Source organism: Coregonus lavaretus (assembly GCF_964263955.1).
Source record: "Coregonus lavaretus genome assembly, chromosome: 39".
Taxonomy (NCBI): Eukaryota; Metazoa; Chordata; class Actinopteri; order Salmoniformes; family Salmonidae; genus Coregonus; species Coregonus lavaretus.
This window is the reverse complement of record NC_140026.1, coordinates 9,678,166-9,800,061: the sequence shown is the minus strand read 5'-3', so window position 1 is coordinate 9,800,061 and position 121,896 is coordinate 9,678,166. Positions and strand designations below refer to the sequence as shown.

Sequence of the window (121,896 nt, the reverse complement as noted above, 5' to 3'; positions counted from 1 at the left end):
TTCTAAAATCAGCTTACACCATTTAATTTAAGTATTTGTAATAAAAGCACATGCTATAATGGTCAGGTTTACCATTTCAGAAAATGTGTAATCTAAAAGGCAATTTATTCTTGATCCGAAAATGTTATCGGTGCCGTTAGAACGCAGACCAAACCCAGCACTAAACAATATTAACTGGACAGTATGTTAATTCTAATGTAATGCAGTCCAGGATTAGGCTCAATCTGTGTCCAGGAAACAGGCCCCAAAAACAAGTAATTTCATCTCTGTAACCAAAATTGTATACCTTGGAAGTAGTGCAGTCAGAACAAACGCTAAATTAACTTGTAGTGGTCAGAGCCCAAATTGAGCTCCCCACCTCATCACTGAGCGTCTCAAATTGTGTAACAATTCGGAGGGCTCATACAGAGCCGCATTGATCTGATTCTATATAAACCCAAACTCACTTCCTTGACGACAACTCTGCATGGCTCCGCGATTGTAGTATGAATGCCCAGACTTCGGCAGAGGCCACATCACCGTAAATGCAGCGCCTTTGAAACTGAACTCAGAGCTTGTACAAGCTGGCAAACTATAGCATTGATGTCAATGTGATCCACCCAGTTAAATATACCGAAACATACCTTTTTCCCCCAACATGGTAAAGCGCCTGAGCGAACACCTCATCCACCATTATTGGCAGTATGGATTGCAGCATAAATTAACCGTTATGCCATATATTATCTATACACTGACCCAGCCTGGCGTTGGAGCCTGAACATGCTGCCTACAATAACACCCTTTCAAAAACAAATCAATGGCTTAAAATAAGGAAAACAAGTCCGCTTTCTATAGCCAGTGAAAACGGTCACATCTGCTTTAGAACCACTTAGAATAAATGTGTAAAGATTTGAGATGACAGGAAATGTCATTGTTCAGTATTGAATTCAGCACACCAAATGGCTCATTGAAAATGGCCAAATTACCCAAGAAAGAAAAAAAGCATCACATTTGTAGATTTATTTATTCAGCAAAACACAGTCAGGGGTTGAATTGACTTGGCCTGGTTTTCCCAGTTCCAACGAGACTGTCCCACTACCTTGCTGCCCAAACAGGAGTGCGAGCCGGTGGACACCACGAGCACTAGAGGGGAAAATAGGGTGAGAATTAAATCCTGGTGACACTGTAGGGACAAGTAGACAAGCTATGAGATGACTTGATCAGAGGGGTAACCAATCAGTCAGCTTTACATCAGACTGGGGCGGTAATGAGAACTCATCACGTCAGAGTATGTGGTGTGGAACACATTGCATGGTTCAGTGGGACGTCCAAGAGGACCATGCAACAGTAGCGTACATTAAGAACTTCTTCCTAATATTAAGTTGGACCCCCTTTCCATTATAATACATAGACAGTGTACAAAACAGCAAACACCTGCTCTTGCCATGACAGACTGACCAGGCGAAAGCTTCCCCATTGATGTCTCTTGTTAAACATCAATTAGAGATGAAGAGACGTGGATTGTTTATTTGCGCCATTCAGAGGGTGAATGGAGAAGACAAAAGAGCATTTGAACGGGGTACGGTAGGCGACAGGCACACCGGTTTGTGTCAACTGCAACACTTTTAGGTTTGTCAAGCGCAACAGTTTCTAGCGTGTATCAAGAATGGTCCACCGCCCAAAGGACAGCCAGCCAACGCCGACCCACAGTTGTGTCATGGGCCAGCATCCCTGTGGAACGCTTTCGACACCTTGTAGAGTCCATGCCCTGACAAATTGAGGCTGTTGAGGGCAAACTCAATATTAGGAATGTGTTCTCTATACTGAGTGCATTATAAAACTGGAACCAGTACACACCTTCCCACTCCACCAGGACAGCAACACTTCAACAGCCAACGAGCTAGAAAAAAAAAAAACCAGAACAGTTTGAAAACCAAATAATCCCAATCTTAGATAACTAGACTACATGCAGAGCATTCTGAAACGAGATCAGCTTTTTTTTTTCAGTCATTGCAGCCATCCAGCCAGTGGTCCAGGGTCCGGGGTCAAGCCCCCCACCCAGACACCCTCCCTCCAGACAGGCAGCCCACCTTACCCCTGCAACCAGACAGGCTTGTCAGTGCCTGCCCAACCCACAGGAGGGCCGATGGGAGACGAGACCTTATCCAGCCCAAGAGCACTGGACTGGATTGTCACCTGACTGAGTCCAAAAATTCATCATATATAACATTCCAGAATGCCTCATGTGGAAGGTGGTTTAAGATACGGTCAAAACAAGTCACCCACCTTTCCATAGACTGCAGACACTAGGACCTCAACCAGGTGGGGGGAGCAGAACACTAGAGGGACAAAGTAGGAGAGCATGAAGTGACATTTAACGAACTAGTAGCCAGACATGGGATCAGTCTACAGCAGTGGAATTCTAACCCTGGGGACCCAAAGAGGTGAACATTTGTTTTTGCCCTAGCACTACACACCTGATCCAACTCAAACCTGTGATTATTTGAGTCAGGTGTGTAGAACTAGGACAAGAGCCATGTGCACTCCTCGGGGTCCCCAGGACCAGGAAACACTGCTGTAGTGTAGATCAGTTCGGTAACCAATCAGTCAGTTTTACATCAGACTGGGGCGGTAATAGGAAATCATCACTTCTACTAGCCCAAACCAGCAGGCAGACAGCACCATTATTCCATTCACATCTATTATTCAGTTTGTCCCCTGGCATCCAAACATGCGTAGTCTTAATACGTTTTTCCACCACGCTAGACTGGCTAATGCTAACTACTCATGTTGCGCCTTGCCTTCAGCCAGAGACTGCTGCAACCTTATTGGCTGAACGTCAGGAAGTAGCATTGATTGCAGTTGGACGCAGATGACAAATGAAACGGCACCATCTGCCAGCTGGTTGTGCTACACTTCCACACCTAATAACTTACATTACACACCTTTGACTTCATTTCACAGCAAAGAGTTTCCTTCTAGTGGCCAGTCTAGTACAACAGTTAGGACCTGGAAGAGGAGATTTTAAATCTAAATTAATGCGCTAAAAACAGCAGTACATCAAAGTTGCCCCCCCATCTCTATAGATCAGTTCGATAACCAATCAGTCAGCTTAACATCAGACTGGGGCGGTAATAGGAAATCATCACTTCTACATTATAAAAAAAGGACAGAAGTTAGGTCAAATCATACACACCTTGAGGTAGTGCAGTAACAAGTGTCTTCTAGTGACCAGCCTGGTACCACCGTCAGGTCCTGAAGGGGAGAAGGAATAAACATGACCAGCAGTACATTAAAGACTGCTTTATTGTCTGATAGATCAGAGGGGGGGAAACTGATTGTTACATCAGACCAGGGAGGTAATATAATCTAAAATAAAAAGGGAACTGATCCCAGAGCAGCACTATCACCCTGAGAGACTAAATATGGGAAAGTGCTGACAAAGACCCTGTACTACATCAGGTCAAGAATGGAGTTACTTGGACGTTAGAATACTAACCTTCAGACTCCATCCTGCTTCAACTGCATTGATGGTACTGTAAAATAACAGAAACAGGTTAGGGAGAAATAAACCCACTACGTCCGACTAGCCCATCCACCCCAGTGATTTGTGCTGCTACTAGCGTTTCATGAATTACTCTGCATCTACTGAAACCAAAATGGCGGCCATTTTAGATAAACAATGCAGAGCTAACAGCCATTTTATGCATTTTGTCTCTGGTCCCATCAGACAGTTGGTAACCCCAACGAGCCGTCCCCTTGTTGCCCTGGCAACGCCAGTGGGTCCACCTTTGCAGGTTCTGTCGTTGACGCAGGGCGTAAGACGCGTGCGGGTGTCATCACCAGGAGCCAGAGTCACCATGACTACCAAACGTCAACACTTGTTTGCAGTGAGTTTTAACACTAGGCTGGTGGTAATAGCTCGTGGCTAAGGCTCTGGTTAAGATTCATTTCCCATGACATCGCATCTCTAGTCAGTCACTGAACGTCCTCATATTAACCTAAACTCACCTGTCTAGCTGCCATCACGGCTCCCTGCCCAGCCACATACAGAGGAAACCTACCAAGACAAAACGCGTCAGGTTAAATGTCTTTCTGAGGACCAGATAGGTACAAGGAAGGTGTTAGCCGTAACATAAGTAGCCCTTATGACAGGGTTACGAAGTCCTCTGCTGAAGTCAGCTATTCCTTTTCTCAACAGGAGTTCAGACGAACGAGATTCCAAAGAGAATATTCATCATGTTCAGCAGAGGGACAAGATAACTCAAACTACAAAGGTGTTGCGTTCAGCTAAGTTAAGTTGTGTACATACCAATACTATATTTAAAAAAGGACATCAAAGTACACATTGATAATTGGAACTACCACTTTTAGGATAAGTTAAGACACTGGTATTAAAATATCCATTTAGACTGGATGGCTCCTTACATGCATAGCTTAGAGCAGCCCAGAACACCAGCCATCTTGTTTCAGGACAGTCCACTGTAAAACAAAATGGAGGACGTGTAACTAGACTGCAACAAGACAGTCAGGCAGGCGTTCTTTACTACGCTGCAGGGTGTCAGGTCATTTAACATCAACAGGAATTCAGACGAACGAGATTCCAAAAAGGTTTATCATGTGGTCGCAGAGAACGATTGTTATTCTGGGAAAGACTTCCCTTTAGTGCACTACTTTTGACCAGGGCCCTTAAAGCTCTATCAAAAGTAGTGTACTATAGAGGGAGCCATTTGAGACCGTTTTAGAACCGCAACTTACCAGTGTGTTTGAGTCCATGTTGCAATTCCACTGACCACAGAGCGCAAACCCTGTAGAATGAAAGGCATAGATTTTATTAGTACGATAGTTCAGACATCAAACATTACTGCTGCATTAGCTACAGTCCACTCAGTAGTTCATGTCGTTTCACATCGGTTCAAAGTGAGCTAAGTTTGTCATCATTGGGACTGCAGCGTGTTAAAGTGACTGGTTCAACACTAGGCCCAAATGGCACCCCAGTCCTTACGCAGTGCACTACTTTTGACGAAACACACTGGCCAAGGTCAAAAGTAGTGCACAAGGAATAGGGTGCCATTTGGGATTCACCCACTGTACTGGTGGAAGACCAATCCTACACATAGTGGAGAATTCAGTTGGAGTTTTGGATTAAAGAACTCACCAGTGAAGGTAGTGTTAATCCCTCAGGAACTTTACCCCCCCATGTCTGTTAAAGTTAGTTTGGTTGTAAACAATTTAAAAACATACAACTGCTGCATTAGCTACAGTCACTCAGTAGTTCATGTCGTTTCACATCGGTTCAAAGTGAGCTAAGTTTGTCATCATTGGGACTGTAGCATGTACCGGTAGCCATGGCAACTAAACAGTAATTCCAAGAGGCCATCTTGAATAGTCGGCCAACCAAAAGGGGCTAGTGAAAGAGTCTGCATCCAAAGTCCCACCTAATACCCTTCAAGGTGCATTAAGGGAGATGGGGTAACATTTCAAATGTAGCCAGTGACTTAACATTTCACAAACCTGAATTTTCAGAAAGCACATCAGTGTCATGGTCTGGAATCAGGTATCCTACAGAAGGAATCACAAAATAATGTTAGTTATAGTTTGGCTTCTATGAGAGGATAGAATGTTCCTAAAATCGAGCCGATCAGAACAAAGAGTAGCTTCACAAAACAATCAGACATATGCTTGTCAATGGATCATCATTTAAAGGCCAGAGAGAGTCATATATAGTGCACTACTACCCCGGTTTATGGTCAAAAGCAGTGCACCATATAGCAGATTTGGTGCCATTGGAACTGTCATGAACACCAGTGAACAAACTCAAACGGAACTCACCAGCACACGCATTCCTATTCCGGAATGGAACTCGAAGTGGAGATTCTGTTCAGATGCCTTGAAGTCACAAAGTCATGTTGCAAACAACGCAGACCTAAGCAAAGGACACATCTACATTAGTGACTTACAAGCCTGTATATTACAAGAGGCTTTGGAACACATAGCAAGGAGGCCATCAGATCAAAGTTAGCATCACCAAAAATCAGACATATGCTTGTCTTTGAGGATCATCATTTAGATACCAAAGTATCTCTTTAAGGTGAAGGGCTGAGTAGCAGGACAAAAGTCAATGCACTCACATGTCAATGTGTTCTGGACTTCCCTGGCATCTGTCCTGCATTTCTGTTGATCAGGGGGGAAAGTTAGGGAGTTCCATTTTTAAATAGGCAACATGCAGGCATATAGAATACGATATTGGTAGCGTCGCAAATGGCACCGTATTTCCAATACAGTGTACTACTTTGGACCAGAGCCATGTTAATAAGTACTGCACTATTGAGAACAGGGTACCAGTATGGGAATCAACGGGTCGAAACAGGGGCCAAATGCTACTCAGAATCTGGTAAAGAAGTGTCTTCTTCAAAGGCTGATTCGGTAAGAGAGAGTTCATTTTATCATCACCGTAGCACAGACCTCTAACGTTGGGTTTACTATGAATAATGGTGTACTTACTTCTACTAACTGGCAAGCTAGCCTACTAGCTAACACCAACATGACACGTGGTTAGCTAGTCGCTAACGACAAACACCAAGCTAGCCAGTTATTAAACTAACGTTCGCTTGCATCATTTTATTGCCGCAGAGTGAGTCATTGTACCATGTCAGCAGCTTACCCGAGCGGCACATTCTCTCCCGAGACGTCCGCATCTTGAAAGGAGAACATGAACAAGTTTACACAGGACCAGCCACAAAAACGATCTTCTTCTTCGGTAGGGTTTATCGGCGGTTGGCATCCAACGTTATGGCGCATTATCGCCACCTACTGTACTGGAGTGTGGCCCAGAGACGGAGAAACTAAATCCTACCTGCCAGCCCCGTTGCTCTTAAAAAGATAACAAAATATTTCAGATTATATCTAATGAAGTTCTACTCAATATACTATTTAAACCAATTTCCTGTATCCCCTTCTCCCTCATACTAGATCTCATCCTCTCTCTTTCCCTTTGATACTGACCACACTGTAGCAATACATGCTCCACGGTCTCTGTTTCCTGACAATAATCACACTTTCCTGTTGGATGCTTTCCTATCACATTTTATGTCTTATTCAACTGGCTGTGTCCCACCCTTAATCTTGTAAAAAATAGCCTCCTCTCTTCTGTCCCTTCCTGCCATCCTCCCCTCCCCGACTTTCCTCTGTACTTGAAATAAATGCTTTCCCTTATTATCTCTATTCCACTGCTCCTGCCATCTCTGCATGTCTTTTTGCCTCTGCCTTGCTCATTGAAACTTCAACATCAACATCCCCACTACTAAGTGCTTGATTAGCCTGTTCATCTACTGCCTCGTTCCCCTCCACCCCCACATGGGCTGGGACCCAACTAAATCTTATCTGTATACCCATCTGTTTAATACTGCCATGGGTTTGTAGCACCTCATAAAGCAGGTATTGTCTGCTACGTGAGCTAAAGGACTGGAGACTCATTAACACTGCACATGAATCAGAGCAAATAACTACTCTGTCTTGTTTGCATTCTCATCGACGGGGCTGTAGTGGAACAGGTTGAGAACTTCAAGTTCCTTGGTGTCCACATCACCAACAAACTATCATGGTCCAAACACACCTAGAAAGTCGTGAAGAGGGCACGACAAAGCCTATTGCCCATCGGGAGAATGAAAAGATTTGGCATGGGTCCTCAGATGCTCAAAAAGTTCTACAGCTGCACCATTGAGAGCATCCTGACTGGTTGCATCACTGTCTGGTATGGCAACTGCTCAGCCTCTGACCGCAAGGCACTACAGAGGGTATTGCGTACGGCCCAGTACATCACTGGGGCCAAGCTTCCTGCCATCCAGGACCTCTATACCAGGCGGTGTCAGAGGAAGGCCCTAAAATGTTTCAAAGACTCCAGCCACCCTAGTCATAGACTGTTCGCTCTGCTACCGCACGGCAAGCGGTACCGGAGCGCCAAGTCTAGGTCCAAAAGGCTTCTTAACAGCTTCTACCCCCAAGCCATAAGACTCCCGAACAGCTAATCAAATGGCTACCCGGACTATTTCTTGGACACTTGTGCTGTACAATTAATCACTGTGGCTAGAAATGCCACAAAATCCACCTTCTTCACAATGAGTGTATCCAGATCACCCGATTGACTTAAAACACTAGCAACTGGTTTCAATGCATTCACCGCCATATCTTCAACACTGTTGCCTCTTTCCCCTTCGACTCTTTTCACCGCCTCCACATAGGAGATCCGCTGCGCAGCCCTGACCCTTGACACCTCGACCTCCTTCACCCTAACAGGGCACTCAAGGAAGTGCGGAGTATGATCCCCACCACAGTTGCAACATTTTCCATTCGCAGATTCTACATTATCATACTTCTCTCGTCTGCAAACATTTGACACATGACCATATCCTTTACAATCTCCACACTGTAATGGTTTGGACACAAATGCTCTCACCGCATACCTCACATATCCAAGCTTCACATGTTCTGGTAGTCACCTCAAACAATAATAACAATCGCACAAAACATAGCTTTCCTGTCCCTAATTAGAAAAAGGTTGAGAAACACTAGTAGGCCAGTCTGGGTACCAGTTTGTGCCATCATGCCACTGCACTGCTTGTCATGCCAAATAACAATGAGTGGGATGACATCACAAACAGAGGGATGACATCACAAACAGAGGGATGACATCACAAACAGAGGGATGACATCACAAACAGAGGGATACTACAAAGCAGGAGAACATTTTTAGAAAGATACCGGCTAAGTTCAGCGTTTTGAATCAACTCAAATCAAGTTATTTTGGGTTGTTTATCAAAATTAGCTAACTAACTCATTGATCCTGCTTTGTAGTACACCTCTCAGATCTGTTAGGATGCTACTAGACAGTACCATCATACTGAGTTAGAACTGTTTACAGTGGTTGGTTGGTTGTCTGCCAACCAGTGCCTCACTTCAATGTATCTGTTATTCAATTCACTCACCCCACCATGGTTAGTGTTGGTGTGTAACTATTTATTAAATTCACTCACCCCACCATGGTTAGTGTGTAACTGTTTGACTTCATGTCTTGAAAAGGTTTTCATTTCATCACTGCAGAATAGTACCATAAAATACAGTTTTCCAGGGAGTTCTAGAAACCAGTTAAAGAAACTCCATCCAACAACTATTTTGGTATTTGCTTAATTAGTCCAATGTTGGAATTGTTGTGTAAATTCACCACTAAGGACTCAAACTCAAAAGTAAATGAAGTAATCTTTAATGCGTGGAGAGGTTCACAAACTCAATACAAACTCTAAAGAGGTTCCCTTTCAGTCCTTCTATACTGCTACGCAAACAAGTTATAAGCATGGCTGGTTCCTGTATATGACTGATTTATACCACACAAGGCTTCCTACCTTGAAACGGAGCTATTGTATCACTCCTAGTTCCCAGAGCAATGTTCTGGGTGTACTGCCACATTGCTTATGAGGGTATGGGGTTTACTCCTTTGTGCAGTCAGTCACTCGCATGAACCTTGTAAGCAAACAAGTTCTCAAGACATGTGACTTTCTCCTTTTTTATATATATATTGTCCCATACACTAATAATCTTAATTCCTGATCAAGCTTCGCCGAACCACTATGTTACAGATTATAGGATTGTGGTGTTTTGCTGCACTAGCCCAATTCACCACAAGAGACATACAGGTATTCTATCCTACTATTGCATACAGAACTGAAGTGCAATTAGAAGAGGATAGATGTAGAAAGTGTGCACTGATGAGGTTTGAGACGGAAGAGGAAGCGAGACTACGTTTACGTCATTTAGCAGACGCTCTTATCCAGAGCGATTTACAAATTAGTGCATTCATGATAGCCAGTGGGACAACCACCCCATTTTTATTTTTTAATGGGGTAGAAGGATTACTTTTTTACTATTCCAGGTTTACTAAACCACTCGCTGTGTTTTTTTGTTTTGTATTCAATTAACTCGGTAGACTAGACCAGGGTTCTTCAATTCCGGTCCTGGAGGGCCGAGACACCGCTGTTTTTCATCCTCTCCTTCTAATCAGGGGCTAATTCAGACCTGGGACACCAGGTGAGTGCAATTAACTACCAGGTAGAAATAAAAAACAAGTGTTTCAGCCCTCCAGGACCAGAATTGAAGAACCCTGGACTAGACCCAGCTGCTATAGAGAGCAATAGTAATGGTATCTTTTTGTAGGCACAAACTCCGCCATGGTTCGATGGACAAATCCTATGGGAAAATTGAGTGTTCAGATCAACACTGAACAAGGTCTGTGGTAAACGCAGGTTTAAAGCTTTTTTTTCTAAAATCAGTTTACACCATTGAATTTAAGTATTTGTAATAAAATAAAAGCACATGCTATAATGGTCAGGTTTACCATTTCAGAAAATGTGTAATCTAAAAGGCAATTTATTCTTGATCCGAAAATGTTATCGGTGCCGTTAGAACGCAGACCAAACCCAGCACTAAACAATATTAACTGTACAGTATGTTAATTCTAATGTAAATGCAGTCCAGGATTAGGCTCAATCTGTGTCCAGGAAACAGGCCCCAAAAACAAATCATTACATCTCTGTAACCAAAATTGTATACCTTGGAAGCAGTGCAGTCAGAAAAAACGCTAAATTAACGTGTAGTGGTCAGAGCCCAAATTGAGCTCCCCACCGCATCACTGAGCGTCTCAAATTGTGTAATAATTCGGAGGGCTCATACAGAGCCGCATTGATCTGATTCTATATAAACCCAAACTCACTTCCTTGACAACAACTCTGCATGGCTCCGCGATTGTAGTATGAATGCCCAGACTTCGGCAGAGGCCACATCACCGTAAATGCAGCGCCTTTGAAACTGAACTCAGAGCTTGTACAAGCTGGTAAACTATAGCATTGATGTCAATGTGATCCACCCAGTTAAATATACCGAAACATACCTTTTTACCCCCATGGAAAAGCGCCTGAGCGAACACCTCATCCACCATTATTGGCAGTATGGATTGCAGCATAAATTACCCGTTATGCCATATATTATCTATACACTGACCCAGCCTGGCGTTGGAGCCTGAACATGCTGCCTACAATAACACCCTTTCAAAAACACATCAATGGCGTAAAATAAGGAAAATAAGTCTGCTTTCTATAGCCAGTGAAAACGGTCACATCTGCTTTAGAACCACTTAGAATAAATGTGTAAAGATTTGAGATGACAGGAAATGTCATTGTTCAGTATTGAATTCAGCACACCAAATGGCTCATTCAAAATGGACCAAGTCTGATTTCCTACTGCCAAGAAAGAAAGAAAAAAGCATCACATTTGTAGATTTATTTATTCAGCAAAACACATAGTCAGGGGTTGAATTGACTTGGCCTGGTTTTCCCAGTTCCAACGAGACTGTCCCACTTCCTTGCTGCCCAAACAGGAGTGCGAGCCGGTGTACAACACGAGCACTAGAGGGGAAAATAGGGTGAGAATTAAATCCTGGTGACACTGTAGGGACAAGGAAACAAGCTATGAGATGACTTGATCAGAGGGGTAACCAATCAGTCAGCTTTACATCAGACTGGGGCGGTAATGAGAACTCATCACGTCAGAGTATGTGGTGTGGAACACATTGCATGGTTCAGTGGGACGTTCAAGAGGACCATGCAACAGTAGCGTACATTAAGAACTTCTTCCTAATATTAAGTTGGGCCCCTTTCCATTATAATACATAGACAGTGTACAAAACAGCAAACACCTGCTCTTGCCATGACAGACTGACCAGGCGAAAGCTTCTCCATTGATGTCTCTTGTTAAACATCAATTAGAGATGAAGAGACATGGATTGTTTATTTGCGCCATTCAGAGGGTGAATGGAGAAGACAAAAGAGCATTTGAACGGGGTACGGTAGGTGCCAGGCACACCGGTTTGTGTCAACTGCAACACTTTTAGGTTTGTCAAGCGCAACAGTTTCTAGCGTGTATCAAGAATGGTCCACCACCCAAAGGATATCCAGCCAACGCCGACCCACAGTTGTGTCATGGGCCAGCATCCCTGTGGAACACTTTCGACACCTTGTAGAGTCCATGCCCTGACAAATTGAGGCTGTTGAGGGCAAACTCAATATTAGGAATGTGTTCTCTATACTGAGTGCATTATAAAACTGGAACCAGTACACACCTTCCCACTCCACCAGGACAGCAACACTTCAACAGCCAACGAGCTAGAAAAAAAAAAAAACAGAACAGTTTGAAAACCAAATAATCCCAATCTTAGATAACTAGACTACATGCAGAGCATTCTGAAACGAGATCAGCTTTATTTTGTTCAGTCATTGCAGCCATCCAGCCAGTGGTCCAGGGTCCGGGGTCAAGCCCCCCACCCAGACACCCTCCCTCCAGGCAGGCAGCCCACCTTACCCCTGCTCAATCAACAGGCTTGTCAGTGCCTGCCCAACCCACAGGAGGGCCGATGGGAGACGAGACCTTATCCAGCCCAAGAGCACTGGACAGGATTGTCACCTGACTGGATGATTCAACGGATTCATCATATACAACATTCCAGAATGCCTCATGTGGAAGGTGGTTTAAGATACGGTCAAAACAAGTCACCCACCTTTCCATAGACTGCAGACACTAGGACCTCAACCAGGTGGGGGGGGGCAGAACACTAGAGGGACAAAGTAGGAGAGCATGAAGTGACATTTAACGAACTAGTAGTCAGACATGGGATCAGTCTACAGCAGTGGAATTCTAACCCTGGGGACCCAAAGCGGTGAACATTAGTTTTTGCCCTAGCACTGGTCTTGGGTGGGTATACCGTATACTGGGGGAGTTGAAAACAGGAGGGTATTTCAAATACTGTTTTAATTCATTATTTGAAGTTACTCATTTTAATATGTGTAGCTACTTAAGTAAATACCTGCAGTCAACTTCAGCAATACATTGGGATAAATAAAACCTAATTTCACCTGTCACATGTCATTTACATAGTAGTAGGCCACGGTGTTTGTTAACAAGTACAACAATGAGACCAGAGCATTGTGAGTCACTTACTGTTGTGCCAGGTGAACTAATTACAGTATGGAATTCACAACTAAATGTTTGCCAGCTAGATGGCTTATAACTTATGTAAATGATAAAGGTTCAGCAGTTGTACATTTGGTTTGCTAACTTAGTAGTTAGTTAACCATCTAGCTAAGTGGTTAGCTTCTTCCAAAATCAAGCGTCCCTTGGTAACAGCAGAGAAATTCCCTCCTGGAACAAGCATTGGTTGCTAATATTTGTTTTGGCCATGCAGCAGACGTTCACGTTAGTGATGCTTTAGCATTATTTTTCCCATTTCATAAATAGAGCCTTGTGTGAACTTCCGGTAATACCGTATATCCCGGGATGGCACGGCCACTGGTCGTAGGACCAATCACAAATCTTTTCAGACCTTCCTGATCTGAATACGCAACACTAATTAGTGAAAGATCAGAATTGAGCTGTCGTCTAAACAAAGCTTTACATATAGGTCCCCAGAACCAGGATTGTGAAACACTGCTCTGGCGTATAGATCAGTTCGGAAACCAATCAGTCAGCTTAACATCAGACTGGGGCGGTAATAGGAAATCATCACGTCTACATTATAATAGAACAGAAGTTAATGCTGAGAGAAAACAAAAAATTCACACACCTTCCTGAAGACTGCACTCACTAGGACGTCAACTGGGGAGGACAGGAGTTAAGAGGGATTATTGAGTGACATTGAAAACTAGTAATCTTTATCTAACCCTGGGGACCCAAAGCGGTGAGCATTTGTTTTTGCCCTAGCACTACACACCTGATCCAACTCAAACCTGTGATTATTTGAGTCAGGTATGTAGAACTAGGACAAGAGCCATGTGCACTCCTCGGGGTCCCCAGGACCAGGAAACACTGCTGTAGTGTAGATCAGTTCTGTAACCAATCACACAGTTTTACATCAGACTGGGGCGGTAATAGGAAATCATCACTTCTACTAGCCCAAACCAGCAGGCAGACAGCACCATTATTCCATTCACATCTATTATTCAGTTTGTCCCCTGGCATCCAAACATGTGTAGTCTTAATACGTTTTTCCACCACGCTAGACTGGCTAATGCTAACTACTCATGTTGCGCCTTGCCTTCAGCCAGAGACTGCTGCAACCTTATTGGCTGAACGTCAGGAAGTAGCATTGATTGCAGTTGGACGCAGATGACAAATGAAACGGCACCATCTGCCAGCTGGTTGTGCTACACTTCCACACCTAATAACTTAAATTACACACCTTTGACTTCATTTCACAGCAAAGAGTTTCCTTCTAGTGGCCAGTCTAGTACAACAGTTAGGACCTGGAAGAGGAGATTTTAAATCTAAATTAATGCGCTAAAAACAGCAGTACATCAAAGTTGCCCCCCCATCTCTATAGATCAGTTCGATAACCAATCAGTCAGCTTAACATCAGACTGGGGCGGTAATAGGAAATCATCACTTCTACATTATAAAAAAAGGACAGAAGTTAGGTCAAATCATACACACCTTGAGGTAGTGCAGTAACAAGTGTCTACTAGTGACTAGTCTGGTACCACCGTCAGGTCCTGAAGGGGAGAAGGAATAAACATGACCAGCAGTACATTAAAGACTGCTTTATTGTCTGATAGATCAGAGGGGGTCAAACTGATTGTTACATCAGACCAGGGAGGTAATATAATCTAAAATAAAAAGGGAACTGATCCCAGAGCAGCGCTATCACCCTGAGAGACTAAATATGGGAAAGTGCTGACAAAGACCCTGTACTACATCAGGTCAAGAATGGAGTTACTTGGACGTTAGAATACTAACCTTCAGACTCCATCCTGCTTCAACTGCATTGATGGTACTGTAAAATAACAGAAACAGGTTAGGGAGAAATAAACCGACTACGTCCGAGTAGCCCATCCACCCCAGTGATTTGTGCTGCTACTAGCGTTTCGTGAATTACTCTGCATCTACTGAAACCAAAATGGCGGCCATTTTAGATAAACAATGCAGAGCTAACAGCCATTTTATGTGTTTTGTCGAACGAGATTCCAAGAAAGTTTATCATCATGTGGTCGCAGAGAACGATTGTTATTCTGGGAAATACTTCCCTTTAGTGCACTACTTTTGACCAGGGCCCTTAAAGCTCTATCAAAAGTAGTGTACTATAGAGGGAGCCATTTGAGACCGTTTTAGAACCGCAACTTACCAGGGTGTTTGAGTCCATGTTGCAATTCCACTGACCACAGAGCGCAAACCCTGTAGAATGAAAGGCATAGATTTTATTAGTGCGATGCTTAAGAAATCAAAAACATTACTGCTGCATTAGCTAGTCACTCAGTAGTTCATGTCGTTTCACATCGGTTCAAAGTGAGCTAAGTTTGTCATCATTGGGACTGTAGCATGTACCGGTAGCCACGGCAACTAAACAGTAATGCCAAGAGGCCATCTTGAATAGTTGGCCAACCAAAAGGGGCTAGTGAAAGAGTCTGCATCCAAAGTCCCACCTAATACCCTTCAAGGTGCATTAAGGGAGATGGGGTAACATTTCAAATGTAGCCAGTGACTTAACATTTCACAAACCTGAATTTTCAAAAAGCACATCAGTGTCATGGTCTGGAATCAGGTATCCTACAGAAGGAATCACAAAATAATGTTAGTTATAGTTTGGCTTCTATGAGATGATAGAATGTTCCTAAATCGAGCCGATCAGAACAAAGAGTAGCTTCACAAAACAATCAGACATATGCTTGTCAATGGATCATCATTTAAAGGCCAGAGAGAGTCATATATAGGGCACTACTACCCCGGTTTATGGTCAAAAGCAGTGCACCATATAGCAGATTTGGTGCCATTGGAACTGTCATGGAACTACATTGGGGCTCCTGAGTGGAGCAGTGTTCTAAGGCACTACTGCATCGCAGTGCTAACTGTGCCACTAGAGATCTTGGTTCAAATCCAGGCCGCGACCGGGAGACTCATGGGCGGAGCACAATTGGCCCAGCGTTGTCCAGGGTAGGTGAGGGAATGGCCGGCAGGGATGTAGCTCAGTTGATAGAGCATGGCGTTTGCAACGCCAGGGTTGTGGGTTCGATTCCCACGGGGGGCCAGTACAAAAAAATATGTATTCACTAACTGTAAGTCGCTCTGGATAAGAGCGTCTGCTAAAATGACTAAAATGTAATTTCCCGGTGGTAAGTCAATGCACTCACATGTCAATGTGTTCTGGACTTCCCTGGCATCTGTCCTGCATTTCTGTTGATCAGGGGGAAAAGTTAGGCAGTTCCATTTTTAAATAGGCAACATACAGGCATATAGAACACGATATTGGTAGCGTCGCAAATGGCACCGTATTTCCAATACAGTGTACTACTTTGGACCAGAGCCATGTTAATAAGTACTGCACTATTGAGAACAGGGTACCAGTATGGGAATCAACGGGTCGAAACAGGGGCCAAATGCTACTCAGAATCTGGTAAAGAAGTGTCTTCTTCAAAGGCTGATTCGGTAAGAGATAGTTCATTTTATCATCACCGTAGCACAGACGTCTAACGTTGGGTTTACTATGAATAATGGTGTACTTATTTCTACTAACTGGCAAGCTAGCCTACTAGCTAACACCAACATGACACGTGGTTAGCTAGTCGCTAACGACAAACACCAAGCTAGCCAGTTATTAAACTAACGTTCGCTTGCATCATTTTATTGCCGCAGAGTGAGTCATTGTACCATGTCAGCAGCTTACCCGAGCGGCACATTCTCTCCCGAGACGTCGGCATCTTGAAAGGAGAAAATGAACAAGTTTACACAGGACGAGCCACAAAAACGCTCTTCTTCTTCTTCTTCTTCGGTAGGGTTTATCGGCGGTTGGCATCCAACGTTATGGCGCATTATCGCCACCTACTGTACTGGAGTGTGGGCCAGAGACAGGGAGAAACTAAATCCTACCTGCCAGCCCCGTTGCTCTTAAAAAGATAACAAAATATTTGAGATTATATCTAATGACGTTCTACTCAATATACTCTTTAAACCAATGTACTGTATCCCCTTCTCCCTCATACTAGATCTCATCCTCTCTCTTTCCCTCTGATACTGCCCACACTGTAGCAATACATGCTCCAAAGTCTCTGTTTCCTGACAATAATCACACTTTCCTGTTGGATGCTTGCCTATCACATTTAATGTCTTATTCAACTGGCTGTGTCCCACCCTTAATATTGTAAAAAATAGCCTCCTCTCTTCTGTCCCTTCCTGCCATCCTCCCCTCCCCGACTTTCCTCTGTACTTGAAATAAATGCTTTCCCTTATTATCTCTATTCCACTGCTCCTGCCATCTCTGCATGTCTTTTTGCCTCTGCCTTGCTCATTGAAACTTCAACATCAACATCCCCACTACTAAGTGCTTGTTTAGCCTGTTCATCTACTGCCTCGTTCCCATCCACCCCCACATGGGCTGGGACCCAACTAAATCTTATCTGTATACCCATCTGTTTAATACTGCCATGGGTTTGTAGCACCTCATAAAGCAGGTATTGTCTGCTACGTGAGCTAAAGGACTGGAGACTCATTAACACTGCACATGAATCAGAGCAAATAACTACTCTGTCTTGTTTGCATTCTCATCGACGGGGCTGTAGTGGAACAGGTTGAGAGCGTCATGTTCCTTGGTGTCCACATCACCAACAAACTATCATGGTCCAAACACACCTAGAAAGTCGTGAAGAGGGCACGACAAAGCCTATTGCCCATCGGGAGAATGAAAAGATTTGGCATGGGTCCTCAGATCCTCAAAAAGTTCTACAGCTGCACCATTGAGAGCATCCTGACTGGTTGCATCACTGCCTGGTATGGCAACTGCTCAGCCTCTGACCGCAAGGCACTACAGAGGGTAGTGCGTACGGCCCAGTACATCACTGGGGCCAAGCTTCCTGCCATCCAGGACCTCTATACCAGGCAGTGTCAGAGGAAGGCCCTAAAATGTTTCAAAGACTCCAGCCACCCTAGTCATAGACTGTTCGCTCTGCTACCGCACGGCTAGCGGTACCGGAGCGCCAAGTCTAGGTCCAAAAGGCTTCTTAACAGCTTCTACCCCCAAGCCATAAGACTCCCGAACAGCTGATCAAATGGCTACCCGGACTATTTCTTGGACACTTGTGCTGTACAATTAATCACTGTGGCTAGAAATGCCACAAAATCCACCTTCTTCACAATGAGTGTATCCAGATCACCCGATTGACTTAAAACACTAGCAACTGGTTTCAATGCATTCACCGCATTATCTTCAACACTGTTGCCTCTTTCCCTTCGACTCTCTTCACCGCCTCCACAGAACCAGGAGATCCGCTGCGCAGCCCTGACCCTTGACACCTCGACCTCCTTCACCCTAACAGGGCACTCAAGGAAATGCGGAGTATGATCCCCACCACAGTTGCAACATTTTCCATTTGCAGATTCTACAATATCATACTTCTCTCGTCTGCAAACATTTGACACATGACCATATCCTTTACAATCTCCACACTGTAATGGTTTGGACACAAATGCTCTCACCGCATACCTCACATATCCAAGCTTCACATGTTCTGGTAGTCACCTCAAACAATAATAACAATCGCACAAAACATAGCTTTCCTGTCCCTAATTAGAAAAAGGTTGAGAAACACTAGTAGGCCAGTCTGGGTACCAGTTTGTGCCATCATGCCACTGAACTGCTTGTCATGCCAAACAACAAACAGAGGGATGACATCACAAACAGAGGGATGACATCACAAACAGAGGGATGACATCACAAACAGGGGGATACTACAAAGCAGGAGAACATTTTTAGAAAGATACTGGAAAGCTTGAAATGGGCGTGGTCTAATTGACTCAACCAAAACGCACATCTAAACTCAGCGTTTTGAAACAACTCAAATCATGTTATTTTGGGTTGTTTATCAAAATTAGCTAACTAACTCATTGATCCTGCTTTGTAGTACACTCTCCCGAGTGGCGCAGTGGTCTAAGGCACTGCATCGCAGTGCTAGCTGTGCCACTAGAGATCCTGGTTCGAATCCAGGCTCTGCTGTATCCGGCCGCAACCTGGAGACCAATGGGGCGGCGCACAATTGCCCAGCGTCGTTCAGGGTAGGGGAGTGAATGGCCGGCAGGGAGGTAGCTCAGTTGGTAGAGCATGGCGTTTGCAACGCCAGGGTTGTGGGATTGATTCCCACGGGGGCCAGTATGAAAAAAAATAAAAATATTGAAATAATGTATGCACTAACTGTAAGTCGCTCTGGATAAGAGCGTCTGCTAAATGACGTAAATGTAAATGTACACCTCTCAGATCTGTTAGGATGCTACTAGACAGTACCATCATACTGAGTTAGAACTGTTTACAGTGGTTGGTTGGTTGTCTGCCAACCAGTGCCTCACTTCAATGTATCTGTTATTCAATTCACTCACCCCACCATGGTTAGTGTTGGTGTGTAACTATTTATTAAATTCACACCCCACCATGGTTAGTGTGTAACTGTTTGACTTCATGTCTTGAAAAGGTTTTCATTTCATCACTGCAGAATAGTACCATAAAATACAGTTTTCCAGGGAGTTCTAGAAACCAGTTAAAGAAACTCCATCCAACAACTATTTTGGTATTTGCTTAATTAGTCCAATGTTGGAATTGTCGTGTAAATTCACCACTAAGGACTCAAACTCAAAAGTAAATGAAGTAATCTTTAATGCGTGGAGAGGTTCACAAACTCAATACAAACTCTAAAGAGGTTCCCTGCATTCAATTTATGATAGCCAGTGGGACAACCACCCAATGTAAAAAAAATTATGGGGGCCCCCTCTGTGGGTAGAAGGATTACTTTTTTACTATTCCAGGTATTCTTTAAAGAGGAAAACCACTCGGCGGGTTTTTTTTTTTGTATTCAATTAACTCGGTAGACTAGACCAGGGTTCTTCAATTCCGGTCCTGGAGGGCCGAGACACCTCTGTTTTTCATCCTCTCCTTCTAATCAGGGGCTAATTCAGACCAGGTGAGTGCAATTAACTAGCAAGTAGAAATAAAAAACAGAAGTGTTTCGGCCCTCCATGACCGGAATTGAAGAACCCTGGACTAGACCCAGCTGCTATAGAGAGCAATAGTAATGGTATCTTTTTGTAGGCACAAACTCCGCCATGGTTCGATGGACAAATCCTATGGGAAAATTGAGTGTTCGGATCAACACTGAACAAGGTCTGTCGTAAACACAGGCTTAAATCTTGTTTTTTTTCCTAAAATCAGTTTACACCATTGAATGTAAGTATTTGTAATAAAATAAAAGCACATGCTATAATGGTCAGGTTTACCATTTCAGAAAATGTGTAATCTAAAAGCGAATTTATTCTTGATCCGAAAATGTTATCGGTGTCGTAAGAACGCAGACCAAACAGCTTTAACTGTACAGTATGTTAATTTTTGCCTGCTAAATCAAAATTTTAATGTAAATGCAGTCCAGGATTAGGCTCAATCTGTGTCCAGGAAACAGGCCCCAAAAACAAGTCATTTCATCTCTGTAACCAAAATGGTATACCTTGGAAGTAGTGCAGTCAGAACAAACGCTAAATTAACGTGTAGTGGTCAGAGCCCAAATTGAGCTCCCCACCGCATCACTGTGTGTCTCAAATTGTGTAATAATTCGGAGGGCTCATACAGAGCCGCATTGATCTGATTCTATATAAACCCAAACTCACTTCCTTGACAACAACTCTGCATGGCTCCGCGATTGTAGTATGAATGCCCAGACTTCAGCAGAGGCCACACCACCGTAAATGCAGCGCCTTTGAAGCTGAACTCAGAGCTTGTACAAGCTGGCAAACTATAGCATTGATGTCAATGTGATCCACCCAGTTAAATATACCGAAACATACCTTTTTCCCCCCCATGGTAAAGCGCCTGAGCGAACACCTCATCCACCATTATTGGCAGTATGGATTGCAGCATAAATTAACCGTTATGCCATATATTATCTATACACTGACCCAGCCTGGCGTTGAAGCCTGAACATGCTGCCTACAATAACACCCTTTCAAAAACAAATCAATGGCTTAAAATAAGGAAAATAAGTCTGCTTTCTATAGCCAGTGAAAACGGTCACATCTGCTTTAGAACCACTTAGAATAAATGTGTAAAGATTTGAGATGACCGGAAATGTCATTGTTCAGTATTGAATTCAGCACACCAAATGGCTCATTCAAAATGGCCAAATCTGATTTACTACTGCCAAGAAAGAAAAAAAAAAAGCATCACATTTGTAGATTTATTTATTCAGCAAAACACATAGTCAGGGGTTGAATTGACTTGGCCTGGTTTTCCCAGTTCCAACGAGACTGTCCCGCTTCCTTGCTGCCCAAACAGGAGTGCGAGCCGGAACACGAGCGCTAGAGGGGAAAAATAGGGTGAGAATTAAATCCTGGTGACACTGTAGGGACAAGGAAACAAGCTATGAGATGACTTGATCAGAGGGGTAACCAATCAGTCAGCTTTACATCAGACTGGGGCGGTAATGAGAACTCATCACGTCAGAGTATGTGGTGTGGAACACATTGCATGGTTCAGTGGGACGTCCAAGAGGACCATGCAACAGTAGCGTACATTAAGAACTTCTTCCTAATATTAAGTTGGGCCCCGTTTCCATTATAATACATAGACAGTGTACAAAACAGCAAACACCTGCTCTTGCCATGACAGACTGACAGGGCGAAAGCTTCTCCATTGATGTCTCTTGTTAAACATCAATTAGAGATGAAGAGACGTGGATTGTTTATTTGCGCCATTCAGAGGGTGAATGGAGAAGACAAAAGAGCATTTGAACGGGGTACGGTAGGCGACAGGCACACCGGTTTGTGTCAACTGCAACACTTTTAGGTTTGTCAAGCGCAACAGTTTCTAGCGTGTATCAAGAATGGTCCACCACCCAAAGGACAGCCAGCCAACGCCGACCCACAGTTGTGTCATGGGCCAGCATCCCTGTGGAATGCTTTCGACACCTTGTAGAGTCCATGCCCTGACAAATTGAGGCTGTTGAGGGCAAACTCAATATTAGGAATGTGTTCTCTATACTGAGTGCATTATAAAACTGGAACCGTAACCAGTACACACCTTCCCACTCCACCAGGACAGCAACACTTCAACAGCCAACGAGCTAGAAAAAAAAAACAGAACAGTTTGAAAACCAAATAATCCCAATCTTAGATAACTAGACTACATGCAGAGCATTCTGAAACGAGATCAGCTTTATTTTGTTCAGTCATTGCAGCCATCCAGCCAGTGGTCCAGGGTCCGGGGTCAAGCCCCCCACCCAGACACCCTCCCTCCAGGCAGGCAGCCCACCTTACCCCTGCTCAATCAACAGGCTTGTCAGTGCCTGCCCAACCCACAGGAGGGCCGATGGGAGACGAGACCTTATCCAGCCCAAGAGCACTGGACAGGATTGTCACCTGACTGGATGATTCAACGGATTCATCATATACAACATTCCAGAATGCCTCATGTGGAAGGTGGTTTAAGATACGGCCAAAACAAGTCACCCACCTTTCCATAGACTGCAGACACTAGGACCTCAACCAGGTGGGGGGGGGCAGAACACTAGAGGGCCAAAGTAGGAGAGCATGAAGTGACATTTAACGAACTAGTAGCCAGACATGGGATCAGTCTACAGCAGTGGAATTCTAACCCTGGGGACCCAAAGAGGTCAACATTTGTTTTTGCCCTAGCACTACACACCTGATCCAACTCAAACCTGTGATTATTTGAGTCAGGTGTGTAGAACTAGGACAAGAGCCATGTGCACTCCTTGGGGTCCCCAGGACCAGGAAACACTGCTGTAGTGTAGATCAGTTCGGTAACCAATCAGTCAGTTTTACATCAGACTGGGGCGGTAATAGGAAATCATCACTTCTACTAGCCCAAACCAGCAGGCAGACAGCACCATTATTCCATTCACATCTATTATTCAGTTTGTCCCCTGGCATCCAAACATGCTTAGTCTTAATACATTTTTCCACCACGCTAGACTGGCTAATGCTAACTACTCATGTTGCGCCTTGCCTTCAGCCAGAGACTGCTGCAACCTTATTGGCTGAACGTCAGGAAGTAGCATTGATTGCAGTTGGACGCAGATGACAAATGAAACGGCACCATCTGCCAGCTGGTTGTGCTACACTTCCACACCTAATAACTTAAATTACACACCTTTGACTTCATTTCACAGCAAAGAGTTTCCTTCTAGTGGCCAGTCTAGTACAACAGTTAGGACCTGGAAGAGGAGATTTTACATCTAAATTAATGCGCTAAAAACAGCAGTACATCAAAGTTGCCCCCCCCATCTCTATAGATCAGTTCGATAACCAATCAGTCAGCTTAACATCAGACTGGGGCGGTAATAGGAAATCATCACTTCTACATTATAAAAAAAGGACAGAAGTTAGGTCAAATCATACACACCTTGAGGTAGTGCAGTAACAAGTGTCTACTAGTGACTAGTCTGGTACCACCGTCAGGTCCTGAAGGGGAGAAGGAATAAACATGACCAGCAGTACATTAAAGACTGCTTTATTGACTGATAGATCAGAGGGGGGGGGAAACTGATTGTTACATCAGACCAGGGAGGTAATATAATCTAAAATAAAAAGGGAACTGATCCCAGAGCAGCACTATCACCCTGAGAGACTAAATATGGGAAAGTGCTGACAAAGACCCTGTACTACATCAGGTCAAGAATGGAGTTACTTGGACGTTAGAATACTAACCTTCAGACTCCATCCTGCTTCAACTGCATTGATGGTACTGTAAAATAACAGAAACAGGTTAGGGAGAAATAAACCCACTACGTCCGAGTAGCCCATCCACCCCAGTGATTTGTGCTGCTACTAGCGTTTCGTGAATTACTCTGCATCTACTGAAACCAAAATGGCGGCCATTTTAGATAAATGCAGAGCTAACAGCCATTTTATGTGTTTTGTCTCTGGTCCCATCAGACAGTTGGTAACCCCAACGAGCCGTCCCCTTGTTGCCCTGGCAACGCCAGTGGGTCCACCTTTGCAGGTTCTGTCGTTGACGCAGGGCGTAAGACGCGTGCGGGTGTCATCACCAGGAGCCAGAGTCACCATGACTACCAAACGTCAACACTTGTTTGCAGTGAGTTTTAACACTAGGCTTGGTGGTAATAGCTCGTGGCTAAGGCTCTGGTTAAGATTCATTTCCCATGACATCGCATCTCTATTCAGTCACTGAACGTCCTCATATTAACCAAAACTCACCTGTCTAGCTGGCATCACGGCTCCCTGCCCAGCCACATACAGAGGAAACCTACCAAGACAAAACGCGTCAGGTTAAATGTCTTTCTGAGGACCAGATAGGTACAAGGAAGGTGTTAGCCGTAACATATGTAGCCCTTATGACAGGGTTACGTAGTCCTCTGCTGAAATCAGCTATTCCTTTTCTCAACAGGAGTTCAGACGAACGAGATTCCAAAGAGAATATTCATCATGTTCAGCAGAGGGACAAGATAACTCAAACTACAAAGGTGTTGCGTTCAGCTAAGTTAAGTACATACCAATACTATATTTAAAAAAGGACATCAAACTACACATTGAAAATTGGAACTACCACTTTTAGGACAAGTTAAGACACTGGTATTAAAATATCCATTTAGACTGGATGGCTCCTTACATGCATAGCTTAGAGCAGCCCAGAACACCAGCCATCTTGTTTCAGGACAGTCCACTGTAAAACAAAATGGAGGACGTGTAACTAGACTGCAACAAGACAGTCAAGCAAGCGTTCTTTACTACGCTGCAGGGTGTCAGGTCATTTAACATCAACAGGAATTCAGACGAACAAGATTCCAATAAAGTTTATCATGTGGTCGCAGAGAACGATTGTTATTCTGGGAAATACTTCCCTTTAGTGCACTACTTTTGACCAGGGCCCTTAAAGCTCTATCAAAAGTAGTGTACTATAGAGGGAGCCATTTGAGTCCGTTTTAGAACCGCAACTTACCAGTGTGTTTGAGTCCATGTTGCAATTCCACTGACCACAGAGCGCAAACCCTGTAGAATGAAAGGCATAGATTTTATTAGTGCGATGCTTAAGAAATCAAAAACATTACTGCTGCATTAGCTACAGTCACTCAGTAGTTCATGTCGTTTCACATCGGTTCAAAGTGAGCTAAGTTTGTCATCATTGGGACTGTAGCATGTACCGGTAGCCACGGCAACTAAACAGTAATTCCAAGAGGCCATCTTGAATAGTCGGCTAACCAAAAGGGGCTAGTGAAAGAGTCTGCATCCAAAGTCCCACCTAATACCCTTCAAGGTGCATTAAGGGAGATGGGGTAACATTTCAAATGTAGCCAGTGACTTACCATTTCACAAACCTGAATTTTCAGAAAGCACATCAGTGTCATGGTCTGGAATCAGGTATCCTACAGAAGGAATCACAAAATAATGTTAGTTATAGTTTGGCTTCTATGAGAGGATAGAATGTTCCTAAATCGAGCCGATCAGAACAAAGAGTAGCTTCACAAAACAATCAGACATATGCTTGTCAATGGATCATCATTTAAAGGCCAGAGAGAGTCATATATAGTGCACTACTACCCCGGTTTATGGTCAAAAGCAGTGCACCATATAGCAGATTTAGTGCCATTGGAACTATCATGAACACCAGTGAACAAACTCAAACGGAACTCACCAGCACACGCATTCCTATTCCGGAATGGAACTCGAAGTGGAGATTCTGTTCAGATGCCTTGAAGTCACAAAGTCATGTTGCAAACAACACAGACCTAAGCAAAGGACACATCTACATTAGTGACTTACAAGCCTGTATATTACAAGAGGCTTTGGAACACACAGCAAGGAGGCCATCAGATCAAAGTTAGCATCACCAAAAATCAGACATATGCTTGTCTTTGAGGATCATCATTTAGATACCAAAGTCTCTCTTTAAGGTGAAGGGCTGAGTAGCAGTGCACAGCCAATGTTCCTGGTGGTAAGTCAATGCACTCACATGTCAATGTGTTCTGGACTTCCCTGGCATCTGTCCTGCATTTCTGTTGATCAGGGGGAAAAGTTAGGGAGTTCCATTTTTAAATAGGCAACATGCAGGCATATAGAACACGATATTGGTAGCGTCGCAAATGGCACCTTTTTTCCAATACAGTGTACTACTTTGGACCAGAGCCATGTTAATAAGTACTGCACTATTGAGAATAGGGTACCAGTATGGGAATCAACGGGTCGAAACAGGGGCCAAATGCTACTCAGAATCTGGTAAAGAAGTGTCTTCTTCAAAGGCTGATTCGGTAAGAGAGAGTTCATTTTATCATCACCGTAGCACAGACCTCTAACGTTGGGTTTACTATGAATAATGGTGTACTTACTTCTACTAACTGGCAAGCTAGCCTACTAGCTAACACCAACATGACACGTGGTTAGCTAGTCGCTAACGACAAACACCAAGCTAGCCAGTTATTAAACTAACGTTCGCTTGCATCATTGTATTGCCGCAGAGTGAGTCATTGTACCATGTCAGCAGCTTACCCGAGCGGCACATTCTCTCCCGAGACGTCGGCATCTTGAAAGGAGAAAATGAACAAGTTGACACAGGACGAGCCACAAAAACGCTCTTCTTCTTCTTCGGTAGGGTTTATCGGCGGTTGGCATCCAACGTTATGGCGCATTATCGCCACCTACTGTACTGGAGTGTGGGCCAGAGACAGGGAGAAACTAAATCCTACCTGCCAGCCCCGTTGCTCTTAAAAAGATAACAAAATATTTGAGATTATATCTAATGACGTTCTACTCAATATACTCTTTAAACCAATTTCCTGTAACCCCTTCTCCCCATACTAGATCTCATCCTCTCTCTTTCCCTTTGATACTGACCACACTGTAGCAATACATGCTCCACGGTCTCTGTTTCCTGACAATAATCACACTTTCCTGTTGGATGCTTTCCAATCACATTTAATGTCTTATTCAACTGGCTGTCTCCCACCCTTAATCTTGTAAAAAATAGCCTCCTCTCTTCTGTCCCTTCCTGCCATCCTCCCCTCCCCGACTTTCCTCTGTACTTGAAATAAATGCTTTCCCTTATTATCTCTATTCCACTGCTCCTGCCATCTCTGCATGTCTTTTTGCCTCTGCCTTGCTCATTGAAACTTCAACATCAACATCCCCACTACTAAGTGCTTGTTTAGCCTGTTCATCTACTGCCTCGTTCCCCTCCACCCCCACATGGGCTGGGACCCAACTAAATCTTATCTGTATACCCATCTGTTTAATACTGCCATGGGTTTGTAGCACCTCATAAAGCAGGTATTGTCTGCTACGTGAGCTAAAGGACTGGAGACTCATTAACACTGCACATGAATCAGAGCAAATAACTACTGTCTTGTTTGCATTCTCATCGACGGGGCTGTAGTGGAACAGGTTGAGAGCTTCAAGTTCCTTGGTGTCCACATCACCAACAAACTATCATGGTCCAAACACACCTAGAAAGTCGTGAAGAGGGCACGACAAAGCCTATTGCCCATCGGGAGAATGAAAAGATTTGGCATGGGTCCTCAGATCCTCAAAAAGTTATACAGCTGCACCATTGAGAGCATCCTGACTGGTTGCATCACTGCCTGGTATGGCAACTGCTCAGCCTCTGACCGCAAGGCACTACAGAGGGTAGTGCGTACGGCCCAGTACATCACTGGGGCCAAGCTTCCTGCCATCCAGGACCTCTATACCAGGCGGTGTCAGAGGAAGGCCCTAAAATGTTTCAAAGACTCCAGCCACCCTAGTCATAGACTGTTCGCTCTGCTACCGCACGGCTAGCGGTACCGGAGCGCCAAGTCTAGGTCCAAAAGGCTTCTTAACAGCTTCTACCCCCAAGCCATAAGACTCCCGAACAGCTAATCAAATGGCTACCCGGACTATTTCTTGGATACTTGTGCTGTACAATTAATCACTGTGGCTAGAAATGCCACAAAATCCACCTTCTTCACAATGAGTGTATCCAGATCACCCGATTGACTTAAAACACTAGCAACTGGTTTCAATGCATTCACCGCCATATCTTCAACACTGTTGCCTCTTTCCCCTTCGACTCTCTTCACCGCCTCCACATAGGAGATCCGCTGCGCAGCCCTGATCCTTGACACCTCGACCTCCTTCACCCTAACAGGGCACTCAAGGAAGTGCGGAGTATGATCCCCACCACAGTTGCAACATTTTCCATTCGCAGATTCTACATTATCATACTTCTGTCGTCTGCAAACATTTGACACATGACCATATCTTTTACAATCTCCACACTGTAATGGTTTGGACACAAATGCTCTCACCGCATACCTCACATATCCAAGCTTCACATGTTCTGGTAGTCACCTCAAACAATAATAACAATCGCACAAAACATAGCTTTCCTGTCCCTAATTAGAAAAAGGTTGAGAAACACTAGTAGGCCAGTCTGGGTACCAGTTTGTGCCATCATGCCACTGCACTGCTTGTCATGCCAAACAACGAGTGGGATGACATCACAAACAGAGGGATGACATCACAAACAGAGGGATGACATCACCTTCCTTTATCTACCCCCCCTCTCTCTCCATTCCTTTATCTACCCCCCCCCCCCCCTCCTCTCCCTTTCTCTAGAGGTTATCAGGAGCTACTCTCCTGGTGTTCGCCAACAAACAGGACCTTCCTGGATCCCTGAGTAAAGAGACCATACGAGAGGTGAGAACACAGTTCCCCCCTACACACACACACACACACACACACTGACTCCCTCACAATTTCTGTGTTTTTATCATCAGTTGGTTGGAAATACTTCATCTCTTACTGTGTGTGTGTGTGTAGGCCCTGGGCCTGGATGACATTAAGACCCATCACTGGTGTATCATCGGCTGCAGTGCTGTGACAGGAGAGAACCTACTGACAGGAGTAGACTGGCTACTGGATGACATCGCTGCACGCGTCTTCACTGCAGATTAGCACCCCGGGTTTGCATTAATAAAACGCATCTGAAGAAGCTTCAGTGTTTCTCAACCTCCGGTCTGTGGGATGTTGTTTGCTATATAATGCTAGTTTTAGGGGATAGTTTCATAGACACAGATGTTTTTCAGTCCAGGACTAGGGTTAATTGGTTTCCAGGAAACCACCCCTGAATGTGCAATCGCACAAAACCTAGCTTTCCTGTCCCTAATTAGAAAAAGGTTGAGAAACACTAGTAGGCAAGTCTGGGTACCAGTTTGTGCCATCATGCCACTGCACTGCTTGTCATGCCAAACAACAAGGAGTGGGATGACATCACAAACAGAGGGATGACATCACAAACAGAGGGATGACATCACAAACAGAGGGATGACATCACAAACAGAGGGATGACATCACAAACAGAGGGATACTACAAAGCAGGAGAACATTTTTAGAAAGATACCGGTAAGCTTGAAATGTGCGTGGTCTAATTGACTCAACCAAAACGCACATCTAAGTTCAGCGTTTTGAATAAACTCAAATCAAGTGATTTTGGGTTGTTTATCAAAATTAGCTAACTAACTCATTGATCCTGCTTTGTAGTACACCTCTCAGATCTGTTAGGATGCTACTAGACAGTACCATCATACTGAGTTAGAACTGTTTACAGTGGTTGGTTGGTTGTCTGCCAACCAGTGCCTCACTTCAATGTATCTGTTATTAAATTCACTCACCCCACCATGGTTAGTGTTTTGGCTTGTAACTATTTATTAAATTCATACCTCACCATGGTTAGTGTGTAACTGTTTGACTTCATGTCTTGAAAAGGTTTTAATTTCATCACTGCAGAATAGTACCATAAAATACAGTTTTCCAGGGAGTTCTAGAAACCAGTTAAAGAAACTCCATCCAACAACTATTTTGGTATTTGCTTAATTAGTCCAATGTTGGAATTGTCGTGGAAATTCACCACTAAGGACTCAAACTCAAAAGTAAATGAAGTAATCTTTAATGCGTGGAGAGGTTCACAAACTCAATACAAACTCTAAAGAGGTTCCCTTTCAGTCCTTCTATACTGCTACGCAAACAAGTTATAAGCATGGTTGGTTCCTGTATATGACTGATTTATACCACACAAGGCTTCCTACCTTGAAACGGAGCTATTGTATCACTCCTAGTTCCCAGAGCAATGTTCTGGGTGTACTGCCACATTGCTTATGAGGGTATGGGGTTTACTCCTTTGTGCAGTCAGTCACTCGCATGAACCTAGTAAGCAATCAAGTTCTCAAGACATGTCACTTTCAAAATACAGAAATCACCCCATATTTTGCCAATACCAAAATATAGGTTTTAGGAGGCACTTTCCTTTAAGGAAAGCATGCAGCAGCAGTCAGGTGAAAGGTTATTTGGCATGTCCAAAGTCAGACTGAGACCTTTTTAATGCCACAGAAAATCCCATCCATCTGAGTGATAAAAGGCATTTTATACCAATCATACTTTTATATATATATTGTCCCATACACTAATAATCTTAATTCCTGATCAAGCTTTGCCGAACCACTATGGCCCAGATTATAGGACAGTGGTGTTTTGCTGCACTAGCCCAATTCACCACAAGAGACATACAGGTATTCTATCCTACTATTGCATACAGAACTGAAGTGCAATTAGAAGAGGATAGATGTAGAAAGAGTGCGCTGATGAGGTTTGAGACGGAAGAGGAAGCGAGACTACGTTTACGTCATTTAGCAGACGCTCTTATCCAGAGCGATTTACAAATTAGTGCATTCAATTTATGATAGCCAGTGGGACAACCACCCCATTTTTATTTTTTTTATGGGTGGGGGTAGAAGGATTACTTTTTTACTATTCCAGGTATTCCTTAAAGAGGAAAACCACTCGCTGGTTTTTTTTTTTGTATTCAATTAACTCGGTAGACTAGACCAGGGTTCTTCAATTCCGGTCCTGGAGGGCCGAGACACCTCTGTTTTTCATCCTCTCCTTCTAATCAGGGGCTTATTCAGACCTGGGACACCAGGTGAGTGCAATTAACTACCAGGTAGAAATAAAGAACAAGTGTTTCGGCCCTCCAGGACCAGAATTGAAGAACCCTGGACTAGACCCAGCTGCTATAGAGAGCAATAGTAATGGTATCTTTTTGTAGGCACAAACTCCGCCATGGTTCGATGGACAAATCCTATGGGAAAATTGAGTGTTCGGATCAACACTGAACAAGGTCTGTGGTAAACGCAGGCTTAACTTTTTTTTCCCTTCTAAAATCAGCTTACACCATTTAATTTAAGTATTTGTAATAAAAGCACATGCTATAATGGTCAGGTTTACCATTTCAGAAAATGTGTAATCTAAAAGGCAATTTATTCTTGATCCGAAAATGTTATCGGTGCCGTAAGAACGCAGACCAAACCCAGCACTAAACAATATTAACTGTACAGTATGTTAATTCTAATGTAATGCAGTCCAGGATTAGGCTCAATCTGTGTCCAGGAAACAGGCCCCAAAAACAAATCATTTCATCTCTGTAACCAAAATGGTATACCTTGGAAGTAGTGCAGTCAGAACAAACGCTAAATTAACGTGTAGTGGTCAGAGCCCAAATTGAGCTCCCCACCGCATCACTGCGCGTCTCAAATTGTGTAACAATTCGGAGGGCTCATACAGAGCCGCATTGATCTGATTCTATATAAACCCAAACTCACTTCCTTGACAACTCTGCATGGCTCCGCGATTGTAGTATGAATGCCCTGACTTCGGCAGAGGCCACATCACCGTAAATGCAGCGCCTTTGAAGCTGAACTCAGAGCTTGTACAAGCTGGCAAACTATAGCATTGATGTCAATGTGATCCACCCAGTTAAATATACCGAAACATACCTTTTTCCCCCAACATGGAAAAGCGCCTGAGCGAACACCTCATCCACCATTATTGGCAGTATGGATTGCAGCATAAATTAACCGTTATGCCATATATTATCTATACACTGACCCAGCCTGGCGTTGAAGCCTGAACATGCTGCCTACAATAACACCCTTTCAAAAACACATCAATGGCTTAAAATAAGGAAAATAAGTCTGCTTTCTATAGCCAGTGAAAACGGTCACATCTGCTTTAGAACCACTTAGAATAAATGTGTAAAGATTTGAGATGACAGGAAATGTCATTGTTCAGTATTGAATTCAGCACACCAAATGGCTCATTCAAAATGGCCAAATCTGATTTACTACTGCCAAGAAAGAAAGAAAAAAAGCATCACATTTGTAGATTTATTTATTCAGCAAAACACATAGTCAGGGGTTGAATTGACTTGGCCTGGTTTTCCCAGTTCCAACGAGACTGTCCCACTTCCTTGCTGCCCAAACAGGAGTGCGAGCCGGTGAACAACACGAGCGCTAGAGGGGAAAATAGGGTGAGAATTAAATCCTGGTGACACTGTAGGGACAAGTCAACAAGCTATGAGATGCCTTGATCAGAGGGGTAACCAATCAGTCAGCTTTACATCAGACTGGGGCGGTAATGAGAACTCATCACGTCAGAGTATGTGGTGTGGAACACATTGCATGGTTCAGTGGGACGTCCAAGAGGACCATGCAACAGTAGCGTACATTAAGAACTTCTTCCTAATATTAAGTTGGGCCCCTTTCCATTATAATACATAGACAGTGTACAAAACAGCAAACACCTGCTCTTGCCATGACAGACTGACCAGGCGAAAGCTTCTCCATTGATGTCTCTTGTTAAACATCAATTAGAGATGAAGAGACGTGGATTGTTTATTTGCGCCATTCAGAGGGTGAATGGAGAAGACAAAAGAGCATTTGAACGGGGTACGGTAGGTGCCAGGCACACCGGTTTGTGTCAACTGCAACACTTTTAGGTTTGTCAAGCGCAACAGTTTCTAGCATGTATCAAGAATGGTCCACCACCCAAAGGACAGCCAGCCAACGCCGACCCACAGTTGTGTCATGGGCCAGCATCCCTGTGGAACGCTTTCGACACCTTGTAGAGTCCATGCCCTGACAAATTGAGGCTGTTGAGGGCAAACTCAATATTAGGAATGTGTTCTCTATACTGAGTGCATTATAAAACTGGAACCAGTACACACCTTCCCACTCCACCAGGACAGCAACACTTCAACAGCCAACGAGCTAGAAAAAAAAAAAACAGAACAGTTTGAAAACCAAATAATCCCAATCTTAGATAACTAGACTACATGCAGAGCATTCTGAAACGAGATCAGCTTTATTTTGTTAAGTCATTGCAGCCATCCAGCCAGTGGTCCAGGGTCTGGGGTCAAGCCCCCCACCCAGACACCCTCCCTCCAGGCAGGCAGCCCACCTTACCCCTGCCGGAACTCTGAACAGGCTTGTCAGTGCCTGCCCAACCCACAGGAGGGCCGATGGGAGACGAGACCTTATCCAGCCCAAGAGCACTGGACTGGATTGTCACCTGACTGTGTGTTGCACAATTCATCATATACAACATTCCAGAATGCCTCATGTGGAAGGTGGTTTAAGATACGGTCAAAACAAGTCACCCACCTTTCCATAGACTGCAGACACTAGGACCTCAACCAGGTGGGGGGGGCAGAACACTAGAGGGACAAAGTAGGAGAGCATGAAGTGACATTTAACGAACTAGTGGTCAGACATGGGATCAGTCTACAGCAGTGGAATTCTAACCCTGGGGACCCAAAGAGGTGAACATTTGTTTTTCTGCCCTAGAACTGGTCTTGGGTGGGTATACCGTATACTGGGGGAGTTGAAAACGACAGGAGGGTTTTTCAAATACTGTTCTAATTCATTATTTGAAGTTACTCATTTTAATATGTGTAGCTACTTAATAATAATAGGTCATTTAGCAGACGCTCTTATCCAGAGCGACTTACAGGAGCAATTAGGGTTAAGTGCCTTGCTCAAGGGCACATCGACAGATTTTTCACCTAGTCGGCTCGGGGATTAGAACCAGCGACCTTTCGGTTACTGGCACAACGCTCTTAACCACTAAGCTACCTGCCGCCCTTACTTAAGTAAACACCTGCAGTCAACGTCAGCAATACATTGGGATAAATAAAACCTAATTTCACCTGTCACATGTCATTTACGGTAGTACCCAGCCACGGTGTTTGTTAACAAGTACAACAATGAGACCAGAGCATTGTGAGTCACTTACTGTTGTGCCAGGTGAACTAATTACAGTATGGAATTCACAACTAAATGTTTGCCAGCTAGATGGCTTATAACTTATGTAAATGATAAAGGTTCAGCAGTTGTACATTTGGTTTGCTAACTTAGTAGTTCGTTAACCATCTAGCTAAGTGGTTAGCTTCTTCCAAAATCAAGCGTCCCTTGGTAACAGCAGAGAAATTCCCTCCTGGAACAAGAGCATTGGTTGCTAATATTTGTTTTGGCCATGCAGCAGGCGTTCACGTTAGTGATGCTTTAGCATTATTTTTTCCCCATTTCATAAATAGAGCCTTGTGTGAACTTCCGGTAATACCGTATATCCCGGGATGGCACGGCCACTGGTCGTAGGACCAATCACAAATCTTTTCAGACCTTCCTGATCTGAATACGCAACACTAATTAGTGAAAGATCAGAATTGAGCTGTCGTCTAAACAAAGCTTTACATATAGGTCCCCAGAACCAGGATTGTGAAACACTGCTCTGGCGTATAGATCAGTTCGGATAACCAATCAGTCAGCTTAACATCAGACTGGGGCGGTAATAGGAAATCATCACGTCTACATTATAATAGAACAGAAGTTAATGCTGAGAGAAAACAAAAAATTCACACACCTTCCTGAAGACTGCACTCACTAGGATGTCAACTGGGGAGGACAGGAGTTAAGAGGGATTATTGAGTGACATTGAAAACTAGTAATCTTTATCTAATCCTGGGGACCCAAAGCAGTGAACATTAGTTTTTGCCCTACACACCTGATCCAACTCAAACCTGTGATTATTTGAGTCAGGTGTGTAGAACTAGGACAAGAGCCATGTGCACTCCTCGGGGTCCCCAGGACCAGGAAACACTGCTGTAGTGTAGATCAGTTCGGTAACCAATCAGTCAGTTTTACATCAGACTGGGGCGGTAATAGGAAATCATCACTTCTACTAGCCCAAACCAGCAGGCAGACAGCACCATTATTCCATTCACATCTATTATTCAGTTTGTCCCCTGGCATCCAAACATGCGTAGTCTTAATACGTTTTTCCACCACGCTAGACTGGCTAATGCTAACTACTCATGTTGCGCCTTGCCTTCAGCCAGAGACTGCTGCAACCTTATTGGCTGAACATCAGGAAGTAGCATTGATTGCAGTTGGACGCAGATGACAAATGAAACGGCACCATCTGCCAGCTGGTTGTGCTACACTTCCACACCTAATAACTTAAATTACACACCTTTGACTTCATTTCACAGCAAAGAGTTTCCTAATGGCCAATCTGGTACAACAGTTAGGACCTGGAAGAGGAGATTTTAAATCTAAATTAATGCACTAAAAACAGCAGTACATCAAAGTTGCCCCCCCCATCTCTATAGATCAGTTCGGTAACCAATCAGTCAGCTTAACATCAGACTGGGGCGGTAATAGGAAATCATCACTTCTACATTATAAAAAAAGGACAGAAGTTAGGTCAAATCATACACACCTTGAGGTAGTGCAGTAACAAGTGTCTACTAGTGACCAGTCTGGTACCACCGTCAGGTCCTGAAGGGGAGAAGGAATAAACATGACCAGCAGTACATTAAAGACTGCTTTATTGTCTGATAGATCAGAGGGGGGGAAACTGATTGTTACATCAGACCAGGGAGGTAATATAATCTAAAATAAAAAGGGAACTGATCCCAGAGCAGCACTATCACCCAGAGAGACTAAATATGGGAAAGTGCTGACAAAGACCCTGTACTACATCAGGTCAAGAATGGAGTTACTTGGACGTTAGAATACTAACCTTCAGACTCCATCCTGCTTCAACTGCATTGATGGTACTGTAAAATAACAGAAACAGGTTAGGGAGAAATAAACCGACTACGTCCGACTAGCCCATCCACCACAGTGATTTGTGCTGCTACTAGCGTTTCGTGAATTACTCTGCATCTACTGAAACCAAAATGGCGGCCATTTTAGATAAACAATGCAGAGCTAACAGCCATTTTATGCGTTTTGTCTCTGGTCCCATCAGACAGTTGGTAACCCCAACGAGCCGTCCCCTTGTTGCCCTGGCAACGCCAGTGGGTCCACCTTTGCAGGTTCTGTCGTTGATGCAGGGCGTAAGACGCGTGCGGGTGTCATCACCAGGAGCCAGAGTCACCATGACTACCAAACGTCAACACTTGTTTGCAGTGAGTTTTAACACTAGGCTGGTGGCAATAGCTCGTGGCTAAGGCTCTGGTTAAGATTCATTTCCCATGACATCGCATCTCTAGTCAGTCACTGAACGTCCTCATATTAACCAAAACTCACCTGTCTAGCTGGCATCACAGCTCCCTGCCAAGCCACATACAGAGGAAACCTACCAAGACAAAACGCGTCAGGTTAATGTCTTTCTGAGGACCAGATAGGTACAAGGAAGGTGTTAGCCGTAACACATGTAGCCCTTATGACAGGGTTACGTAGTCCTCTGCTGAAGTCAGCTATTCCTTTTCTCAACAGGAGTTCAGACGAACGAGATTCCAAAGAGAATATTCATCATGTTCAGCAGAGGGACAAGATAACTCAAACTACAAAGGTGTTGCGTTCAGCTAAGTTAAGTACATACCAATACTATATTTAAAAAAGGACATCAAACTACACATTGAAAATTGGAACTACCACTTTTAGGACAAGTTAAGACACTGGTATTAAAATATCCATTTAGACTGGATGGCTCCTTACATGCATAGCTTAGAGCAGCCCAGAACACCAGCCATCTTGTTTCAGGACAGTCCACTGTAAAACAAAATGGAGGACGTGTAACTAGACTGCAACAACAGTCAAGCGAGCGTTCTTTACTACGCTGCAGGGTGTCAGGTCATTTAACGTCAACAGGAATTCAGACGAACGAGATTCCAAGAAAGTTTATCATCATGTGGTCGCAGAGAACGATTGTTATTCTGGGAAAGACTTCCCTTTAGTGCAATACTTTTGACCAGGGCCCTTAAAGCTCTATCAAAAGTAGTGTACTATAGAGGGAGCCATTTGAGACCGTTTTAGAACCGCAACTTACCAGTGTGTTTGAGTCCATGTTGCAATTCCACTGACCACAGAGCGCAAACCCTGTAGAATGAAAGGCATAGATTTTATTAGTGCGATGCTTAAGAAATCAAACATTACTGCTGCATTAGCTACAGTCACTCAGTAGTTCATGTCGTTTCACATCGGTTCAAAGTGAGCTAAGTTTGTCATCATTGGGACTGTAGCATGTACCGGTAGCCATGGCAACTAAACAGTAATTCCAAGAGGCCATCTTGAATAGTCGGCTAACCAAAAGGGGCTAGTGAAAGAGTCTGCATCCAAAGTCCCACCTAATACCCTTCAAGGTGCATTAAGGGAGATGGGGTAACATTTCAAATGTAGCCAGTGACTTAACATTTCACAAACCTGAATTTTCAGAAAGCACATCAATGTCATGGTCTGGAATCAGGTATCCTACAGAAGGAATCACAAAATAATGTTAGTTATAGTTTGGCTTCTATGAGAGGATAGAATGTTCCTAAATCGAGCCGATCAGAACAAAGAGTAGCTTCACAAAACAATCAGACATATGCTTGTCAATGGATCATCATTTAAAGGCCAGAGAGAGTCATATATATAGTGCACTACTACCCCGGGTTATGGTCAAAAGCAGTGGACCATGCTTGCCAAATGCTACTCAGAATCTGGTAAAGAAGTGTCTTCTTCAAAGGCTGATTCGGTAAGAGAGAGTTCATTTTATCATCACCGTAGCACAGACCTCTAACGTTGGGTTTACTATGAATAATGGTGTACTTACTTCTACTAACTGGCAAGCTAGCCTACTAGCTAACACCAACATGACACGTGGTTAGCTAGTCGCTAACGACAAACACCAAGCTAGCCAGTTATTAAACTAACGTTCGCTTGCATCATTTTATTGCCGCATAGTGAGTCATTGGACCATGTCAGCAACATGCAGCTTACCCGAGCGGCACATTCTCTCCCGAGACGTCGGCATCTTGAAAGGAGAAAATGAACTAGTTGACACAGGACGAGCCACAAAAACGCTCTTCTTCTTCTTCTTCTTCTTCTTCGGTAGGGTTTATCGGCGGTTGGCATCCAACGTTATGGCGCATTATCGCCACCTACTGTACTGGAGTGTGGCCCAGAGACAGGGAGAAACTAAATCCTACCTGCCAGCCCCGTTGCTCTTAAAAAGATAACAAAATATTTGATATTATATCTAATGACGTTCTACTCAATATACTCTTTAAACCAATGTACTGTATCCCCTTCTCCCTCATACTAGATCTCATCCTCTCTCTTTCCCTTTGATACTGCCCACACTGTAGCAATACATGCTCCAAAGTCTCTGTTTCCTGACAATAATCACACTTTCCTGTTGGATGCTTGCCTATCACATTTAATGTCTCATTCAACTGGCTGTGTCCCACCCTTAATATTGTAAAAAATAGCCTCCTCTCTTCTGTCCCTTCCTGCCATCCTCCCCTCCCCGACTTTCCTCTGTACTTGAAATAAATGCTTTCCCTTATTATCTCTATTCCACTGCTCCTGCCATCTCTGCATGTCTTTTTGCCTCTGCCTTGCTCATTGAAACTTCAACATCCCCACTACTAAGTGCTTGTTTAGCCTGTTCATCTACTGCCTCGTTCCCCTCCACCCCCACATGGGCTGAGACCCAACTAAATCTTATCTGTATACCCATCTGTTTAATACTGCCATGGGTTTGTAGCACCTCATAAAGCAGGTATTGTCTGCTACGTGAGCTAAAGGACTGGAGACTCATTAACACTGCACATGAATCAGAGCAAATAACTACTCTGTCTTGTTTGCATTCTCATCGACGGGGCTGTAGTGGAACAGGTTGAGAGCTTCAAGTTCCTTGGTGTCCACATCACCAACAAACTATCATGGTCCAAACACACCTAGAATGTCGTGAAGAGGGCACGACAAAGCCTATTGCCCATCGGGAGAATGAAAAGATTTGGCATGGGTCCTCAGATCCTCAAAAAGTTATACAGCTGCACCATTGAGAGCATCCTGACTGGTTGCATCACTGCCTGGTATGGCAACTGCTCAGCCTCTGACCGCAAGGCACTACAGAGGGTAGTGCGTACGGCCCAGTACATCACTGGGGCCAAGCTTCCTGCCATCCAGGACCTCTATACCAGGCGGTGTCAGAGGAAGGCCCTAAAATGTTTCAAAGACTCCAGCCACCCTAGTCATAGACTGTTCGCTCTGCTACCGCACGGCTAGCGGTACCGGAGTGCCAAGTCTAGGTCCAAAAGGCTTCTTAACAGCTTCTACCCCCAAGCCATAAGACTCCCGAACAGCTAATCAAATGGCTACCCGGACTATTTCTTGGATACTTGTGCTGTACAATTAATCACTGTGGCTAGAAATGCCACAAAATCCACCTTCTTCACAATGAGTGTATCCAGATCACCCGATTGACTTAAAACACTAGCAACTGGTTTCAATGCATTCACCGCCATATCTTCAACACTGTTGCCTCTTTCCCCTTCGACTCTCTTCACCGCCTCCACATAGGAGATCCGCTGCGCAGCCCTGATCCTTGACACCTCGACCTCCTTCACCCTAACAGGGCACTCAAGGAAGTGCGGAGTATGATCCCCACCACAGTTGCAACATTTTCCATTCGCAGATTCTACATTATCATACTTCTCTCGTCTGCAAACATTTGACACATGACCATATCCTTTACAATCTCCACACTGTAATGGTTTGGACACAAATGCTCTCACCGCATACCTCACATATCCAAGCTTCACATGTTCTGGTAGTCACCTCAAACAATAATAACAATCGCACAAAACATAGCTTTCCTGGCCCTAATTAGAAAAAGGTTGAGAAACACTAGTAGGCCAGTCTGGGTACCAGTTTGTGCCATCATGCCACTGCACTGCTTGTCATGCCAAACAACAAGGAGTGGGATGACATCACAATCAGAGGGATGACATCACAAACAGAGGGATGACATCACAAACAGATGGATGACATCACAAACAGAGGGATGACATCACAAACAGAGGGATACTACAAAGCAGGAGAACATTTTTAGAAAGATACCGGTAAGCTTGAAATGGGCGTGGTCTAATTGACTCAACCAAAACGCACATCTAAGTTCAGCGTTTTGAATCAACTCAAATCATGTTATTTTGGGTTGTTTATCAAAATTAGCTAACTAACTCATTGATCCTGCTTTGTAGTCCACCTCTCAGATCTGTTAGGATGCTACTAGACAGTACCATCATACTGAGTTAGAACTGTTTACAGTGGTTGGTTGGTTGTCTGCCAACCAGTGCCTCACTTCAATGTATCTGTTATTCAATTCACTCACCCCACCATGGTTAGTGTTGGTGTGTAACTATTTATTAAATTCACACCCCACCATGGTTAGTGTGTAACTGTTTGACTTCATGTCTTGAAAAGGTTTTCATTTCATCACTGCAGAATAGTACCATAAAATACAGTTTTCCAAGGAGTTCTAGAAACCAGTTAAAGAAACTCCATCCAACAACTATTTTGGTATTTGCTTAATTAGTCCAATGTTGGAATTGTCGTGTAAATTCACCACTAAGGACTCAAACTCAAAAGTAAATGAAGTAATCTTTAATGCGTGGAGAGGTTCACAAACTCAATACAAACTCTAAAGAGGTTCCCTTTCAGTCCTTCTATACTGCTACGCAAACAAGTTATAAGCATGGTTGGTTCCTGTATATGACTGATTTATACCACACAAGGCTTCCTACCTTGAAACGGAGCTATTGTATCACTCCTAGTTCCCAGAGCAATGTTCTGGGTGTACTGCCACATTGCTTATGAGGGTATGGGGTTTACTCCTTTGTGCAGTCAGTCACTCGCATGAACCTTGTAAGCAATCAAGTTCTCAAGACATGTCACTTTCAAAATACAGAAATCACCCCATATGATGCATTTTGCCAATACCAAAATATAGGTTTTAGGTGGCCCTTTCCTTTAAGGAAAGCATGCAGCAGCAGTCAGGTGAAAGGTTATTTGGCATGTCCAAAGTCAGACTGAGACCTTTTTAATGCCACAGAAAATCCCATCCATCTGAGTGATAAAAGGCATTTTATACCAATCATACTTTTGTATATATATATTGTCCCATACACTAATAGTCTTAATTCTTGATCAAGCTTCGCCGAACCACTATGGCCCAGATTATAGGACTGTGGTGTTTTGCTGCACTAGCCCAATTCACCACAAGAGACATACAGGTATTCTATCCTACTATTGCATACAGAACTGAAGTGCAATTAGAAGAGGATAGATGTAGAAAGTGCGCGCTGATGAGGTTTGAGACGGAAGAGGAAGAAATTACGTTTACGTCATTTAGCAGACGCTCTTATCCAGAGCGATTTACAAATTAGTGCATTCAATTTATGATAGCCAGTGGGACAACCACCCAATTTTTATTTTTTAATGGGTGGGGGAGGGGAGGTAGAAGGATTACTTTTTTACTATTCCAGGTATTCCTTAAAGAGGAAAACCACTTGCTGGTTGTTGTTTTTGTATTCAATTAACTCGGTAGACTAGACCTAGCTGCTATAGAGAGCAAAAGTAATGGTATATTTTTGTAGGCACAAACTCCGCCATGGTTCGATGGACAAATCCTATGGGAAACTCCTCCTCTGTTCCTCTGGTGATGTAGAGGCTAACCCAGGCCCTGCAGCCCTCAGTATCACTCCTACTCCCCAGGCGCTATCATTTGATGACTTCTGTAATCGCAAAAGTCTTGGTTTCTTGCACATAAATATCAGAAGTCTACTTCCTAAGTTTGAGTTATTCACTGCGTTAGCACACTCTGCCAACCCTGATGTTCTAGCAGTGTCTGAATCCTGGCTCAGGAAGGCCACCAAAAATTCTGAAATTTCCATCCCCAACTATAACATTTTCCGTCTAGATAGAACTGCCAAAGGGGGTGGAGTTGCAATCTACTGTAGAGATAGCCTGCAGAGCTCTATCATACTATCCAGGTCTGTGCCCAAACAGTTTGAGCTTCTACTTCTAAAAATCCACCTTTCCAGAAATAAGTCTCTCACTGTTGCCGCTTGCTACAGACCCCCCTCAGCCCCCAGCTGTGCCCTGGACACCATATGTGAATTGATTGCCCCCCATTTATCCTCAGAGTTTGTACTGCTTGGTGACCTAAATTGGGATATGCTTAATACCCCAGCCATCCTACAATCCAAGCTAGATGCCCTCAACCTCACGCAAATTATCAACGAACCTACCAGGTACAACCCTAAATCCGTAAACATGGGTACCCTCATAGATGTCATCCTGACTAACATACCCTCTAAATACACCTCAGCTGTCTTCAACCAGGATCTCAGCGATCACTGCCTTATTGCCTGCGTCCGTAACGGGTCCGCGGTCAAACGACCACCCCTCATCACTGTCAAACGCTCCCTAAAACACTTTAGCGAGGAGGCCTTCCTAATTGACCTGGCCCAGGTATCCTGGATGGATATAGATCTCATTCCGTCAGTAGAGGATGCCTGGTTGTTCCTTAAAAGTAATTTCCTCTCAATCTTAAATAAACATGCCCCATTCAAAAAATACAGAACTAAGAACCGATATAGCCCCTGTTTCTCCTCAGACTTGACTGCCCTTGACCAGCACAAAAACATCCTGTGGCGTACAGCATTAGCATCAAATAGCCCCCGCGATATGCAACTTTTCAGGGAAGTTAGGAACCAATATACACAAGCAGTCAGGAAAGCAAAGGCCAACTTTTTCAAACAGAAATTTGCATCCTGTAGCACTAACTCCAAAAAGTTTTGGGACACTGTAAAGTCCATGGAGAATAAGAGCACTTCCTCCCAGCTGCCCACTGCACTGAGGCTAGGAAACACTATCACCACCGATAAATCTACAATAATCGAGAATTTCAACAAGCATTTTGCTACAGCTGGCCATGCTTTCCATCTGGCTACCACTAACCCGGCCACCAACTCTGCACCCTCTGCTGCAACTTGCCCATGCCACCCCCGCTTCTCCTTCACACAAATTCAGACAGCTGATGTTTTGAAAGCGCTGCAAAATCTGGACCCCTACAAATCAGCTGGGCTAGACAATCTGGACCCTTTCTTTCTAAAACTAGCCGCCGAAATTGTCGCTACCCCTATTACTAGTCTGTTCAACCTCTCTTTCATAACGTCTGAGATCCCCAGAGATTGGAAAGCTGCCGCGGTCATCCCCCTCTTCAAAGGGGGTGACACTCTAGATCCAAATTGCTACAGACCTATATCCATCCTGCCCTGCCTTTCGAAAGTATTCGAAAGCCAAGTTAACAAACAGATCATCGACCATTTCGAATACCACCGTACCTTCTCCGCTATGCAATCCGGTTTCCGAGCTGGTCACGGGTGCACTTCAGTCACGCTCAAGGTCCTAAACGATATTATAACCGCGATTGATAATAGACAGTACTGTGCAGCCGTCTTCATCGACCTGGCCAAGGCTTTCGACTCTGTCAACCACCGCATTCTTATAGGCAGACTAAATAGCCTTGGTTTCTCAAATGACTGCCTCGCCTGGTTCACCAACTACTTCTCAGATAGAGTTCAGTGTGTCAAATCGGAGGGCCTGTTGTCTGGACCTATGGCAGTCTCTATGGGGGTGCCACAGGGTTCAATTCTTGGGCCGACACTTTTCTCCGTGTATATCAATGATGTCGCTCTTGCTGCTGGTGACTCTCAGATCCACCTCTACGCAGACGACACCATTTTGTATACATCTGGCCCTTCATTGGACACTGTGTTAACAAACCTCCAAACGAGCTTCAATGCCATACAACAATCCTTCAGTAGCCTCCAACTGCTCTTAAACACTAGTAAAACTAAATGCATGCTTTTCAATCGAACGCTGCTGGCACCCGCCCACCCGACTAGAATCACCACTCTCGACGGGTCTGACCTAGAGTATGTGGACAACTACAAATACCTAGGTATCTGGTTAGACTGTAAACTCAACTTCCAGACTCACATAAAGAATCTCCAATCCAAAGTTAAATCTAGAATCGGCTTCCTATTTCGCAACAAAGCCTCCTTCACTCATGCTGCCAAACATGCCCTCGTAAAACTGACTATCCTACCGATCCTTGACTTCGGCGATGTCATTTACAAAATAGCCTCCAACACTCTACTCAGCAAATTGGATGTAGTCTATCACAGTGCCATCCGTTTTGTCTCCAAAGCCCCATACACTACCCACCACTGTGACCTGTACGCTCTTGTTGGCTGGTCCTCACTACATGTTCGTCGTCAAACCCACTGGCTCCAGGCCATCTATAAATCACTGCTAGGCAAATCCCCGCCTTATCTTAGCTCATTGGTCACCATAGCAGCACCCACCCGTAGTCTGCGCTCCAGCAGGTATATCTCACTGGTAATTCCCAAAGCCAACACCTCCTTTGGCCGCCATTCCTTCCAGTTCTCTGCTGCCAATGACTGGAACGAATTGCAAAAATCTCTGAAGCTGGAGACTCTTATCTCCCTCAATAACTTTAAGCATCAGTTGTCAGAGCACCTTACCGATCACTGCACCTGTACACAGCCCATCTGAAATTAGCCCACCCAACTACCTCATCCCTATATTGTTATTTATTTTGCTATTTTGCACCCCAGTATCTCTATTTGCACATAATCTCTTGCACATCTAGCATTCCAGTGTTAATACTATTGTAATTATTCTGCACTATAGCCTATTTATTGCCTTACCTCCATAACTTGCTACATTTGCACACACTGTATATATATTTTCTGTTGTATTTCTGACTTTGTTTTTTACCCCATATGTAACTCTGTGTTGTTTTTTATTGCACTACTTTGCTTTATCTTGGCCAGGTCGCAGTTGTAAATGAGAACCTGTTCTCAACTGGCTTACCTGGTTAAATAAAGGTGAAAAAAAAATTTAAAAAAAAAAAATTTGGCGTCGCAAATGTACCCCGTTCAAAGTCAGACTGAGACCTTTTTAATGCCACAGAAAATCCCATCCATCTGAGTGATAAAAGGCATTTTATACCAATCATACTTTTTTATATATATTGTCCCATACACTAATAATCTTAATTCCTGATCAAGCTTCGCCAAACCACTATGGCCCAGATTATAGGACAGTGGTGTTTTGCTGCACTAGCCCAATTCACCACAAGAGACATACAGGTATTCTATCCTACTATTGCATACAGAACTGAAGTGCAATTAGAAGAGGATAGATGTAGAAAGTGCGCGCTGATGAGGTTTGAGACCGAAGAGGAAGGGACTACGTTTACGTCATTTAGCAGACGCTCTTATCCAGAGCGATTTACAAATTAGTGCATTCAATTTATGATAGCCAGTGGGACAACCACCCCATTTTTATTTTTTAATGGGGGGGGGGCGGGGGTAGAAGGATTACTTTTTTACTATTCCAGGCATTCCTTAAAGAGGAAAACCACTCGATGGGTTTTTTTTTTGTATTCAATTAACTCGGTAGACTAGACCTAGCTGCTATAGAGAGCAAAAGTAATGGTATATTTTTGTAGGCACAAACTCCGCCATGGTTCGATGGACAAATCCTATGGGAAACTCCTCCTCTGTTCCTCTGGTGATGTAGAGGCTAACCCAGGCCCTGCAGCCCTCAGTATCACTCCTACTCCCCAGGCGCTATCATTTGATGACTTCTGTAATCGCAAAAGTCTTGGTTTCTTGCACATAAATATCAGAAGTCTACTTCCTAAGTTTGAGTTATTCACTGCGTTAGCACACTCTGCCAACCCTGATGTTCTAGCAGTGTCTGAATCCTGGCTCAGGAAGGCCACCAAAAATTCTGAAATTTCCATCCCCAACTATAACATTTTCCGTCTAGATAGAACTGCCAAAGGGGGTGGAGTTGCAATCTACTGTAGAGATAGCCTGCAGAGCTCTATCATACTATCCAGGTCTGTGCCCAAACAGTTTGAGCTTCTACTTCTAAAAATCCACCTTTCCAGAAATAAGTCTCTCACTGTTGCCGCTTGCTACAGACCCCCCTCAGCCCCCAGCTGTGCCCTGGACACCATATGTGAATTGATTGCCCCCCATTTATCCTCAGAGTTTGTACTGCTTGGTGACCTAAATTGGGATATGCTTAATACCCCAGCCATCCTACAATCCAAGCTAGATGCCCTCAACCTCACGCAAATTATCAACGAACCTACCAGGTACAACCCTAAATCCGTAAACATGGGTACCCTCATAGATGTCATCCTGACTAACATACCCTCTAAATACACCTCAGCTGTCTTCAACCAGGATCTCAGCGATCACTGCCTTATTGCCTGCGTCCGTAACGGGTCCGCGGTCAAACGACCACCCCTCATCACTGTCAAACGCTCCCTAAAACACTTTAGCGAGGAGGCCTTCCTAATTGACCTGGCCCAGGTATCCTGGATGGATATAGATCTCATTCCGTCAGTAGAGGATGCCTGGTTGTTCCTTAAAAGTAATTTCCTCTCAATCTTAAATAAACATGCCCCATTCAAAAAATACAGAACTAAGAACCGATATAGCCCCTGGTTCTCCTCAGACTTGACTGCCCTTGACCAGCACAAAAACATCCTGTGGCGTACAGCATTAGCATCAAATAGCCCCCGCGATATGCAACTTTTCAGGGAAGTTAGGAACCAATATACACAAGCAGTCAGGAAAGCAAAGGCCAACTTTTTCAAACAGAAATTTGCATCCTGTAGCACTAACTCCAAAAAGTTTTGGGACACTGTAAAGTCCATGGAGAATAAGAGCACTTCCTCCCAGCTGCCCACTGCACTGAGGCTAGGAAACACTATCACCACCGATAAATCTACAATAATCGAGAATTTCAACAAGCATTTTGCTACAGCTGGCCATGCTTTCCATCTGGCTACCACTAACCCGGCCACCAACTCTGCACCCTCTGCTGCAACTTGCCCATGCCACCCCCGCTTCTCCTTCACACAAATTCAGACAGCTGATGTTTTGAAAGCGCTGCAAAATCTGGACCCCTACAAATCAGCTGGGCTAGACAATCTGGACCCTTTCTTTCTAAAACTAGCCGCCGAAATTGTCGCTACCCCTATTACTAGTCTGTTCAACCTCTCTTTCATAACGTCTGAGATCCCCAGAGATTGGAAAGCTGCCGCGGTCATCCCCCTCTTCAAAGGGGGTGACACTCTAGATCCAAATTGCTACAGACCTATATCCATCCTGCCCTGCCTTTCGAAAGTATTCGAAAGCCAAGTTAACAAACAGATCATCGACCATTTCGAATACCACCGTACCTTCTCCGCTATGCAATCCGGTTTCCGAGCTGGTCACGGGTGCACTTCAGTCACGCTCAAGGTCCTAAACGATATTATAACCGCGATTGATAATAGACAGTACTGTGCAGCCGTCTTCATCGACCTGGCCAAGGCTTTCGACTCTGTCAACCACCGCATTCTTATAGGCAGACTAAATAGCCTTGGTTTCTCAAATGACTGCCTCGCCTGGTTCACCAACTACTTCTCAGATAGAGTTCAGTGTGTCAAATCGGAGGGCCTGTTGTCTGGACCTATGGCAGTCTCTATGGGGGTGCCACAGGGTTCAATTCTTGGGCCGACACTTTTCTCCGTGTATATCAATGATGTCGCTCTTGCTGCTGGTGACTCTCAGATCCACCTCTACGCAGACGACACCATTTTGTATACATCTGGCCCTTCATTGGACACTGTGTTAACAAACCTCCAAACGAGCTTCAATGCCATACAACAATCCTTCAGTAGCCTCCAACTGCTCTTAAACACTAGTAAAACTAAATGCATGCTTTTCAATCGAACGCTGCTGGCACCCGCCCACCCGACTAGAATCACCACTCTCGACGGGTCTGACCTAGAGTATGTGGACAACTACAAATACCTAGGTATCTGGTTAGACTGTAAACTCAACTTCCAGACTCACATAAAGAATCTCCAATCCAAAGTTAAATCTAGAATCGGCTTCCTATTTCGCAACAAAGCCTCCTTCACTCATGCTGCCAAACATGCCCTCGTAAAACTGACTATCCTACCGATCCTTGACTTCGGCGATGTCATTTACAAAATAGCCTCCAACACTCTACTCAGCAAATTGGATGTAGTCTATCACAGTGCCATCCGTTTTGTCTCCAAAGCCCCATACACTACCCACCACTGTGACCTGTACGCTCTTGTTGGCTGGTCCTCACTACATGTTCGTCGTCAAACCCACTGGCTCCAGGCCATCTATAAATCACTGCTAGGCAAATCCCCGCCTTATCTTAGCTCATTGGTCACCATAGCAGCACCCACCCGTAGTCTGCGCTCCAGCAGGTATATCTCACTGGTAATTCCCAAAGCCAACACCTCCTTTGGCCGCCATTCCTTCCAGTTCTCTGCTGCCAATGACTGGAACGAATTGCAAAAATCTCTGAAGCTGGAGACTCTTATCTCCCTCAATAACTTTAAGCATCAGTTGTCAGAGCACCTTACCGATCACTGCACCTGTACACAGCCCATCTGAAATTAGCCCACCCAACTACCTCATCCCTATATTGTTATTTATTTTGCTATTTTGCACCCCAGTATCTCTATTTGCACATAATCTCTTGCACATCTAGCATTCCAGTGTTAATACTATTGTAATTATTCTGCACTATAGCCTATTTATTGCCTTACCTCCATAACTTGCTACATTTGCACACACTGTATATATATTTTCTGTTGTATTTCTGACTTTGTTTTTTACCCCATATGTAACTCTGTGTTGTTTTTTATTGCACTACTTTGCTTTATCTTGGCCAGGTCGCAGTTGTAAATGAGAACCTGTTCTCAACTGGCTTACCTGGTTAAATAAAGGTGAAAAAAAAATTTGAGTGTTCGGATCAACACTGAACAAGGTCTGTGGTAAACGCAGGCTTAAATCTTGTTTTTTTTTCTTCTAAAATCAGCTTACACCATTGAATTCAAGTATTTGTAATAAAATCACATGCTATAATGGTCAGGTTTACCATTTCAGAAAATGGGTAATCTAAAAGCCAATTTATTCTTGATCCGAAAATGTTATCGGTGCCGTAAGAACGCAGACCAAACCCAGCACTAAACAATATTAACTGTACAGTATGTTAATTCTAATGTAATGCAGTCCAGGATTAGGCTCAATCTGTGTCCAGGAAACAGGCCCAAAACAAGTAATTTCATCTCTGTAACCAAAATGGTATACCTTGGAAGTAGTGCAGTCAGAACAAACGCTAAATTAACTTGTAGTGGTCAGAGGCCAAATTGAGCTCCCCACCGCATCACTGCGCGTCTCAAATTGTGTAATAATTCAGAGGGCTCATACAGAGCCGCATTGATCTGATTCTATATAAACCCAAACTCACTTCCTTGACAACAACTCTGCATGGCTCCGCGATTGTAGTATGAATGCCCAGACTTCGGCAGAGGCCACGTCACCGTAAATGCAGCGCCTTTAAAACTCAACTCGGAGCTTGTACAAGCTGGCAAACTATAGCATTGATGTCAATGTGATCCACCCAGTTAAATATACCGAAACTTACCTTTTTCCCCCAACATGGAAAAGCGCCTGAGCGAACACCTCATCCACCATTATTGGCAGTATGGATTGCAGCATAAATTAACCGTTATGCCATATATTATCTATACACTGACCCAGCCTGGCGTTGGGAGCCTGAACATGCTGCCTACAATAACACCCTTTCAAAAACACATCAATGGCTTCAAATAAGGAAAATAAGTCTGCTTTCTATAGCCAGTGAAAACGGTCACATCTGCTTTAGAACCACTTAGAATAAATGTGTAAAGATTTGAGATGACAGGAAATGTCATTGTTCAGTATTGAATTCAGCACACCAAATGGCTCATTCAAAATAGCCATATTTACCAAGTCTGATTTACTACTGCCAAGAAAGAAAGAAAAAAAGCATCACATTTGTAGATTTATTTATTCAGCAAAACACACAGTCAGGGGTTGAATTGACTTGGCCTGGTTTTCCCAGTTCCAACGAGACTGCCCCACTTCCTTGCTGCCCAAACAGGAGTGCGAGCCGGTGGACAACACGAGCACTAGAGGGGAAAATAGGGTGAGAATTAAATCCTGGTGACACTGTAGGGACAAGTAAACAAGCTATGAGATGACTTGATCAGAGGGGTAACCAATCAGTCAGCTTTACATCAGACTGGGGCGGTAATGAGAACTCATCACGTCAGAGTATGTGGTGTGGAACACATTGCATGGTTCAGTGGGACGTCCAAGAGGACCATGCAACAGTAGCGTACATTAAGAACTTCTTCCTAATATTAAGTTGGCCCCCTTTCCATTATAATACATAGACAGTGTACAAAACAGCAAACACCTGCTCTTGCCATGACAGACTGACCAGGCGAAAGCTTCCCCATTGATGTCTCTTGTTAAAAATCAATTAGAGATGAAGAGACATGGATTGTTTATTTGCGCCATTCAGAGGGTGAATGGAGAAGACAAAAGAGCATTTGAACGGGGTACGGTAGGTGCCAGGCACACCGGTTTGTGTCAACTGCAACACTTTTAGGTTTGTCAAGCGCAACAGTTTCTAGCGTGTATCAAGAATGGTCCACCACCCAAAGGATATCCAGCCAACTTCGACCCACAGTTGTGTCATGGGCCAGCATCCCTGTGGAACGCTTTCGACACCTTGTAGAGTCCATGCCCTGACAAATTGAGGCTGTTGAGGGCAAACTCAATATTAGGAATGTGTTCTCTATACTGAGTGCATTATAAAACTGGAACCAGTACACACCTTCCCACTCCACCAGGACAGCAACACATCAACAGCCAACGAGCTAGAAAAAAAACAGAACAGTTTGAAAACCAAATAATCCCAATCTTAGATAACTAGACTACATGCAGAGCATTCTGAAACGAGATCAGCTTTTTTTTTTCAGTCATTGCAGCATCCAGCCAGTGGTCCAGGGTCCGGGGTCAAGCCCCCCACCCAGACACCCTCCCTCCAGGCAGGCAGCCCACCTTACCCCTGCAACCAGACAGGCTTGTCAGTGCCTGCCCAACCCACAGGAGGGCCGATGGGAGACGAGACCTTATCCAGCCCAAGAGCACTGGACTGGATTGTCACCTGACTGTGTCCTGCAAAAGGATTCATCATATACAACATTCCAGAATGCTTCATGTGGAAGGTGGTTTGAGATACGGTCAAAACAAGTCACCCACCTTTCCATAGACTGCAGACACTAGGACCTCAACCAGGTGGGGGGAGCAGAACACTAGAGGGACAAAGTAGGAGAGCATGAAGTGACATTTAACGAACTAGTAGCCAGACATGGGATCAGTCTACAGCAGTGGAATTCTAACCCTGGGGACCCAAAGAGGTCAACATTTGTTTTTGCCCTAGCACTACACACCTGATCCAACTCAAACCTGTGGTTATTTGAGTCAGGTGTGTAGAACTAGGACAAGAGCCATGTGCACTCCTCGGGGTCCCCAGGACCAGGAAACACTGCTGTAGTGTAGATCAGTTCGGTAACCAATCAGTCAGTTTTACATCAGACTGGGGCGGTAATAGGAAATCATCACTTCTACTAGCCCAAACCAGCAGGCAGACAGCACCATTATTCCATTGACATCTATTATTCAGTTTGTCCCCTGGCATCCAAACATGCGTAGTCTTAATACGTTTTTCCACCACGCTAGACTGGCTAATGCTAACTACTCATGTTGCGCCTTGCCTTCAGCCAGAGACTGCTGCAACCTTATTGGCTGAACGTCAGGAAGTAGCATTGATTGCAGTTGGACGCAGATGACAAATGAAACGGCACCATCTGCCAGCTGGTTGTGCTACACTTCCACACCTAATAACTTAAATTACACACCTTTGACTTCATTTCACAGCAAAGAGTTTCCTTCTAGTGGCCAGTCTAGTACAACAGTTAGGACCTGGAAGAGGAGATTTTAAATCTAAATTAATGCGCTAAAAACAGCAGTACATCAAAGTTGCCCCCCCATCTCTATAGATCAGTTCGATAACCAATCAGTCAGCTTAACATCAGACTGGGGCGGTAATAGGAAATCATCACTTCTACATTATAAAAAAAAGCACAGAAGTTAGGTCAAATCATACACACCTTGAGGTAGTGCAGTAACAAGTGTCTTCTAGTGACCAGCCTGGTACCACCGTCAGGTCCTGAAGGGGAGAAGGAATAAACATGACCAGCAGTACATTAAAGACTGCTTTATTGTCTGATAGATCAGAGGGGGGGAAACTGATTGTTACATCAGACCAGGGAGGTAATATAATCTAAAATAAAAAGGGAACTGATCCCAGAGCAGCACTATCACCCTGAGAGACTAAATATGGGAAAGTGCTGACAAAGACCCTGTACTACATCAGGTCAAGAATGGAGTTACTTGGACGTTAGAATACTAACCTTCAGACTCCATCCTGCTTCAACTGCATTGATGGTACTGTAAAATAACAGAAACAGGTTAGGGAGAAATAAACCCACTACGTCCGACTAGCCCATCCACCCCAGTGATTTGTGCTGCTACTAGCGTTTCATGAATTACTCTGCATCTACTGAAACCAAAATGGCGGCCATTTTAGATAAACAATGCAGAGCTAACAGCCATTTTATGCATTTTGTCTCTGGTCCCATCAGACAGTTGGTAACCCCAACGAGCCGTCCCCTTGTTGCCCTGGCAACGCCAGTGGGTCCACCTTTGCAGGTTCTGTCGTTGACGCAGGGCGTAAGACGCGTGCGGGTGTCATCACCAGGAGCCAGAGTCACCATGACTACCAAACGTCAACACTTGTTTGCAGTGAGTTTTAACACTAGGCTGGTGGTAATAGCTCGTGGCTAAGGCTCTGGTTAAGATTCATTTCCCATGACATCGCATCTCTAGTCAGTCACTGAACATCCTCATATTAACCAAAACTCACCTGTCTAGTTGGCATCATGGCTCCCTGCCCAGCCACATACAGAGGAAACCTACCAAGACAAAACGCGTCAGGTTAATGTCTTTCTGAGGACCAGATAGGTACAAGGAAGGTGTTAGCCGTAACACATGTAGCCCTTATGACAGGGTTACGTAGTCCTCTGCTGAAGTCAGCTATTCCTTTTCTCAACAGGAGTTCAGACGAACGAGATTCCAAAGAGAATATTCATCATGTTCAGCAGAGGGACAAGATAACTCAAACTACAAAGGTGTTGCGTTCAGCTAAGTTAAAAAAAAGTTGTGTACATACTAATACTACATTTAAAAAGGACAAACTACACATTGAAACTACCACTTTAGGACAAGTTAAGACACTGGTATTAAAATATCCATTTAGACTGGAGGGCTCCTTACATGCATAGCTTAGAGCAGCCCAGAACACCAGCCATCTTGTTTCAGGACAGTCAACTGTAAAACAAAATGGAGGACGTGTAACTAGACTGCAACAACAGTCAAGCAAGCGTTCTTTACTACGCTGCAGGGTGTCAGGTCATTTAACATCAACAGGAATTCAGACGAACGAGATTCCAAAAAGGTTTATCATCATGTGGTCGCAGAGAACGATTGTTATTCTGGGAAAGACTTCCCTTTAGTGCACTACTTTTGACCAGGGCCCTTAAAGCGCTATCAAAAGTAGTGTACTATAGAGGGAGCCATTTGAGACCGTTTTAGAACCGCAACTTACCAGTGCGTTTGAGTCCATGTTGCAATTCCACTGACCACAGAGCGCAAACCCTGTAGAATGAAAGGCATAGATTTTATTAGTACGATGCTTAAGAAATCAAACATTACTGCTGCATTAGCTACAGTCCACTCAGTAGTTCATGTCGTTTCACATCGGTTCAAAGTGAGCTAAGTTTGTCATCATTGGGACTGCAGCGTGTTAAAGTGACTGGTTCAACACTAGGCCCAAATGGCACCCCAGTCCTTACGCAGTGCACTACTTTTGACGAGACAGAATGGCCATGGTCAAAAGTAGTGCACAAGGAATAGGGTGCCATTTGGGATTCAACCACTGTACTGGTGGAAGACCAATCCTACACATAGTGGAGAATTCAGTTGGAGTTTTGGATTAAGAACTCACCAGTGAAGGTAGTGTTAATCCCTCAGGAACTTTACCCCCATGTCTGTTAATTAAGAAAATAAAGTTACTGTTTGGTTGTAAACAATTTAAAAACATAAAGCTGCTGCATTAGCTACAGTCACTCAGTAGTTCATGTCGTTTCACATCGGTTCAAAGTGAGCTAAGTTTGTCATCATTGGGACTGTAGCATGTACCGGTAGCCATGGCAACTAAACAGTAATTCCAAGCGGCCATCTTGAATAGTCGGCCAACCAAAAGGGGCTAGTGAAAGAGTCTGCATCCAAAGTCCCACCCAATACCCTTCAATGTGCATTAAGGGAGATGGGGTAACATTTCAAATGTAGCCAGTGACTTAACATTTCACAAACCTGAATTTTCAGAAAGCACATCAGTGTCATGGTCTGGAATCAGGTATCCTACAGAAGGAATCACAAAATAATGTTAGTTATAGTTTGGCTTCTATGAGAGGATAGAATGTTCCTAAATCGAGCCGATCAGAACAAAGAGTAGCTTCACAAAACAATCAGACATATGCTTGTCAATGGATCATCATTTAAAGGCCAGAGAGAGTCATATATATAGTGCACTACTACCCCGGTTTATGGTCAAAAGCAGTGCACCATATAGCAGATTTGGTGCCATTGGAACTGTCATGGACACCAGTGAACAAACTCAAATGGAACTCACCAGCACACGCATTCCTATTCCGGAATGGAACTCGAAGTGGAGATTCTGTTCAGATGCCTTGAAGTCACAAAGTCATGTTTCAAGCAACACAGACCTAAGCAAAGGACACATCTACATTAGTGACTTACAAGCCTGTATATTACAAGAGGCTTTGGAACACATAGCAAGGAGGCTATCAGATCAAAGTTAGCATCACCAATAATCAGACATATGCTTGTCTTTGAGGATCATCATTTAGATACCAAAGTATCTCTTTAAGGTGAAGGGCAGAGTAGCAGGACACTGCCAATGTTCCCGGTGGTAAGTCAATGCACTCACATGTCAATGTGTTCTGGACTTCCCTGGCATCTGTCCTGCATTTCTGTTGATCAGGGGGAAAAGTTAGGGAGTTCCATTTTTAAATAGGCAACATGCAGGCATATAGAACACGATATTGGTAGCGTCGCAAATGGCACCGTATTTCCAATACAGTGTACTACTTTGGACCAGAGCCATGTTAATAAGTACTGCACTATTGAGAACAGGGTACCAGTATGGGAATCAACGGGTCGAAACAGGGGCCAAATGCTACTCAGAATCTGGTAAAGAAGTGTCTTCTTCAAAGGCTGATTCGGTAAGAGAGAGTTCATTTTATCATCACCGTAACACAGACCTCTAACGTTGGGTTTACTATGAATAATGGTGTCCTTACTTCTACTAACGGGCAAGCTAGCCTACTAGCTAACACCAACATGACACGTGGTTAGCTAGTCGCTAACGACAAACACCAAGCTAGCCAGTTATTAAACTAACGTTCGCTTGCATCATTTTATTGCCGCAGAGTGAGTCATTGTACCATGTCAGCAGCTTACCCGAGCGGCACATTCTCTCCCGAGACGTCGGCATCTTGAAAGGAGAAAATGAACAAGTTGACACAGGACGAGCCACAAAAACGCTCTTCTTCTTCTTCTTCTTCTTCTTCGGTAGGGTTTATCGGCTGTTGGCATCCAACGTTATGGCGCATTATCGCCACCTACTGTACTGGAGTGTGGGCCAGAGACAGTGAGAAACTAAATCCTACCTGCCAGCCCCGTTGCTCTTAAAAAGATAACAAAATATTTGAGATTATATCTAATGACGTTCTACTCAATATACTCTTTAAACCAATTTCCTGTAACCCCTTCTCCCCATACTAGATCTCATCCTCTCTCTTTCCCTTTGATACTGCCCACACTGTAGCAATACATGCTCCACGGTCTCTGTTTCCTGACAATAATCACACTTTCCTGTTGGATGCTTTCCAATCACATTTTATCTCTTATTCAACTGGCTGTGTCCCACCCTTAATCTTGTAAAAAATAGCCTCCTCTCTTCTGTCCCTTCCTGCCATCCTCCCCTCCCCGACTTTCCTCTGTACTTGAAATAAATGCTTTCCCTTATTATCTCTATTCCACTGCTCCTGCCATCTCTGCATGTCTTTTTGCCTCTGCCTTGCTCATTGAAACTTCAACATCAACATCCCCATACTAAGTGCTTGTTTAGCCTGTTCATCTACTGCCTCGTTCCCCTCCACCCCCACATGGGCTGGGACCCAACTAAATCTTATCTGTATACCCATCTGTTTAATACTGCCATGGGTTTGTAGCACCTCATAAAGCAGGTCTTGTCTGCTACGTGAGCTAAAGGACTGGAGACTCATTAACACTGCACATGAATCAGAGCAAATAACTACTCTGTCTTGTTTGCATTCTCTTCGACGGGGCTGTAGTGGAACAGGTTGAGAGCTTCAAGTTCCTTGGTGTCCACATCACCAACAAACTATCATGGTCCAAACACACCTAGAAAGTCGTGAAGAGGGCACGACAAAGCCTATTGCCCATCGGGAGAATGAAAAGATTTGGCATGGGTCCTCAGATCCTCAAAAAGTTCTACAGCTGCACCATTGAGAGCATCCTGACTCGTTGCATCACCGCCTGGTATGGCAACTGCTCAGCCTCTGACCGAAAGGCACTACAGAGGGTAGTGCGTACGGCCCAGTACATCACTGGGGCCAAGCTTCCTGCCATCCAGGACCTCTATACCAGGCGGTGTCAGAGGAAGGCCCTAAAATGTTTCAAAGACTCCAGCCACCCTAGTCATAGACTGTTCGCTCTGCTACCGCACGGCAAGCGGTACCGGAGCGCCAAGTCTAGGTCCAAAAGGCTTCTTAACAGCTTCTACCCCCAAGCCATAAGACTCCCGAACAGCTAATCAAATGGCTACCCGGACTATTTCTTGGACACTTGTGCTGTACAATTAATCACTGTGGCTAGAAATGCCACAAAATCCACCTTCTTCACAATGAGTGTATCCAGATCACCCGATTGACTTAAAACACTAGCAACTGGTTTCAATGCATTCACCACATTATCTTCAACACTGTTGCCTCTTTCCCCTTCGACTCTCTTCACCGCCTCCACATAGGAGATCCGCTGCGCAGCCCTGACCCTTGACACCTCGACCTCCTTCACCCTAACAGGGCACTCAAGGAAGTGCGGAGTATGATCCCCACCACAGTTGCAACATTTTCCATTCGCAGATTCTACATTATCATACTTCTCTCGTCTGCAAACATTTGACACATGACCATATCCTTTACAATCTCCACACTGTAATGGTTTGGACACAAATGCTCTCACCGCATACCTCACATATCCAAGCTTCACATGTTCTGGTAGTCACCTCAAACAATAATAACAATCGCACAAAACATAGCTTTCCTGTCCCTAATTAGAAAAAGGTTGAGAAACACTAGTAGGCCAGTCTGGGTACCAGTTTGTGCCATCATGCCACTGCACTGCTTGTCATGCCAAACAACAAGGAGTGGGATGACATCACAAACAGAGGGATGACATCACAAACAGAGGGATGACATCACAAACAGAGGGATGACATCACAAACAGAGGGATGACATCACAAACAGAGGGATGACATTACAAACAGAAGGATGACATCACAAACAGAGGGATACTACAACGCAGGAGAACATTTTTAGAAAGATACCGGTAAGCTTGAAATGGGCGTGGTCTAATTGATTTAACCAAAACGCACGTCTAAGTTCAGCGTTTTGAATCAACTCAAATCAAGTTATTTTGGGTTGTTTATCAAAATTAGCTAACTAACTCATTGATCCTGCTTTGTAGTACACCTCTCAGATCTGTTAGGATGCTACTAGACAGTACCATCATACTGAGTTAGAACTGTTTACAGTGGTTGGTTGGTTGTCTGCCAACCAGTGCCTCACTTCAATGTATCTGTTATTCAATTCACTCACCCCACCATGGTTAGTGTTGGTGTGTAACTATTTATTAAATTCACTCACCCCACCATGGTTAGTGTGTAACTGTTTGACTTCATGTCTTGAAAAGGTTTTCATTTCATCACTGCAGAATAGTACCATAAAATACAGTTTTCCAATGTTGGAATTGTCGTGTAAATTCACCACTAAGGACTCAAACTCAAAGTAAATGAAGTAATCTTTAATGCGTGGAGAGGTGCACAAACTCAATACAAACTCTAAAGAGGTTCCCTTTCAGTCCTTCTATACTGCTACGCAAACAAGTTATAAGCATGGCTGGTTCCTGTATATGACTGATTTATACCACACAAGGCTTCCTACCTTGAAACGGAGCTATTGTATCACTCCTAGTTCCCAGAGCAATGTTCTGGGTGTACTGCCACATTGCTTATGAGGGTATGGGGTTTACTCCTTTGTGCAGTCAGTCACTCGCATGAACCTTGTAAGCAATCAAGTTCTCTGTGGTCCTCTGTAGCTCAGCTGGTAGAGCACGGCGCTTGTAACGCCAAGGTAGTGGGTTCGAACCCCGGGACCACCCATACACAAAAATGTATGCACGCATGACTGTAAGTTGCTTTGGATAAAAGCGTCTGCTAAATGTCATATTATTATAAGACATGTCACTTTCAAAATACAGAAATCACCCCCATATGATGCATTTTGCCAATACCAAAATATAGGTTTTAGGTGGCCCTTTCCTTTAAGGAAAGCATGCAGCAGCAGTCAGGTGAAAGGTTATTTGGCATGTCCAAAGTCAGACTGAGACCTTTTTAATGCCACAGAAAATCCCATCCATCGGAGTGATGAAAGGCATTTTATACCAATCATACTTTTTTATATATATATTGTCCCATACACTAATAATCTTAATTCCTGATCAAGCTTTGCCGAACCACTATGGCACAGATTATAGGACTGTGGTGTTTAGATTATAGGACTGTGGTGTTTTGCTGCACTAGCCCAATTCACCACAAGAGACATACAGGTATTCTATCCTACTATTGCATACAGAACTGAAGTGCAATTAGAAGAGGATAGATGTAGAAAGTGTGCGCTGATGAGGTTTGAGACGGAAGAGGAAGCGAGACTACGTTTACGTCATTTAGCAGACGCTCTTATCCAGAGCGATTTACAAATTAGTGCATTCAATTTATGATAGCCAGTGGGACAACCACCCCATTTAAATATTTTATTGGGGTGGGGTAGAAGGATTACTTTTTTACTATTCCAGGTATTCCTTAAAGAGGAAAACCACTCGCTGGGTTTTTTTTTTGTATTCAATTAACTCTGTAGACTAGACCCAGCTGCTATAGAGAGCAATGGTATCTTTTTGTAGGCACAAACTCCGCCATGGTTCGATGGACAAATCCTATGGGAAAATTGAGTGTTCGGATCAACACTGAACAAGGTCTGTGGTAAACGCAGGCTGAAATCTTGTTTATTTTTCTAAAATCATTTAACACCATTGAATGTAAGTATTTGTAATAAAATAAAAGCACATGCTATAATGGTCAGGTTTACCATTTCAGAAAATGTGTTATCTAAAAGGCAATTTATTATTGATCCGAAAATATTATCGGTGCCGTAAGAACGCAGACCAAACCCAGCACTAAACAGCTTTAACTGTACAGTATGTTAATTCTAATGTAATGCAGTCCAGGATTAGGCTCAATCTGTGTCCAGGAAACAGGCCCCAAAAAGAAGTCATTTCATCTCTGTAACCAAAATGGTATACCTTGGAAGTAGTGCAGTCAGAACAAACGCTAAATTAACGTGTAGTGGTCAGAGCCCAAATTGAGCTCCCCACCGCATCACTGAGCGTCTCAAATTGTGTAACAATTCGGAGGGCTCATACAGAGCCGCATTGATCTGATTCTATATAAACCCAAACTCACTTCCTTGACAACAACTCTGCATGGCTCCGCGATTGTAGTATGAATGCCCAGACTTCGGCAGAGGCCACATCACCGTAAATGCAGCGCCTTTGAAACTGAACTCAGAGCTTGTACAAGCTGGCAAACTATAGCATTGATGTCAATGTGATCCACCCAGTTAAATATACCGAAACTTACCTTTTCCCCCCCCATGGTAAAGCGCCTGAGCGAACACCTCATCCACCATTATTGGCAGTATGGATTGCAGCATAAATTAACCGTTATGCCATATATTATCTATACACTGACCCAGCCTGGGGTTGGAGCCTGAACATGCTGCCTACAATAACACCCTTTCAAAAACACATCAATGGCTTCAAATAAGGAAAATAAGTCTGCTTTCTATAGCCAGTGAAAACGGTCACATCTGCTTTAGAACCACTTAGAATAAATGTGTAAAGATTTGAGATGACAGGAAATGTCATTGTTCAGTATTGAATTCAGCACACCAAATGGCTCATTCAAAATGGCCAAATTGACCAAATCTGATTTCCTACTGCCAAGAAAGAAACAAAAAAGCATCACATTTGTAGATTTATTTATTCAGCAAAACACAGTCAGGGGTTGAATTGACTTGGCCTGGTTTTCCCAGTTCCAACGAGACTGCCCCACTTCCTTGCTGCCCAAACAGGAGTGCGAGCCGGTGGACAACACGAGCACTAGAGGGGAAAATAGGGTGAGAATTAAATCCTGGTGACACTGTAGGGACAAGGAAACAAGCTATGAGATGACTTGATCAGAGGGGTAACCAATCAGTCAGCTTTACATCAGACTGGGGCGGTAATGAGAACTCATCACGTCAGAGTATGTGGTGTGGAACACATTGCATGGTTCAGTGGGACGTCCAAGAGGACCATGCAACAGTAGCGTACATTAAGAACTTCTTCCTAATATTAAGTTGGGCCCCCCTTTCCATTATAATACATAGACAGTGTACAAAACAGCAAACACCTGATCTTGCCATGAACGACTGACCAGGCGAAAGCTTCCCCATTGAAGTCTCTTGTTAAACATCAATTAGAGATGAAGAGACATGGATTGTTTATTTGCGCCATTCAGAGGGTGAATGGAGAAGACAAAAGAGCATTTGAACGGGGTACGGTAGGTGCCAGGCACACCGGTTTGTGTCAACTGCAACACTTTTAGGTTTGTCAAGCGCAACAGTTTCTAGCGTGTATCAAGAATGGTCCACCACCCAAAGGACAGCCAGCCAACGCCGACCCACAGTTGTGTCATGGGCCAGCATCCCTGTGGAACGCTTTCGACACCTTGTAGAGTCCATGCCCTGACAAATTGAGGCTGTTGAGGGCAAACTCAATATTAGGACTGTGTTCTCTATACTGAGTGCATTATAAAACTGGAACCAGTACACACCTTCCCACTCCACCAGGACAGCAACACTTCAACAGCCAACGAGCTAGAAAAAAAAACAGAACAGTTTGAAAACCAAATAATCCCAATCTTAGATAACTAGACTACATGCAGAGCATTCTGAAACGAGATCAGCTTTATTTTTCAGTCATTGCAGCCATCCAGCCAGTGGTCCAGGGTCCGGGGTCAAGCCCCCCACCCAGACACCCTCCCTCCAGGCAGGCAGCCCACCTTACCCCTGAAACAGTAAACAGGCTTGTCAGTGCCTGCCCAACCCACAGGAGGGCCGATGGGAGACGAGACCTTATCCAGCCCAAGAGCACTGGACAGGATTGTCACCTGACTGGATGAGTCAAATTCATCATATACAACATTCCAGAATGCCTCATGTGGAAGGTGGTTTAAGATACGGTCAAAACAAGTCACCCACCTTTCCATAGACTGCAGACACTAGGACCTCAACCAGGTGGGGGGGAGCAGAACACTAGAGGGACAAAGTAGGAGAGCATGAAGTGACATTTAACGAACTAGTGGTCAGACATGGGATCAGTCTACAGCAGTGGAATTCTAACCCTGGGGACCCAAAGCAGTCAACATTTGTTTTTGCCCTAGAACTACACACCTGATCCAACTCAAACCTGTGATTATTTGAGTCAGGTGTGCAGAACTAGGACAAGAGCCATGTGCACTCCTCGGGGTCCCCAGGACCAGGAAACACTGCTGTAGTGTAGATCAGTTCGGTAACCAATCAGTCAGTTTTACATCAGACTGGGGCGGTAATAGGAAATCATCACTTCTACTAGCCCAAACCAGCAGGCAGACAGCACCATTATTCCATTCACATCTATTATTCAGTTTGTCCCCTGGCATCCAAACATGCGTAGTCTTAATACGTTTTTCCACCACGCTAGACTGGCTAATGCTAACTACTCATGTTGCGCCTTGCCTTCAGCCAGAGACTGCTGCAACCTTATTGGCTGAACGTCAGGAAGTAGCATTGATTGCAGTTGGACGCAGATGACAAATGAAACGGCACCATCTGCCAGCTGGTTGTGCTACACCTCCACACCTAATAACTTAAATTACACACCTTTGACTTCATTTCACAGCAAAGAGTTTCCTTCTAGTGGCCAGTCTAGTACAACAGTTAGGACCTGGAAGAGGAGATTTTAAATCTAAATTAATGCGCTAAAAACAGCAGTACATCAAAGTTGCCCCCCCATCTCTATAGATCAGTTCGATAACCAATCAGTCAGTTTTACATCAGACTGGGGCGGTAATAGGAAATCATCACTTCTACATTATAAAAAAAAGGACAGAAGTTAGGTCAAATCATACACACCTTGAGGTAGTGCAGTAACAAGTGTCTTCTAGTGACCAGCCTGGTACCACCGTCAGGTCCTGAAGGGGAGAAGGAATAAACATGACCAGCAGTACATTAAAGACTGCTTTATTGTCTGATAGATCAGAGGGGGGGAAACTGATTGTTACATCAGACCAGGGAGGTAATATAATCTAAAATAAAAAGGGAACTGATCCCAGAGCAGCACTATCACCCTGAGAGACTAAATATGGGAAAGTGCTGACAAAGACCCTGTACTACATCAGGTCAAGAATGGAGTTACTTGGACGTTAGAATACTAACCTTCAGACTCCATCCTGCTTCAACTGCATTGATGGTACTGTAAAATAACAGAAACAGGTTAGGGAGAAATAAACAGACTACGTCCGAGTAGCCCATCCACCCCAGTGATTTGTGCTGCTACTAGCGTTTCATGAATTACTCTGCATCTACTGAAACCAAAATGGCGGCCATTTTAGATAAACAATGCAGAGCTAACAGCCATTTTATGCATTTTGTCTCTGGTCCCATCAGACAGTTGGTAACCCCAACGAGCCGTCCCCTTGTTGCCCTGGCAACGCCAGTGGGTCCACCTTTGCAGGTTCTGTCGTTGACGCAGGGCGTAAGACGCGTGCGGGTGTCATCACCAGGAGCCAGAGTCACCATGACTACCAAACGTCAACACTTGTTTGCAGTGAGTTTTAACACTAGGCTGGTGGTAATAGCTCGTGGCTAAGGCTCTGGTTAAGATTCATTTCCCATGACATCGCATCTCTAGTCAGTCACTGAACGTCCTCATATTAACCTAAACTCACCTGTCTAGCTGCCATCACGGCTCCCTGCCCAGCCACATACAGAGGAAACCTACCAAGACAAAACGCGTCGGGTTAATGTCTTTCTGAGGACCAGATAGGTACAAGGACGGTGTTAGCCGTAACATATGTAGCCCTTATGACAGGGTTACGTAGTCCTCTGCTGAAGTCAGCTATTCCTTTTCTCAACAGGAGTTCAGACGAACGAGATTCCAAAGAGAATATTCATCATGTTCAGCAGAGGGACAAGATAACTCAAACTACAAAGGTGTTGCGTTCAGCTAAGTTGTGTACATACCAATACTATATTTAAAAAAGGACATCAAAGTACACATTGATAATTGGAACTACCACTTTTAGGACAAGTTAAGACACTGGTATTAAAATATCCATTTAGACTGGATGGCTCCTTACATGCATAGCTTAGAGCAGCCCAGAACACCAGCCATCTTGTTTCAGGACAGTCCACTGTAAAACAAAATGGAGGACGTGTAACTAGACTGCAACAAGACAGTCAGGCAGGCGTTCTTTACTACGCTGCAGGGTGTCAGGTCATTTAACATCAACAGGAATTCAGACGAACGAGATTCCAAAAAGGTTTATCATGTGGTCGCAGAGAACGATTGTTATTCTGGGAAAGACTTCCCTTTAGTGCACTACTTTTGACCAGGGCCCTTAAAGCTCTATCAAAAGTAGTGTACTATAGAGGGAGCCATTTGAGACCGTTTTAGAACCGCAACTTACCAGTGTGTTTGAGTCCATGTTGCAATTCCACTGACCAGAGCGCAAACCCTGTAGAATGAAAGGCATAGATTTTATTAGTACGATAGTTTAGACATCAAACATTACTGCTGCATTAGCTACAGTCCACTCAGTAGTTCATGTCGTTTCACATCGGGTCAAAGTGAGCTAAGTTTGTCATCATTGGGACTGCAGCGTGTTAAAGTGACTGGTTCAACACTAGGCCCAAATGGCACCCCAGTCCTTACGCAGTGCACTACTTTTGACGAAACACACTGGCCAAGGTCAAAAGTAGTGCACAAGGAATAGGGTGCCATTTGGGATTCACCCACTGTACTGGTGGAAGACCAATCCTACACATAGTGGAGAATTCAGTTGGAGTTTTGGATTAAAGAACTCACCAGTGAAGGTAGTGTTAATCCCTCAGGAACTTTACCCCCCATGTCTGTTAATTAAGAAAATAAAGTTAGTTTGGTTGTAAACAATTTAAAAACATACAACTGCTGCATTAGCTACAGTCACTCAGTAGTTCATGTCGTTTCACATCGGTTCAAAGTGAGCTAAGTTTGTCATCATTGGGACTGTAGCATGTACCGGTAGCCATGGCAACTAAACGGTAATTCCAAGAGGCCATCTTGAATAGTCGGCCAACCAAAAGGGGCTAGTGAAAGAGTCTGCATCCAAAGTCCCACCTAATACCCTTCAAGGTGCATTAAGGGAGATGGGGTAACATTTCAAATGTAGCCAGTGACTTAACATTTCACAAACCTGAATTTTCAGAAAGCACATCAGTGTCATGGTCTGGAATCAGGTATCCTACAGAAGGAATCACAAAATAATGTTAGTTATAGTTTGGCTTCTATGAGGATAGAATGTTCCTAAATCGAGCCGATCAGAACAAAGAGTAGCTTCACAAAACAATCAGACATATGCTTGTCAATGGATCATCATTTAAAGGCCAGAGAGAGTCATATATATAGTGCACTACTACCCCGGTTTATGGTCAAAAGCAGTGCACCATATAGCAGATTTGGTGCCATTGGAACTGTAATGAACACCAGTGAACAAACTCAAATGGAACTCACCAGCACACGCATTCCTATTCCGGAATGGAACTCAAAGTGGAGATTCTGTTCAGATGCCTTAAAGTCACAAAGTCATGTTGCAAACAATGCAGACCTAAGCAAAGGACACATCTACATTAGTGACTTACAAGCCTGTATATTACAAGAGGCTTTGGAACACACAGCAAGGAGGCCATCAGATCAAAGTTAGCATCACCAAAAATCAGACATATGCTTGTCTTTGAGGATCATCATTTAGATACCAAAGTATCTCTTTAAGGTGAAGGGCTGAGTAGCAGTGCACAGGCAATGTTCCCGGTGGTAAGTCAATGCACTCACATGTCAATGTGTTCTGGACTTCCCTGGCATCTGTCCTGCATTTCTGTTGATCAGGGGGAAAAGTTAGGGAGTTCCATTTTTAAATAGGCAACATGCAGGCATATAGAATACGATATTGGTAGCGTCGCAAACGGCACCTTTTTTCCAATACAGTGTACTACTTTGGACCAGAGCCATGTTAATAAGCACTGCACTATTGAAAATAGCGTACCACTATGGGAATCAACGGGTCGAAACAGGGGCCAAATGCTACTCAGAATCTGGTAAAGAAGTGTCTTCTTCAAAGGCTGATTCGGTAAGAGAGAGTTCATTTTATCATCACCGTAGCACAGACCTCTAACGTTGGGTTTACTATGAATAATGGTGTAGTTACTTCTACTAACTGGCCAGCTAGCCTACTAGCTAACACCAACATGACACGTGGTTAGCTAGTCGCTAATGAAAACCACCAAGCTAGTCAGTTAAACTAAACTTCCGCCATTTTACTGCGACAGTCATTGTATCATAGCAGAAATATGCAACTTACCCGAACAGCACATTCTCCCCCCGAGTCGTCGGCATCTTGAAAGTAGAAGGTTAAATAGTTTACACTACTAGTACTTACAACAGCTGTACCTAACTAGCCAGTAAGTTACGTTAGTTAGCATGTGACCTATCTAGTTGCGCACGTGTTCTGCAAATGCAGCATTTAACACGTTTTCGGTGCAAAAGAAAATCTGCCTCATTTTGCAAGTCTGTCATCAGAAATACTAAATTGCAATCAGTCATTCAGAACAGGTCTGTGTAAATTCTCATCATCGAAAGACTTTGCAAAATGTCTGCGTCGAAGTGCTAATAGCAAGATTCGGCCTGAACATGACATAAGGAAGATACAATATTAGTGCGCTAAACATTTTGTTTGATACATAAAAAAATAAGGGTCTGTAGTTTGTATAGTAAATTATGAAGATCAGTGGAAGAGTTGTTATTGAAGGATGGCTTTAGATTGAATGTAAAAGTGCCTAACGACCGTTACGCAACTAACTACTCGTAGTAGTTACCTACCCGCAGCAAATGCATGATAACTTATGGTTTACGATTATGGTTAACGAAAACGTTGCTTTACAATTAAGCGCATTACAGTGAATGTGGTCCTATCAAATGCATAGCTAAAAGATGTTTGTCGCAGAGAGAATGTAAATGTAATCTTACCTCGGTCAGATCAGAGAAGAAATGGAAGGGTTGGAGGGTTCCTGCGCCTTTTATGCACCTCACGTCCGTGCGTCACGACAGCGGGCTCCTTCCTTGTTTGAAAAAGGTTTTGGAAAAATATTCCAAATTAATTGTTTTACTATTGTGAATATCAATATATAAACAATGCTACAAGCGAAACGGTTGATATTGATAAGTTTGCACTCGAAATCAAATAAAGTTATCACAGGAAATTGCGTAAAAATTTGCCGCCAACTACCCTACCTGCACCGGGTCTGATATTTTTCCATCCCATGCCAGGTTTATGATTATGTTTAGGTTTATTTGAACATATTGGTACAGATGCAGAAACATAAGATGATATCATAGCCTACAATATATATATATTTTTAAACAGATATCTAAAATGATAAGATCTGCCTAAATATATGGACAGTGCATTATTTGTACAAAATGCAAGGCAATAAATGAAATGGGGCAGGATAATCTGATTCTAGATCTGCCTCTCAGACAGGTCCACTAGGGTTACGTCCCAATAAACTATATTTTCTCCGGAAGTGTGCACTTGTTCATGTCCTTTCACTGATTTAAAAGGAAATAGCTGGTTTCAGAAATGGTGGAAACTAAAGTTACGTATGTAACCAAGGTTATGTGAGCTATTGGATCACTCCAACATGGTATCCTTCCGCACGGCAGGATACATTCTGAGTAAGGATTTTCAGATTAGTCCAGTGTACTGGGTAGTGCTGCGGCTGACCCCCTTAAACATCTGCTGCCGCACTACTTCCACCTCGTGTCCTTTTTCGAGGCACCGTAGTTCACCGAGAGACAGTGGTGTAAAGTACTTAAGTAAAAGTACTTTACATACTACTTAAGTCGTTTTTTTGGGTATCTGTACCTTCCTTTACTATTTATATATTTTTTTTACAGCTTTTACTTTTACTCCTCTACATTCCTAAAGAAAATAATGTAATTTTTTCCTGACACCCAAAAGTACTCATTATTTTGAATGCTTAGCGGGACAGGAAAATTATCCCATTCACGCACTTATCAAGAGAACATCCCTGGTCACCCCTTCTGCCTCTGATCTGGCAGATTCACTAAACACAAATGCTACGTTTGTAAATGATGTCTGAGTGTTGGAGAGTGCCCCTGGCTATCCATAAAAATGTTTTTACAAAATGTGTGCCATCTGGTTTGCTTAATATAAGCAATTTGAAAGGATTTATACTTTTACTTTTGATGCTTAAGTATATTTAAAACCAAATACTTTTAGACGTTTACTCAAGTAGTATTTTATTGGGTGACTTTTACTTGAGTCATTTTCTATTAAGGTATCTTGTATGACAATTGGATACTTTTTTCCACCACTGCCGACAAAGAGGACTGGAGTGATCCAATAGCTCACATAACCATGGTTACATACGTAACCTTTGTTATGTAGCACTATATTGGATCACTCCAATATGGTATCACAATACCAGATCAAAATCAGTGAACTAGCTAAGGGCCAGACAGAGGGCAAAGTCCCGTAGGACTGATCTCAGGGCAGTCATAGTTGCTGTGTCCCTCCACTCCCACTCAGGGAAGCAGAGGCAACACCCAGCACAGCCGTCCCGACCTCATTGGCAGGGTCAACATTGACTCGATAGTACCTAGAAAAGGTGGTAGACAATGGACCAACTGGCCGAGGGGAACTCCTCGGAGCAGGGCCCACGATGTTGCTTCTCCTCTAGTAGAATGGGCCACTACAGCAGACAGCAGAGGCCTTCTGGCCAGCCGTTTTGGCCGCCATGCTTCTGAACATTGAACCCCAACCCGTCAAGAGAGGCGTCGGTGCACACCAGCTCTCTGCGGTGGACTCTGATCAGGCTCACTCCCTTTAACAGGAAGGAATTGACGGAGTCTGTGTTGTTTTGGGTGCCGGCTGTGGGAGTTGGAACCATCGCTGGCGTGGCCTGAGATGGAGAATGCCCAGCAGAACCAACAGTGAAGCCACTGTCAGTAGGCTGAGTAGCTGTTGACACTCTTAACATTGACACGGCTCGTCCGAGTCAGAAACAGTTGAAGTAGGATAGGATTTTGTTACTCTCGCCTGAGGGAGATGTCCCCAGGTGCTGAGAGTGCTACAGTGTGTAAAAAAAAAATCTTCCCAGCGTGAAATAGTTCCCAATCGTTCTGATTGTGACGTCATGCTGTAAAATTTCTCCCAGCGTGAAAAATGTTCCCAGTTCAATAATTGCACATCTCTTTATGTGGATGGCTGTTTCTCTCACACCCTCCCTTGACCTGGAAAAACTGTTCTGTGGGCACGCCCATTTGCTTCACACATCTGCCAATCAATGGTGGCCAGGAGTATTGATACTGATCAATCAGAGGCGTGAGGTCAGCATATAAATACCCGGACTCGCGCGTCAAAGTGCTGAGGGTTGATGTGAGAAGCAATTTTTTGAGATGGCAAATACTTGGGCGCTACGTTTTCCATTGACAGCGCATATATTTGTTAGTTAGCTAGCAAGCTATACAAACAAGTTAAAACTGCACACCTCTGAGAACAAGCCGTCTCCAACAGTTTACGTATAATTATGCTAGTTAGCTAGCTAAATCAAGGGGGTGTGAGAGAAACATCTGCACGAGCTCAGCCATCCACACAGACGAGCGTGCAATTACTGACTGGGAACATTTTCACGCTGTGAAAGATGTTACAACATGACGTCACAATCAGAAAGAACACTATCAGAACGATTGGGAACTATTTCGCGCTGGGAAGATTTTTACATGACACAGCACACCCTACATAACAAAATATATAATTTATTTTACAAACGTAGTGCACTAGGCCTTTACTAGTCCTGTGCTAGCGTGTGAGGCCCAGAACTATCATGTGGTTCAAGTGTGTCCTCGTGTCTGTTGTGGCCTGTTCCCTGGATGGGGCACAGACCAGCCAATCGTCCAGGTAAGGCAGATACTCATTATTTTTTACATTATTTTTTTGGGTCATTTTAGCAGACGCACTTATCCAGAGCGACTTACAGTTAGTGAGTGCATACATTATTTTTTATATTTTTCATACTGGCCCCCCGTGGGAATCGAACCCACAACCCTGGTGTTGCAAACGCCATGCTCTACCAACTGAGCTACATCCCTGCCGGCCATTCCCTCGACGACTTGTGCGCCGCCCCATGGATCTCCCTGTCGCGGCCGGCTACGACAGAGCCTGGATTCGAACCAGGATCTCCAGTGGCACAGCTAGCACTGCGATGCAGTGCCTTAGACCACTGCGCCACTCCTCCAGTAGAATGCACCACCACAGCAAAAAAGGCAAAGGCTGGCCGGCCAGCCGAAATGCTGCAGTAACAGTGTCCGCCATGCAATGTGAGAGTCTATTCGGATATACCCTAGCCCAGAACTCTCTCACCATAGTAAACAAAGAATAACTGATAAAGCTTTCGTATTGCCTGTGTCTGTGAAAAAAGTAAGTGTCCATTTCCCTAGATGCAACAGTGTGAGGGTCGTATGTCCATTTCCCTAGCCGCAACAGTGTGAGGGTCGTATGTGGACAACTGTAATGGCCAGTTAACATGTCTGTCAGACAGAGCCCTTGGCCATAATGAGGGGTTAGGATGGAGGTCGACGTTCTTTTCATCTGAACTCATTCGGATAACATTCAGTCAACACTAGAAGACCCTGAGGCATTAGAGGCGCCACAACTATAGCGGTGTCCGGCATCGGAGTTCGTAACCTTCCATCACTGTATTTAGTACCCATGGGGACTCCACTTGCCTCTCTCAGTTTGACCTTTGGGCCTGTGAGATGCTGCCAATGTCGGCGGCAAGCATGTCAGGATGACTGCTGAGTGCCACCCTTCTTAGACGCAGTCCGCTGCCTGTGGGCAGGGACACCTTGCATTTCTCAAGGCGAAACGCCATCCTGGAAATGGTAGTTTCTCTCTGTGGGAGGAAGAGAAGGGTAGTGTATACCCTGCAGTGTAAAATAAAAAAATATGGCAACCCCAGACACACACTGTTAGACCAGCAGTGTAATCGAGCTCTTATGAGAGTTTCTAAGGTAAACTAGGATAGTTACTGTCTGTACTGTAAAGGAGTGTATAACTGTAGTAAACCCAGGTAAACTAGGATAGTTACTGTCTGTACTGTAAAGGAGTGTATAACTGTAGTAAACCCAGGTAAACTAGGATAGTTACTGTCTGTACTGTAAAGGAGTGTATAACTGTAGTAAACCCAGGTAAACTAGGATAGTTACTGTCTGTACTGTAAAGGAGAGTATAACTGTAGTAAACCCAGCTATCCACTGAAACCCTCAGTGTACAAGCATTTCGCTACACCTGCTATAACATCTGCTAAACACGTGTATGTGATAAATAAACATTTGATTTGATTTGTACTAGAGCTGAGATGTGAGTTTCCAAGGGAAACTAACGACAGTTACTGTTTTATTGTGAAGTAGTGCAACAGAAAACCATCGCAAACCCAGCTACACACTGTGTGAAAACAGCAGTACAATAGAGTTGTAATGGGAGCTTCCAAGGGAAACTAGGATAGTTACTGTCTTAATTAACTAAGTGCAACAGAAAACTAGTAAACCCAGTTACACACTGTGCGGTAATATATCTGAAATACATTGTTTCCAAGGGAAAACTATCATAGTTACTGTATGTAGCCTACTGTAATAAACAATAGTAAATCACCCAGCTACACACTGTGTGGGGAAAAACCAGCAATGCCAATAATACCTGTGAGTTTCAAATTAAGGGAAAACAACAGTGTAATCTCACTATGGTGTGGCAGCCTAACACTCGAAAATGAACCGCGTAATATACTCTGTCTACAGTAAACACTGCGCAATACTGTATAATTGTACAGATTACATCGGACCTCCGGTATCAGCCTGTCTCGTACACTCTCTGAAGGAGAGGAGAAATGAATGGCGTGTGATCTGCTTGATCGTGAAAGGACAGGGCAATCTAACGCACACGTTTATAGCTCAGTTCTTTCTTAATACGTGTGGATCGGCTGTAACTCCCGCCACGTTTATTTCTTGCTTCATACGTGGGTGTGCAGGTTGGCAGGATTTAGGAGAAAGTGTGCTTATAACATTAGTCCTGCAATGGTCACCTCTCATTTAAGCCAGCTAGCTACTTTGCATAGCTCGTTTACCGTGGAACACAAGATGGCTGCGCCCTGTGAGAGATCAAGCGTGGTGCGCCTTGCGACACCTAGCTTTCTCTCAGGGGAGAACTGCAAGTCTGCCGGTGCGAAACATACACAGTCTCTCCCCCGGTGCACCGATCTTGCAGAGTAGGCGAGGTCCCCGAGTCCGAAGGTTAAACCGGGAGGGTTCCGGTGGACAGACACGTCACACAGACAACTTCAACAAACGCTCAGCGCCGCAATACTGGTCGACAAGTAATTAAAACAAGGACAAACCCCAAAAGAGATGGCGCAAGTTAAACCGAGTTGGCGGACACCAGAGCACCCGTCCCAGATGGAGAAGCTTGCTGCTCCAAGCTATTGAATAGCTGCGGGTATACCCAGTCTGGTCTCATAGACTAGACGTAGCTAACATAGTAAAAGGTAAATCCGGGATACTCAAATTAGTATGGTATGGTTACAAGGATGGTTGGTCCTATAACGCGAACATATAGCAACCCAAAGGTTGAGTTCGAATCTCATCACGGACAATTTGAGCAACTTTTTAACACGTCACAGGGGCTATAAAGCTGAAGCATCCGTTTAGAACGTTTTCTCACCACCAAATATGGTGAAACTGGGCTGACATTCTGCCAATTTTCTCACCAATGAAACATCTGATCTCAAATATTCTTATTTTCCCAAAACTAGAATTTGTTACGAACACAGTGGACTTGACAGTTTGCCGAAGTTTGAAAAAATTGCTTGGCCTAGTTATAAATATGTATCTTTGGGTATACTTCTGTGCTTATACACTCTAAAAGATCTCTTACCAAGAGAGTACTCCTTCTTCTTAGTTTTATTGGTGAATCCAACCAACTGACAGGTGCATACACCGCCACCTATTGTACAGGAGTGTGAGGCCAGGCACAACCCCATCTATGCCACTATATTCTCTTAACTAACCCTGAATTTCGAATAAAATAATTCCCTACAAACCTCACTACTCCCATCACCCCGACCCAAAATACCACCCACTCCCACTCCCCGTTCCCATCTAACCTCTCTGACCCTGTCAAACAACCTCTCCCTTTCTACATAAAATAAAATAAAATTGTATTGGTCACATACACATATTTAGCAGATGTTATTGCGGGTGTAGCGAAATGCTTGTGTTCCTTGGTCCAACAGTGCAGTAATATCTAACAATTCACAACAACACACACACATCTAAAGGTAAAATAATGGAATTAAGAAATATATAAATATTAGGACGAGCAATGTTGGAGTGGCATTGACTAAAATACAGTAGAATACCGTATATACATATGAAATTGAGTAAAACAGTATGTAAACATTATTAAAGTGACCACCTATTCCATGTCTGTGTACATAGGGCAGCAGCCTCTAAGGTGCAGGGTTGAGTAACCGGGTGGTAGCCGGCTAGTGATGGCTATTTAACAGTCTGATGGCCTTGAGATAGAAGCTGTTTTTCAGTCTCTCGGTCCCTGTTTTGATGCACCTGTACTGATCTCGCCTTCTGGATGATAATGGGGTAAACAGGCCGTGGCTCGGGTGGTTGATGTCCTTGATTATCTTTTTGGCCTTCCTGTGACATCGGGTGCTGTAGGTGTCCTGGAGGGCAGGCAGTGTGCTCCCGGTGATGCGTTGGGCAGACCACACCACCCTCTGGAGTAACCTGTAGTTGCGGACAGTGCAGTTGCCGTACCAGGCGGTGATACAGCCCGACAGGATGCTCTCAATTATGCATCTGTAAAAGTTTGTGAGGGTCTTACGGGCCAAGCCACATTTCTTCAGCCTCCTGAGGTTGAAGAGGCGCTGTTGTGCCTTCTTCATCACCCTGTCTGTGTGGGTGGACCATTTCAGATTATCAGTGATGTGTACGCCGAGGAACTTGAAGCTTTTCACCTTCTCCACTGCGGTCCCGTCGAAGTGGATAGGGGCGTGCTCCCTCTGCTGTCTCCTAAAGTCCACGATCATCTCCTTCGTTTTGTTGACGTTGAGAGAGAGGTTATTTTCCTATCAATTTCAAAGATCAATTCAATCCCATATGCAGTAATCTCATCCTACACAACATAACCTCCTCCCTTCTGTTCCCATTATATGACACCACCTCCCGTACAGATTTCCTTGTACTATAAACATGTCTGCTCTTCCTACTTTCATCCCATTGTCTCTGCCAGCAATCTAACCCATTTTTCCGAATCAATGTTTTAATTTCCCCTCTACCCAACTGCACCTGTATATCCACAATATTATTTTCACTGCTCTTTTTGCTATTATATCTACTATATAATTTCCATAAACTCATGTATGAGCCGGAATTCCAACAGAACTGAATTTCAATACAATTTATTTGTAAACCCCAACAACAGCATCATTATTTCTAACAATAAATCCTCACGTTCTGACTTTCCAGATATTAAACTACAACACTGATGCCCAACATATTACTACTCGTTTTGGTTGCGCCTCCTCTATCCATTGCAATCCAACAATTATCGCAACCATTTCTGTTGAATATACAGTACAGATAAATAATTTGTTAATCTCTTGCATAGATTAATATCGAACTCAGGAATAAATACAGTGCCTTGCAAAAGTATTCATCCCCCTTGGCGTTTTTCCTATTTTGTTGCATTACAACCTGTAATTTCAATGGATTTTTATTTGGATTTCAAATAATGGACATACACAAAATAGTCCAAGTTGGTGAAGTGAAATGAAAAAAATTACTTGTTTCAAAAAATTCTAAACAATAAATAACGGAAAAGTGGTGCGTGCATATGTATTCACCCCCTTTGCTCTGAAGCCCCTAAATAAGATCTGGCGCAACCAATTACCTTCAGAAGTCACATAATTAGTTAAATAAAGTCCACCTGTGCGCAATCTAAGTGTCACATGATCTGTCACATGATCTCAGTGTATATATACACCTGTTATGAAAGGCCCCAGAGTCTGCAACACCACTAAGCAAGGGGAACCACCAAGCAAGCGGCACCATGAAGACCAAGGAGCTCTCCAAACAGGTCAGGGACAAAGTTGTGAAGAAGTACAGATCAGGGTTGGGTTATAAAAAAACATCAGAAACTTTGAACATCCCACGGAGCACCATTAAATCCATTATAAAATGTTTTGAAAGAATATGGCACCACAACAAACCTGCCAAGAGAGGGCCGCCCACCAAAACTCACGGACCAGGCAAGGAGGGCATTAATCAGAGAGGCAACAAAGAGACCAAAGATAACCCTGAAGAAGCTGCAAAGCTCCACAGCGGAGATTGGAGTATCTGTCCATAGGACCACTTTAAGCCGTACACTCCACAGAGCTGGGCAGGAAGAGTGGCCAGAAAAAAGCCATTGCTTAAAGAAAACAATAAGTAAACAAGTTTGGTGTTCACCAAAAGGCATGTGGGAGACTCCCCAAACATATGGAAGAAGGTACTCTGGTCAGATGTGACTAAAATTGAGCTTTTTGGCCATCAAGGAAAACGCTCTGTCTGGCACAAACCCAACACCTCTCATCACCCCCCACAGTGGAGCATGGTGGTGGCAGCATCATGCTGTGGGGATGTTTTTCATCGGCAGGGACTGGGAAACTGGTCAGAATTGAAGGAAGGATGGATGGTGCTAAATACAGGGAAATTCTTGAGGGAAACCTGTTTCAGTCTTCCAGAGATTTGAGACTGTGACGGAGGTTCACCTTCCAGCAGGACAATGACCCTAAGCATACTGCTAAAGCAACACTCGAGTGGTTTAAGGGGAAACATTGAAATGTCTTGGAATGGCCTAGTCAAAGCCCAGACCTCAATCCAATTGAGAATCTGTGGTATGACTTAAATATTGCTGTACACCAGCGGAACCCATCCAACGTGAAGGAGCTGGAGCAGTTTTGCCTTGAAGAATGGGCAAAAATCCCAGTGGCTAGATATGCTAAGCTTATAGAGACATACCCCAAGAGACTTGCAGCTGTAATTGCTGAAAAAAGTGGCTCTATAAAGTATTGACTTTGGGGAGGTGAATAGTTATGCACGCTCATGTTTTCAGTTTTTGTGTCTTATTATTGTGTTTGTTTCACAATAAAAAGTATTTTGCATTTTCAAAATGTTAGGCATGTTGTGTAAATCAAATGATACAAACCCCCCAAAAATCAATTTTAATTCCAGGTTGTAAGGCAACAAAATAGGAAAAATACCAAGGGGGGTGAATAATTTCCTGTCTTCCCATTCATGGGATCCTTTGAACCACCTGTATACACTGCAAGTCAAGAAAAAACGAATTAGTAATATATTGATCCACTGTTGTTCCTACATTATCTTCTTCACACCCAACCCAGGCACCCCCAGGTGAGACGGGACCCAACCCAGGCACCCCCAAGTGAGACGGGACCCAACCCAGGCACCCCCAGGTGAGACGGGACCCAACCCAGGCTCCCCCAGGTGAGACGGGACCCAACCCAGGCTCCCCCAGGTGAGACGGGACCCAACCCAGGCACCCCCAAGTGAGACGGGACCCAACCCAGGCACCCCCAGGTGAGACGGGACCCAACCCAGGCACCCCCAGGTGAGACGGGACCCAACCCAGGCATCCCCAGGTGAGACGGGACCCAACCCAGGCACCCCCAGGTGAGACGGGACCCAACCCAGGCACCCCCCATGTCAGACAGCACCCAACCCAGGCACCCCCCACGTGAGACGGCACCCAACCCAGGCACCCCCCACGTGAGACAGCACCCAACCCAGGCACCGCCCACGTGAGACGGGACCCAACCCAGGCACCCCCCACGTGAGCCGGGACGCAAAGACAGTTGACTGTTATGGCTTGGTGTTGGATCCTGAGAAGCGCCTGTAAGATGTGGAATAATAGTCTGGCCTGCTGCGGGTGGTAACCTCCGTCCAGAGTTTGAGTCTGGACTGAGGTTGGTGGTCTCTTCTCTTCTATCCAGACTAGGGCTAAGATACAGGCCTTGAGGTCGGAGGTGAATACTCCAGGAGACCCATGGGGCGGCGCACAATTGGCCCAGCGTCGTCCAGGGTAGGGGAGGGAATGGCCCGGCAGGGATGTAGCTCAGTTGGTAGAGCATGGCGTTTGCAACGCCAGGGTTGTGGGTTCGATTCCCACGGGGGGCCAGTATGAAAAATAAAATAATGTATGCACTCACTAACTGTAAGTCGCTCTGGATAAGAGCGTCTGCTAAATGACTAAAATGTATGTAGAAAATGTGAAATACTGAAAGGTTATTTGTTTGCCTTTATTTTTCTGAGTGAACTGTATGTCTTGGATAGTGAAGGCTGCTGAGACGTGTCCTGTGACACGGGTAAATGTGTGACCTTACATACCCTGCTGTCATCAGTCCTACCAACCCTTTATCCTTACATACCCTGCTGTCAGCAGTCCTACCAACCCTTTATCCTAACATACCCTGCTGTCAACAGTCCTACCAACCCTTTATCCTAACATACCCTGCTGTCAGCAGTCCTACCAACCCTTTATCCTTACATACCCTGCTGTCAACAGTCCTACTACCCCTTTATCCTCTCCTTCCTGAATCATCTCCAGTAGGTTAAAGTCTACTTTTGCGGGTGTCATGAGCCAGGGTGGCACCAAAGGTAGCGATACCGTTGGTCGCACAAAGGTCTCCTTCACCCCCAGGTCCTGGACCCATTTTTCAATCTTCTATCCAAAGACTTTGTTCTTTATGGGGGTTGAGTATTGCCAGCAATCCTCCAGGATCGACGTCCCAATGTGAGTGGAGGCGTGTCCTTTTAGTGATGCGGGTTTTATCATCGTATTCTGAATGGCATCTCACCCATTTCCACTTGTAAGGAGGATAAGGGGGTTGATTTAAATGCGCCACATCTTATTCTTAGAGCAGCGGCTTGGATAACGTCAAACTTTTGTAATATCCCTGGGGCCGCTGAACCATAGGCCATACATCCATAGTCAAATTTAGATCATTCATAAGTGATGATCGGGATACACCCCATGAGTACCCGGTTAAACAGACTGTAAGTCTAAATGGCATATTATTATTATTATTATTATTATTATTATAAACATCTCATTGCATTTAGAGCTTTTTTACACCATAGTATTATTTGTTCTATGTGGCGTTTCCATGTTAGTGTGCTGTCAAACCACATCCCTAAATATTTAATAACTGGAACCCATTCAATGGTCTGTCCATATAATGACAGGGTCACGTTTGCTGGGATGCTTTTTCTGGTGAAAAAGATAGACTTAGTTTTATGGACAGAAAAACAAAAACCCATTTTATGGACCATTCTTCCACTCCTGTGATCGCTTCCTGTATTTTTTGTGTCACAAAGGGGACATTGCAGCCTCTCATCCATATTGCTCCATAGTCAACGTACAGTGATGTCTTAATCCCAGGTCCGACAGTGTCAGAAATATAATGAATCATTATGTTAAATAGGGTTGGACTGATCACGCTTCCCTGGGCGGTTCCATTCTTCACCTCATGACTGGTTGAGAGAGTAGAACAGATCTGGACCTGTATTGTCTGACCTAGTAAACAAATTAAAGTCCAATTATACAATTTCCCCCTATCCCTAGTGAATTTATCTTCATTTGAAGTCCTTCTCGCCACAATAAGTCATAAGCTTTTTTCCATGTCAAAGAAGACAACAGGGTTTCCCTGTTGGTCTGTGCTTTACAGATTACAGTTTCTAGGCACATTATTCCATCTAGAGTGGACCGACCGACCTTTTCAGAATCCCCTTTGATTGGCTCATAACAGGTTTCTGCTCTCCTGGACATAAGAAAGTCTGTCTGTGACCAATACGTTCCATTAGTTTACTTGTGTTTTAGATGAGAGATATTGGCCGGTAAGCAGTTGTAGATGTGTTCCTGCTTCAGCTATGGCTACTACTACATCGTGTTTCCAGTCTTTTGGTAATGTTCCTGTTTCCCCATACTCTGATTATAAAATTGAGAAAGATTTGTATGGAAACACAAATGATGGAAATGGCAGGCTACTTTGACACTGACAAACTGAGAATCCAAGATCACTAAAAACGACCTTGTCTTGAATCCATCAATTGCCTAGGCCTAGCTGTGTAGAGACACATATTGTAGGCTACAATATGAGGAAATTGTAGTCTTAAAAATGCTTTCCAGTTTCACTGACTCATCCAATGATGCTCAGCTCACTCGCCGGTGATGGCCGATACGTTCATGCCAAAAGCCTATCTCTCTTGTTTACTTTGTGAAATAAAATTTGGAAGTTGATCAAATGTTTTGGTAGCCTACAGCTGACAGATTAGAGACTTCTCTTTTCAGCAGGAGCCATTTTGCTTTCCAACCTGTGTTTTCCTGCGATTGTATTTGAAATATTGGGAAAGGCCTGTTTTGTCTGCATGCTGTTCACTGACAGATTTGCCACACGTTCCCGACTATAGGCTATGCCTTGTTATTGGGCTACACCAGCGTTTCCCGAACTCGGTCCTCGGTAACTCAAGGGGTGCACGTTTTGGGTTTTTGCCCTAACACTACACAGCTGATTCAAATGATCAAAGCTTGATGATTAGTTGATTAATTGAATCAGCTGTGTAGTGTTAGGGCAAAAACCAAAACGTGCACCCTTGGGGTCCCGAGGGCCAAGTTTGGGAAACCCCCATTAAAAAAAAAAAGAAGCTATTGAACCTCTGATAGATGAATTTGTAGGTTTATGATTATGACTAAGATTGTTCCACCCCGATACTGATGATGACTGTGTAAACGTTGTTAGGGTTATAATGTAGTACAAACCCACTAACCGAGGGGGGGGGAGTTAGAAACTGCTGAGACAAACATTCCAGGAGGGAGGGGACCTAGAAACTGGTTAATCATTCTATACTGTGGAAATGTACAGGACCGCCTAAAGGTGGGCGGAGCAAAGTTCCTTTGTGTGAAGGGATATAAAAAAAGCTGTGTGTGTGTGTTTTGGCGCCAGAGCTCTCATGAATAAACATATAGATTATTCTTGCTGGTTGTGGACCTTTGTTTAATTCATGATTAAAACCAGAGCCTTACACCCTCTGGGAATTATTCAAAGCATTGAGTTTAATTAGAGGTAGAAATTCTCGTGACAACCTCTGTGGCTAAATTATAGGCCTTCTCAAGGTGTAGTAGGCTATTCTGAATGATTTTCATTTGTTTCTGAACAGACAGGAGAATTAACAAAGATGCAACTGAATGAACTTTGATGGCTTCTATTATCATTTTTTACATTGCAAAAAGTGGAGAAAAAATGTTTCATGCCACGTGAGGTACCCGATCTGTTGAAACCGGTAAGCTGCCAGGATCCGGCTCAAATTAAGCACTGGGCCAAAACAAGTAGCCTATGCGGAAATATGACAACCACAGTTTGAGCTGAGAAGTCAAAACCGACTTGTTTTAAACTAAAAGTTTACCGGACATCAACTAAAGAGACAGTTTATCATAAAGACAGTTAAAAAATATATATATATCCGGAGGGAGACAATGAATTTAGATCATTATGGCATCATCATGGAACAGCACGTGTAACTATGAACGTGTTCAGTTTGCTACGCTGTCGAATGGGTTTTTGTTGGGGAGGAGGAAGATTCATGCTACTTTTGAAAAATGTGACCAAAAAAAAGTGGCAGTCAGGAATCGTGATGAACAAGGAGAACCAGTGCCTAGTAATCAACGAACACCGTTTCCTGTTTGAAGCCAAGACTACACAGGAATGCAATTCGCCAGACCGCAAGTTCAACATCCAAATCCAACCGTACCGTAGCTAGGAAAAGGGTTGAGGAGTCGCCGTTACCATCTCTGTGGAGGACTGCGTGGTGGTCTGTCGGGAGAACGGCAATCATAAAGGAATTCAAGCCAAACCGTATTTGGAGGTCCCAATTTAAATTGGCGCCAGCAGACACGAGACACTCTTCTTCCAGCGTGAAGTCAATGGTCAAAATAATTCACATTTGAGTCGTCGTTGGTTCCTAATTGGTTCTTTGGCTTCGGGTCTGAAACCGGTTCAGGTGCATGATCACAGGTCCTGAGGAAGGTAGAGGCTTCAGTCATAAAGGGGGATTTCACCCTGGCTCTGCCACGCCATATAGTCATTACTATATTAACAACATTACGATTTTAATCATAAACATCACAATTATCCAAACCCCAAGTTAGAACTAGCACATTTTCATTTCACTGGTAGAATCGGAAAGTTTCGACTTCCTGTGTATTTGTCTGCTCATAGTGAACCATAAAGTCCGGCATTCATAGTGAATGCTGATACCGTCCGCTAGGTAGAGGGTGCGTGCCCACAAACTTGAATAATGACGTTGTTTACGCTTGTTTTTCACTGTTTGTCATCATGCCCGTGTGATGTTCTGTGTCTGGCTGTGCTAATTACAAACAAGCACGAAAATGAAATCTTTCACCATTCTACCTACCAGAGATTCACCCCAGTTCTACCAGTGTGGCTTGCGGCTATCAAGATGAAGGATATTCAGGCTGAACTGATGGGGAATCCATTTCGACCACAGCTGCGAAGTGAAGCGATACCAGCGTTTTTTAACATGCAACAATTTCAAAGATTTTATTGAGTTACAGTTCATATAAGGAAATTAGTCAATTGAAATAAATTCCTTAGGCCCTAATCTATGGATTTCACATGACTGGGAATACAGATATGCATCTGTTGGTCACAGATACCTTTAAAAAAAAAAGGTGTAGGGGCGTGGATCAGAAAACCAGCCAGTATCTGTTGTGACCACAATTTGCCTCATGCAGCGCCAAACATCTCCTTTGCTCAGGCTGTTGATTGTGGCCTGGGAATGTTGTCCCACTCCTCTTCAATGGTTGTGCGAAGTTGCTGGATATTGGCGGGAACTGGAACACGCTGTCGTGCATGTAGAAAGAAAGAAATGCCCAGAACATAAAATAATGTTATTAACCGGTTCCCAGGCTTTTAAAATAACGGTTTGTTTCCGGAACAGTATTAGTTTTCGGTTTGGTTTCTGTTTGTCAAATAATTTTGTTATTTTCTGGTTTTCTGTTCTGTTCCCTGAACCGGTTCCAACCCTTGCTCCACAATACTAACATAAATGACAGAGTGAAAAGAAGGAAGCTTGTACAGTGCATTCGGAAAGTATTCAGGCCCCTTCCCTTTTTCCACATTTTGTTACTTTAAAGCCTTATTCCAAAATTGATTAATTATTTTTTGCCTCATCAATCTACACACAAAACCCCATAATGACAAAGCGAAAACAGGTTTTTTGAAATGTTTGCACATTCACCCACACCGCGTCTCACAAAGACACAGCGGTTTTAACCAAAAATGTAGACTCCAGTCCAGACCAAAGGACACATTTCCATCAGTCTAATGTCCATTGCCCATGTTTCTTGGGCCAAGCAAGTCTCTTCTTCTTATTGGTGTCCTTTAGTAGTGGTTTCTTTGCAGCAATTCAACCATGAAGGTCTGATTCACACAGTCCCCTCTGAACAGTTGATGTTGAGAGGTGTCTGTTACTTGAACTCTGTGAAGCATTTATTTTGGCTGCAATTTCTGAGGCTGGTAACTTTAATGAACTTATCCTCTACAGCAGAGGTAACTCTGGGTCTTCCATTCCTGTGGCGGTCCTCATGAGAAGTATTGAGAAACTTTTGTTATTGACCAAATACTTATTTTCCACCATAATTTGCAAATAAATTCATTAAAAATCCTACAATGTGATTTTCTGGATTTTTTTTCTCTCATTTTGTCTGTCATAGTTGACGTGTACCTATGATGAAAATTACAGGCCTCTCTCATCTTTTTAAGTGGGAGAACTTGCACAATTGGTGGCTGACTAAATACTTTTTTCCCCCCACTGGATTCTATTCTTATTTACAATAAAAGTCTCCAAAATGACACAATACATTATTTTCCATTCAATTATATTGGGCACAAAATAATCAGAAACACAACCAAAACAAACAGCAAATGCATTCAATACATTCAGTTAAAAGGTGAATTGCAGTAGGATACACAGTGCAAGCAGATAAAAGCAGTCAGGAAATTAGTGGAAGATGTTCTCACCTCACCTGCTTTTGGCATTCATCTGCCGGAGAGGCACTGTGAACAAAAGCATTAGAGAACACTAGAACACTAGAGCATTCCTTCATGTTTTTGATTTCTCAAGCACAACTCCTGTTAAGATATAACTGAACTTGTACATTACATCTCCTTGTAGTTTTAATACTTTTTTTTTGTTTGTCCGGCATTACCACCAGACAGATATTTTCTTAGATATTTTTGTAATTTCTCAAGACGTCCGATGTTGATTTGGTTCGTCTTTATCTGTAATGTAATACGTGAAGTGATTCATAGACCCCGTCAGCGTGATCCAGTGTGGTTTCAGAGGCTACAGTCCAGATTGTTAGCCTGCCTGGTCCCAGATCTGTTTGTGCTATCACGTCAACAACTTCTTGCCATGCCAAACAGGATAGCACAAACAGATCTGGGACCAGGCTAACACATTGTGGATAAAGATTTGTTCTACAGTATATAGGCCTACGTCTAGCTATGTACAATGCATAACTGTAGTGTATACTCTAAGCTAATTACTTCTCATGTCGTTTCGGTGAGCTTTTATTGCTTTTCATGATAGACTCAGGTCTCATTGGAAAATACATGTTCATCTCAATATGATCTCCTGAATAAATGAAGGATAAATACAGTAGTATACCTCCTTACTACGGTATGTGTGTTGTTGTAAACCTGATGATCAATTCAGGACATTTAAATGAACAACTTCCTACATATATCCAGTAGATGGCGGTATAGACTATGCGTGTTCTGTTTAATCAACGGGAGCAGCAGGCATGCTGCACAACAGACAGTTCAGACAAAGAGCAACACAACACACAAGTAACTATTGAGGAGTATTTATTTAAAATGTATATTTTAGGAACTTACAACAACATATTGGACATGGAAGAACATTAAACACTCAAACTACTGCATCCATGTCACCATCTAAAAAACAATACAAATGTGAATATCTCTTATCTTTCATTAATCCCCTCAGAACTGTTCCCCTCAGAACTGTTCCCCTCAGAACTGTTCCCCTCAGAACTGTTCCGGTCCCAGAGATCCGTAGTTCTAATACCTGCGTATCCATGGAAACCGAGGTAACAACGCACGGCCCCTGTTCCACAATGACACTGCCTTCTTTGGAGCATCAGACGCTTTCTGGTCCTTTTCCTCCTGTTTGGCTTCCAGACTGCTGGTGGTGGTGGTGGTGGAGGGTAGGGCCTTGCTGGGAGAACCTGTAGCCCCACGGCGGCTCTCTCCTATGGGTTCCTCAAGCACGGCGGTGGTACTCATAATAACCCCTTCTCTGGTGCAGTTGGTGGGGGTCAGAGTCGTGGTGATGTTATTGTTGTTGTCACCGTGGTCAAATAGAACCATGACAGTGGAGTTAACATGGACAGAGCTGACCGTGCTTTCAGCAGAGGGTACCATGGAGACGATGCTGCCGTTTCCCTGACCAGTCCTTCTAACTTCAGTTGGGACTTCAATGTCTGCTGTGCTGTTACCCTGGTGACCTGTCTTATTGGTACTGACTCCAGCAGAGCCCCAATCATCGTCAGTGTTTTTAACGACGACGACGGGGGGAGCCGTGGTGGAGGGATGGTGACTGGCGGGGGTGTTACCATAGATACAGCTGCTCTTCTCCTCCTCTTCCTTTTCCTCCAACCCAGAGCCTAGTACCGCTAGTTTAGCATCATCAGCAGATTGGAGGTGGTCACTGTCAGGTTCAAGAGGAGAGGAGGAGGAGGAGGAGGAGGATGAAGAGTGGGCAGCTATTTCACTGCTGGCTACATTCACATAGTGGTTAGAGTCACTAGATTCAGAGTCAATAGAGTCTATGTATTTCAGCACAACAGTTGACTTTGTGGTGCTTTCATCAGAATCCACAGACTCAACAGGATGATAGCCAATCATAGGAGACGCAATAGGAAGCACTTCCTGGTTCTCGTTCTCGCCACTCCGCTCCACGCTGGTACTAGTAACCGTAGGTGACGTCGTTCCTTCAACTCCGCTGGTAACAGTACTCTGGTAGTCATTGGTCGCTTCAATGGAATCTTCATATTCAGTGTAGCCAATGGCGGAAGAGGAAAGGGTAACAGCTTCCTGACTTTCATTGTGAGCATTTGCGTCTTCTCTTATGAAGTCCATTTGATTGCTGAAGCCCCTAATAGCAACTGAGGACGAGTAGTTAGCCCCAGCACTAACATTATAGTCACCTGTTGCCACAGAGTCATAAGCCTGATCAATATCGTCGATCAGAGGGGCTGAGAGTGAAGCATCCTGGGTAGTATTAAGATGGCCACTGGCTTCTTCCTCCTCCTCCTCCAGGCCCAGCATCAAGTCTGTGGGCGGCTCAGCCAGCGCTGCCGCCTCAGTAACTACTGCACTAGTATCTACTGTGACAGTAACGTTACTGTTGTTATGATGTAAACTAACATTTGTGTTGCCAAGGTCATCAGTGAAAGAGACAGAATCTGTCTGATGAGTGTCGAAGTCAATGACGTCAGGGGCTGACATAGGATCAACGTTCAGATCAGCTAACGGATCACTTGTTTCCAGCACCACCACAGATCCATTCGGATGAGGATAGTCCTCCACAGTCACAGAGAGATCTTCAGGGTGGCCACTAGCGTTGCTCTGGCTAGTGTTGGTTCCATCAAGAGAGTTGTTTAGCTCAATATAAGAAATAGCAGAAGAGGAGGAAGGTGTAACGTCACTGCTGTTATTCCAACCACTAGCGGTCGCCATTTTAGTTTCGTTGTCTATCTGTTCAGTGTAGCCAATATCGGGGGCTGATGATGATGATGATGATTGATCATTGATAAGTTCACTGGCATTCCGGCTGGCATTGAATTTGAGACCACCACTTGGAGAAGTTGTGGATATTGAGTCAAAGTGGTCACTATTGCCAATGGTTGAAAATACAGATGGATCAATAATATCTTGATGGGATGGTGTGTTGTGCTGGTCTTTGGATGCTGCTGCTGCTGTGGGATTGTGGTGAGTTTGGATCAGAAGATGTGATGGGGAAGGAGTGAGGGAATCTTGGCTTGTTGAGAGGTCTCCCTGTGGCTCCACGGTGTAAGCAGCAGGGCTGATGGGTGCTGCCGGGAATGGGATGTACCTCAGGGATCCTACAGGAGAGGAGCGGAGAGGAGCAACAGCGGGCTGAGAATAATCATCTTGAGCCATACTCTGACTAGGCAAGAATACAGAATATCTGGCTAAGTAGTGGCTAAGGAGCTGTAGTGTAGCAAGTACAACATCAATGTCAATGATCTACATCTAATCTAGTAGACAACGTTAACGTTACATCATTGACACAACATAGGCTATTGTTTGTGATTGTTGACACAATATATTATTAGCTATATTGTGTTTGGGTGATCATTTATAGAGCGGTGTTTGTGTAATAATTTATGGCCAATAGAAGCGTCATCATTTCCACACAATTCAATTGCAATAATAACTGGTATTTTATTCGATCTAATTTGACAGCTCTCTTTTTCAAACAATCACAGCTAACGTTACTCGTTAGTCTAGCAAGCCTGAGTGTGACACTTAGCATAGCTAAAGGTTATTTGATAGCTCTAGCTAGCTAACGTTACGTTGGCAAATGTTGCTAGCCAATTAATTCCGGAATTAATAAGTTATTTACCTTCATGAAATAGCAATAAGAGGACGCAGAGTATGAAATGACGACGGCAACTCATCATCGCTGGTCAAATCAACGGAGATATTATTAGCAGAATTTGTAAAATTATCAACTGAATCAGTTTAGCTACTGCATAATTTTCTCGAATGGAAAATACTTTTTATTTGAATGTGCCAATGAAATCAAAGAAATATAACATTTTGCATTTTTATTGGTTACTTCAAGGATTGTAAATGCTGTAGCAACAGTCGCTAGGCGCTGTCCGTGACGCGACATGGCTACATGTATTTCATCTGTCATCTTTCATAGCGTTATACAGCTGACCAAAAACTTTATTTTCTTAAGAGGATGAAGAAAGATGCAAACAAAATATATTTGACAAATTATCTTATTGTAAAGCATATTTTATTTTAGGACAAGATGGCAAAAGTTAAACAAAGGATAGATTTTTAAACAAAATATAAAATTTTAGTCATTTACGTACAATATAGAAACATTTTTTTCTCCACTAGCTCAGTATAGCTCTCATATGATTCTGAGCTTGACTTCAATGCTGCAAGAGAGATATTGGATATTATGATTTAGGCCAATAATTCACAATAAATAAACTCTTTGGTAAAATATTATTGAGAGATTACCCAGAAAAGTGTGCAAAGTGATCCAATAAATTATACTTTTTATTAATAAATAATGTATTAAATGTGTTTGTGTGCTACCTCCTTTTAGATAACATCAGAGGACCAACGTTTGAGACCGTTATTTCGTGCCCTCATGTCCCCCATGGTTAGTTAATTTCATGTTTTGAAAACATTCTCCTTTTATGAAACAAACGTAACACACTTTGGATATGTTCAATAGGCACATGGCCTCCTGTACCAGGCTTCGCCATTCTAAAGTCCACAATGAAAACACAACAATCTCTCTGCCGCTCTCTCTCTCTCTCTCTCTCTCTCATACACACATGGTCGTCAAGGAGTTCACAGTCACACCTCTCAAACATATCCTTCAGGTTGTGCAACACTGAAACCATCCTACAGATAGTCCTCCAGAGAGGTTGAACCTCACCCTGTGAGGAAGTATTAAACCCAAATGGCACCCCATTCCCTATTTAGTCACTAGTACAATAGTGTGCCATTTGGAATTCAGAATAAGACTGAGTTGAACGGGGTGTACTTCCTGGTGTTAATCAGGTGCTGTTCATATTGATCACTGATAAACCAGTATGTACTAGATCAATATCACTGATTGATTGATCAATCGAGCCATACATTGGAGGTGAACACAGGTCATTTGCGTTGAGTTGAGAACACAAATGGAACACTCTGTCCAAGCCAACCTCAATCTCAAATTACAATATGGGCGTTACATAATCTGATTGGAACAATTGCAGTTTACAGATTAGATGAACAGGTTTGTGCCGTTTGTGAATCCTTCTATCTGTGTTCTGCTAATGCTGAGGCATGGTGCATTTCCTTTGATGGTGATGATGATGATGATGATGAGTCAGGTGTGAGCGTCACGCTGTACAGGTTAGTGATGAAGGTCTCCCACCCTCGACGGAACACTCGGTCGAAAGTCTGAAGGGGATAGAATTAATAATCAGTCATCAATACAGGTGACCAGAAAACATTGTTTGATTGATATTGATAAAAACATTGTTAACAAATGTGGTCACAAAAGAAAACGTTTGAATTGGAACATGATCCAGTCAAGACCAGAACAAGATAACTTGGTACATTTACATTTACATTTTAGTCATTTAGCAGACGCTCTTATCCAGAGCGACTTACAGGAGCAATTAGGGTTAAGTGCCTTGCTTAAGGGCACATCGACAGATTTTTCACCTAGTCAGCTTGGGGATTAGAACCAGCGACCTTTCGGTTACTGGCACAACGCTCTTACCCACTAAGCTACCTGCCGCCCCGTCCCAGTTTATGTGTTCAGAGTGGATGTGTATCATTATTAATTTGATGCAGTTATAAATTATGTTGTGTTCTTCCTGGTGTCTCTCTTATGACATGACCCCTGACCTCTGTGTAATCAGAAAGGAATGTTGGCCTGGTGGTTGATCGCTAGTGGAATGTTAAGAGGTGGGTTTAGAGGAGGTGGGGCTATACACACACTGCCCTCAAACAACGATCTGGGGTCAGATAGTAAGGCAGAGGAATGTCACCTGTGTGTGTGTGTGTGTGTGTGTGTGTGTGTGTGTGTGTGTGTGTGTGTGTGTGTTCTCCCCGCTGATGTCCCCTTGAGTCAAGGTCGGTGACCAAGAGCACAGAGGAACGAAAGCGTATCTTGTCAGTCCATCACTGCCCCCCTCTACAGCAAACAGAGAGCAAGATAACAAAACAACAGTCAGGGGAAGAAAGAGAGAGACGCCAGGGTTGTTCCTAAAACATTAGTGAGGAGATATGGAGGAAGGGGGGAGGAGGGGGAGGAGAGGGGGATGGATTCATAAAGCAAACAGACAACATGTTAGGGTTAGGGAGGGGAAGGGAGGAGAGGAGAGGAGAGGGAGGGTTGCAGGTGGGGAGATAACAGGTGTGTCACCTGATACTAGCTAAGGAGTTGTCCTGGGACTATTACTATAGCGATAATATTACTATAGCGATAACATTACCATAGCGATAATATTACTATAGTAATGTTACTATAGCGATAATATTACTATAGCGATAACATTACCATAGCGATAATATTACTATAGTAATGTTCCTATAGCGATAATATCTGTCTTTGTTTTTGGCACATTAGGCCTAACTGTCTGTCAAATGAATAAAATAAGAAATAGATTTTAAAATGGCCTACAGAGTTAACTTAGCATCTGAGCTCATGGGCTGAGTGACGTACACAGATCATTCATTGGAATCTGACCAGATCGTTAATAATATGGCCATAAAGGGTCATATAAATGTTTCCATAACTGATTAATTACTGGCTGCTGTTCTTAGAATGTACCTGTGGAACATGGAACTTTAATTAATTGTTCCTCTCTCTGGGAGAATTCCACGGCGGGGGCGGCGTTGGGGGGGATATGTGTTAAGTAATCCATGTCCTCTCTCTGTTAATTAAATTGGAACTAGGCAGGAAGGGTAAACCTGGATACTGCTGCTGCTGCTACAACAATAACAAGTGGAGGTTTTCCAAGGGTACCTGGAAGGCACCACACACACTACCATCCTCTCTCGTTCTCTCTCTCTTTCTCGCTCTCTCTCACCTTGCGGTAGTTCTTCAGCATGCTCCTCTTCCTCATCACCTTCATCTCTTCCTGTCCCTTCATCTTCCTCTCCTCCTCCTCCTCTTCTTCTTCCCTCCCTCTCTTCTTGTCCTTTATCAGAACCTGGTCATCCGCCTCTTCTCGGATCGCAAAGTGGACCAGCATCCTCTCCTCTTCCATTCTCCTCTCTTTCTCCCTCTGTCCTTCTTCAGTCTCTACCCTCACCTCCACCTCCAGGACCTCCAGGACAGGGGTCTGCGTCTCCATCTCCGTACCCAGGATCGGGCCTTCTTCCGTGGGGGAGACCGTCTGGGGCTCAGCCTCCTGTTTCTTCCTGGTGCTCCTCCTCCAGCGGCTCCTCCTCACTTCCACCGCGGTGACCTCCAGGACAGGGGCCTCCATTTCCGTACCCAGGATCGGGTCCTCCTCCCTGGGGGAGATCGCCTGGGGTTGGGCCTTTCTGGAGCTTCTTCTCCAGCGGGAGCTAAGCCGGCTGGGTTTCCTTCGGAGGAGAGTGGTGTCATCGTCTTCCATCATTCCCTGGTTAAAGTCAAACACCCCATGCTCTCCCTGGTCCGTCTCTCCCCCCGTAGAGAGCTCTGTGGCTGGGCACGATCCCCCGCAGTCCCCTTCTCTCCGCCTCTCCTCCCCCTCTCCTCCCATCTCGGGCTCGTCCAGGCGACCGTAGAACCCAGAACTCTTGTCCAGGAACTTTGGGGCCCTGACGGAACTCTTTCCGGAACTCTTTCCGGAACTCTTTCCGTTCACCATCTTTTCTTCTTCTCTTCTTCTTCTTCTTCTCTTCTCTTCTCTTCTCTTTCTTTTGTCTCTCTCCTTCGCGATGCGACGTAGCTCTCTGTTGTTGTTTTTATGTCTTTAAAGCTGGGCGGTGAGAAAGGAGGGAGAGAGAAAGAAAGGGATTAATGTCTTCATGTAGTTCTTCCAGATAAATGATCTCATACTCATTCTCTGTACTAGAGAATTCCATAGACAGCTTACACACACACACACACACACACATACACACACATACAAACACACACACACACACAGCAGAGGTTGTGTATGGGGTGATTTTGATTCAGTATGAAATAAGAAAGAAGAAGCATTGTGCTGGATGAGATACAACAGTAATGTGTTAGATAATATTCCCTCAACGCTACAGTACTTTATTTCTCTGTGTGTTCATCTGTCACTCCATCTGTCACTCCATCTCATCATCTCATCTAGGTGACATAGAGTTCACTATGTGTGTGTGTGTGTTTGTGTCAGTAGCTGTGCGTCTGTGCGCGCAAGTACGTGCCACCTGTGTGTGTTCAATTTATGATGGTGATAACAGAGACTCCTGGTTCCAGCCTCACTCAGACTTTGACTCTTTACTCTCTCGTTGGAGCCTCAAACACTGCCAGCTTCTACAGTGTGTCCCAAATTGCACCCTATTCCCTATGTAGTGCACTACTTTTGACCAGAACCCAATGGGCCCCGGTCAAAAGTAGTGCACTACATAGGGAATAAGGGTGCCATTTGGAATGTACACCTATGAGTCACATCATGACTATCTCCATGACAACCGTTTATAACTGTATATCCATGTCGATGTTAATTAACTCAGACTGTTGTCAAACCATTTCATATGAAAACTCAAAGTCATAGATATCTAAAACAGTAGCTAAACGTTTCCTTCTGGTAACAGGTAACTGTAACATGTGAACCATTTGATTGGTTAGAGATGTACACATCTACTGTGGATTTTTGTCAAGTTCACTAATATTGGTTTAGCATTGTGGTAAATCAGAACTCCAACACATTACTCAGTCAGACAACGTAACAGCATTTATACATAACTAACATACTTTAGTGAATACTGGAAAGTACAGAGTGAGAGAAAGAAAGAAAGAAAGAAAGAAAGAAAGAAAGAAAGAAAGAAAGAAAGAAAGAAAGAAAGAAAGAAAGAAAGAAAGAAAGAAAGAAAGAAAGAAAGAAAGAAAGAAAGAAAGAAAGAAAGAAAGAAAGAAAGAAAGAAAGAAAGAAAGAAAGAAAGAAAGAAAGAAAGAAAGAAAGAAAGAAAGAAAGAAAGAAAGAAAGAAAGAAAGAAAGAAAGAAAGAAAGAAAGAAAGAAAGAAAGAAAGAAAGAAAGAAATAAAGAAAGAAAGAAAGAAAGAGAGAAAGAGAGAAAGAAAGAGAGAAAGAGAGAAAGAGAGAAAGAGAGAAAGAGAGAGCGCTGTCTTACCTGGCGTGTACCTCTGTGTTCCTGGGTGATCTGTGCAGTCTCCTCTATGTGTTCTGAGTGCTAGGTGCTTTGGGAACTCCTCTCCTATCTTCTCCTCTCCACTCTCCTCCTCTCCACTCCTCCGTCACACACCCTGCCTGAACTTGCTGTCACCGGAGCAAAAAAAAACACCCACACTATCTCTCTGACAATCACAAGCCTGATGGGAGGACTGGTTGATGTACACCCTGACACAAACACAGATCGATAGGGAACACAAGCGATAACCACAGAGCGCCCTCTGGTCAAAAGCAGTGCACTATGTAGGGAATAGGGTGCCATTTGGGACTTCACACACACATAGATACCCCAGTAATGTTGTTAGTTCTGAACAATCATGACAAGCAATCGTACTGAACTGTTGCACGGAACACCCTGAGAAGATGTCTTACAGAATCAAATGTCCTCTTTAGATATAGTACACATAACCAGATTGAGGTATACAAACTGTTAGTACACTGTACTAATTGGTAGTGGTATATATATCTACTCATGTACACATGGTTATCTCAGCACTCAGAACTACATCTGTCACAAGAGACTATTGTACACATAAACAGATTAAGAGGTATAGCAACTAGAAATCCGTTGGGTCTGTTGTGAGGGTGAGTTTGGTCTGTTGTGAGGGTCTGTTTGGTCTGTTGTCAGGGTTGGTTTGGTCTGTTGTGAGGGTCTGTTTGGTCTGTTGTCAGGGTTGGTTTGGTCTGTTGTCAGGGTCGGTTTGGTCTGTTGTGAGGGTCAGTTTGGTCTGTTGTCAGGGTTGGTTTGGTCTGTTGTCAGGGTTGGTTTGGTCTGTTGTCTGGGTCTGTTTGGTCTGTTGTGAGGGTATACAGTACAAACGTGTAATTTCATATGAAATAGTTATTTGAATAGTACTCGTGTCGCTCCTTTGGTATCCAGAGGAATGTGGTGTGTGTGTGTGTGTGTGTGTGTGTGTGTGTGTGTGGGGGGGATGTAAACAAGGGTGGGAGCACTGAGAGAGTGTTGCTTCATCCCAGGTGTCTTTCCACTCAGATAATTACCATATCCCTTTGTCTCTACCATATCTACCACACACACACGAGGAAGCATGGTCTTCCTCTGTTAGGATGTGGTGTACCACTGACTGTGATCCAACATGTAGTGTGTGAATCACAGGATAAGACCGTGTGTGTGTGTGTCATCTGATTCATGTCCACTAGGTTGTCCTGATTACTCACCTGACAACGCACCCACACCTCAGGTGAAGTAGAAGAGAGAGAGAGAGCGTTGAAATTCCATATATGGTCATAATCAGGACAACCTCCCACCCACCGGAGTGGGCGGAACAGCTGTCAATCAAAGACCCAGCTGTGAGGTAGTGTTCAGCAGCTATAGGGTTCCGGAACACAGGAAAAGGCTGAGGTTAAGTCACCAGTTACCGTTTGTGTCCCAAATAGCACCATATTCCCTATATAGTGCACTACTTTTTTACCAAAGCCCTATAGACCCATTGTAGCTCCCATGTGTTGTTTTGGCTCTGTACTCCTGCACTTTGGATTTTAAATGATACAATGACTATGAGGATAAGGTGCAGATTGTCAGCTTTAATTTGAGGGTATTTTAGTCGTTATCGGGTGAACCGTTTAGAAATTACAGCACTTTTTGTACATAGTCCCCCCCATGAGGGAACCAAAAGTATTGGGACAAAGTATTTTTTAACATTGCAAATAGATTGCGGCTTCCATCAATGTAATTGTCTGCATCATTTCCAATCCCCCATATATATTTTTTAGAAAAATATATATTATTTTAAATATATATATATATATATATATATATATACAGTGGGGAGAACAAGTATTTGATACACTGCCGAGCATGTAGAGGTCTGTAATGTTTATCATAGGTACACTTCAACTGTGAGAGACGGAATCTAAAACAAAAATCCAGAAAATCACATTGTATGATTTTTAAGTAATTAATTAGCATTTTATTGCATGACATAAGTATTTGATACATCAGAAAAGTAGAACTTAATATCTGGTACAGAAACCTTTGTTTGCAATTACAGAGATCATACGTTTCCTGTAGGTCTTGACCAGGTTTGCACACACTGCAGCAGGGATTTTGGCCCACTCCTCCATACAGACCTTCTCCAGATCTTTCAGGTTTTGGGGCTGTCGCTGTAACTGTCGCTGGTTAATACGGACTTTCAGCTCCCTCCAAAGATTTTCTATTGCGTTCAGGTCTGGAGACTGGCTAGGCCACTCCAGGACCTTGAGATGCTTCTTACGGAGCCACTCCTTAGTTGCCCTGGCTGTGTGTTTCGGGTCGTTGTCATGCTGGAAGACCCAGCCACGACCCATCTTCAATGCTCTTACTGAGGGAAGGAGGTTGTTGGCCAAGATCTCGCGATACATGGCCCCATCCATCCTCCCCTCAATACGGTGCAGTCGTCCTGTCCCCTTTGCAGAAAAGCATCCCCAAAGAATGATGTTTCCACCTCCATGCTTCACGGTTGGGATGGTGTTCTTGGGGTTGTACTCATCCTTCTTCTTCCTCCAAACACGGCGAGTGGAGTTTAGACCAAAAAGCTATATTTTTGTCTCATCAGACCACATGACCTTCTCCCATTCCTCCTCTGGATCATCCAGATGGTCATTGGCAAACTTCAGATGGGCCTGGACATGCGCTGGCTTGAGCAGGGGGACCTTGTGTGCGCTGCAGGATTTTAATCCATGACGGCGTAGTGTGTTACTAATGGTTTTCTTTGAGACTGTGGTCCCAGCTCTCTTCAGGTCATTGACCAGGTCCTACCATGTAGTTCTGGGCTGATCCCTCACCTTCCTCATGATTATTGATGCCCCACGAGGTGAGATCTTGCATGGAGCCCCAGACCGAGGGTGATTGACCGTCATCTTGAACTTCTTCCATTTTCTAATAATTGCGCCAACAGTTGTTGCCTTCTCACCAAGCTGCTTGCCTATTGTCCTGTAGCCCATCCCAGCCTTGTGCAGGTCTACAATTTTATCCCTGATGTCCTTACACAGCTCTCTGGTTTTGGCCATTGTGGGGAGGTTGGAGTCTGTTTGATTGAGTGTGTGGACAGGTGTTTTTTATACAGGTAACGAGTTCAAACAGGTGCAGTTAATACAGGTAATGAGTGGAGAACAGGAGGGCTTCTTGAAATAAAATGAACAGGTCTGTGAGAGCCGGAATTCTTACTGGTTGGTAGGTGATCAAATACTTACAGTGGGGAAAAAAAGTATTTAGTCAGCCACCAATTGTGCAAGTTCTCCCACTTAAAAAGATGAGAGAGGCCTGTAATTTTCATCATAGGTACATGTCAACTATGACAGACAAAATAAGAACAAAAAATTCCAGAAAATCACATTGTAGGATTTTTTATGAATGTATATGCAAATTATGGTGGAAAATAAGTATTTGGTCAATAACAAAAGTTTCTCAATACTTTGTTATATACCCTTTGTTGGCAATGACACAGGTCAAACATTTTCTGTAAGTCTTGACAAGGTTTTCACACACTGTTGCTGGTATTTTGGCCCATTCCTCCATGCAGATCTCCTCTAGAGCAGTGATGTTTTGGGGCTGTCGCTGGGCAACACGGACTTTCAACTCCCTCCAAAGATGTTCTATGGGGTTGAGATCTGGAGACTGGCTAGGGTACTCCAGGACCTTGAAATGCTTCTTACGAAGCCACTCCTTCATTGCCCAGGCGGTGTGTTTGGGATCATTGTCATGCTGAAAGACCCAGCCACGTTTCATCTTCAATGCCCTTGCTGATGGAAGGAGGTTTTCACTCAAAATCTCACGATACATGGCCCCATTCATTCTTTCCTTTACGGATCAGTCGTCCTGGTCCCTTTGCAGAAAAACAGCCCCAAAGCATGATGTTTCCACCCCCATGCTTCACAGTAGGTATGGTGTTCTTTGGATGCAACTCAGCATTCTTTGTCCTCCAAACACGACGAGTTGAGTTTTTACCAAAAAGTTATATTTTGGTTTAATCTGACCATATGACATTCTCCCAATCCTCTTCTAGATCATCCAAATGCACTCTAGCAAACTTCAGATGGGCCTGGACATGTACTGGCTTAAGCAGGGGGACACGTCTGGCACTGCAGGATTTGAGTCCCTGGCGGCGTAGTGTGTTACTGATGGTAGGCTATGTTACTTTGGTCCCAGCTCTCTGCAGGTCATTCACTAGGTCCCCCCGTGTGGTTCTGGGATTTTTGCTCACCGTTCTTGTGATCATTTTGACCCCACGGGGTGAGATCTTGCGTGGAGCCCCAGATCGAGGGAGATTATCAGTGGAGATTATCAGTGGTCTTGTCTGGGGCGGCAGGTAGCTTAGTGGGTAAGAGCGTTGTGCCAGTAACCGAAAGGTCGCTGGTTCTAATCCCCGAGCCGACTAGGTGAAAAATCTGTCGATGTGCCCTTAAGCAAGGCACTTAACCCTAATTGCTCCTGTAAGTCGCTCTGGATAAGAGCGTCTGCTAAATGACTAAAATGTAAAAATGTAAATGTTGTATGTCTTCCATTTCCTAATAATTGCTCCCACAGTTGATTTCTTCAAACCAAGATGCTTACCTATTGCAGATTCAGTCTTCCCAGCCATTTTGTTTCTGGTGTCCTTTGACAGCTCTTTGGTCTTGGCCATAGTGGAGTTTGGAGTGTGACTGTTTGAGGTTGTGGACAGGTGTCTTTTATACTGATAACAAGTTCAAACAGGTGCCATTAATATAGGTAACGAGTGGAGGACAGAGGATCCTCTTAAAGAAGAAGTTACAGGTCTGTGAGAGCCAGAAATCTTGCTTGTTTGTAGGTGACCAAATACTTATTTTCCACCATTATTTGCAAATAAATTAATTAAAAATCCTACAATGTGATTTTCTGGATTTTTTTCTCTCAATTTGTCTGTCATAGTTGACGTGTACCTATGATGAAAATGACAGGCCTCTCTCATCTTTTTAAGTGGGAGAACTTGCACAATTGGTGGCTGACTAAATACTTTTTTCCCCCACTGTATGTCATGCAATAAAATGCAAATTAATTACTTAAAAATCATACAATTTTTGTTTTAGATTCCGTCTCTCACAGTTGAAGTGTACCTATGATAATAATGACAGACCTCTGCATGCTTTGTAAGTAGGAAAACCTGCAAAATCGGCAGTGTATCAAATACTTGTTCTCCCCACTGTATATATATATATATATATATACAAACACAGTACCAGTCAAAAGTCTGGACACACCTACTAATTCCAGGTTTTTTCTTTATTTTTACTATTTTCTATGTTGTAGAATAATAGTGAATACATCAATACTATGAAATAACACATATGGAATCATGTAGTAACCAAAAAAGTGTTAAACAAATCAAAATATATTTTATATTTGAGATTCTTCAAATAGCCACCCTTTGCTTCGCACACTCTTGTCATTCTCTCAACCAGCTTCACCTGGAATGCTTTTCCAACAGTCTTGAAGGAGTTCCCACATATGCTGAGCACTTGTTGGCTGCTTTTCCTTCACTCTGCAGTCCGACTCATCCCAAACCATCTCAATTGGGTTAAGGTCGGGGGATTGTGGAGGCCAGGTAATCTGATACAGCACTCCATCACTCTCCTTCTTGGTAAAATAGCCCTTACACAGCCTGGAGGTGTGTTGGGTCATTGTCCTGTTGAAAAACAAATGATAGTCCCACTAAGCCCAAACCAGATGGGATGGTGTATCGCTGCAGAATGTTGTGGTAGCCATGCTGGTTAAGTGTGCCTTGAATTCTAAATAAATCACAGACAGTGTCACCAGCAAAGCACACCCACACCATAACACCTCCTCCTCCATGCTTTAAGGTGGGAAATACACATGCTGAGATCATCCGTTCACCCACACCATGTCTCACAAAGACACGACGGTTGGAACCAAAAATCTCAAATTTGGACTCCAGACCAAAGGACACATTTCCACTGGTCTAATGTCCATTGCTCATGTTTCTTGGCCCAAGCAAGTCTCTTCTTCTTATTGGTGTCCTTGAGTAGTGGTTGCTTTGCAGCAATTCGACCATGAAGGCCTGATTCACACAGTCTCCTCTGAACAGTTGATGTTGAGATGTGTCCATTACTTGAACTCTGTGAAGCATTTATTTGGGCTGGAATTTTTGAGGCTGGTAACTCTAATGAACTTATCCTCTGCAGCAGAGGTAACTCTGGGTCTTCCATTCCTGTGGTGGTCCTCATGAGAGCCAGTTTCATCATAGCGCTTGATGGTTTCTGCGACGGCACTTGAAAAAACTTTCAAAGTTCTTGAAATGTTCCGTATTGACTGACATTCATGTCTTAAAGTAATGATGGACTGTCATTTCTCTTTGCTGATTTGAGCTGTTCTTGCCATAATATAGACTTGGTCTTCTACTAAATAGGGCTATCTTCTGTATACCCCCCCTACCTTGTCACAACACAACTGATTGTCCCAAACGCATTAAAGAAGGAATTAAATTCTACAATATAACTTTTAAGAAGGCACACCTGATAATTGAAATGCATTCCAGGTGACTTCCTCATGAAGCTGGTTGAGAGAATGCCAAGAGTGTGAAAAGATGTCATCAAGGCAAAGGGTGGCTATTTAAAGAAACTCAAATATAAAATATATTTTGATTTATTTAACACTGTTTTGGTTACTATATGATTCCATGTGTTATTTCATAGTTTTGATGTCTTCACTGTTATTCTACACTGTAGAAAATAGTAAAAATAAAGAAAAACCTTTGAATGAGTAGGTGTTCTAAAACTTTTGACCGGTAGTGTATATATACAGTACCAGTCAAAAGTTTGGACACACCTACTCATTCAAGGGTTTTTCTTTATTTGTAATATTTTCTACATTGTAGAAATGTATTTTGCAATCTGTATGGCACAGCTGTCAATTTTCTGGTCCTTAAATGAAACTGGTATACTTTTTATTAATCACAATTTTCTTTAACCAAGTTAAGTATTTGGTCCCGTATTCATAGCACGCAATGACTACATGAAACTTGTGACTCAACACATTTGTTGGATGCATTTGCTGTTTGTTTTGGTTGCGTTACAGATTATTTTGTGCCCAATTCGAAATGAATGGTAAATAATGTATTGAATAATTTTGGAGTCACTTTTATTGTAAATAATGATATCATGTTTCTAAACACTTCCACATTGTGAATGCTACAACGATTATGGATAATCCTGAATGAATTGTGAATAATGATGAGTGAGAAAGTTAGACGCACAAATATCATACTAGGCTTGAGAGGTATACCGTATATACTGTATACAGGGATATTTGGAAAAAGCCATGGGGTGGATTTTCAATACCGTCAACTATTTCTTTATAGTTTTTCAATACATTTCTATATTTGAAGCTACTTTTTTAAGTTAGTACCTGCAGTCAACTTGTGCAATACAGTACCTTAGAGAGATAAAGCAGGTCTCGTTTTTCATTTTACCTGTCACATTATTTCAAAAAATATACAGAACAGTTGAGCCAGTCACGTGGTTGTTTGTATATAGCACAACTGATAGCACAACTGGAGTCCACAGCGTTCTATATCTATCGGCAAGTCTCGGTTGTGTGGCGCACATGAGGTGATGAAGTTACACTTGTATGCAACCTCCCCTGTTATTGTAATGGTGAGAGGTTAGCATGTCTTGGGGTGTATGATATTTGTGCGTCTAACTTACTCACTTATCATTATTCACTAAATACCCTCAAATTAAAGCTGGCGATCTGCACTTTAACCTCCTAGTCATTCTATCATTTCAAATTCAAAGTGCTGGAGTACAGAGCCAAATCGCCAAAACGCCAAAACAGTCACTGTCTCAATACTTTTGGAGCTCACTGTATATAGGAAATAGGGTGCCATTTGGGACTTTCACACCCTCTAGCAGTGAGCACGGTTTACCATCATGGTCATACAGACTGTGTGACTACTGGGTGTTAAAGATACAGTTGAAGTCGGAAGTTTACATACACTTAGGTTGAAGTCATTAAAACTCGTTTTTCAACCACTCCACACATTTCTTTTTAACAAACTATCGTTTTGGCAAGTCGGTTAGGACATCTACTTTGTGCATGACACAAGTAATTTTTCCAACAATTGTTTACAGACAGATTATTTCACACATAATTCACTGTATCACAATTCCAGTGGGTCAGAAGTTGACTGTGCCTTTAAACAGCTTGGAAAATTCCAGAAAATGATGTCATGGCTTTAGAAGCTTCTGATAGGCTAATTGACATCATTTGAGTCAATTGAAGGTGTACCTGTGGATGTATTTCAAGGCCTACCTTTAAACTCAGTGCCGCTTTGCTTGACATCATGGGAAAATCAAAAGAAATCAACCAAGACCTCAGAAAAAAAATGGTATACCTCCACAAGTCTGGTTCATCCTTGGGAGCAATTTTCAAACACCTGAAGGTACCAGGTTCATCTGTACAAACAATAGTACGCAAGTATAAACACCATGGGACCACGCAGCCGTCATACCGCTCAGGAATGAGACACGTTCTGTCTCCTAGAGATTAACGTACTTTGGTGCGAAAAGTGCAAATCAATCCCAGAACAACAGCAAAGGACCTTGTGAAGATGCTGGAGGAAACAGGTACAAAAGTATCTATATCCACAGTAAAACGAGTCCTATATCGACATAACCTGAAAGGCCGCTCAGCAAGGAAGAAGCCACTGCTCCAAAACCACCATAAAAAAGCCAGACTACGGTTTGCAACTGCACATGGGGACAAAGATCGTACTTTTTTGAGAAATGTCCTCTTGTCTGATGAAACAAAAATAGAACTGTTTGGCCATAATGTCCATCGTTATGTTTGGAGGAAAAAGGGGGTTGCTTGCATGCCGAAGAACACCATCCCAACCGTGAAGCACGGGGTGGCAGCATCATGCTGTGGGGGTGCTTTGCTGCAGGAGGGACTGGTGCACTTCACAAAATAGATGGCATCATGAGGAAGGAAAATTATGCGGATATATTGAAGCAACATCTCAAGACATCAGTCAGGAAGTTAAAGCATGGTCGCAAATGGGTCTTCCAAATGGACAATGACCCCAAACATACTTCCAAAGTTGTGCCAAAATGGCTTAAGGACAACAAAGTCAAGGTATTGGAGTGGCCATCACAAAGCCCTGACCTCAATCCTATAGAAAATGTGTGGGCAGAACTGAAAAAGCGTGTGCGAGCAAGGAGGCCTACAAACCTGACCCAGTTACACCAGCTCTGTCAGGAGGAATGGGCCAAAATTCACCCAACTTATTGTGGGAAGCTTGTGGAAGCCTACCCAAAACGTTTGACCCAAGTTAAACAATTTAAAGGCAATGCTACCAAATACTAATTGAGTGTATGTAAACTTCTGACCCACTGGGAATGTGATGAAAGAAATAAAAGCTGAAATAAATCATTCTCTCTACTATTATTCTGACATTTCACATTCTTAAAATAAAGTGGTGATCCTAACTGACCTAAGACAGGGAATTTTTACTAGGATTAAATGTCAGGAATTGTGAAAAACGTAGTTTAAATGTATTTGGCTAAGGTGTATGTAAACTTCTGACTTCACCTGTAGGTCCTTACTATGCAAAAGACAGAGAGAAAGAGGGGATAGAGAGAGAGAGGGGATAGAGAGAGAGGGGATAGAGAGAGAGGGGATAGAGAGAGAGGGGATAGAGAGAGAGGGGATAGAGAGAGAGAGGGGATAGAGAGAGAGAGGGGATAGAGAGAGAGAGGGGATAGAGAGAGAGGGGATAGCGTAAACACAGATAGAGACAGAGTAAAGAAGGCAGTCAGAGACAGAGTAAAGAAGGCAGTCAGAGACAGAGTAAAGGCGGCAGTCAGAGACAGAGTAAAGGCGGCAGTCAGAGACAGAGTAAAGGCGGCAGTCAGATAGAGACAGAGTAAAGGCGGCAGTCAGAGACAGAGTAAAGAAGGCAGTCAGAGACAGAGTAAAGGCGGCAGTCAGATAGAGACAGAGTAAAGAAGGCAGTCAGATAGAGACAGACTAAAGGAGGCAGTCAGATAGAGACAGAGGCGGCAGTCAGAGAGAGTAAAGGCGGCAGTCAGAGACAGAGTAAAGGCGGCAGTCAGAGACAGAGTAAAGGCGGCAGTCAGATAGAGACAGACTAAAGGAGGCAGTCAGATAGAGACAGAGGCGGCAGTCAGAGAGAGTAAAGGTGGCAGTCAGAGACAGAGTAAAGGCGGCAGTCAGAGAGAGTAAAGAAGGCAGTCAGAGACAGAGTAAAGAAGGCAGACAGAGTAAAGGCGGCAGTCAGATAGAGACAGACTAAAGGAGGCAGTCAGATAGAGACAGACTAAAGGAGGCAGTCAGATAGAGACAGAGTAAAGAAGGCAGTCAGAGACAGAGTAAAGGCGGCAGTCAGAGACAGAGTAAAGGAGGCAGTCAGATAGAGACAGAGTAAAGGAGGCAGTCAGATAGAGACAGAGTAAAAGAGGCAGTCAGATAGAGACAGAGTAAAGGAGGCAGTCAGATAGAGACAGAGTAAAGGAGGCAGTCAGATAGAGACAGAGTAAAGGAGGCAGTCAGATAGAGACAGAGTAAAGGAGGCAGTCAGATAGAGACAGAGTAAAAGAGGCAGTCAGATAGAGACAGAGTAAAGGAGGCAGTCAGATAGAGACAGAGTAAAGGCGGCAGTCAGAGACAGAGTAAAGGCGGCAGTCAGAGACAGAGTAAAGGCGGCAGTCAGATAGAGACAGACTAAAGGAGGCAGTCAGATAGAGACAGAGGCGGCAGTCAGAGAGAGTAAAGGCGGCAGTCAGAGACAGAGTAAAGGCGGCAGTCAGAGACAGAGTAAAGGAGGCAGTCAGATAGAGACAGAGTAAAGGAGGCAGTCAGAGACAGAGTAAAGGAGGCAGTCAGATAGAGACAGAGTAAAGGAGGCAGTCAGATAGAGACAGAGTAAAGGAGGCAGTCAGAGACAGAGTAAAGGAGGCAGTCAGATAGAGACAGAGTAAAAGAGGCAGTCAGATAGAGACAGAGTAAAGGAGGCAGTCAGATAGAGACAGAGTAAAGGAGGCAGTCAGATAGAGACAGAGTAAAGGAGGCAGTCAGATAGAGACAGAGTAAAGGCGGCAGTCAGAGACAGAGTAAAGGAGGCAGTCAGATAGAGACAGAGTAAAGGAGGCAGTCAGATAGAGACAGAGTAAAGGAGGCAGTCAGATAGAGACAGAGTAAAGGAGGCAGTCAGAGACAGAGTAAATGAGGCAGTCAGATAGAGACAGAGTAAAGGAGGCAGTCAGATAGAGACAGAGTAAAGGAGGCAGTCAGATAGAGACAGAGTAAAGGAGGCAGTCAGATAGAGACAGAGTAAAGGAGGCAGTCAGAGACAGAGTAAAGGAGGCAGTCAGAGACAGAGTAAAGGAGGCAGTCAGATAGAGACAAAGAAGAAAGCGGGAGAGTGACACACAGACTGAGGAAAGACTGAGGAAAGTTGCCCTCCAGCAGACAGTTCATCATAGTGACAGTTCATCACAGTGACAGCTCATAAATGACAGCGCATCATCACAGTGACAGCCCGTCATAAGTTGTCACTACTTAAAAGTCTTCATTCTCTATAATGGGAGTCACACAGAGAACAGGTGGGTTTGTGGTCTGTCACAGTCGCTGACACTAGCCTAATAAAAAGCCTCCGTTCAGTGAAACTGGCCAAAGCCAGACACACATGGTCACTGACTGAACTTCCTCTGAAGAAGACAAAACAGCAAGAAGAACTTCACAAAACAACAACATGTTTATTTTCATGATTAAATAATGATTTACTTATTTTTCAAGGCAGGGACAGTTAAGACAATGGCCACATAATACTGAGTGTGCGGTGCGTCCCAAATGACACCCTATTCTCTAGGAGAGCCCTATGGGGCCCTGGTCAAAAGTAGTGCACTGTATAGGGAATAGGGTGTCATTTGGGACGCACCTAATAACGCTCTTACAGACAGATTCAACAGGCAGCACAATACACTCAACCACTTAGTATCATTATCTACTGCCAAGTACTCTACTAACAAACACACACACACACACACACACACACACGGTGGCTAAATTCCAGGTTTCCAGAAAACCTGGTTGGAGGAATCCAGATTCCATGCTTGTTCCCGCCTCATTCTCGGGAATCTTCCAACTGGGACTTCTGGAAAAACCTGGGAAATTTTGGGAACGTTCCCAGAATTCTGCAACCCCTAGTACTAACACACACACACACACACACACCAACAAACACATTCACGACAACATTTAAATAGGTTGACTTGTCTTAAAAACAGTCTTCAGATAATATCTTACATTATGTACATTGAGACTGCATCCCAAATGACACCCTTTTCCCTAAACATATATAGGGGCAGGGTGCCATTTGGGACATCTGGTTGGTCCCATATACAGCATCAGCATAGTACAGATAGCTTGACCAGGGTTTCCCAACAAGGTTTTTGCCCTAGCACCTACACAGCTGATTCAAATAACCAAAGCTTAATGATGAGTTGGTTATTTAACTCAGCTGTAGTGCTAGGGCTAAAAACAAAACAAAAGGGGGAGGGGGGGGGTTGGGAAACCCTGAGCTAGAGAGACCGATTACGTTAACCCTTACAGCTAGAGAGACCCATTACGTTAACCCTTACAGCTAGAGAGACCCATTACGTTAACCCTTACAGCTAGAGACCCATTACGTTAACCCTTACAGCTAGAGACCCATTACGTTAACCCTTACAGCTAGAGACCCATTACGTTAACCCTTACAGCTAGAGAGACCCATTACGTTAACCCTTACAGCTAGAGAGACCCATTACGTTAACCCTTACAGCTAGAGAGACCCATTACGTTAACCCTTACAGCTAGAGAGACCCATTACGTTAACCCTTACAGCTAGAGAGACCCATTACGTTAACCCTTACAGCTAGAGAGACCCATTACGTTAACCCTTACAGCTAGAGAGACCCATTACGTTAACCCTTACAGCTAGAGAGACCCATTACGTTAACCCTTTCAGCTAGAGAGACCCATTACGTTAACCCTTACAGCTAGAGAGACCCATTACGTTAACCCTTACAGCTAGAGAGACCCATTACGTTAACCCTTACAGCTAGAGAGACCCCATAGGGCTCTGGTCAAAAGTAATGCATTATATAGGGAACCTTTTGGGACGCATGGAAAGTTTAACAGTGGATGTAGTGTGTGTAGTTGAAGGTGTGTGTGTGTGTAGTTGAAGGTGTGTGTGTGTGTGTGTGTGTAGTTGACAGTGTATGTGTAGTTGAAGGTGTGTGTGTGTGTGTGTGTAGTTGTAGGTGTGCGTGTGTGTAGTTGAAGGTGTGTGTGTGTAGTTGAAGGTGTATGTGTGTGTGTAGTTGAAAGTGTGTGTGTGTGTGTAGTTGAAGGTGTGTGTGTGTAGTTGAAGGTGTGTGTGTGTAGTTGAAAGTGTATGTGTGTGTGTGTAGTTAAAGGTGTGTGTGTGTGTAGTTGAAGGTGTGTGTGTGTAGTTGAAGGTGTGTGTGTGTGTAGTTGAAGGTGTGTGTGTGTGTGTGTGTAGTTGAAGGTGTGTGTGTGTGTGTAGTTGAAGGTGTGTGTGTGTGTGTAGTTGAAAGTGTGTGTGTGTGTGTAGTTGAAGGTGTGTGTGTGTGTGTAGTTGAAGGTGTGTGTGTGTGTGTAGTTGAAGGTGTGTGTGTGTGTGTAGTTGAAGGTGTGTGTGTGTAGTTGAAGGTGTGTGTGTGTAGTTGAAAGTGTATGTGTGTGTGTAGTTGAAGGTGTGTGTGTGTAGTTGAAAGTGTATGTGTGTGTGTAGTTGAAGGTGTGTGTGTGTAGTTGAAGGTGTGTGTGTGTGTAGTTGAAGGTGTGTGTGTGTGTAGTTGAAGGTGTGTGTGTGTATAGTTGAAGGTGTGTGTGTGTGTGTAGTTGAAGGTGTGTGTGTGTGTGTAGTTGAAGGTGTGTGTGTGTAGTTGAAGGTGTGTGTGTGTAGTTGAAGGTGTGTGTGTGTAGTTGAAAGTGTGTGTGTGTGTGTAGTTGAAGGTGTGTGTGTAGTTGAAGGTGTGTGTGTGTGTGTGTGTGTGTAGTTGAAGGTGTGTGTGTGTGTGTGTGTGTGTAGTTGAAGGTGTGTGTGTGTGTGTAGTTGAAGGTGTGTGTGTGTGTGTAGTTGAAGGTGTGTGTGTAGTTGAAGGTGTATGTGTGTGTGTAGTTGAATGTGTGCGTGTGTGTAGTTGAAGGTGTGTGTGTGTGTGTAGTTGAAAGTGTGTGTGTGTGTGTGTGTGTGTGTAGTTGAAGGTGTGTGTGCGTGTGTGTAGTTGAAGGTGTGTGTGTGTGTAGTTGTAGGTGTTTCTGTGTCCGGTCCTCAGACCTCTACAGCAGTATCAGAACCCAGGCCTTGTTTCTGCAGCGCCTCCTCTCGCTTCATCTTGGGCTTCTCTGTCCGTGTGTGCCACACCAACACCTGTCAATCACACACACATTAATACACTACCGACATCACACACACATTAATACACTACCGACATCACACACACACACATTAATACACTACCGACATCACACACACACACACACATTAATACACTACCGACATCACACACACATTAATACACTACCGACATCACACACACATTAACACACTACCGACATCACACACACACACATTAATACACTACCGGCATCACACACACATTAATACACTACCGACATCACACACACATTAATACACTACCGACATCACACACACATTAATACACTACCGACATCACACACACATTAATACACTACCGACATCACACACACATTAATACACTACCGGCATCACACACACATTAATACACTACCGACATCACACACACATTAATACACTACCGACATCACACACACACACATTAATACACTACCGACATCACACACACATTAATACACTACCGACATCACACACACATTAATACACTACCGACATCACACACACATTAATACACTACCGGCATCACACACACACATTAATACACTACCGACATCACACACACATTAATACACTACCGACATCACACACACATTAATACACTACCGACATCACACACACACACCCACCCCCCCCTTACCCAGCCACTACCTCCCCCTCTAACCCAGCCACCCCCCCCTTACCCAGCCACTACCTCCCCCTCTAACCCAGCCACTACCTCCCCCTCTAACCCAGCCACCCCCCCCTTACCCAGCCACTACCTCCCCCTCTAACCCAGCCACCCCCCCCCTTACCCAGCCACTACCTCCCCCCCTTACCCAGCCACTACCTCCCCCTCTAACCCAGCCACCCCCCCCCCTTACCCAGCCACTACCTCCCCCTCTAACCCAGCCACCCCCCCCTTACCCAGCCACTACCTCCCCCTCCAACCCAGCCACCCCCCCCTTACCCAGCCACTACCTCCCCCTCTAACCCAGCCACCCCCCCCTTACCCAGCCACTACCTCCCCCTCTAACCCAGCCACCCCCCCCTTACCCAGCCACTACCTCCCCCTCTAACCCAGCCACCCCCCCCCTTACCCAGCCACTACCTCCCCCTCTAACCCAGCCACCCCCCCCTTACCCAGCCACTACCTCCCCCTCTAACCCAGCCACCCCCCCCTTACCCAGCCACTACCTCCCCCTCTAACCCAGCCACCCCCCCCTTACCCAGCCACTACCTCCCCCTCTAACCCAGCCACCCCCCCCTTACCCAGCCACTACCTCCCCTTACCCAGCCACTACCTCCCCTTACCCAGCCACTACCTCCCCCCTTACCCAGCCACTACCTCCCCCCTTACCCAGCCACCCCCCCCTTACCCAGCCACTACCTCCCCTTACCCAGCCACTACCTCCCCCCTTACCCAGCCACTACTCCCCCCTTACCCAGCCACTACTCCCCCCTTACCCAGCCACTACTCCCCCCTTACCCAGCCACTACCCCCCTTACCCATCCCCCCCTGCCTTACCCAGCCACTACCTCCCCCCTTACCCAGCCACTACCTCCCCCCTTACCCATCCCCCCCACCCCTTTACCCAGCCACCACCCCAACTTACCCAGCTACTCCTCCCACTTACCCAGCCACCCCCCTGCCTTACCCAGCCACTACCCACCCTTACCCAGCCACCACCCCAACTTACCCAGCTACTCCTCCCACTTACCCAGCCACCCCCCTCCCTTACCCAGTCGCCTCCCCCCCATCCCCCCCCTTACCCAGCTACTCCTCCCCCCGCCCCACACACACACCTTAGTACAATTCTCTGCCTTAGGTTCTAGTTCTTCCATGGTAACCAATCCCTGCAGGAAGCTGCTTTCCAGGAACCCCATCGGTGCGTCGCCGTCGAAACACGCGTCCTGATTGGCGATCACCAGCTTGAGCGACACGGCGAAGCCAGCCATGTCCAATGGGAAGGGGCGGCTGGGGCGCCAGCCAGTGTGGAAGCGTACGACTTTCCCCCCCTCGACCACGGGTCTCTCATATCTCATCCCTCCCACCAGGCCGACTGGCCACACAGAGACACGCTGGGTATCACGCATCTAGAGGGAGAGAGATGTTAGAGACACGCTGGGTACCACACATCTAGAGGGAGAGAGATGTTACAGAGACACGCTGGGTACCACACATCTAGAGGGAGATGTTACAGAGACACGCTGGGTACCACACATCTAGAGGGATGTTACAGAGACACGCTGGGTACCACACATCTAGAGAGATGTTACAGAGACACGCTGGGTACCACACATCTAGAGAGATGTTACAGAGACACGCTGGGTACCACACATCTAGAGAGATGTTACAGAGACACGCTGGGTACCACACATCTAGAGAGATGTTACAGAGACACGCTGGGTATCACGCATCTAGAGGGAGAGAGATGTTACAGAGACACGCTGGGTACCACACATCGAGAGGGAGAGAGATGTTACAGAGACACGCTGGGTACCACACATCGAGAGGGAGAGAGATGTTACAGAGACACGCTGGGTACCACACATCTAGAGAGATGTTACAGAGAGACGCTGGGTACCACACATCTAGAGAGATGTTACAGAGAGACGCTGGGTACCACACATCTAGAGAGATGTTACAGAGAGACGCTGGGTACCACACATCTAGAGGGAGAGAGATGTTACAGAGACACGCTGGGTACCACACATCTAGAGAGATGTTACAGAGACACGCTGGGTACCACACACCTAGAGGGAGAGAGATGTTACAGAGACACGTTGGGTACCACACATCTAGAGAGATGTTACAGAGACACGCTGGGTACCACACATCTAGAGGGAGAGAGATGTTACAGAGACACGCTGGGTACCACACATCTAGAGAGATGTTCCAGAGAGACGCTGGGTACCACACATCTAGAGAGATGTTACAGAGAGACGCTGGGTACCACACATCTAGAGAGATGTTACAGAGACACGCTGGGTACCACACATCTAGAGAGATGTTACAGAGACACGCTGGGTACCACACATCTAGAGGGAGAGAGATGTTACAGAGACACGCTGGGTACCACACATCTAGAGAGATGTTCCAGAGAGACGCTGGGTACCACACATCTAGAGAGATGTTACAGAGAGACGCTGGGTACCACACATCTAGAGAGATGTTACAGAGAGACGCTGGGTACCACACATCTAGAGGGAGAGAGATGTTACAGAGACACGCTGGGTACCACACATCTAGAGAGATGTTCCAGAGAGACGCTGGGTACCACACATCTAGAGAGATGTTACAGAGAGACGCTGGGTACCACACATCTAGAGAGATGTTACAGAGACACGCTGGGTACCACACATCTAGAGAGATGTTACAGAGACACGCTGGGTACCACACATCTAGAGAGATGTTACAGAGACACGCTGGGTACCACACATCTAGAGAGATGTTAGAGAGAGACGCTGGGTACCACACATCTAGAGAGATGTTACAGAGACACGCTGGGTACCACACATCTAGAGAGATGTTAGAGAGAGACGCTGGGTACCACACATCTAGAGAGATGTTAGAGAGAGATGCTGGGTACCACACATCTAGAGAGATATTACAGAGAGACGCTGGGTACCACACATCTAGAGAGATGTTACAGAGACACGCTGGGTACCACACATCTAGAGAGATGTTACAGAGACACGCTGGGTACCACACATCTAGAGAGAGATATTACAGAGAGACGCTGGGTACCACACATCTAGAGAGATGTTACAGAGAGACGCTGGGTACCACACATCGAGAGAGATGTTACAGAGACACGATGGGTACCACACATCTAGAGAGATGTTAGAGAGAGACGCTGGGTACCACACATCTAGAGAGATGTTACAGAGACACGCTGGGTACCACACATCTAGAGAGAGATGTTAGACACGCTGGGTACCATACATCTAGAGAGAGATGTTACAGAGAGACGCTGGGTACCACACATCTAGAGAGAGATGTTAGACACGCTGGGTACCACACATCTAGAGGGGGAGGGGTGGAAAGGGAGGGGAAGAAGAAGAGATGTTACAGTCAAGTTTTAAACTAGTCAACAAGAATGCAAGTTAGATATAGCTCTTAAATGTTGTGGTTCACTTTGGAAGCTAAACTTCAATATGTCTTGTTGGTTGTCAAATCAATTTAACCATACCAATTTCAAGTCTATTTCTTGAAAAGAGGAAGTTATTTCAGAATATTTAGGACAGTTAGCTGGCTATCTCATTGATCCCTCTTCCTGGCACCGCCCCCAGGGGGACAACAATGAAAAGGGTGAAGAGATAGAAGACGCCAGATCCCGTGTCGCCATCTCCTACCTCCTCAAAGAGCTGCAGGCTGTAGGTGTTGTCGTCGTCAGCGAAGTAGACCACGCCCAGCTGTGTGTCTGCTCCAGGCTGCCCCCTCCTGTCCTCTCTCAGCCACCGTAGCCCCTCGTTCCTCTGCTCCGCCCCGCGGGGCTTCAACCAGCTAGGGTCACCCTGGGGGGAATAACCAATCAATAAATCAAACGATAAATCCAATCAATGAATAAATATGGTCATTTAATGAATCCTTCGTTTAATTTAAAATGTAGACTCTGTAGGAGTCTGTAAGTGAGTAAATAAGGTTGTGCATCAGATTTCTTTATATAATAATAATATCATAATATGCCATTTAGCAGACGCTTTTATCCAAAGCGACTTACAGTCATGTGCGCATACATGTTTACGTATGGGTGGTCCCAGGGATGGAACCCACTACCCTGGCGTTACAAGCGCCGTGCTCTACCAATTGAGCTACAGAGGTTAGCTATCTAGGCATTGTGAGATCTGGCAGACGACTGCAAAATAGTGGGCCTGGTCAGCAACCAAATCTGAACCCACCTCCTGTAGTTTGCGGTCACGTGGCGTGGGGGTGTGGAGGTGTGTGTAGGCCAGGCCGCTGGAGGCCAGGAACCCAGAGACCAGAGGGGTTTTATGGGGAGAGTCTTCCACCAAGATCCAGTGGATCTGAGGGACATGGAGAAATGTCTGGGCTAGCCGGGTTAACTCTGCTTTCTGGACAAACCTAGAGAAGGGGATGGAGAGAATGTTAGAGATGGAGGGAGGAAGGGAAAGAGAGTGAAGAGACAACAGGCGGTAGAGAAAGTGTGTGTCTCTCTCTCTGTCCATCTTCCTACCTGGTGTAGGTTGGTGTGATGACGTAGATGGTGGGTTGGGACGGTTTAACTGCTAGTTTCTGGGGTGGTTTGGTGGCCTCAGCCTTCCTCATCTGTTCCTGCAGCCGATGCAGTTCCCCCCGCAGACGAGAGATAGTACGGTCCTTGGGCATGTCATGCTCTGCACAGTCACAGCGCTGGCCTGGGGACAGAGACAGGTTATACAGTCAGTTAAGGTGTCAATTGAAATGCAGCTCAATTCCTGTCTCCTATTCAGTGCACTACTTTTGACCAGGGACTATATCTCATGGAAGTAAAGGCTAGTTAGGACCAAAGCCATATATTTATATTTCTTATTTAAAGGTATGGCTCTGGTTAGGCCTGTGTTCACCAAACAGCGATCTGTGATGCTTTCCTGCGAGACTACTGATCTATGAGCACGTCATAGGACTGTCAGTGATTACAAAGGAAAGGAGACACCTAGAGGATACACAGAGGATACAAGGGAAAGAGAAGACAAGGAAAGGAGACGAGGAAAGAGAAGACGAGGAAAGAGAAGACAAGGAAAGGAGAGATATACATTTTCTTTCCTCTTTTTTTTAACATTTTTTTTTATTTTTTAAATATATTCCCCTTTATTACTTTCCAACCCCACCACCCTTTCCCTACTTGGAGTAAACAACAATGCTTAGGCCTCTACTTCCAGCTTATACTTACTATCTACATTTTATGGACACAGTCAATTTTACAATAATTATATTTTGTTCGTTTTTTCTCCTGAACTTCTTCTACTCTCATATATACAGTCTTACCCAGCTGCATGAGAGCGTAGATGAGGCCCATAAGTGAGACCATGAAGTACAGGACAAACACAGTCTTCAGTTTTAACTTCATCCTCGTAGCCATGGCAACCCGCCGGCTACACACACACACACACACACACACAAACATTGGACAGAAAACCACTTGGTCAGAAGAAACACACAAGCCTACCACTAGACACGCAAACCAATTACTTGTCTGTTTCTGCTTAGCCAAGTAAACTGCTTTGTTTTTTGTCATGAGTATGCTGGCCACTCATGAGACGGCGAAAGAAGGGAAAGGTAGCTATGTCTCGCTGTGTTATTAGTTAGCTAACGTTACATTCTCGGTTAGCTAGTTACTAGCTATGTAGTCTTGTTTGCTGGCAAGCCAGGGAGATATTGCTAGCTAGCTACCTAGCCCGGTGTTAGCCAGGTTTAGTGCTAGTTAGACATTGTCGTTAGCCATCTATGGGCACTTACCAGGAATAACGTAGTTAATAGTATTAGGTCTTGTAACGCACCAATGTCCACATTTCTTCATTTAAGACATTTTGGGGAAGGCATTCGTTATAAATGCACCCAATTAGATGGGCGATAATTCATTCAGTTAGTGAGCTACGTATGACATATTTGATGGATACCAACAACTTCCGGCTTGAAGGTACGGCACACAAAAAATCCCCCGGAATAAAGTTGGCATGAAGAAAGTTTCCGGCTCCACTACATTTCACAGAACGCGGCAAGAAATTCAAATGAAAAGTTATAAATACGTCTCAAATGTCCCCTCCTGTGCACACCCTGAGTGGAGCATCGGCAGCCACTCCGGTCCCAGCTCGAAAACTCAAGGCTGCATTTTGCCTTCTCCTACAGTTCTCAGCGATGAGCTCCGCCCACCACTGCCTCATGAGAACTACAATCACCAATCATGACGCTGTGTTTGAACCTTTCCCAACATATGCCCTTATCTTTCATCAGAGAGAACGAATCCTTAAAATAAAAAATATACAATTACTGTAGCAGTTTTGCACAGATCCATACAGTTATGGATCCCTCCATCCGACTAAACTACACTTCCACTACACTTACTGAGTTATGCTTACACATAGGGGTTCAGACCATTCACGTTTATAAACACAGGGTAGCTATAGTTATTGTTATTTGTGGTCATAAACATTATTTTGAGTTAATTCTATGAAGGGGGAGGGTGTTCAATTTATTAGCCAGTACAAGGGGAGGGTCATGTGAAAATATTTTTTCAGTTGGGGGGCTTACATTTTGTTGCTTCACGGGAGCACTCTGTCATTGTCTATCCCTCCCGCCATCAATTCCATTCAAATTGCATCCAAAATAGAGCATCCTGTTGAAAATGTATATATGTATATAAATGTATATATATATATACAGTGCCTTCAGGAAGTATTCAGACCCATTGACTTTTTCCACATTTTGTTACGTTACAGCCTTATTCTAAAATGGATTAAATAACAAAAATTCCTCAGCAATCTACACACAATACCCCATAATGACAAAGCGAACAAAGGTTGTTCGACATTTTTGCAAATGTATTAAAAATAAATAAACAGAAATACCTTATTTACTTAAGTATTCAGACCGTTTGCTATGAGACTCGAAGTTGAGCTCAGGTGCATCCTGTTTCCATTGATCATCCTTGAGATGTTTCCACAACTTGATTGGAGTCCACCTGTGGTAAATTCAATTGACTGGACATATTTTGGAAAGGCACACACCTGTCTATGTAAGGTCCCACAATTGACAGTGCATGTCAGAGCAAAAACCAAGCCATGAGGTCGAAGGAATTGTCCGTAGAGCTCCGAGACAGGATTGTGTCGAGGTACAGATTTTGGGAAGGGTACCAAAACATTTCTGCAGCACTGAAGGTCCCCAAGAACACAGTGGCCTCCGTCATTCTTAAATGGAAGAAGTTTGGAACCACCAAGACTCTTCCTAGAGCTGGCCACCCGACCAAACTGAGCATTCGGAGAATGGCGGGGTCTTGGATGTTTGGTGGCCTGGGCCGGTGGCCGATGGGTTGCTGGTTAGGGTCCCGATTTGTCGACGTGCCCTTGGGCGGGGCACTGACCCTGGTTGCTCCTGTTGGTCGCTCTGGATGGGAGTGTCTGCTAGATGACTGAATGTAATGTAAATGTTGAGCGGCTTCACTGCAGGTAGATTGTCTGTTTTAATATTCAATAATTAAAAATATATATATAAAACATAATAATAATAATAATAGCTTCGATCTTATAGGCTCTGTCTCTTGCACAATATGCATCATGCACTCTGCTGGCCTCTCTCCTTAAAAAACGCTCCTTAGCTCTTGGAGTCCCAGGAAAAGCTAGACTACAATAGCTTGCTGGAAGAATGTATTTTTAGCATTTCTTATACTAATAGACTATTGGAAGAGGGATGAAAGCGCTTGTTTACTGAATGTTAAATAGCCTACAGCAGCCAACAGAACTCACGGCACCGGCCGGGGAGTTTTGAAAGAAGAGAGAACGCAGGATGGCGGTAGGTTATAGCAGTAATCATTAAATCCATCTGCATATTGCTTATTCTAGTCCTATATTATTCAAGCATGTCATTACAATGACGAAGATCAGGACAAAGAAACATTTAATTTAACTGTTGAACGTGAGGAAGGAATGAAGCAACAATAGAGAGAGAGGAGGTAGGCTAATTCGCACATTGCACAACATTAGGGGAAATATTATGAAAGTTATGCATGTCAGCCTACTAATTATAAAACAATTAAAATAGGGCCAATTACAGTGGGGAAAAAAAGTATTTAGTCAGCCACCAATTGTGCAAGTTCTCCCACTTAAAAAGATAAGAGAGGCCTGTAATTTTCATCATAGGTACACGTCAACTATGACAGACAAATTGAGAGAAAGAAATTCCAGAAAATCACATTGTAGGATTTTTTATGAATTTATTTGCAAATTATGGTGGAAAATAAGTATTTGGTCACCTACAAACAAGCAAGATTTCTGGCTCTCACAGACCTGTAACTTCTTCTTTAAGAGGCTCCTCTGTCCTCCACTCGTTACCTGTATTAATGGCACCTGTTTGAACTTGTTATCAGTATAAAAGACACCTGTCCACAACCTCAAACAGTCACACTCCAAACTCCACTATGGCCAAGACCAAAGAGCTGTCAAAGGACACCAGAAACAAAATTGTAGACCTGCACCAGGCTGGGAAGACTGAATCTGCAATAGGTAAGCAGCTTGGTTTGAAGAAATCAACTGTGGGAGCAATTATTAGGAAATGGAAGACATACAAGACTACTGATAATCTCCCTCGATCTGGGGCTCCACGCAAGATCTCACCCCGTGGGGTCAAAATGATCACAAGAACGGTGAGCAAAAATCCCAGAACCACACAGGGGGACCTAGTGAATGACCTGCAGAGAGCTGGGACCAAAGTAACAAAGCCTACCATCAGTAACACACTACGCCGCCAGGGACTCAAATCCTGCAGTGCCAGATGTGTCCCCCTGCTTAAGCCAGTACATGTCCAGGCCCGTCTGAAGTTTGCTAGAGTGCATTTGGATGATCCAGAAGTGGATTGGGAGAATGTCATATGGTCAGATTAAACCAAAATAGAACTTTTTGGTAAAAACTCAACTCGTCGTGTTTGGAGGACAAAGAATGCTGAGTTGCATCCAAAGAACACCATACCTACTGTGAAGCATGGGGGTGGAAACATCATGCTTTGGGGCTGTTTTTCTGCAAAGGGACCAGGACGACTGATCCGTGTAAAGGAAAGAATGAATGGGGCCATGTATCGTGAGATTTTGAGTGAAAACCTCCTTCCATCAGCAAGGGCATTGAAGATGAAACGTGGCTGGGTCTTTCAGCATGACAATGATCCCAAACACACCGCCCGGGCAACGAAGGAGTGGCTTCGTAAGAAGCATTTCAAGGTCCTGGAGTGGCCTAGCCAGTCTCCAGATCTCAACCCCTTAGAAAATCTTTGGAGGGAGTTGAAAGTCCGTGTTGCCCAGCGACAGCCCCAAAACATCACTGCTCTAGAGGAGATCTGCATGGAGGAATGGGCCAAAATACCAGCAACAGTGTGTGAAAACCTTGTGAAGACTTAGAGAAAACGTTTGACCTGTGTCATTGCCAACAAAGGGTATATAACAAAGTATTGAGAAACTTTTGTTATTGACCAAATACTTATTTTCCACCATAATTTGCAAATAAATTCATAAAAAATCCTACAATGTGATTTTCTGGATCTTTTTTTCTCAATTTGTCTGTCATAGTTGACGTGTACCTATGATGAAAATTACAGGCCTCTCTCATCTTTTTAAGTGGGAGAACTTGCACAATTGGTGGCTGACTAAATACTTTTTTTCCCCACTGTATATTTCAAAATTAACATCAAATTCGCTAGCCTGTAATTGTAACTTTGTAGGCCGCATGCACCAGCATCACGTGTTCTCTCCCAGCTTCATGGTTTGAAAGGGTGAGTAATTCCATTCCATAGAGTATAATACAAAACAGCAATAAAGACCACACTCAAAAATATTCGTTTACTGGAGCGTGTTTCATTTATTTACCTAAGAGAGCATAGCTACATCTATGGGCTTTTATGGTTTTCTGTCGTGCGTAATGTGCGGTAGCCTATCATAGGCTATGTATTGGTAAAGAAAAAAAAAAGATTCCTCACAATCATTTGGGCTTTTTGGCCTTGGGCTCATAAAATGTAATTTGTGTAGGGATTATAAAATGTATTTAATGTATGGCTCCTCAGGCTCAGGTAGCATCATACTTGCATTTTAATACCAATCAAAGCTCTAATCAAATCCAGACATATGCTTTGTATGCTTTAGAATGACACTTCCGGTTTAGGCAGGAAATACGGGGTTACCTGGGAGAAAAGGGATTATTCTTGGGATGGAACATTTGTAAAATACACCCATGATTCACCAAACAATATTTTGAAAGAGGAAGCAAAGTACTTTAAGCATATGTTTTCGTTTCAGTCTCCTCCATCTCCACTAACCACAGTTCACTGTATGGATTTGTCTTCTATTAACAATGTAAAATTAACAGCTGTACAGAAAGACTTGTGTGAAGGCCAAATTACAGAGGAGGAACTTCTTGATGCAATTAAAGCCTTTAAGTCTGGGAAAACTCCAGGGCTGGATGGCATACCACTTGAGGTATACCAAACCTTTTTTTGATGTACTCAGAGGACCGTTATTAGCATGTTTTAACCACTCCTATAAAAATGGTAGATTATCAGATACTCAACAAGAAGGTCTGATTTCATTATTACTGAAACAGGATCCAAGTGGTAAATATAAAGATCCAAATTGGAGGCACCTTTCACTTCAATGTTGTGATGCAAAAATTATAGCAAACTGCATAGCGCATAGAATTAAAAAGGTATTGACGGATATTATTCATCTTAATCAGACAGGTTTTTTTACATGGACGAAACATTGGAGATAATACAAGACAAGTACTGGAAACAATAGAACACTATGAAAAATCTGTGAAACCAGGCCTAGAATTCATAAGTGACTTTGACAAGGCTTTTGATAAAGTACGACTGGAATGTATATATAAATGCCTGGAATATAAAAATGTTGGAGAATCTCTTATACAATGGGTTAAAGTTATGTAAAATAGTAAATAATGGCGACTTCTCAGAAAGTATTAAACTGTCGAGGAGTAAAACAAGGTTGTCCACTATCGGCATATCTATTTATTATGGCCATCTTAAATGTTAGCTATTAAAATCAGATCCAACAATAATATCAAGAGGCTAAAAATCCAGGGCTTAAAAACAAAGGTGTCATTGTACGCTGATGATTCATGTATGTTTTCTTTTAAATCCACAATATGGATCCCTCCACAGCCTCATAGAGGATCTAGATACTTTTTCTAACCTCTCACTACAATGAAGTTTAATAGAAAGTTAGCAAAAATAGATAAGCTCTTGCTGCCATGGAAAGGTAAATACCTGTCTATTGGTGGAAACATCACCTTGATTAACTCTTTAGTCATATCCCAGGTTACCTATTTGCTTATGGCCTTGCCAACACCTAGCAACCTGTTTTTCAAATGATATGAGCAAAAAATATACCATTTTATTTGGAACGGCAAGCCAGACAAAATTAAACGGGCCTATTTATATAATGAATATGAATTCGGAGAGCAGAAATTATTAAATATTAAAGCATTAGACATCTCACTAAAGGCTTCAGTCATACAAAAGTTATACTTAAATCCGAACAGGTTCTCTAGCAGATTAGTAAGAATGTCTCACCCCATGTTCAAAAATGGCCGTTTTCCCTTTATTCAGATTACAACCTCTCACTTTCGGTTATTTGAAAATGAAACAATCTCCAAAATATCGCAAAATTTTTTTTTTTACCATTGAAAGTTGGTTGCAATTTCAGTTTAATCCACCAGAAAAGACAGAACAAATAATACAACAAATATTGTGGTTTAACTCAGATATACTAATTGATTAAATATTTGTATTTATTTATATGTTATGAAAAAATTATTTAAAAGGTATAATCTTTGTAAATTATATCATAAATAGGACTGGTGGAGTTATGTCACACATGCAGCTAACAAAAATATATGGAAATGTCTGCTCTACTCAAAATTACAACCAACTAATTGCAGCATTACTGCAAAAAAGGAAGAGGCAAGTGGAAAGCAGAAAAAGTAAGGAACTTGTCTGTCGAAAAAAAGACCAAAGAAAATTGTGATGAATAAAAAAGTATACCGAATTTTATTTAAGGACCAAAAAATGTACAGCTGTTCCATATAGATTGCAAAATATACTTTTTTTTATTTTTATCTCTGTGACCATCAGGATGACAAATCAGAGCAAGATTACTGAATGTAAGTACATTATTTACCTTCAGAGGTGAATGTATCCAACCAGTTGCCGTGATAAGTTTTTTGTTGTTGTGCACTCTCCTCTGTTGGGTTTTATTTTTCTCATAATTGGATCTGTATGTGATGAATAGCTTGGAAGGAATGCATTAATGAGGAGCACTGTACTGATATGGATTGTTTCACATAACAGGCTGTTATTCATGTAAGGAACGTTAGGGGTAGGACAGATAAGACTTGTATTTCTTACAGATACGAACACTCTCTCTTTGTAGTCTGTGAAACTGTCCTTGAACATGGAGTACAGTGGAATGGTGTCTTTTGGGTGCTGACTCCGCAGGTTATTATCATAGCAACTATGCCTGGCAACAAATGAAACGCCGAGGAGTTGGGACCAACCCCTGCGCCAACGGATTGGCTGAACCACACTCAGTCCTTTGCTCTGGTTGGCCAACAGAAGAAGTGGAGGCTTTCTGTCAGAGTATTTGAGAAAGAATCTGTAAACAATAATTCTAGTTCTCTGTCTGCCCTGCTTGGTTTTCAGTGAGCCCGTATACGAACCTTCATACTTATCATACATACATTTTGCATATAATAAATTAAGCTTGGATTGAAGATCTCTTGATTCTTATTCCAATACCAGATTTGAATTACGCAATTTCTAACACCTCAAACAATAGCATGGTATTTGTTCACTGTAATAGCTACTGTAAATTGGACAGTGCAGTTAGATTAACAAGAACGTAAGCTTTCTGACCATATAAGACATGTCTATGTCCTGGATAGTTTGCTGTTACTTACAACAGTCATGCTAATCACATTAGCGCGCGTTAGCTCAACCGTCCCGTATCCCGGACACCAATCCTGTAGAGGTTAACCAGCTTTCCATACAACCTTTTAATGCTAGTAAAGTACGTCACATAAAAAATGCCATGACAGGCCTGATGGAAGAAAAAAAAATTTGTCGGTAAACTTTTGTGTGGGTAAAATGAATTATGTGAGAAATGTGAACTTCACATGGTGAAAGTGCAAGTTGATGAGCTTGATGCTCCTTTCCAATAAATATCGAGGGTCTTATTCTGGTGACGTGATCTTCGATGCTTGGGTGCTGTTTGACAAATGAAAAACAATCTCGCTCTTTTGTCCATAATAATGTCATCGTGTAGGCTATACCCGCATTCTATCTGCTGTTAGCTATAGAGCACACACCAATACCAGAATGGGCATGCTCGCTATATAACACAAACATTTCTGTGAGAAAAAAACAAAAACATCAGTAGAGTTGAAAATGCTATGGAAATAAAACATTTTTTAAAACTGCGGTCAATTAAAACAATCCGTCTGTTTAAACTAGAGATATCTGTTTTTTTGTGCATGGGCTGCTTCTCAATCCACAGCATCCGCCGATGTCGGCCTTCTGGATCTGTGGTGGAAAGAGGCAGAGCTACGGCTGTGTTTGTCAGACCAGGAGACATCCCGAAAATCGGTCTTCTCATGAACGTCTGTAGCTTTCGAATGGTTTGGCCTACAAACTAATATGACCACTCTATGGAAAGTGTCACGGGACTCCTCTAAAGGTAACCCGGTACCGGTTAAATGTTTTAATGGAAGTAGTTTTGTGCCCCCCCATTAGTTTTTTTATTTTGTGTAAATTCGCAAGAATTTCTAAAAACCTGATATTGCTTTGTCATTATGAGGTATTGTGTGTAGATTGATGAGGAAAAACTTTAATTTAATCAATTTTAGAATAAGGCTGTAACGTAACAAAATGTGTAAAATGTCTCGGGGTCTGAATTCTTTCCGAATGCGCTGTATAAAGCCCTTTTACAAAAACTCCCACTGTACTGAACATCATTACTAAAGTTACCACACCCGATCTCAGGGATGGCGAACTCTGGAAATTCCTTTGGTCTCTAGTGAGTTAGAGGTAAATCAGCTTTAATTTCTTGCACCTTAGTTGTGGAACAATCTTCACAATCTTAAATTTGATGTTTTGGTGCCTCTAGAGCAATTCAGAAAGCTGATTGATGACCCGATTACTGATGCGTTAATTTTTTTTATGAGTGTTTATATTTCTGCTTGCATTTTATATTTTGTGTGTATTTTCTGTAAT

At 43.8% G+C, this 121,896-nt stretch overlaps 4 protein-coding genes and 6 long non-coding RNA genes across 13 annotated transcripts; 1 reads left to right on the top strand and 9 right to left on the bottom strand.

Annotated features, from left to right (window-relative positions):
- Positions 1 to 986: 986 nt before the first annotated feature.
- On the bottom strand, positions 987 to 6,691 carry LOC311112846. Of its 2 annotated transcripts, XR_014610916.1 has the most exons (13): positions 6,644 to 6,691; positions 6,111 to 6,153; positions 5,812 to 5,905; positions 5,494 to 5,541; positions 4,738 to 4,787; positions 4,408 to 4,461; positions 3,991 to 4,039; positions 3,479 to 3,515; positions 3,176 to 3,234; positions 2,925 to 2,988; positions 2,266 to 2,318; positions 1,837 to 1,879; positions 987 to 1,122 (listed from the first exon to the last, which is right to left on the bottom strand). It is a non-coding gene; the product is annotated as an uncharacterized lncRNA (long non-coding RNA). The 2 variants fall into 2 exon arrangements; XR_014610917.1 differs by lacking the exons at positions 5,494 to 5,541; positions 5,812 to 5,905; positions 6,111 to 6,153; positions 6,644 to 6,691 and adding an exon at positions 5,138 to 5,177 and having other exon boundaries at positions 1,027 to 1,122.
- Positions 6,692 to 11,292: 4,601 nt separating this feature from the next.
- On the bottom strand, positions 11,293 to 15,019 carry LOC311112848. The gene is made up of 7 exons (XR_014610922.1): positions 14,812 to 15,019; positions 14,509 to 14,567; positions 14,258 to 14,321; positions 13,643 to 13,674; positions 12,581 to 12,634; positions 12,146 to 12,188; positions 11,293 to 11,432 (listed from the first exon to the last, which is right to left on the bottom strand). It is a non-coding gene; the product is annotated as an uncharacterized lncRNA (long non-coding RNA).
- A 7,084-nt stretch (positions 15,020 to 22,103) lies between these two features.
- LOC311113092 lies at positions 22,104 to 25,796 on the bottom strand. 2 transcript variants are annotated; one of them, XR_014610960.1, is made up of 10 exons: positions 25,709 to 25,796; positions 25,380 to 25,439; positions 25,016 to 25,065; positions 24,686 to 24,739; positions 24,274 to 24,322; positions 23,764 to 23,800; positions 23,459 to 23,517; positions 23,207 to 23,270; positions 22,547 to 22,600; positions 22,104 to 22,157 (listed from the first exon to the last, which is right to left on the bottom strand). It is a non-coding gene; the product is annotated as an uncharacterized lncRNA (long non-coding RNA). The 2 variants fall into 2 exon arrangements; XR_014610961.1 differs by having other exon boundaries at positions 25,392 to 25,439.
- Positions 25,797 to 26,024: 228 nt separating this feature from the next.
- Positions 26,025 to 29,057, top strand: LOC311113090 (ADP-ribosylation factor-like protein 2). The gene is made up of 3 exons (XM_084156224.1): positions 26,025 to 26,321; positions 28,663 to 28,743; positions 28,867 to 29,057. The coding sequence occupies exons 1-3, from the start codon at positions 26,157 to 26,159 to the stop codon at positions 28,999 to 29,001; spliced, it is 381 nt and encodes a 126-aa protein (XP_084012350.1). The 5' UTR covers positions 26,025 to 26,156; the 3' UTR covers positions 29,002 to 29,057.
- A 6,322-nt stretch (positions 29,058 to 35,379) lies between these two features.
- LOC311113094 lies at positions 35,380 to 37,622 on the bottom strand. The gene is made up of 7 exons (XR_014610964.1): positions 37,587 to 37,622; positions 37,213 to 37,262; positions 36,882 to 36,935; positions 36,471 to 36,519; positions 35,959 to 35,995; positions 35,656 to 35,714; positions 35,380 to 35,467 (listed from the first exon to the last, which is right to left on the bottom strand). It is a non-coding gene; the product is annotated as an uncharacterized lncRNA (long non-coding RNA).
- Positions 37,623 to 50,167: 12,545 nt separating this feature from the next.
- LOC311113093 lies at positions 50,168 to 55,944 on the bottom strand. 2 transcript variants are annotated; one of them, XR_014610962.1, is made up of 14 exons: positions 55,853 to 55,944; positions 55,320 to 55,362; positions 55,002 to 55,095; positions 54,683 to 54,730; positions 54,315 to 54,357; positions 53,916 to 53,965; positions 53,585 to 53,638; positions 53,175 to 53,223; positions 52,663 to 52,699; positions 52,360 to 52,418; positions 52,108 to 52,171; positions 51,449 to 51,501; positions 51,021 to 51,063; positions 50,168 to 50,307 (listed from the first exon to the last, which is right to left on the bottom strand). It is a non-coding gene; the product is annotated as an uncharacterized lncRNA (long non-coding RNA). The 2 variants fall into 2 exon arrangements; XR_014610963.1 differs by lacking the exons at positions 53,585 to 53,638; positions 55,320 to 55,362; positions 55,853 to 55,944 and having other exon boundaries at positions 55,002 to 55,089.
- A 4,829-nt stretch (positions 55,945 to 60,773) lies between these two features.
- LOC311113091 lies at positions 60,774 to 67,204 on the bottom strand. Its single transcript, XR_014610959.1, has 15 exons — positions 67,113 to 67,204; positions 66,448 to 66,482; positions 65,922 to 65,964; positions 65,604 to 65,697; positions 65,287 to 65,334; positions 64,920 to 64,963; positions 64,522 to 64,569; positions 64,192 to 64,245; positions 63,781 to 63,829; positions 63,269 to 63,305; positions 62,966 to 63,024; positions 62,714 to 62,777; positions 62,054 to 62,107; positions 61,627 to 61,669; positions 60,774 to 60,911 (listed from the first exon to the last, which is right to left on the bottom strand). It is a non-coding gene; the product is annotated as an uncharacterized lncRNA (long non-coding RNA).
- Positions 67,205 to 87,356: 20,152 nt separating this feature from the next.
- Positions 87,357 to 92,518, bottom strand: LOC311112595 (uncharacterized protein). The gene is made up of 3 exons (XM_084155740.1): positions 92,432 to 92,518; positions 90,202 to 91,083; positions 87,357 to 88,561 (listed from the first exon to the last, which is right to left on the bottom strand). Exons 2-3 carry the CDS (start codon positions 90,970 to 90,972, stop codon positions 88,418 to 88,420), a joined length of 915 nt encoding a protein of 304 aa, XP_084011866.1. The 5' UTR covers positions 90,973 to 91,083; positions 92,432 to 92,518; the 3' UTR covers positions 87,357 to 88,417.
- An 11,703-nt stretch (positions 92,519 to 104,221) lies between these two features.
- On the bottom strand, positions 104,222 to 113,559 carry b3gat3 (beta-1,3-glucuronyltransferase 3 (glucuronosyltransferase I)). Its single transcript, XM_084156158.1, has 7 exons — positions 113,374 to 113,559; positions 112,903 to 113,009; positions 112,112 to 112,292; positions 111,816 to 111,999; positions 111,270 to 111,431; positions 108,717 to 109,007; positions 104,222 to 106,925 (listed from the first exon to the last, which is right to left on the bottom strand). The coding sequence occupies exons 2-7, from the start codon at positions 112,994 to 112,996 to the stop codon at positions 106,827 to 106,829; spliced, it is 1,011 nt and encodes a 336-aa protein (XP_084012284.1). The 5' UTR covers positions 112,997 to 113,009; positions 113,374 to 113,559; the 3' UTR covers positions 104,222 to 106,826.
- Positions 109,324 to 110,510, bottom strand: LOC311112617 (uncharacterized protein; the record flags this gene model as incomplete). The annotated part of the gene is made up of 3 exons (XM_084155766.1): positions 109,324 to 109,628; positions 109,668 to 110,393; positions 110,504 to 110,510. The coding sequence occupies 3 exons, from the start codon at positions 110,508 to 110,510 to the stop codon at positions 109,324 to 109,326; spliced, it is 1,038 nt and encodes a 345-aa protein (XP_084011892.1).
- Positions 113,560 to 121,896: the final 8,337 nt, after the last annotated feature.

Coding starts and splice junctions, on each gene's coding strand:
- LOC311113090 (XM_084156224.1), top strand. CDS start 26,157: ATGGCACCTTTTTTCCAATACAGTGTACTACTTTGGACCAGAGCCATG. Junction 26,322..28,662: donor CTTCTTCAAAGGCTGATTCG/GTAAGAGAGAGT, acceptor CCCTTTCTCTAG/AGGTTATCAGGAGCTACTCT. Junction 28,744..28,866: donor GTAAAGAGACCATACGAGAG/GTGAGAACACAG, acceptor GTGTGTGTGTAG/GCCCTGGGCCTGGATGACAT.
- LOC311112595 (XM_084155740.1), bottom strand. CDS start 90,972: ATGGTGAACGGAAAGAGTTCCGGAAAGAGTTCCGGAAAGAGTTCCGTC. Junction 88,562..90,201: donor TGCTGAAGAACTACCGCAAG/GTGAGAGAGAGC, acceptor TATCCCCTTCAG/ACTTTCGACCGAGTGTTCCG.
- b3gat3 (XM_084156158.1), bottom strand. CDS start 112,996: ATGGCTACGAGGATGAAGTTAAAACTGAAGACTGTGTTTGTCCTGTAC. Junction 112,000..112,111: donor ATCACACCAACCTACACCAG/GTAGGAAGATGG, acceptor CCCCTTCTCTAG/GTTTGTCCAGAAAGCAGAGT. Junction 106,926..108,716: donor AGGCAGAGAATTGTACTAAG/GTGTGTGTGTGG, acceptor TGTGATTGACAG/GTGTTGGTGTGGCACACACG.